At 40.1% G+C, this 144,179-nt stretch overlaps 2 protein-coding genes across 3 annotated transcripts; one reads left to right on the forward strand and one right to left on the reverse strand.

The window, feature by feature from the left end:
* Window positions 1-10,494: 10,494 nt before the first annotated feature.
* Window positions 10,495-100,507, forward strand: Rhoj (ras homolog family member J). Of its 2 annotated transcripts, XM_040274804.2 has the most exons (6): window positions 10,495-10,827; window positions 10,928-11,164; window positions 75,566-75,624; window positions 85,303-85,467; window positions 87,349-87,444; window positions 94,579-100,507. In XM_040274804.2, the coding sequence occupies exons 2-6, from the start codon at window positions 10,987-10,989 to the stop codon at window positions 94,723-94,725; spliced, it is 645 nt and encodes a 214-aa protein (XP_040130738.1). In that variant the 5' UTR covers window positions 10,495-10,827; window positions 10,928-10,986; the 3' UTR covers window positions 94,726-100,507. The 2 variants fall into 2 exon arrangements, with proteins under 2 accessions (XP_040130738.1, XP_005322834.1); XM_005322777.4 differs by having other exon boundaries at window positions 10,496-11,164.
* A 7,672-nt stretch (window positions 100,508-108,179) lies between these two features.
* On the reverse strand, window positions 108,180-113,936 carry Gphb5 (glycoprotein hormone subunit beta 5). The gene is made up of 2 exons (XM_005322778.4): window positions 113,597-113,936; window positions 108,180-109,455 (listed from the first exon to the last, which is right to left on the reverse strand). Exons 1-2 carry the CDS (start codon window positions 113,798-113,800, stop codon window positions 109,267-109,269), a joined length of 393 nt encoding a protein of 130 aa, XP_005322835.1. The 5' UTR covers window positions 113,801-113,936; the 3' UTR covers window positions 108,180-109,266.
* Between the last annotated feature and the right edge of the window lie 30,243 nt (window positions 113,937-144,179).

A 144,179-nucleotide genomic window follows, 5' to 3' on the forward strand; every position in this document is an offset into this window, starting at 1 on the left:
GTGTCATTATTTTTTTCCTTTTTATTACATCATTCGTATCAGCATAAAAACATGCTGTAAATTTTTCCTCAAAAAAAAAAAAGCCAATTACTCTGATCCCTCCTTACACCTCAATTTTACCAAAACCACTCTTGTCAAAAGTTCCAGTCACCTCCACATTACTAAATCCCAATAGTCAGCTCCCCTCATTCCTGAACATCAGCAGCATTGGGTGAAATTTTCTTTTTTAATTGACACATAAAAATTGTACATATTTATGGAGAATCACCTGATGCTTTGATGCATGTGTGCATGACTTAATTTTCAAATCAATAAAAGTATATCTATCTCCTTGAATATTTATCATTCTTTGTGGTGAAAATATTAAAAATCCTTTCTTCTAGTGTTTTGAAATATATAGTACCTACTTCAAGAAACACTTTCCTTCACTTAGAGTTTTAGTCCACTTTCTGTTGCTATAATGAAATGCCTGAGATCAGCTGATTTAGATATAAATAATAGAGTTTCATTTAGTTTGTGGTCTAGAGACTGGGGAGTCCAAGAACATGGACGTCAGTTCAGCATCTGGTAAGGGCTTTCTTGCTGCATCATAACATGGTAGCGGGTATTATATGGTAAGATAGAGTAAGCATGGTAGCTCAGGTTTCCCTTTTGTTGTTGTTGTTTTATTTTGCAGTGCTGGGGATCAACCAGGGCCTTTCACCCTCATTAAATGTTCAGACTTCAAAATCCCTCCTCTCTTCTGGCCAGTTATCATTACCTTGCTATTCAGGCTTTTTATTTTCCCTTAGCACTTATCACCGTTAAAATAATTTATATGTTTACTATGTTGATTATTTATCTCCTCCCACTAGAATGTTAGCTTTGAAAGGACAGTGATTTTTTTTATCTGATTTGCTCATTACAATATACTGGGAGTACTCAATGAATATCTGTTACAGAAAACAACAGACCTATAATAAACTATTCTAGACATTTTCCTGAACCTATACTATATATTTATAATATATATTTTAAATCAAATAAACAATATTTAATTCTATAAAGACTTGAAGAACAAGTGAGATATGGTCTTAAGATTCAGACTTGAATCTCTGCTCCATCATTTAACCTACCAGTTGTGTGTCATTGGGCCTGAACTTCCATTTCCACTTAAGAAAAATGAAAATCATGACCCTCACCTCTCTGATTACTGAAAGGATTAAATGTGATAATTGCATAAGTTTTCTCAACATCATGCCTAACACTTAATAGTTGTTCATGAAATGTTAGTGAGCTTCATTTCCCATTTCTCCTTCTTCTTTGGTTCCAGGCACAGTTATTCTGTCTAGTGAAGGTTGAACAAGGCTGGAAAAGAATTTTATGGGTTGAGAAGAGTTTGGCGGCCAGGTCCAGATTCAGCCATGATAACTACCTTAACATTGAAGGAGAGGATGAAAAAAAAGAAGGAGAGGATGGTAGCATCTGAGCAGAATCTACCATACTGTATTTAAAGGTTCAGCCTACTGCCTCCTAGAAGAACTTTCTCAGTCTCAAAATGCCCATTTGGTTTTTCTGTGCATGACCCTGAGGGAAGCTGTGTTATAGCAGCATCAATTGTAGAATCATTTCTGAGGTTCGGAAAGGCTTAAAGAAAGACAGTGGAAAATCTGTATTTCTACAAAAGCTTATCAAACCAATTGAGCTGTCACTTCTTCTTATGGAGTACCTTCTTTCAGTTTATTCAGCCCTGGATTTAAGACCACAGAAGGCTAGCTAATCAGGCTTCACAAATCCCATGCCCTCCACAAGATTTGAAAGGCCATCTATTCTAAGGAAGCTTTACTCAATGACCTAAAGAGAATTCCAAAACTTTTTAAAAAGATATTCAGTCCAGAATAATTTAAGATTAAGGTTTATATTGATTCTGGTGGTCTAAGAAATACTAAGAACAAGTACCTGAGACAGCTACTAACTGAAGAACAGAATATCAGACATGAACATAATCATTCTCCTAAGACACCACAATATTTGTCAAATTGTCTTGGCCCAGAAATAATACCCCTTATGTTTTCATGTTGCAAAGGATGTGATGGCTTAATTTTTAAAATATGCATTATGTCCAAAATATATTTTGGAAGAAATAAGAGTAGATAAAATGGTATTTAGTCCCCCGCACCCTTCAATAGTAACAAAGATAGTCAACTTATTTGGTCATGAGCTTTTATAGCCCAAATAAAAGGAAATAAACATTTCCTATCATGTGTCAAATTTACCTACCAGGAATAACAATACAAAACAAAAGGTTAGATAGCACCTTTTCTATATCAGCTCAAGATATATGTAGTTAAAGATGTAGTTATTATATCCAAGCAATGAAGTTTCACACTTACAAGCTCAACCCTGTTTTGATTATGTAAAAGATAGCCAGGAAAATTGGGGGAAATGTTATTTAAGTGTCATCCTTAATTAAGGAATGGTTGGCATCAGCTGCAGAGATTAACATAGCCAATGCAACAGTGCAAGTTCTATAGCCAGAGGGAACATTTGAGCCCTGGCCTGCTGCTTTCTGGCTGTATAAATCCAATTGCTCTGTTTTAATTACCTAATCTGTGAAATTATGACTTGAGGGTACCTATCTCATAGACTTTCTATGGGGATTAGAAGTGTTAACGAATGCCAACACATAGTTAAGTAGTGGACCGTCAGCCATTATTATGATTGTCATTGTTATGAATACTACTACTGCAATGACTAGTATTACTAGTACAATTCTGACTATTTTTCACTCTTCTAACCTCAATATCATCAAGAATGAGAGATGGAGATGAAGGTTTCCTCTCCCATCTCCATCCATCATTTGCAGCCCTGAAGTTTGACGGATACCAGAGGTGGGGCCTGGCTGACTGAAACCCATCAGCATATCTCAACCCAAAACAAAGAAATCTGGTCCTGTGCAAGAAATGCTAAGATGTGCATTCTCCTCTTTATTGGGCTGAAGATGTGAAGCTTACCTCCATTGTGGCTGTGGATGACCTAGAGAGGCCAGGGGTCCACTTGCAGAACCTGAGAATGGAGCCAGCCCAGAATAGGAGGTCAGGAATGGATCTTAATGGCAACATTGAGTCCTGGATCAGCCAAACCCAAAGCCAGCTTCCCTGGACTGTCCAGTCACAGGGCCATAAATCCCTGCTATTGTAGAAATGTTTCTGTTCACCCCCACACATATGCACAAAGTCATATGTTGAAACTCAGTCACCAAAGCACTAGTTTTAAGAGGTGGGGGTCTTTAGGAGGTGATTAGGTCACGAGGGAGGAGTCCTCATAAACAGGATTAGCATCCCAAGAAAGAAATCTAAGAGAGCTGGTTTCTCTTCCACCGTGAGAGAACTCATAGAAAGTACCTCCTATGCTGACCTCACCAGACACTGAATTTGCCTACACCTTGATCTAGAACTACCCAGCCTCCAGAACTATAAGCAATAGATTTCTGTTGTTAATAAATTACCAAATCTAAGGTATTTTGTTATAGCAGCCTGAATGGATTAAGCCAATCTCATTTAACCTAAGCTAATTTAGATCCTTCTTATCTTTTCTTTTTATATATTCATGACTATATTCTATAAGGATGTGATTAGTATGCTTTTATTTGAAAGATAAATATTATCTTATTTAATGAGAATCTATCAGGAGCCCACACAAACCAGGGTTCAAGAGATTTGGACCTAGGTCTTAACCATTAAATACAAAAGAGTAGATCTGAGGAGAAAAATCAACACAGATCATCCTCACATGTGCCAGGATGCTCCCGCAGCTTTCATAGCTGGCTTAAGCAAGCATAAACTTGTTAAGAGAGTCATCTCTACATGCATTGTCTCAAATATCACACGGAAAAACACAGTTTACCCAAGACTTCCCATTTTTCCTTCATGCATTATTCAGGGCTCTTTCAAGTGCAAATAATGGAAATCCATTCCAAATTAATTTAAACCAAAAGGGAATACATTGGCTCATTACAAAGGGAAACCCCAGACTATATAAGAAATAGCTGGGTCAAGGGCTCAAACGATGTGATCCGGGATCTGCTTTTCATTCTCTTTCAGCTGTGTTTTTCTGTAGCGTAGTGGTAAATAGTATGGACTCTGGAAGCAGGCTGCAAGGTTTAGAATCTTGGGCCCATTACCTGCTAGCTGTTTTATACAAACCTTATCACCTAACCTCACCTGTGCATTTTTAATCATAAAATGAGGATAGGGAGGGGTGGGGCTCTGGGGATGGGAAGAACAGTAGAATAAGACAGACATTATTACCCTATATACATGTATGATTAAAAAAAAAATCAAAGAGACCAAAGGGCAAGAATCCGCAGGGAGGCAGCAGGGAAATGCTGAAGAGAGTTATTGGCCAAATTATACCATTATATCATGTATATGTACAAATATGTAACAATAAACCCCATCAATATGTATAACTATTATGCACCAATAAAAATGTGGGGAAAACATGAGGATAATAATAATAATGTTTACCTTCTAGGTTTTGAGGGAAAGATTAAATGAGTTCCAAAATATAAACTACTGTGTCGTGATTCATGATTATCAGCTTCAGGCAATCACTTTCCATCTGGTGGCAAAGATGACCCCCCAACAATAAGTTTATGTAATCCTCAGTGTTAAGAAATTCCTTGAGACAAGAATATCTCTTTCCGGAGAATTTCAGGAAAAACCCCAGATATAATTCTAATTTGTCAAACCTAGCTTGTGTGCCCACCCCCAGATTGCAGGGCTGGGTGACAGCCCCAGCTGAACAGCTTGGACTGAAAAATCCCTTCCTCAAAGAGAAACTGAAATGCTATCACCAAAAAAAAAAAAAAAAAAAGGAGGAAGAAATCATGGGCAGAAACAACCAACATCCACTACAGAGCCAACTACATCTTGATTACTAAAATAGTAAATAATGGTTGTTGCTGTTTTGCATGGTGAACAATGGTATTCATGAAAAGGACACAGCCTATGAGCCCTATTTTTTAAAATTCCTTTATTGCTTGGGAACATGGATTTAATAATTATAAAAGTTCTTTTACGATTCAATGACATTGAGGTTTAGAAAGATTTTGAAACACAATAAATAAAAATAGAAATAAATCTTTGGGTATCTACATACAGAGTGGGTACATATTACTATGAAGGTTCCACTTTCAAGATAACAAATGATGCTACTTTGGGTTTTGCTACACTTGGCATTAGCTAATGAATGCTTTATAGATGTGGGCAGTTTTAAAGGATCATCTTCCTTTTGATACGGAAGGGCGAAATGAAGGTTGGATAAAAGAGTATATGTGAAATTTACAAAAATCAAAAATTTATAGCATATTGCCTGTCCTACATTACACAGTCACTAAAAATTAGGTTGTTTTATCAAACAAAATTAAAGCAAAAAGAAGTTACCTTCAGACTTTTAGGGTACACAAGAGATACATTTCACAAAACCAATTATAATTTTTTTTTAATTTTCCAAAAAGGGAGGTAAAAATACCAAATAATCTCCAAATATAATATGGTCTAAAACAATAGAAGCAAATTAAAAAAATGACTATTTAACACTGAAAAATCCAAAATGCTTTCAACAAAATAGCACAATAGTGAATAGAAAAACAACAAAAAAAGGAAGTATCATAAAGTTGACTGGAAAATAAACACATTGCCAGAATGCTCCATCTTGACAATAAAGGGTAGGGGAATCTTCTCTGGGACTTAGCCTGAACACTGTTCAGTCTTCCATACTAAAAGTTCATCCATCCTCTCTTTCTCTCTGAAGATTTTAATTCTCCCCCTTCTTTTGTCCTAGGAGTTTTAATAGATTTGTTTGATGGTATTTTCTTGATTTACTTTCTTCTTCCACTTATCCCACTGAGAGTCAATTCCAAAATTTTTTCTCACAGTCCCTACCATATTCAAACATGAAATCTGAGACTTTAGCTATAATCTCCTTTAAGTTCAGATTGTCTTTATGACTCACTTTCTTCTGAAGCAAGTGAATTGTAGATACAGATTAACCAGCAAATGAGCTGTTCAGATAGTCTAAACAGACATTCCCATCCACAGAGAATATGTTTTCTTCCTTATTTAGTGTTTTACCAAACAGAGGGTTAGTAGGTATCATGCAGGTTCTCAGGAGGACTCCTTTTGCATTTAATCCCGTCATAACTAAAATGCATACTTACATACCAGAGAGCCCCATTTTCCCAGTCATTGTTGAGATGCTTGAGGTTTTCAAATTTTCATTCTATATATTATTTTTATATGCCATTAATGCTATCAATGTGTCCAAAGCCAAAGGCAAGTTTGAGCTGTTTTTCTAGCAAAAGTAGAAATTTTTCATCAATCTTTCTCACTTTTGAAAAATATCCCATATACAAAAAAGAACAGTAGACTATGACATGGCCCTGTGCCCACAGAATTTCAATCTCTGGCAATTGTACCATTGCCCACCCAGACAATGACCAATCCAATGAGCTTAGCCTTCTTGGAGTCAAATCACTAAATAGAAAAGCAAACACCGAAGATCTCTGTGTATGTCCAAGAGAGCTATTTCTACAAGCTATTTCTATTCATGGCATTGAGGGAGAAACAACCCAGCACCATCTCAACCTCAAATCTTCTGCCTTTTAAAACAACTCATCTGGAAGATCAAGAATCAGTGGAAAGTTCTCTCTAAACTGTTATTCATCTCCATATTTTCTGGATAGGAGGAATTTGAATGGTTCCCTAATCTCTGGTTTTCTTTGAAGACCAAAAACACCCAATGGATAACCCACAAGACTCTCTTCCTCTTAGACAAGTTTTTGTATTCAGAGTTAAGCTATGAAATATTGTAATATACAAGAAACACACACAAAGCTCTTTATCATTACTGACCAAATGGGCCTCTTTCTTCCTAGGACAGAAAGAAGTCCCACCCACCTAAGATTGGTCAGCAACCTATTTCTCTTGGAATTAATATATTAGAGGAGAAAAGAGAAGACCTCCCAATAGGAAAAAGAAAGCCATTTCTAGAATTATGAAAAGATATTATCCAAAGCTGATGTGCTATATATATTATATATATGACATTAAACAAGTGCATGGGATGGGCAATAGCCAGAGACTGAGTACATGTGACCTAACAGATGACAAATAGACACAGAGCATTCCTGATGGCAATGGCTCACCCACCTTGGGGAGGGGCAGCTCCAGTCCAGGGCAGTCCTAGGATATCCTGTTCAGTTTAACAACCTCAACTGATCTTGAAGTTTAGTCTCAGAAGGAGAGGTGGATCAGCACCCTTAGAACTTGAAAACACTGCCCCTCTCAACTCACACCATACTCACCACCATCAGAGATCTGACTTCAGATTAGCCCCAGAAAATGTCTTCCCCCAAGTGGAGGTGACCCCTGATTCTACTGAGCATCCTGGTATCATGGAAACCATGGCACATCCCACATTCCTAAAACTAAAATCAAAACATTCTCCTCCATACAGACCAGTCCAAAAATCTGAGTTTCTAATCCAGTTGCATTACTTCCCCCATGTAACTTCTAGTTTTAAGCATAAAAGAAAAGAAAGACCAGGGAAGTTTAAGCTCTTCTACTGAGCTTTCTCTGAAAACTGGAAGCAATCAAAGGAATCAGAATTTTATACAAAAAAAAACTGCTGGCATTTGCAGAAACTCATGGGAAGCCAAAGCTCAGAGGACAAGAGGGATTCAGTACTTAAGATCTCTTGGGAAAAGCAGAAAATATCACCCAACAAGATTTCACCACATGCTGGTAAGCTTGTATAAACTTGGTGGTGAAGTAAACCAAATAATTAATGGCTATGTAACCACCACTCAATCATTTACATGGCCCAAGACCCAAAAGTACAGGCATCTGGTAGAGTATTTTACACAGTGGTCTTCATACCACTTCCAAACTTACTATTTGTTTAAATCTTTGGAATCAAAGTATATTCTTGATCATTCTACCTGGGCAAGCAAACATAATTCTATGGACTCCCAGACCTCTGAAAACAATGCTGAATTGTTTTTAAGAATTTGTTATCCTGGTTCATGTCAGTCTTTTGATATTGAAATATTTTAAAATATTTATTCTCATGGACAATGTGATCCCCTTTGCAGGCTGAGATATTAAGATTTTAACTTTTGTCATTTTTACTAGGATGTCTCAAAAGTTTTCTTTCTCCATAAATATTAAATTTAAGAGGCAGTAAACAATGATAAAAAAAAACAAATCTAATCTGAGAAATAGAGCTAACATTCTCTATAACCATAACCAATCTTTGTATATAATCCAATCTGGCAGATTGTCAATCCTTTGAGTTCAAGATAAAGGACCCATAATTAGCTGCTTCAAAGCTCTCAACTGGCTCAAATCACTGTCCACATAGTAACCAGAATGGACTTGAATATTCTTGTCTGATGGTGCAAGGTGTAGGTTATACACAGATAGAGCAAAAATTCACCTCCATCCAATTTCTCAGTTTTTTTTCTAGACCAAGTTCTCAGTGCACAGGAGCATATTTGTGGTGTAGGGACACAGGATTTTAGTTGGCCAGGCTGGGTAATGATGTTTCAGTGCTCCATGAATGAGGTATCATGCCACATTTACTGTCCAACCTCAGGAGTAAGGTCAAAGTTCCACCAAACACATATCATCACACTGTGCTCAGAATGATCTTGTTCATCTTTAGAAGGGATCCTCAACACTGCCAACCACTTCCTCACCTACACAGACTGATTTGGCTACCACATTCATACTCAAGCCTTTTTTCTAGAAATAAAACACATATTTTCAAACTGCAATTTTATTCTCACATATTCCGAGTATTCTAGGAAGACTAAATTAAAGAAAAATTTGTAAATCACATGTAATCATACATGTCTTCAAATGCTTCAGATTGGCACTAAACATAAACCATTCAACTATCATATTGCAAATATTCAACTTTCATATTGCAACTCTCTGGTTATCATTCAGACTATTCACCAATATATGGTTCCCAACACATGGTAGGATTAAACTTCTGATCCTCCTGTTGAACCCAGCACAGACATATCACTGGCTTTAGTCAATAAACATGAGCAAAAGAATAATGTCCAGGAAGATTTAAGAATCAATGCCTCTACCATACTCATTTCTTCTTCTGCCTCACTGATCATCAACATTCTCAGCATGACTACTTTACCAGCCTAGATCCCTGAATAAAGATGACAGTGATACAGAACAAAAATACAAGGTGAGCAAAGAAATACATGTTATTTTAAACCACTGAGGTGTGGGGATTGTCTGTTATTGCAATATAACCTAGCTAACATACCATAACCTAACTGAAACACCATTCCTTTTTAGGAAAGAAATGTTGGGACACTACACATTATGGAAAATGCTACTCTGATATAAAACAGAAGAAATTTAGTACTATATTAGATGATGGCATATGTATGATATGTGGGTATAAATATTATAGATAACCACTTATGAAAACAGACTTTTCCCACTTTGCCCCCACCCAGAAAAACTTTTTTATTTAATTTTCAAAGCAATTAAATAATGTGAATCCTTCAAAATCTCAGAGAAATCCATTTGTCAAATCATTTGCAGAGTGCCACTTCTTTTCCAAGACCAAGTACATTAATCAAATGCAGAACTTCAAAGGGGCTTCATTTTGAGAGACCCAACCGACAAATAAATTAGCTGCCAATGACTCCTTTGTAATTGAAGAGGGCCAGCCTGACCCAAGGGGAGAGGACTAAATCAAACACGGGACCCTCCAAGCAAAAACAGCACTGAGGACCCAAATCAAAAAGCCATCCTTCAAACTCTTGTTTCCAAAGGGTGTTAAATAGGAGCCAAGCGCATGTGTGTTTATTTACTAATAAGAAAATACAAACGTCCCACCTCTAATTGATTTCTTATGTGCTACAATCATAAAAAAAAATGTTAGTGTCTGGAATACATATCTGAGCATTGCACTCCAATGTGGCAGCTTGTAAACCTGATCACATGTACTATAGGAACCTATGACCTATAATAAAATTTTGCTTTTGAAACTATGTAACTCTGGAAAATTGTCTTTTTATTGCAAAAAGAAATCTCTTGAGGGTTCTCATTTTAAGAAAGTAAAAGAAAAAAACTGTCCGTTTTTAATTTTCAGAGCTTTTCACTGGTGACTCAGTGAGGGATGATGTCATATGTTATCCTTCAGTTGCTGGTGTGGTTCTCTCTGCTCACTCAAACCGTTCCCCCTGTTTCTGTGGCAGACAGTTCTCCGGGTTTCCATCCTTTCGTCGGCTTCTTCCCAGCCAGCCACAAGCAAACAGCCTGACTAGCAGCGGGCAGAACAGGAAGTCTGACCGCTGGAGTCTGCAGTGGGACCCCTAGTGTTTTCCCACTCCATGTCCTGGCATCCTTCCCCAGAAGTACAAACACACACACACAGAGCTCCCATTGTTGCAGCCCTCCCCAGCCCACTGATCCTAATATGGAATGCAGCAGGAAACCCATGATTTCCTGATACTCGGCAAGCTGGAGGAAGCAGGGGGAAATCTCCATTTAAAAGCGCAGCTTTCCTCCATGTTAGATGTGAGGTGGAAAATGGGAAAGATTTAGCAAAATTCCTCCGTGCCTTCAGCCAGGCTGGAGAGGACGAGAGCAGGGTGAAACCCTCAGGCTGCTGAAATTTCTGAGGTGTGGGGAAGCTTCTAGAATCCTACAGGAAGGAGCGTCTCCTAAGTGGAACTGATAGGGAAGAGGAATAGATCCTTTTAATAATTCCCCCAAGTGTGTGCTCCCTTACTTTACTAGAATGGTAAGCAACAGGGCATCCGCGCGCCTCGGACATGCCTGCATGATCCAAGGTAGCCAAAGTAAGGCAGGGTAAACTCCAGCCTGGCGCTCACTTCCCACAGCTTCATGTGCTTTGGAAGCAGCAGCAGCAGCAGCAGCAGCAGCAGCTGGAGCCGCAAGAATGAACTGCAAAGAGGGAAATGACAGCAGCTGCAGTTGCAGTGGCAACGAGGAGAAAAAGATGCTGAAGTGTGTGGTGGTTGGGGACGGTGCCGTGGGGAAAACCTGCCTGCTGATGAGCTATGCCAATGATGCCTTCCCCGAGGAGTACGTGCCCACTGTGTTTGACCACTATGCAGGTAAGAAAAAGTGGGACTCGTGCATCCAGATGCACAGCGTGGGAAGCCAGACCCCAAGTTCAGAGGGACCTGGCTGAGTTCGGTGTCAGTATTAGGCACAGGCCTGGCAGGCACTGTGGAGATCACCAAAAAATACAATCAAAGACTTTGCCAGAATTGTGGGGAGAAGGATTTGTGCATCAATTTGTATTGTAACACCACCCCCAATCAAGGCAAATGAATAACCCTTGGTAAAATACTCGGAACTGCCCTCTAGACTTTGGGCCAGAGATTTTAGTCATTTGCTTGAAGATTCATCAACTTTTTATTGTGAACATTTTAAGATATAGTGTAATTGCAACACATTTTTTCCTATCCAAAAAAAAAAAAACACCACTAAACACACAACTGATGAAAGAAATGTCTTGCTATGTTTCTTCTATTCATCTCATGCTGTTTAGAAATGAAAATGCTAAGATTAATAAATAAAACACTCAACTTTTCTATAGTACTTGGTACCAAAATACTGTACTTTCATTTTCTTGGGATTTTAGATGGAGAGAAAAAGTTTTCGAAGTTTTAAAATATTAATTAGGTAATCTGTATCTCAGACTAAAAGAAACATTTTTAATTGATACATTTTAAAAAATAAAAGTACACATAAAATTTGAATCTCTTAAAGCATGTCCCGAAAAGGACAAAATTGAGCATAAGATCTTTTAAAGCATGACAGTTAAGATACCGTAGTCAGTGGACTTTCAGCTTTTGTTATTCTAAAGTTAATAGGTGTTACTTGTCAGTGTGATAGCATGATCTGAATTTTCTGATTTTGATTCTGACTTATTTCCTTAATTTTCAAAACAAATATTATAAAGTTTCTCACATGCAAATTTGTGAAATACTTCAAATGTACAGTTGCGTTAGTTTTTTGAACAGTGTTGAGAATGGTGACTCGTCAGAGATTTGAGATTTCATAAGAGGAAAATTTTTCTTTTCTTCGCCTTGGCTTTGGATCAGTTTCAACAAAGAGGAAATGGCCCACAGGAAGCCAGTTTGAGTGTTTGCTTGGCTCTGTGGCCATTCAAAATCCTCCTTCTGTAGGAAGCAGCTTCTCTTCCAGAGCTAGATGGTCACCTAAGTCTTCCCTTCCTCAGGCACATATATATAAGTTGCAAGAATATTACCCCATAGCAGCAGTAAGTACAGGATCCATTTCCCAGCAACTTTTCTACACTTGTTGAAACTATGAGAAAATTTTAATGCTGGGTCCCTTAAGCTTTGCTGAAAATATAATAACTATGCCCAGAAAAGAGCACTTTAATAAGAGCAGAATAAAGAGAAGAGCAGATATTCTTTTATCTTGAGGGAGAAAAAAAACTAATTATAAAATTTATGGCTCTGTGCCTTCAGAAAGTTACTCAGAAACTGTTCTTGAAAACATCCTAGCAAAAGTTATTTATGCTATATCTTCTATCTACCATGAAGGGGAAAGTGGCTAGCACCTTATTTCAGAAACCTTTAGATCAAAGGTAGAACTCAAAATCTTCTAGAAGGAGAGACTTCAAATGCTTAGAAAAACTATGTATCCAAATCCTCATCTCTTGGGTGAACCAATTACAGTGGTGTCAGGAAGAAGATAAAACCATCGTTAGAAATAAAGTCGGCCTATTAAAAGACACATCAGAGATCAAACCAAGGCTGAACTATATCTAGATTCTGCTAGGATCCAATTATTTTCTATTTCAATTATGTACACACTTACTGGGGTTTGAGCATCAAAATATCTCAGACTTTGGCCACTATGTTATTTGAGCATCCAGAAAACTACAACCACTGAACCTTTGCATTGCAGGCATTCCTAACCACGATGGCTTTGCCTTACACTTTGTACTTCCTTAAATATGAAATCCTTTCCTGCACTTTTAGTAAGGTTAAAAAGGAAATAAAGGTGTGTTCCCCATGCATCTGGGATCATAATGAACTTATCACCTCTATTAGCAGAGGACACTCTCTGTCACAAACACTGTAGCTGCTTTTGCCACCACCCTCCTCACACATGCTCTGGTTGAACATAAATCCACACACAGTCACAGGACAATCTACAATCAATTGTTAAAGATATAAAGGCACTCTTCTCCATTTGGATCCAGTGTCCAGTTCCTGGGTTCTTCTGACCCACTCTGAAATGACAACCTGTAATCGGGCTTCTGAGTCCTTAAAAAAGATGGCAAATGAAATCAAAGATCAGCCTCTCCCTTAAAGACTTTTCCCTAATAACTAACGGCTCATCCCAGGAACACAGAAATATAACAGTAAGGATAAAAGTACAACATACTATTCTGGATAAAATATGATAATGAACTCCAAAGTCAGATGACCAGTTCTAATACTGGCTCTGGCACTTATTCTGTGGACTTTGAGCAAGATACTTAACCTCTCTGTATCTCAGCTGTGACAGAGTAAAAACAGGGACGATAAAGGTATTTAAATTATTTGTGAAAACAAAATGAACTATAGCATGTGAAGTAAAAAGCAATAGTTTTTTCAGCAGTTATTATTAAGAATAAGTTCTGGGGCTGGGGATGTGGCTCAAGCGGTAGCGCACTCGCCTGGCATGCGTGCAGCCCGGGTTTGATCCTCAGCACCACATACAAAGATGTTGTGTCCACCGAAAACTAAAAAAATACATATTAAAATTTTCCCTCTCTCTCTCTCTCTCTCTCTCTCTCTCTCTCTCTCTCTCTCAAAAAAAAAAGAATAAGTTCTGTACACTTATGTACCCCCTATGAAAGTGAATTAAAAGTAAAGGCTCTGACAAGGGAAGATGTAATATCAAGAATATCCTACAGAAGAGTAGAGTACGGTGGAGTGCATTATTGTCCTTACAAAATAATTACCATGTGTGCTGATGAGTGGTAATTGTGCATCGAGTTATAGCAGTGATAGCAGTGAAATATTAACTTGGGGGGGTGGAAATACCAGTTTTGCATAAGTGATGGAGAAAAATCAACAAACAACTAGAAAAAAAATTTCTAAGTTCTATGAATCCTTGGTTTGAATCTCTTCTTCCTAAATTCAAGAATCCAAAAATACATCTCCTCCATGTAGCATTCTTTGACTCTCTAGGGACATTCCCTGCTCTGTCTTCAGTCCGTCTCCGGAAGTGTGTTCACATCTCTAGGGCACGTCACCATTGTATCCCGATTTATGTGTTTCCTTATTTTCCCATCCCCCACTTGCCGTGAGCCCCTTGAAGGAAGGGTCCATGCCTCGCCAAATCCAGTCCTCTTGGAAGCCATTTGTGGGGCTTATAACTCTCCTTCTTAAAATATTTTCTGCCCTTTGTTTCTGAGATACCACATTCTACTGGTGTTTAGCACACTTACCAACAACCTCTCTCCATCTGCTCTGCCTCCACCTCCTCTCTTCCCAACCACTAAATATTAGCATACTTCAGTACTCAGTCCCTTGGTCCTCCTATCAACTGAGGCTCTTGCCTGGTTGATGATATCTAGTAGATGACTTCAAAATTCATTTACATACTAAAAACTCCCAAACTGACATCTGTACCCCCAGAACTGGGAACACTCAGATACCCAACTGACCATTTGAATATCTAATGGGCATCTGTCAAACAGAAGTTTTCAATGCCTCCAACTCACTCTTTCCTACTCTTTGCCTTACAAGAATATGACCATTACCTTCTATCAGTGACTGAGAACAAGTGTTATCCTCTATTTCTTTCCTCCTTTGAAACATCCTCATATCTCTCCATTCAAATCATTAATTACTATGCCCTGCTCCTACCACTGAATTCAACATTCAAAATACAGTACATCTCAAACCTGATCACCAGCCACCACCACATCCTCTCTCATCCATACTACAATAATCACCTCCCAGTTCCCTTCTTACAATCTTGCTCCCCCTATAGTCAATTCTCCACCCAGCTGGCAGAGGGACTATCCAGAGCCTCAACTCCCTCCAGGGCTTTCCTCAGTACTCAGACCCCACCTTTTGTCAGGTGTGCAAGGCACCCCATGACTCTGTCCCTGACGTCTCTCCCACCTAATCTCTGAACACTCTCTCCACACTAATCATCTCTCTATTCCTCAAACATGCCAAACACCTTCCTTCCTTGAAGACTTTATACTTGCTCTCATGCTGCCCTGACACTCCCCTAGATCTTCCTTAGCTTCAGTTATTTAATACATGTGCCCCACTTGACCTTCTATTTGACCTCACACTCACTTTGACCTTCTATTCTGCTGCATCTTTCTCCATGATATTTAACACTACAAAGACATTATATTTTTATTTGCTATCTCCAGCTTCTAAAAAAAATGCCATCTGACAAATAGTAGACTCTCAATAAATAGTCATTGAATAAATTAATTAGTATGTCTTAATTTTCTTGGTCCCTCCAGCATTTAGATAGTTCGTGGTCCATATGGACTTTGATGAAAAATGAACAAATTGCTGTTCCAACAGATATCTCTTTAGAAATAAACTTATAAAAACATTTATTAAGTGATTCTATTTTTGAGCTATTTTGATCATATTTTGGATGATCATTTTATCCCTACTGTAATTGTAAAATGGTATTAAATGCCTTGACAGATCTGACACTTGACAGATCTGACACTTGACAGATCTGTCAAGAGTGAAACTCCATAATGTGTAAATGTCACTTGGTATTCCTCCATTTGCATTACTTTGGATAGCCTAAACTTTGGATAGACCACTCAAACTCTTGTAGTTCTTATATAGAGAGCACATTTCAGAGTCACCCCAAATTTGACTGAGGGCTAGGACTACAAAATAGCTAGATGCAGTGGGTCACTCACCAGTGGGTCACCTACTTGCTCCCAGGAGATGCAAGATGTCTTCACAACTTTAAGCCTTCAGTTTACCATGGGCAATCACATTTCTCCTCCCATCCTATCCTGATCAATAGCTTTGAATTTCATAGTGGAGCTTTTCCTGACAAAGTCTCTTTATCTATTAGTGTTTCATGTAACATATGACATAAGACTTGCATTTTGAGTTTAGTGGGATTGTATATTGAATAAGTGAGGTTGAGCACAAGGCTTTTATGTTTAAGCATACAGGTGTGTAAATAAGCCAAATCCAGCTGAAAGCCATTTATTGATGTAGTTTGACTTAACCTTTCTACCATCCTTTGAATTAAGATGTATTTTGTCTAAGGATATTTCTCCAAAACCCATCCCTCTTAACAGCTCTTTTGTCAAAAACCGTCAAATTTGAAAATTCACTTTAAGCCAATATTTGCAAACCCAGACAGCCTAGGCAGAAAACTAACACAATTCATGGAAAAGAGGAAAATCCAACTACCCTATCAGCTGAGTGAGGTATCAAAGGAAGCTGCTTTCCTAGAGAACTGAAAACCAGGGCTAACTTTTCCACAAAATTGAACAGCAACCAGCCAAGGAGGATACAGTCACAACCACAGTGACCAGAGCAGGCGGGAAAACTGTGTCCAGTCCACAGGCTGGGGGGATGGGGGTGGGGGTGGAGGTGGAGGGGGATGGGTATGGGAAATGACATAAAAGAAGTATGAGTGAATAAAAAGAGAGTCCCAGGCCTACGAAAACTGTGACACAGTACTGCCCATGCGGGAAAATTGACTCAGGAGTTTCTCCTTTCCTCTTTCTGAAGATGCCAAAGAAAGAATGAGTCTTATTTTTTTGTAAGCTATAAGAAAACCTAAAGCAACTCTCACGGGACCAAGAAATAAATCACCAGTTTCTTAACCTTAATTAAAAGTATACAAGAAAATCATGAAAGAAGAAACAGGAGAGGGCCACCAGCATCACCTACTCTGTTCCTTCTAACACCCAAGTCTATAGGTATCCCATCCCACCTCCCCATGTCTCTTCCTGGGGCAGGGTGATGTGGGTGAAGGCTGTTTCTGGTCTCTGGGAAGCGACCCTAAAGATGCACAATGGCAGGAATCATAGCTGCTCTATAGTTCCTTCCACAGTCTACCTTGTGATGCTTAGGAGGGCAACTTTCTCCTGAGGCTTCCAGAGTGGGAAATGCACTGAGGAAGTGAAATGTCCTGCAAAGATGATACACTGTGAGCTTCTTTTCCTGGGAGTAAGAAAAAAGACTAACAAATGATGGGGGAAGAAAGAGAAGCACATATCTGTGACCAAAGTAGCATCAGGAAAGAGCGACCACTTCGGGGTTGGACACTGCATTTGCTCATCCCACCCTGCACCCCACATTTCAGCTTTAGCCAGCAGCACACCGAGGGCAGCTACCAGCTCACACCTGGTAGACAGGTGCCCTCTGAGCAAGACTTGGCTCTACCCAGCCTAGCTCCCATCGCTGTGCAGGTTAGGAACTGCTTCTTAAAGCTGACCTTAGGTAAACAACTCCTGGGACAGCTTTTATGAAACCACCCATGTCTCCCTCTTCTTCCTGTGGGGCAAATAGCACATATCACTCGGAGTCAGCTCAGTACATTGAACCCCAGTGTTTTGGGATCCGAATGTTCTGTTCCACAAAGGCAACATGAAGAAAGGCGACAAACATAAGGACAGGGAAGAAAATTCAAAGAAAGAGCCTCCCTCATTAATCCCAAGCACAAAATCCACAAGGATCTATGGAAGTCCGACCCCTCGGTGTTAAGATGCAGGTTCTCATCTGCTTGAAGTTTTAGTTTCCCACAAACGAATACTTTCTGGGTTAGTTAGCAGAAAACAGATATTTTCTGGGGATAAATCTCATCATGAATTCAATAGGGGCCAACTCTGAATCACAGAGTGGCCTGACATTGTCCCTGAGTCCACTGTGAAGTCCATCGACTTTTTAGATGTGCCCAATTTTCACAAAACAAAAGGATATTATGATTCATGTGCATTTGCTCAGCCTCTTGTTTTGGCCCATCGCACAGCTTTAATCTATGGCATTCTTTGCTCTCAAACAGTATCCCTTTCATTATTGCCACATATGCACACACAAGCAGTGTGATGGTTTGAATCATGAGATGCCACTAGAATATACGTCAACCAAATAACAACAGCTATCCACTTACACAGTCTTTGCTATGGATTCAGGCATATTTGAAGTATTTTTTTCATGCATTAACTCATTGCTGTCTCACAATGATCCTCTGAGATACCATTATTTTCTCAGTTCTACTGTTGATGAAACCAGCATATGTAAATATTAATCAATTTTCCAAAGGTTAAAACTTCTAATGGAGAAAATGGGAACCAGAGAATAATAAACAATATGAACAGTGTATAGGTTATGTTTTTATAACTAATAACATTAATTAAAAAGTCAGTGTTAAAGTATACTAACCTACTATAACAAACAGACACAAACATGTAATGGATTAACTGAGTGGGAGGGAATTCCTTGCTAATATTATGCTCCTGGTCCAGTATCCAAGTCAGCAGGGCTACTTTCCTCCATATGGTCACTTAGGGACTCAGAATACTTGCCTTTGGTGACCAGACTAGCCTTTAGGATGGTATAGCTAATCTGCATCCAATGATCCTAATGAGAATGAGCACAGAAAATCTGGAATGAAAAGTTTCGTGGACCAGGCCTGGAAGTAACAGACATCACTTCCAATCCCTCTCCACGTGAGATAATTAATCAGAAAGTCACACCTCATTTTAAGGGAGGCCGAGAAAAAGACAACCTACATGCCCCCAAAAAAGGAGAGAATGGATTTTAATGGTAATGAGCACTCTCTCCAGCCACCAAATTTCCTTATGCAAATTCACACTTCTCCCCAGAATCCCACTGCGCCACTGCTCCCATGCCAAAGTCCAGCGTGAATAGGGGTACATCGTCTTCTGGATTTGGTCAAGAGGAGGGTCCTTGTTGTCCAACAAGAGGCCATTTATGTAGGCCATCTGCCCAATCACGACTCATACAATGGTAGAACAGGAATGGAAGGACCAAAATATTCAGTGCCCACCCTCCTTTAGAAAGAAAAGACTGGAAGGCACATAGCAATAATGGAATCCTAATGGCAAACATTGGGAATCTTCATTGGGAAGGTTCTTGAATTGACCCTGATGCTGTGGTCTGGGAGAGATACCTTTCTTCCTAGTCCATTTCCCTCCATGATCCACATTTGAATTGGGCCTTGGGAGCTGCACAGCTTTCTCAGCCTGCTTCTTGCTTGTGTAATTTTGGGGGCTCAACTGTCATTTTATAGTCATAAGCATATTCGGTCCAATCTTGGAGTTTCTTAGGAAACCCAGCTCCCTCAAAATCTTACTAAGCTAAAATTCATAAGGTCAAAGATCATCTGTTTTCTCTCATATGTGGAGAAAAAAAAGGAAAAGAAAAGGGGGGCTAGTCTCATGAAAACTGAAGAGAGATCAGGTCAGGGGGAGGGATGAGGGGAGAGAAATGGGGAACTACTGGGTAATGATATTGGCCAAATTATATTATTATATGGTCTGCATCCCTCCATTATGTATAACTGTAATGCACCAATAAAAAAAATATAGAAAAAAAATTTAAAGAAAGAAAAAACTTACTAGGTTAGCTGGGCATGGTGGTCACACCTGTAATCCCGGCTACTCAGGAGCCTGAAGTAGGATGTCAGCCTGGGAAACTTAGCAAGACCCGGTCTCAAAATAAAAATTTAAAAAGGAAAAAAATAAGCAATTTGTACAGTACAAAAAAAATCCTACTGAGTAAATAGATGTTCCTGAAAACAATTTCTCATAGCATTTTTTAAATCCGATTCCTCTTACTAAAACTGCTAAAGAAATAAGAACCCTAAATAATCCCTTTACATTGCACCATAGACTTAAATTTCAATTTAAATGTGATACAATTAAACGTAACATAAAGAATTGATGTTCTGACTACATGGCTAAATCAATAAAAATACCACAGGGGGGAAATTTTTTTTAAATTTTTTAAAGGGCTAGGGATGTAGCTTAGTGATAGAGCACTTGCCTAGCCTGCACAAGGTCCTGCATTCAATCCCCAGAAAAGAAGGAGGAGGAGGAGGAGGAGGAGGAAGAGGAGGAGGAGGAGGAGGAGAAAAAGAAAATAATGCTCACCAAGCTTCTGATAAGTTACTGTGCTGACAACTGCATCCAAGACCAATGTGTGTCTTTTTTTTTTTTTTTTTTGGATGTAATTCTTAAATATGTTTAGCCTGCTTCCTTTTGCTCTCAAATTAACAATAGCTACATGGTGTCTGAAACAGTAGGCTTAGAGGGTGTGCAATACCCATCTTTGACAGACAGAAGGTTCTCCTGATTTAACAGACATCTTCATGGATATTTGCTGCTCAAATTCTTTCTTAATTGTATATTCTATTTGTGAGGAATTCAGAAACAATGGATTTTTTCTTTAAAATCTGTAAGGTCACTAATGTCTATCAATCTCTGCTTTAAAAAAGCAACCAATGCAGCTCTCACCTTTCTTTAATGTCTTACTAAACATATGGAGTACCAATCCACATACACTGACATTCTGGCTCATTCAATCTTTTCATAGAGTGCTCTGAACTCAGTAGGAACTAAGTTAATCATCCAGGTTTCACTGACAATAGTTTTACAAAATCATCTATCCAACCTGCTCTGTTTTCTAACCATCTGCCACATAACAGCTTAAGCCAACAGCATGCTTTTTAGGTTTTTGTAGGGATGGTATCACACTACCAGGAAAGTGAGAATGCTATAACAAATAGACCCTAATATATGATGGTGCAAACTGTTAGAATCCTATTTCTCGATCATATAAGAGACCTGGGCAAGTATTCAGGTTAGTGAGATGGTTCTAGTTCATGTGGTCATTCAGGGATCTACTTCTTTCCATTTTTGACTTTTGTCTCTGTCATCACCAAGTCCTTAAGGTTCTCTGTATCTAGATAGCAGAAACTGGAAGACTATGCAGTCCCACACATGACATGCCTCCCTTTTGTTCACATCTTGCTGAAGAGAATGTAGACTGTGGGCCACACATTTCAAGGGAGGCCAGCTATATATCCAAAGAAGGGACAAACAGAGTTTAATCGACACTTAGTAATCTTCACCCCAGTCACTACATTGAAATTGCTTCTATGAAACACAATAGTCACATATAAACAAGACAAACTGCCCCAAGCACCATATTTAATTAGCTGTTCATTCAATATAGATGACATACTTGTATTTCCTAGACTTACTTTGTCATAGGGGAAAAAATGGTTGTCAAAAATGCAGATTCTTAGGGGCTGGGGATGTGGCTCCAGCAGTAGCGCGCTCGCCTGGCATGCGTGCAGCCCAGGTTCGATCCTCAGCACCACATACAAACAAAGATGTTGTGTCCACCAAAAACTAAAAAATAAATGTTAAAAAAAATTCTCTCTCTCCTCTCTCTCTCTATCTTTAAAAAAAAAAGTGCAGATTCTTAGATCCATACCCAGGCTGCTAAGCTGGACCATCTAAAAGAAAGAGCTGTGACTATGAATTTCAATAAGCATCTTGAGCATTTCTTATTAGGTAGAATCTGTGAAACTGTAGTTCAAAACCACTTGAATATCATAAATCTATATAGTTCAAGCTAGTATAATTTAGGAAGTTTGGTAAACCTTTCTTTATGCTATGAAGATGCCTATAAATCAAGCCAAAAGGAGCAATTCTATAATCAACCATCAATCAGTAAAAACCAATTTAAAAGCATAGATGCATATAAAACTCCTTGACTTGGAAGTTTCTAACAGATTGTGTGAAACAGAAGAGGCCTTTAGAGTCTGACAGAAACATCTAGCAGATTCCTAAATGAGGAAACAGGGTGCTCTCAAAAAAGATCTGTACCTATAGCTGGGACATGGAAAGAGACCCTGGAAAGAAGTGAACTCAGAAAACAGAATCAGCAAGTATTGGGAGAGGGCTGGTGCAGGGAGGGAAGAGAAGCCTCCAAATTCTGAATAGGACACATGGGAATCATCAAGCCTAACAGAGGGAGAGTGATCAGGCCAACTTGGGTGCTTGGAGTAAGTGTTGACCTTGAGCATGGCCTGCAAAGCTACATGAGTGTGGATTCCTGTTCCCTGAGACTGCAGCACATAAAAAAAAATCAGGATGACTATAAAACCTCTGGAGGGGTCACCAAGGGAAGTTAGAAAACACCTACTCTCCTGGGAAGAAGCAAAGCAGTCTTAAACAACAGGAAAGAGTCTGGAATCCTTGGGGTGGTTTTAGTGCAGTTCTGTCTTGGAAACTATTATTGTTCTTCCATATCCATCCAGCCCTGTGATTATGAAATGAACAGTAAACATCTGTTTCCCCTCTGCAAACCCTTCTGTTCTGCTTCATGCTTTGACCTAACATTCGGAGGGAAAAGAGGAAAAAACAAAACTGGAAAACCTCCTACAACACAATTTCTCTGAGTCCAAAAAGGCCTACACATATGCTCCAATGTGGTTCCCGAAAGAGAGAGTGAACAAATCCTGGAAGAGGCAGAAATTGCATAATTGGAACTCAGCCACCCTTCTCTGGACAACTGATGACAAGCCCTGCTGCTGGTGGGGACCAATCCTTCCTTTGGAGTCTCTCAAGCCATCTTCATACAAATTGGTAAATCAGGCCTCCAAACATGACCCTACTTGCCAGCAAGAGAACGCAACGATGCTTTGAGGCTCAAGCCAAATGCTCCATAATAAACAAAACTGGTGCCTGATCTTTTTGCAGTAATGGTCACAGTTAACAAATAAAAATATTAATTAGCTAATATTAAAAAGTGGGGTAGGTCCTTCTGACCTCTGCTATCACGCTTGAGCTTTGTATTATCTCTGAGTAGTAGAGTTCACAGGGGAGGAACTGGAGCTCAGAGGAGCCACCTGTCCAACATCACATGGCTAAGAAGTGGTAGAATTGGGATTCAGATCTATCAGGTCAAGTGTTACCTCCTCAGTGAGGCCAAACCACCGTGATGAATTTGGGTTCCTTTTCAGAACTTGTTTATGTACTCTCTAGATTTTTATCTTGCTTATTTAAATTGCCCAATGCTATTCTCCCTCTAAAATATATACTTACTGAAGGCAAAGTTCTCTTTTATGTCCCCAATGCCTGGGAATGAGCCTGCAATACAATAGCCATGGAGAAATGTTTATTGAATGAGCGAATGAATGACAAGCCAACAGCCCCACTGTCTTGGCCATGAGTCTTCACTGAAGTTAGTACCCTGTATGAACAGTCAGGATCATTTTATATATATAAATTATTTTATTCTCCCACATCCTAAAAAGATACATCCTGACCATCAAGAACATGCCTTCAAAAAGATTGCATTGGCGGGGCTGGGGATGTGGCTCAAGCGGTAGCACGCTCGCCTGGCATGCGTGCGGCCCTGGTTCAATTCTCAGCACCACATACAAACAAAGATGTTGTGTCCACTGAGGGCTAAAAAATAAATATTTTTTTAAAGAAAAGATTGCATTGGCCTTGTTTAAAATTCATAAAAAATGATTTTGGTATCTTTAGGGGAAAAAATCCAAAACATTTTGCTTCCAGTCAAATTTCAAACTTGTGAGTTCTGAGTGCTTTAAATAGGCATAAAGTTGTTTTCCTAACTCTATTAAGGATTAGTTTTTATCTCTGTTTTTCTTATGCTATATCCTAGAGGCAAAAAAAGAAACTTAATTCCTTAAGTATGTGCTATATTAACTTTTCTTTCAAATAATGAGATTAATTAGGAAGAAAATAGCAAGCAAGTGATCTCCTTAATATTCAGCATGTACAAGCCTCCAAAGAATTATGAGTGATGTTTATAAAATGCAGCTACTCATTTCTTAGAAAGTATAGCAATTTTCAGCTAGTATGCTTGCAAGAGATGCAATGAATATGTTCATCTACACTAATAATGGGGCACTTTATACTTGTCAAAGCAAGAGTTATTAGGAGAAAGGAGGCTGTGCTCTCTCTCCCCAGAATACCTTCCCTCTACTCATATTGGATTAGTATTCACTAAGAGCCCTAAATGCTTCTCTCCTCAGCTAAAATGAATTTCAGATGACATTTGTAATAGTTCAAGCTGGTAAATAAGAGCCCTAAGAATTTTCCATCTTAAACATGCTTTTAACCAAACTTTTCAAAAAAGGCAGAGAATGGATGCTAAATCTCAAGTGTGAGTATTGGGCATTACTTGGTGGTAGAAGTTCTGCCCTATTCATTTCATTCATTTATCCCCTTAATAACACCCCCATGCTATGTTCCTTCTTTCTGATTAACAGAATCTATCAAGGTTGCAGACCAGAGCCATTTCCTGTCCCTCAAGCTCAGCAGTGATAGAGAAAACCCCATTGTTATTCCCACAATAATGGCTCTTCATATATTTGACGATCAAGGAAATTTTCATCTTTGACATCCTCAGACCATACATCCCAATTCTTCCAACTCCCTTTATATTCCATCTATTCTTTTCCCTTCTCTAATGGGAAGCTTCTCATGAATTTACTTCTAGTGACTTACAATTTGCACTTCAAACACACCATAGCTTCTGCAACTCTTTGGGAGGATTGGGCAGCCTGTCAACATGCTGAGGTGCAGTCCTAACAGGATGGTGAAGCCTAGACTAAACAATCTTTTAGATCACCTCTATCTTTTGCTTTTTTCTCTTGGCATTCAAATTAATTTAGGTCAACTTAACCAATGGTAGCAAACTGAAGTCACCAATATAAGAGTATTACATTTTCCTCCCAACATTTTAATAAATATCAAATTATCCCTAGTCTATCTACATCGTAATATCATGCTAAGATTTTCCAAAGACATGATTTGTGTGGATCTTAGAATTAATGTAGCTATGAGACCTTCATATAAGTGCAAGGGCCACACCTGAAAGGACACTCAATCTTGACTCCTTCAGTTGAGGCTTTTTTTTTTTTTTTTGATGTAATAGGAGACATTGTGGTCACAATGGTTACCATGGATCACTGTGTTTTACAGTACTGAATACTCCTGTCATTTGAACAGATACTCTAGTCTTACTGGATCTCGTGTATAGTAATTTGCAAACCACCCTGAGTAACTCTTCTGCTTCACTCACTTCCCACTGGTTAACACATTAAAAGCTTCTTAAGGATATTGTACTCCAGCCAAGCATCCTATTGAGCAACCTCATCATTACTACAGACTTCTAATAGTATAGTAAAGGCATTTTCTATACTGGGGTGATCTAGAACTCAGTGCATTTTTGTGGATCCAGGTAGAAATTTTGCACTCCAGACTATAAACAACCCAGAGGCACTTACAAGAGACAATGAATTATTTTGAACCCTACTATTTTATCAACTACCCTTAGGTATAGGAATACCTGCAATTAAAAAAAAATTATTTCAAATTGCATCTTTTTCTATAGTCAGGCCCTCGAGTAATTTCCAAAACTTCAAGTGATATCCAGGTGTTCATTCTATGGTAGTGGAAAAGAGTAGCAGGGGGTTTGGGATATAGATAAATAAATGCTTTCAATGCCTCATACATTTGGAAAAACATATTTCATTTGCCTTCCATGTCACAAGGAGTTGGTAAAGCCACCCCAGTTTCATTTTCTGGTATCACTACTACCTCAGTTTTTCCATCTTTCACCATCTCATGGGTAACTCATGAGCCTTTCTCCCGCGAAATGAGAATGGGACCTCTGGCGGATGAGACACTTAGCTCCACTATGACACATGTCCAGTTACTGCCACAAATCCTGCAATGGACTCAGACCCAAAGGAACATGAAGCATTTGGAGGGAAAGAAGGATCAATTCACAGTATAATCTATTTGTTCATTAAAATATGCTAGCATTTTTTTAAATGGGCACCAACAACCTTTAAACAAAGTATCTGATGATGGTAACTGTTTCCCCTCATGGTTCTTAAAATCAATAACCTGCTAATCAAGAAAGATTGTGCTTGTTCTTATTTGGTCTTTTTGTGCTCTTTTGCTCCTTTTCTAAAGATTCCTAAATTTTCTTTGATATGTGCATAAAGAGTTTTCCTCCTTTGGATTTCCTCTAGCTGAATTCCATGTCATCTGAGAGAGAGGTGGTGGTATAGCAACTGAGAGGTGGTGGTATAGCAACTTGAGGAGCAGCTCCTGATATGCCAAATTTCATGCTAATGCTATTTAAATTTTTTCCTTTATCAAGGGAAAAAAAAGACTCAGGAAACATTTTGATGGTATATGTGAGAATCATAGAAATTCAGTTATGGAAATTATGCTCTGATGCAAGGAGAACTAGGAAGGACTGCATATTTCTTTTTTGGTGAATTAATCAGGAATTCAGAAGATATAACATGAGCCTGCCCCAGAGCAATGTCTATCAAATCTATAGAAAGAAAAAATTAAGTAACAATTTTTCCTGTGATTGTTCAAGGTCAAGGTTCTTTTGGCCTCAGTGTATTTTTTTGTTCTTTCTTACGTTTTTTATTTGTTCTAACTAGTTACACATGAGAGTAGAATTCACTTTGACACCTCATACATAAATGGGGTATAATTTCTCATTCCTCTGGTTGTACATGATGTACAATCACACCAGTCATGTAGCCATATACACACATAGGATAATAATGTCTGATTAATTCTACTACCCTTCCTTCCTTCAGACATCCTCCCCTCCCTTCACTCCCCTCTACTTAATCTAAAGCAATTCTATTCTTTCCTAGCAGCCGCCCACCCCCACTGATGTACTTATTGTGAATTAGTATCCACATACTAAAGAAAAAAATTAGACCTTTAGTTTGGGGGGATTGGCTTATTTCACTTAGCATGATATTCTTCAGCTGCATCTATTTATTGGCAAATGCCATCATTTCATTCTTCTTTAAGGCTGAGTAATATGCCATTTGATTTGAATTTCCATAATTGCTAGATATTGAATATTTATTTCATATGACCATTTGTATTTCTTCTTTTGAGAAGTTGTCTAGTTCATTTGTCCATTGAGATGTCTAGTTTTATTTCGTTCATTTTGGTGGTAAGCTTTTTGTATTCTTTACATATTCTGAATATTAATCCTCTGTCAGAAGGGTAGCTAGCAAAGATTTTTCTCCTGTTTTATAAACTTCTCTCTACACCCTTGTTTCCTTTGCCATGCAGAAGCTTTTTAATTTGATGCCATCCCTTTATTAACTTTTGGTATTACCTCTGAGCTTTAGGAGTCCTCTTGAGGAATTCATTGCCTGCACCTATATATTGGAATGTGGACCCTACATGTTCTTCTGATTTGCAAAGTTTCTTCTCTAATTCCTGAGTCTTTAATCCATTTTGAATTAATTTTTATGCAGGATTAGAGATGTGGGTCTAATGTCATTCTTCTACATATGTATATCCAGTTTTTCCAGCACTGTTTGTTTAAAAGGCTGTCTCTCCTCCAATCTATGTTTTTGGCACCTTTGTCAAGGAGCGGATGACTGTATCTGTGTGAGTTTGTCTCTGTGTCTTCTATTCTGTTCCATTGGTCTGTCTGTTTTTATGCCAATACCATACAGTTTTTGTTAATATAACTCTGCAGTATAATTTGAAATAAGCTATTATAATGCCTCCCACATTGCTTTCTTTGGATTAGAATTGTTTTTGGCTATTCTGGGTCTTTTATTCTTCTATAGGAATTTTAGGACTTTTTTCCCCTAGTTCTGTGAAGCATGCCATTGGCATTTTGATGGGGATTGCATTGAATCTGTATATTACTTTTGGTAGTATGGACATTTTAATAATATTAATTCTGCCTATCCATGAACACAGGAGATCTTTATACCTTCTAGTGTCTTCCTCTATTTCCTTCTTCAGTGCTACATAATTTTCCTTGTAGAAGTCTTTCACCTTCTTGGTTAGATTCACCAAGGATATTGTCTTAAACTACAAAATGTGGAATTGAGCTGAGTATAGTGGCTCACATCTATAGTTCCAGTTACTTGAGAAGTAGGAGGATCATTTGAGCTCATGAGTTCAACACCTGCCGAGGTGACATAGCAAGACCCCATCCTCCCAAAGAAATCAATAAATAAAAATTTTAATATAAAATGAGGGATTTAAACTAGACAGGTTTGAAGATGACATTGCCATATAATTTTCAAAACGGTAGCACCATCTCCCTTCAGAGGATCTGAGATGATATTGGTGTGAGAGGATTCACTTTGCAATGAGAGTGGCCTGGTAGTATATTGTGTCTGAATCTCAAGAAAACAAAAGCAGAAGCACGCAATTCTTTCAAAAAGCATTTGTTATCTTTACCTTGTCAACTTTATCTGGGTAACACAGAGGAGTAAAAGGCAGGTGAAGAAACAGAATAGTCCTTCTTGCTCTCATCTCATCTATAATTGATGAATGACAAGTGATAAGATTGAGCCACAGCAGAATGTGGGGTTCATGGACAATTGTATAGACCTGAGATTTATTTTCCAAAGAACTCGAAGGTGCAAGTCACCTGTGGTATTCCATCTTGGAGGTACTTACTCCAGGTTTCATATACTCTGTCGGGTATGGTTCAGAAGTGAAAATTGAAGGTCCTTCACCTAGACTATTGGTCCTTGAAGGACCTATTAGTGTAGGAAAGAAGTCCGATCATCCCCTGTCATTAAGGCCCCACCAATCTTCCCTGTGCCAACTATGTCTCCATGGATAGCTCTTCCCTGGTGTCACAGATCATCTTTATCTCCTCTTCATTCAAGTTCTACATTTATGCATGACATGTTTAGCCATTGCCTTAAGCTGCCATCATCTTAAGTGATCCACGAAGTTGAACAGAAGGGGGAACACATTCAGTGAGTTGAGTATTTCCCAAAAAAAAAATCCCACTCATTCCATCACCCACTCTACCAGTGTTTCTCTTACAGGGAGATTACTACCTGCGGAGTTTTATGGGAAAAGAATCGTGAAATATTCATAGTGATTAACTTCTATAACTACCTCATTAGATTGGTAATGGGAAGGATGATTTCAATATAAATATTCCAACATTGAATTTTAAGGCTACTTTTAAAAGAATGAAATAAGTGCAATCCAATTCATTGTTGTTCCTGAGTGTATACAGGAGAGACAGAGACAAAGACATGGAAATACAGGAGTTGTGGATCTCTTGGCAGAACAAGGAGATATATTAATGTATTCCTCAAGTGTTACACTCCAGTGCCCCTACATAGCTCTGTTTTTTCAGATTAGGGTGCAACCTCATTCTTAAAAGATGACTTCAACATGTTTTGTTTTAGTATGAAGCCAGGCACAGTGGCAAAAGCCTATAATCCTAGCAGCTCAGGAGGCTGAGGCAGGAGGAGTGCAGGTTCAAGGTCAGCCTCAGCAACTTAGTGAGATCCTGTCTCAAAATAAAAAATAAAAAGGGCTTGGATATGGGTCAGTGGTTAATTGCCCCTAGGTTCAGTCATTGGTAACAAAAAGAAAGAAAGAAAAGAAAAGGTAGGATAATCCATGAAATCTCTTTTAAAAGTGTTTATAATCTCTTTTCATAGACCATATTCACTCAACCCTGAGAGCCTCTAAAAACATTTTGTTGAGTTTACTACCACAACTCTCTCTAATGTAATTTTGCACTGAAATCAAGTATCTAGGAAATTACCTGTCTCTGTGACAACTCAATACTGCAGGGGTCCCCAAGCAACTTACCTGCATTATCCAAAAACACCCAAACATCACAAATTATATAATGTACATGAAAGCATTTGTGTGCTTGAAAGCACTATAGAATATTATGTCTCTTTTTAGTAATAAATCACTTTACTTGTTAAATGCACCATGAATGTAGAATGACATAATGTATAATCAGCCACAAGCTACAGTAAAATCATAAAAGCAAAGACATCCTCTTTTCCCAACAATACATCCCTAAGAATGTAGTTAATCTTATTTGTTCCTTCACACATGCATAAGCAATAGGGGCTCAGATCTGAAGGTCTCTGCTTTGTGTGCTGTAACTTACACACACGGTCTTTTGGTTCCTTTTATGGGTAGAAATGCCTCAGAGCTGTTGGCATTTTCTCAGCAGCAGTGGGGTTGGGGGAGGGGATCTCCACAGCACAGATCACCCAGCTGCAGTGCTAAGAATCGTTCCTAATCAAGCATGTAAATCCATTTTTATGACCTTAAGAAGACTCACAATAAGAACATTAGGATATTAAAACACTCTATTCTAAAGACATAATTGTAATTGTACTGTTTACTGTTGATACTATACCTCAAGCAATGTGTTGCCTAGTGAAAAATCCAGGCTTGCTTTATAGGCCTGCTTTATACCAAATTCAGAGTACTTACTATAGTAGTTTCCCTTTATCTATGGAGGATATATTCCAAGACCCCCAGTGGATGCCCAAAATTACATATAATATCAAATCCTATAAATACTATTTTTCCTATACATACATGCCTCAGATAAAGTTTAATGTATAAATTAGACATATTGAGAGATTAATAATAACTAATAATAAAATAGAGCAATTATAATAATAATGTACTATAATGAAAGTTATGGAAATATGGTGTGCCTTTCTCTCTCTCTCTCTCTTCTCTGTCTCTCTCTCAGCATCTTGTACTATACTCACCCTTCTTGGATGATATGAGATGATACAATGCCTACATGTTGCAATCAAGTGAAGGGAATGATACAAATATTGTGACTTAGCATTAGACTACTAGGTAAGGGTTACTTGGAAAAAGTAACTGCAATATCACAACAGTCTGATAACTGAGATGGCTATTGAGAGACTGATGGGAGAGTGACATAGACATTATGGATACACTGGACAAATGTGTTCTTCACCTCCTGGGAAAGACAGAGTGGGATAGTGTAAGATTTCTCTTTCTCAGAATGATATCTGATTCAAATTTTATGAATTGTTTATCTACAATTTTCATTAACTGATTTCAGATTATGGTGACCATAGGTAACTGAAACCGCAAATAGAAAAACTATTAATTAAAGGAGACTACTATAAGTAAGCAGTTCCTACTAGAACAGACCAGAATTTGATTGGTTGAAAGATCTTTGTTGTGATTGTTTCTTTCATGATTTTCCTAGCATTCTGTGACTTCTGAAGTTAGTGCTTAGTTTTATCCTACAACCCCACTCGGAGAAACTCTCACTAACCTCCAACCTCCTTAACCTCTCAGCCCCTTTGAAATTTTGAAAGTGACCGAGATCAGTTTTTAAGGAAAGCCGTTTATCACTTAAACAATCCTTACCACTTATACAACTACAACTGATATGCTTTTAAAAAATAGTAGAAGTTGACAAGGGGGGAAAAATCCTTAGAGCAATATAAATTGCCTCTATCTTTCTAGATAATGGTTACATTTACTATCAAGAAAAGGAGAGAAAATCACTTGTAAATAATCTCATCTCGATTTTCAAACATATTGAAACTTCTCATCTTTCAAGAAATTTCAACTCTAAAAATGCCTTTTGATCATTTATGAAAATCAATTTCATGTTTTCATTTTTACCTCTATAAAAAAATAATAATATCTCACTGGGACTTTTGATATGATGATGATGATCTAAATCTAGTTTTCTCCTCTCTTGTATTAAAAACTATCTAAAAGAAAAAAAAATAGGAAAAAATACAAACTATATTTTCAGTAAAAGTAGAATAGATTCTAAGATATTTTGAAAAATGGGCCAAAAACAGCAGAATTCACAGAAGAGACCATGAGAAGAAGTAGAAAAAAAGCTGAGGAGACAGAGTTCCATGGGGGAAGGACTCGGAAACTATGAACAAAAGTAATCCTTTTTCTGGAAGGGAAAAGAACTATATCCCATGTACATAAGAGAGATGGAGAAAAAAGATTAATCTTAGAGGTATCAGCAGCCTCCATCTGCCTGATTCAGATCGAAGATGCTAAGGGTATCAGGAAGAATAATGCAAATAAAGCCATATTTACTGGAAGATGTAGGTCTCTATACAAACTGAAACAATAAGGCTTTTTATTGTAAACGTTGGACAGCTGTAATACCATGTTAGCCCATTACAGATATCCACTTAAAAATAGCTGGTACGGGGAACTTCTTTTTTATATAATGATCCATTTTTAAAATAAACAAGCACTGCACCAAATCATAAATGCCAAAAGAAATAAAGAGGAGAAAGAACAGCACATTTCTTAACTGATGAGGCTTACTTGTAAGGAAAGCAATGCCACCTGGCAGATGGTGATTGTGCACAAACACTTTGCTATAACATAGAAAAAGTTAATGGAAAAAAAATCACCTCTATTATAAAAGATCAGAAGGCAAAATTGCAGGAAATCAAGGCAGAAATGGAAAGACTGCTGAAAACACTGGAGTGTAGGCTATCAGAACCCAGAAAACAAAAATTAGAAGGCAAAGTAAAACCATCAGAGAAATGAAGATAAAAATTGGAAAAATCACAAAAACAAAAACCCTGTAGAAAACACATAAATATATGAAATGTAAGCAAAATTTGACATAAGTTGTTTAAAAGGATTAGAGAGAAAATTATATATAAAGTAATATACAAAGTAAATATAAATAAACATCATAAATAAAATGATCCATGGACAATTAGGCAAAAGAGATCCAACATATGTATAATTGGAGTCCCCAAATGATTTCTTTTTAATAATAAAAGCAAAGTAATGTCAAAGAACAGATAAGAATAATATTATTGAATAAAAATGTTCTAGAAGGGAAGACACAAATCTACATTTTGAAAGGATTGCTCTAGGACAATTGACATGAAACACAACACTAATAGAATTCCTAGGAAAGCCAAAGAAGAATTGCTTTAAAAAGAAGATAAAAGGATCAAATTACTTTTTTGAAAAATGGGCCAAAAACAGAAGAATTCACAGAAGAGACCATGAGAAGAAGTAGAAAAAAGCTGAGGAGACAGAGTTCATGGGGGAAGGACTTGGAAACTATGAACAAAAGTAATCCTTTTTCTGGAAGGGAAAAAAACTATATCCCATGTACATAAGAGAGATGGAGAAAAAAGATTAATCTTAGCGGTATCAGCAGCCTCCATCTGCCTGATTCAGATCACAGATGCTAAGGATAAATGGGAAGCAATATGTAGTCCTAAGTTTTCTCCCCAGTGCTAGGAGATAGTGAAGTAACATTTAAGGATAATCAAAGAAAGAAGGTATGAGCCAACCATGTTTATATTCAGTCCAACAGCAACATTTCAAGTAAAGGATAAGCTGATTTTTAATGTGCAAGAATTTCAAGAGGGCTGGGGATGTGGTTCAAGTGGTAGCATGCCCACCTGGCATGCGGTAGGCACTGGGTTCAATCCTCAACACCACATTAAAAAAAATAAAATAAAGATATTGTGTCCACCTAAAACTAAAAAATAAATATTAAAAAAAAAGAATTTCAGAAATATTGGTGTCATAAGATTTTCTTGAGGGAATAAATGATTATAGATCAAATTGCAGGCAACAAAGACTAGGGAATCTGCAAAACAGCACTAGAAGTTTATCATACATATTTTTTAGCAAAAAAAAAAAGATGTAACAGATGTGGAGATTAAACTGGCAGAACAGAATATAACTATAATAGCCTTTCCAATGTAGAAATGACACAATTAACAATTGGGAACAGAAAGAAGAAATAAGTGGGAGTGATATATACATATACATATATATTACATATAATATATATATACACACACATATAAATGTATCTCAATTACTTTCTCCATAAAAACCAGAAGTGAAAAAAACAGAAAGCTAATGAACATAGTAATAGAAATATGATAAATTCTAAGATAATACTATCCACCAAAATTGGGGAAGGCAAAAAGGAGGTGAAGAAAGGAAAACAAAGAAATATGTTAATTGCATTATGTTAAAATGACAAGGAATAATAAGTGCTCTCTAAAAGAAATTAGATGAAGAAAAGATTACTTTATAAAAAATTTGACAATAATAAAATAATCCCTTATACAAAACTATAAAAATCCTAAATGTCAAAACTCACCTATCAATCCTGTGAAATCCAAGGCATACAGACAGACAAAAATGAGAATTGAGTCAACGTAGTCAGCTATCTGGAATGTCCCACACAACTGCATGTTAATCTATCATGAGACAAAAAACAATAGCCCAATAGATTCTAGTCAAAGCACAGAAATATGAGAGAGAACAAATGTTAGTGAGGCTTGTTATGCAGCAATACGCAACTTAAATGTATGGATATTTTCTTGATATATCTCAGTTCAAAAACAAGGATCAGGCTTAATGGAGAAAGGCTAGAAATTAGTGAAAATACTGAATTCAGGAATACAGATGGGATTCCCTTATTATCTTTTGTTTGTTTGTTTTAATTAGTTACCCCTTATTATCTTTATAAACATTTTATGTGAGATATAAGATGTCATTGGACAAGAATGCAACATTAAAGGTAAAAAAGATTGAGAAAGAGCTAGAACTACCACTTTTTGCAAATAGTACACCTGGAAAAAATCAATTTAAAAGCTATTACAAAAAATGTTGGGCTGGGACTGTAGCTCAGCTGGTGGAGTGCTTGCCTGGCATGTTTGAGGCACTGGGTTTGATCCTCAGCACCACATAAAAATAAAATAAAGGTATTGTGTCCATCTACTATAAAAATATTTTTTAAATGTTTACAATTAGGGAGATATTAAATTTATAAGCGATAGCCATTACATTTTTCATATATGTGCATCACTTAGAAAAATGTAGAAGAAATTACTCCATTTAAACAAAAAGGATTAGCTAGTTAAAAATAATGTATACGATCTTTATAAAGAAAATTTTAAAATATCCCTAGACATCAAAACAATTAGAACAAATAGAAATGTCTACCAATACAACAAAGATGCACTCCTCACCAAGTAATTTATATATTTAACACTGTCACAATAAAAATTCTAACATTAAAGTTGATACAAGAAAACAAACTGGAATTTCCACAAAAAAAGGAACAATAGCTCTATCAAATTCTCAAGCACAATTTTAAAATCTCAGGATTAAACAGCATAGAACTGACACATCAACTGACATCTCATAGTGTAGGATAGAAAATCAAAACTGACAAATGGGAGTGGAAGAAAAATAGATTACTCAACAAATAGTTTGGGACCACCAGATCTAACAAAGATCTGAGTTTAATAACTCACTCAACTTGCAGAGTATTAAACACCAGAGATAAATTTATAGTGAAGCTAATGAAGATTAAGTTGCAGAAACCCTCATTTCAGGGCTACCTTCCAAGTTTTGATGGCTCTAGAAAGGTGCTCACATGGCCGTATGCCTTTGTAACAATTGCAGAAGATACTTTCTAAGCTACTTAAGTGTTATAAGATAGTTCTTTCTTGCCCCTCTTACTTTATCATCTTCTTATCCTTGAACTCATGGGATATTTTAGAATCCAGCTAAGGGAAAGACAGGTTGCAGCTTAATAAATTTGGGCTGAATCACCTCTGTATATGTGTTAGCTAGCCTTATGTACAGTTATTGCTAATCTTCCTAGTGTAGGAATGACTGCCAGGAATATGCCTAAGCTTATACACCACACTAATCAGTGATGTGAGACAAAAATGGGAGTCAAATATTCTACTGCCATGTGCAAACTCGATAAACTGCAGTTGGTTGAAAATTCAGAATATCATGTTTCTCATTCAACATTGAAAGGAAATAGTAACTATGTTTTCAGTAATTATAATAATTATTTAAATATCTACACTTTTCAAGTAACAAGGCTTACTAAGTTGGTTGTGTGGTAAAACAGGAATCATTCCGACCCATTTTCACGACGGAGTTTATCCCCAGCTCTGTCTGATGGACAAGGAAACAGTGAATTACTACTAGTCTTACCATCTCTTAAAAAGGACATAGTTTCATGAATTTTCTTAAATCTTCAAAAGGCAAAGCAAGTAGCCAAAGATAGATAAGATATTACAAATTGAGAAGAATGTGAGGAACATGAGACATGGCCAAAAGCATAGCCTTTGAACTCAGGAAATAAGTAATTTTCTGCCTAATCCACAAAGACAGAAAATATATTACAGATGCTTTTCAATTCACAATAGAGTTTCTTCCCCCCCCCCAAAAAAAAACCCTCATAAGTTGAAAGGCAGTTAATACAACTAACCTATAGAACATCAGGGCTTAGCCACACCTAGTTAAAATAAGCCTAGGACAGTATACCAGCCTACAGGTGAGCAAATATCAAGTGATACCAATCTATTATACAACAAGGTGTTGAATAGCTTGTGTAGTTTATTGAATACCTGGATCCTAAACACATTAGTGACATGCTACCCCAGTGTTGGTTCTTTACCTTCACAACCTCATGGCTGCGGGGAGCTGCAGTTCTTTGCCCCAGCCCAGCAACCAGAGAGAAGGCTGTACCTCATGTCACTAGCTGAAGAAAAGATCAAAATTCAAAGTATCATTTCTACTGAATGCATACAGCTTTCAAAGTACCATAAAGTCAAAAAAATCAAAGGTTGAACTATCCTAAGTCAGGGACCCTCTATAGGGATTTCCATGGATAGGGAAAGGTGAAATGTGGTGCGATTGTTAATATGTATAAGATTCTTTTTGGAATGCCTGAAATATTTTAAAATCCATTATAGTAATGGTTTCAAACTCTTTACTAAAAACTATTGAATTGGACACTTTAAAGCGATGAATTGTATGGTATGTGAATTATATCTCAATTTTTTTAAAAAACTGAAAAAATGTATTAGTCCTCTCCTATCTTCTCCCAAATTTCCCAGGAGAAGCTGAAACTACAGCCACTACTAACTTTACATATACCATTTTTTCCTACCTATATACATAACTATAAAGTAGTTTGTAAATTAGTAAAATGAATAGTTAGCAATAATAACTAATGATAAATAGGATAAGTCTAAAAATATAGTGTAATAATGGTTACTTAAACTTACAAATTATTTTTTCCTGGAATTTTCCACTTCATGTTTTCAGATCATGATGACCTCAGGTAATGAAATCACAGAAAGCAAAACTGTGGATAAAGAGGCACAACTGAAATTGGAAATGAAGGAAAGTGAAGATGATAAGATCCCTTTGAATGTAAAACTTAAATTCAAACCAAATCATAGCTAATACCTGAAATAATGCTAGAGAAATCTTTGCTTCGACCCCTTATGTAAATTCGTCTAAGTTCTCAGTTTCTAAATGCACAGGGAGGGTTTTATCTAACAGCTACAGTATCAGCTGGCTACCAGGCCAAATCACTCTTGGGTCTGTCCTCGTCTCCACCGCTGTTGTCCTGACATTCGCAGACACTTCCCGGACTCTTACAACAGACTTTTAACCAGTCCGTGTTTTCCCTTTCCATTCTCCAAAATCAACCTCAGGGAGGTTTTCTAAATAAACCAAGTACATCAATCTTCCAATCAACAGCACTCAGTGTCTCCCAACCCTTTCTAGAGTAGAGGTAGAAAGTTCTAGGAAGACTCAAAATGCCCATAGGTTCTGTGCTCCTCTTTTCACCACATTCCTGCCCACCACCCAGCGTGAACCCTAGGGTTGGCCAAATTGCACTACTTGTCTTCTGCTGCTCTTGACTCCATGATGCTGCCAGTTACTGGTGACCAATCCTTCTTCCTCACACACTGAAGTCTAAAGTTAGAGAAGCACACCAAGGCAAGCACATAAAGCAGGGTTTATTAAAAAGGGGGTAACAGACTTCTCCTGGGAGGGAGAAGGGGGCCATAGATGGTATCCTGGTATCCCAAAAAGTGAGTGCATTCTGCCTTTTTTTATATGTCTTAGGCTTCCTTTATTCTGCTCTTGTCCCCTTCTCTCTCTCCTTCCTGCATAGGTGACTAGGCCCAGGAGATGCTGGTGGGATGGCCAAAAGGTGAGAAGCAGATGGGCCAAGATGGAAAGGGGCATAATTGACAACTCCCTGGAGGGAGGAACAATCCCTGAGACAAGTTACCTTGGCAACAGATTGGAGCAGGGGCAGGTTCTTGATAAGGGTGGAGGAAGTGGAGGGAGGGCTCTGAAGAGATTAACATTTCAGTCCCTCAGGGGATGGTCTCCAACTTCCCAAGACTCACTCAAAATTGGCCTCCTTGATCTGACCTGACTATCTATCTATACTGACTGCCTGTCTAATTCTGGCTTCTTCCACGTGGACAAACTGCCTGCTGTGTCTAACTGTCCACTTGTAAAACTCCTGTACGTCCTTTAAGACATGACTTAAACTTCACTCCTCTGTACAATCTTCTCTACCTCCCTCAATGTTCTCCTAGGTGATTCCTGTTCATGATCTTTACTCATCTAATGATTCCACAGATATTTACTGGGTGGCTGATGTGGGGCAAGCACATAGCACCTCCTATGTACCTCTTTATTATGACAGCTCTATACAGCTAGAACTTTGTACATTGTTGCCTCTTCCAGCTAAACTGTGACCCCTCAAGAAAAGCAATCCTGTTGTATTGTTCCTCCTTACACTGAGTCACTAGTGTATCACCTGACCTATTGTAGGTACTGAAGAATTCTTTGGATAAATAAGAGAGAACTAAAGAGATTATTTGAATATTGACAGCATTACCTTCAAACTATTCTTTTGCTTTCATGCAAAAAAAACTGACATGAAAGATATTCATTTTGTGTTAGTAACAGAATGCAAGTTTATGCTTGTTCAGATCCAAAGTAGCTGGATATGTAGCCAAGTAAGGTGGCACATGCCTGTAATCCCAGCAGCTCAGAGGCTGAGGCAGGAGGATCACGAGTTCAAAGCCAGCCTCAGCAAGTTAGCAAGTTTCTAAGCAACTCAGTGAGACCCTGTCTCTAAATAAAATATAAAATAGGAATGTGGCTCAGTGGTTGAGTGCCCCTGAGTTCAATCCCCAATACCAAAAAAAAAAAAAAGCCAAAGTAGTTGGATATGTGATATTCACCTACACATGCACATATTTTTATATGTGAGTTATTATACTTTCATATTTGAACATTAAAACATAAAAAATAAACCATTAATATACGAGAATAATTTGTCTCACTTCTGAGTTTTCACATATATTTTTTCCAAAAAAAAAATGTGATTTTATACATATGAAAAGAATGCACAGATCTCCATCACACTATGATGGAGATAACTCTTTAATTCAACCACAATCTCTCATTTAAGTCCCAAACCAACATTCCAGATCATTGACTAAATATATCCACTGAAGGAAGATGACCTGTTAAAGAAGTTAGTCCCCTTCTGCTTGATTTTAGAATATCTAAAAACCAGTAAACTTGGAAAAATTATGATCCCAAAATAGTTGTTTTCTGCCAAATTCCTTCTGTCCAATCTAAATCTCTTGGGGTTTCTATGCTACCATGAAAGCGCTTTGGTGAGTATCTCTTTACTAATATACCAAACTAAGTTCTTAGGGCTCTCTCTTCTTTTATAACTCTAAATTACCAAAAGGCATATCAAGGGCTGGGAATTATGGCTCAGTGGTAGAGTGCTTGCCTAGCATGCCAGAGGCACTGGGTTCAATCCCCAGCACCACATTAAATTAAAAAGAAAAAAACAACTAAATAACCAAAATAAAGGTATTGTGTCCATCTACAACTAAAAATATTTTTTAAAGGTATATTGATATTATTACTTGTTCCAAAATATGATAAAATGCACAGGAAAACTTGCCTGGACTCCAAAAACAGGCAATGTCATGGGGGGGGGAGGTGAAGAGACTGTTATAGATTAAATGCTATATATTTTAACCTGATTGAATCCTGACTTTTTTTTATACTAAGGATTGAACCCAGGGGTATTCAACCACTGAGCCACATCCTGAGCCCTTTATATTTTTTACTTTGACAGAGGATCTCACTAAATTGCTTAAGGCCTCTTTAAGTTGCTGAGAAAGGCTGGTTTTGAATTTGTGATCCTCTTGCCTTAGCTTCCCAAGCTTCCAGGATTACAAGCATATGCCATCATACTGGACTGGATCCTGATTTTAAAAGAAAAAGACAATTAAAAATATTTTACAGGCAACTAAAGGCAGTTTAAGATGGACTAATTTAGATTATATTAAGAAATCAATGTTAATTTCCTTGGATATATGTTAATGATACTGTGCTGATATAAGAAAATGATCTTATTCTTAGGAAATTCCACTAAGAATTTATGGAAAATGTGTCACCATGTCTATAATTTATTTTCAAATTGTTCAGAGTGGTGAGGAGACAGAGCAGGTATTGGGTGTGTGCAAGTTGCAAGAGAGAAAGTATTTGTAGCAAAATAACTGCTGTATCTAAGTTGTAGGAAGGTATTGGATATTCCTATCATTCTTTTAATTTTTCAGTATGTTTCAAATTTTTTAAAGCAAAATATTAGAATAAAAATCCTCTAAGAAGGAAGATTTTTTAAAATAACGCCTATTGCCAGTCCTACAACTAGCACTTTCTCGAGACTCTCATTTGGTACTGTAGTCTGTTGTTGGTGACTAATGGTACAGAGATGCCAGGGTTTGTTTCTGATTATTAACTTTGGCACTATGTTTAAATCAGAAAAGTACCTTCTATAATCCTACTCTAGAACGTATCAAACAGACCTGAATTTAGAATTATTTTCTCCTGCAGAGGAAAGAGCAAAAGGCAAGTTTATGACTTTCTCTCATGAATGCTTTTTTGCTTGAACAAGTATTCCCCAGGAGAAAAATGTACATATGGAAACACGGAAGAAGTTCCCCTTCATAAATATATCTCATTATTTTAATGTTCTAAAGCCTAAACATGGCATTCACAGAGTTTTAAGTCATTTCTGGATTTTTCCACATATGTCAAATCTCTCCTTCTGTGTCCATCTCTTCTTACTCTGACCCCACAATTTTTCTCTAGGGCCAGTAAGTTCCTAGGATGCTACAGGTTCTAAAAGAGGATGAAAGTTTCAAGAACCACTTACTATAGTATCTTTTCTATGAATTAGACCTCCTCAACAAGCCCTGTTGTGTGAACCAGCTGTGGTGATAGATGACGCAGCTAATGCCTTTTGGAATATTCTTTCCCAAGTCTATATGTGGCATGGAACATTTTCTAGTAGCCAATAAGCATTGAAAGGTCCCGAATTCTCTTTTTTACTTTTTTGTTGTTGTTGTTGATCTTTTTAGGTATACATGATAGTATATATGACACATTATACATGCATGGAGTGTAAGTTATTTTAATTAGGATCCTGTTATTGTGGATGTACATGATGTGGAGATTCACTGTGGTGTATTCATATAGGAACATAGGAAAGTTATGTCTGATTCATTCCACTGTTTTTCCTATTTCCATTCCCCTCCCTTCCTTTCATTCTCCTTTGTCTAATCCACTGAATATCTATCCTACCCACCCTCTTTGTGTTAGACCTGCATATCAGAAAGAACAGTTCTGGAAATCCATATGTAGCAGAATGAAATTTAACCCCTCTCACCCTGCACAGAATTCTCTCTTAATAGAGGTTTGAAACACACACACACACACACACACACAATTTATCCCAAAAGACTTTTAGCAGATGTTTCATGAAATATAATTTGCCTATAAAAATAAGAGAAAATATGAGAAAGAGAAAAAATTTCAGTCCCTCCCCCCGCCCTTTTTTTTTTTTTTTAACACTGAGCTTGGCCCTACTAGGAAACAAGATGACATAATCTAAAAAGTATGATCTGACAAAACATTAACCAGTTCAAGTCTATTTCATGAGCAAAGACTTTAAAATGTAAAAAGGATAATTTTCTTTGGTTTCCAAAGTCTTCTACACAATACTTGAAACAGTATGAATGTCAGATCAATTGCAATCCCTAGAAATTTTTAAATTTTAAGAATTAAAAGTGTCTGCTCTTGAGAGTCATTATCATCTCTTAAATCCTCCTAGTTTTCCTCCAAGGCCAACAGCAGGAAAATGGTGTGTGACGTGCATTCTGTTAGCCATTAGTCAAAAACTCCAATTACACACTTGTGAAGTTTCCCTTTAACTTAAAACTTTATGGTTCCAAAGGGCAAATTTCTTCATCTGGTTTTCCAATTAGCATCCAAATATGGTACACACAAGAGATAAAACTGAGAAATGCTGATGAAATTTTAGCTCTACATTTTTATCAATCTAATTTTTGTTATGGATTTCTACTGGATTTGAAGGTTAGACTCAATTAATTGATGTGTAGCCTCGGACTCTCTCCATCACACCTGGTCCACATAGTGAGATAAAGGGATTTTTCACATGCTTCTCATTCTTTAGCAAGTACATCTTAGATGCGAAAGGAATTTTTCTCGCACTTCAGCCTGGCTGCTCTCCCACCCTGCTCTGTCCTGCTGGTCCTGCAGCTGCTGAGCACTGGCAGGCTTCAGACCAGATTCGCCACACTCCAGAGTCACGCTAATGAGTTCACCTCTTGGCTCAGGTTTCCACCAGCTTTGAATCATGGCTTAACCCAGTGAATCTTTCACATAGAGAAGAAATTTTTCTGAATAACTCATAAGTGAGAGATGAGAAAAAAAATTGTAGAGTTCAAGTTTATTTAGAAATCTGAAGTCAAATCGATTTTAGAAGTATTATAAGAGGTAATGCTGCATTTTTTTTTCTTGCTCACTTGCTTTATTTCCTTGTTTTCTTCAGGCATATGAGAAAAAATGTAGTTAAGACCAGAGGAATTTTAGGAAGCTGTGTAAATTGTTGAAGAAAAAGTCATCATCAGCCTGGTATGAATCTAACTCTAAGAGATTCAGGAGAAAGTAGCTGCATGTGAGAGAACAGAAAGGGACCATCCCTAATTCGAAAATCAAAAATCAGAAACGCTCCCAAACCTGAAACTTTCTGAGCATTATATGAAGCCACATGTGGGAAATTCTGAAGCATCTGGCCTCATGTGACAGATCATAGTCAAAATGCAGGCACACTACAAAACATAATATAAAGTTACCTTCTGGCTTGCATATAAGGTATATATGAAACACATATGAATTCTGTGTTTAGACTTGGGTCCCCACCTCAAGATATTTCATTATATATGTCGAAGTATTCTGAAATCTGAAACACCTCTGGTCCCAAGTGTTTCAGATCAGGGACTGTCAACCTCTATGGGCATGAAGTTTATAAAGTTCTGCTGTGCTTCTGGAACTATTAGGAGGATTTTCCTATATATCAGTGAATATTCCTCCAGATCCTGGTAGGTAAACTGATTTCTCCATTTCTCCATTTCTCCAATACAATAAACAATACAGCACAACTAGGAAACAGGACATGGTTACATTGCATATGAGCAAGCAACAGAGTGAATTACACCCCATGCTCACAACCATAAAACCAAACGGGCATATCATGCCCTAGACTGGGTGCTAGGGGCGTAGAAGCCCAAACTTAGCCCTTGGGTCTTTCTGGATTATTACACATGGCCAAGCACAACCTATTTTAAAATGAACTTTCATGCAATAAATTGGACCCATGTTATTAGAGAAAAATTAGGATGTCCCATGGACTTTTCATGGTTCCCACATTATTCTAAGAACCTTTAAAGTCAGGAATATAAATACTTATTATTGACTCCTTTGGGAAATTTCAATGGCTTTCAGCTTTTTTTGAAGGTTGCTTTGACTAGAACTCATTAACTGGGTTGTCAGACCCTGACTTGACTGATCTACTGCACCTTTTCAGTAGCTCAAGGGAAAGAAAGTCAGGCCAGGGTATTTTGACTGTAAGCAGCATTGCAGGAGCCACAGCTATCTATTGCAGGACAGAGAAACAGACTTCTCTAAAGACAATTTAGAGGAAGGGAAAGAGAAGGCTTTTTACCAATGTATTGTAAAGATTTCTGGAATTAAGGGCAGAGAAAAGAGGAGGTTATGAACCAAGTTAACCCTTGTGAATATCTGAATCTCACTTCCTTTTATTTTTAGTACTGGGAATAGAACCCAGGAGGTACTTTACCACTTAGCTATGTTCCAGTCCCTTTTATTTTTTATTTTGAGACAGGGACTCTCTAAGTTGCTGAGGTTGGTCTCAAAGTTATGATTCTCCTGCCTTAGCCTCTGTTGTCACCTGGATTACAGGTGTGCACCACCACACACCTGGCTTGAATCTCACTACTTTCAATCCTTGGAATCAAGGATCCCAACTTATATTTCTAGTGTAAAGTATCACAAAATTTTATATTTTATCCCATATTATAAGTACTCCAAAAATTTGGTGCAATGATAAAAATGAATAGTTTGTTTAACATTGAAAATAGAGTAAGAAGCTGGATTTGATCAATAGGAACCAGTGAAGGCTGGTGATCAGACAAAATCATAAAAAGTTTTCATAATAATAGGATATTGGGGCTGGGGCTGTGTGGTAGAGCACTTGCCTGGCATGCTTGGGGCACTGAGTTCTATTCTCAGCACACATAAATAAATAAAATAAAGGTAATTGTGTCCATTACAATTAAAAAAAATTTAATAGGATATGAATAGACTTTCTAGAATAGTTCAAGCATAGTTGTATTTTTTAAAAAAGAAGGTAACTATCCTGTCCGTTTTGAAGACACATATTTATTATGGTAATCAAAACTATTAAGTGCTTTTTGGCATGAGATACATCTATATTAACTTCTCTGCACAGCAATTTGGACTGAAATCTTCTCCATTCCTTTAGGAATTATAGTCTAATTCCTAAAAATCCTGCTACAGTACAACATAACAAATACTTGCCGGTTGATTGATTTCAGAGAAGGGAAAAAAAAATCTGGCTGAAGAAGTAGAAGACTCCAAGCCACAGAAAAGAAACAGTGAATAAATACATGTTAGAATATTCACACTGAATACAGGGTAGAAACAGTGAGGGAAAGGAATGGATGATTAGTACCCAGCATTGATAAACTTAAAATTTAAAATAAAATTTAAATTTAATGGAAAAATTTTTAAATTAAAAAATTTTAAATCAAAAATAAAATTTAAAAAAAAAATCAACCCCACAAACAACATCATCATTTCTTTTACATTCTTATTATTAGGTCACCCAAGAGCTACTTCATAAATGCCAACTGGTCTTTACAGAACAAGTAAAAACATATCGAAATCAAGTTATGTCAGGATTTTTCCCCAGGAAATTAGGTTTTTCAAGAAAAATTATTCAACTCATTTAATATATAAACTGAGACATCATAACAGGATTCCACTGCATTTGTTTTCCTATTTTTTATAATAGTTCCATGAAGTAGAAACTGTAATTTGCTAAGAATGTGTTCAACAGTGGACTAAATATAAAAATAAAGCTTTTGATAACAAATTCAATCCCTGGCAAGCCCTCTCCCAATATTTCTCTTGCTTTCTTGCCAGAGAGCTCATGAGACATAATAACTAATGTAAAGAAATGCCAGGTGATGAGAACACTGCCCAGCAATGTTCCTCTGAGGGTATTTTCCGTTCTGGAGTGGCTCACAAAATGCTACTTGGAAGGCAGGAGTCACGTGTGATGGGAAGTCCCACCATATGTGTATTCTTTCCATAGTCATTGGAAGACAACATACATAAAATATGGATTTTAAGCAGCAAGTTAAAATACAATGTCATCCTAATAGTATTGATCATCCATCCTCTAAGCTTTCTGGGAAAGCAAGTACCAAAAATCATTTGCATCCTCCTGAGCCTTTAATATAGCCATAAATACTCAGAGCTCCAAGACAGGGAGAAAGGAAGAGATTTCTAATTTCATCAAACTTGCCCATTTTCTTTTATATCTTAAACAGATACTTGTTCCCCTGTCTCTTGGCACACATTCAGAAAGATGACCTGCCAGTATTTTTTGGTGGCTTCAAGGGAGAGTTTAGGATTTACTGATATAAAGGAAAGCAAGTATAAGAAAAGGACACTCCTATTAACTACTGTCCTGTGCTTTTCTGCAGCTTTACAGACAACAAGGACATCAATATCCTTTTAGCTTTGCAAAGCAGTTAGTGGCGTTGTTAAGGGGCTAAGAGGACAAAAGTGCAGGCCAGCTCCCAAAGCCAACTAGGAAATCAGCCTGAGGCCTGCAGAGTATCTTCAGGAGAAAAGTCCCTGCAGGAACTGGTTGATCCAGTAGCTAAATGTCAAGCTAATTTATATTCAGGCCAGGAGACTCCATGGAATAAATAAAAATTAATAAATGGTATGAGGATACCATTTTTAAAGACCACATTACCCTCAAGTGAATTAAAGGGTCATGGGTGAAATCACCAGCACCTCTGTAATTTTCCCACCAAATGCCATTCTGTGGTGGAAAATGACTGCAAAGCAAATCCTATGGTAGTAAGTCCAAGGGAAGTGAGTGGCTTGGAATACTGGGGGCAGGGGGTGGGGGTGGAGGAGAAGGGCAATGGATGAGAATGTACCCAGCAATGGCACGGACAAAAGTTCAAAGAATACATGTAGCATTTGTTACTAAAACAGGTGATTCTATTAACCTCTCATCCTTTGTCTCATCATTTCTAAGATGGGAATGAGAGCTCTGATCTTGTAGGTTTAGTGGGAAGAATATGTAAGATACTATGTGCTCAGAAAAAATGCTTGGCAATTGGCATATTGCAAAAAAAAAAATTATTTTTAATAGTCTTGTGAGTGTGGGATTCTATCCCATAAGACTTCCATCTTTGTTTTAATGTCAAATGAAATTCTATTTGGAGGTATTGTTGAGTGGTGTTGATGTAGCAGAAAGAAGCACTCTCTCCACTTCTTACCATTCAGCAGAGTTTGAAAAGCCAGGTTCCAACAGGAGAGTGCACACCAGCCCTGTCCATTTCTTTTTTTTAATATTTTTTTGAGTTGTAGATAGACACAATACCTTTATTTTATTTATTTGTATGGTTCTGAGGCTCAAACCCAGTGCCTCACATGTGCTAGACAAGTGCTTTACCACTGAGCCATAGCCCCAGTCCCCTGTCCATTTCTGATGGGCCCATCATCAAGTTCCATGGCTAGTCCCTCCTATTCCCCATTCGTTTCTGTGCCATGATTTTCTTTCGGCCATTCCCCACTCCCATTTTAAGTGAAAAATTTATAAGCTCTTCCAATGTTAGAAGTTATGCTGAGTGATAACCCAAAGATGTAAAATGGAGTGGTCTCAACTGTTTGCTACATGCAATATTCTTTATATAAATAGAAAACTCTGAAAATGGCTAAAATAATAAAGCTCCCATTTTCTATTGAGTTTTACAGTTTAAGTCAACATGTTGGATTATCTATGTCACCAATACAAGGAAACTACTAGATTCAGAACCCAGGGGAATGCATACTGTGGGCCCAGAAATATTTAAGGTGGAAAGATGGACAAATAGAGAACTATACCTTCTCATAATTTTTTAATTGAATTTTTCTTCAATTCAATTTTCTTTCAAAGGAAGGAAAGTGACCAAATAAAAGTTCAGGTTTTTCACCATCCTAATCTGAACAAATCTTTCTAAAATCCAAGAAAAGCATTTCTTCTCTTAGGTCTTGAAGGAACCCAGTAGGTATCACCATCAACTGGTCCTCATTGTAGTGATGGACCCATTAGCAAGTACCATGGCTAGTCCCTCCTATTCCTCTGCTCTTTGGAGTGACATATGACATGGAAAAATATTTCTGAACCAGAAAGGACTTGACCCAATGACACACATAATCATGAGTCATCTCCATTAGGCTGTAAGAGTCCAATAACTCTTCCAAGGCAAATAGTGCCTTCTGCACAATGTACATGATGCCTATCTCTGACCCTATGTCAATGGTTAACATAGTAAAAAGCACACTTTATAAATGAATTTCTGTAACTAATGTCAGTTGATTAACAGAACACATACAGCATTTGTTTCTAAAACAGGTGATTCTATTAACTTCTCATTCTCAGTCTCTGTCAAGATGATAGAGCTCTGATCTTGTAGGTTTAGTGGGAGGAATATGTAAGACACAATGTGCTCAGAAAAAAAATGCTTGGCAATTGGCATATTGCAAGAAGACATAAATTTTAGCAACTACTATCACTATTATTATTATGTTTTCTCATGAAGCTATTAGGGGCATTATCAAGGTATCAAATCAAAGTAATGTTTAGTAGAAAATGATGAGCTTTATAAATTAACAATGGCTACCATTTTTGAACACCAATCAAGTTTCAGGCATTCTTAAACTATTTGTACCCAATACCTCCAATCCTTACAATAATATCACAGTAAGTATTAATATCCCAATTCAAAATCAAAAAAACTGAAATTCAAATATATTAAATAATTTAAAGGTCACAGAACTACTTAAAATTAATTTTCCACAAATAAATAAAGTAGTTGTCAGGTCTTAGTTTTGGTGTCATTGTACTAACCTCTGATTGTGTCCACTCACACACAGTTGTTTGTGTGTACATGTGTCACACACTCCAAGAGCAGAGCACATTGAAAGTAGCCTGAGCTCTGGAGTCACATAAACATGCCGCAGTCTGGCTGGGCACAATTCAGGAGCCATTTGTCAAAAGAAACGAACTTTATTTTTAGAACACACATACACATCGCACCACACAGCTCTTCAGGAATTCCTTCAGAGCCCAACTGTCACCACTGGCTTCCCACAAGCCTCTCAACCTCCCCCACTCCTCCTGCTCTTGAGGCCGATTGGCTGGGTCACATGGGCGGAGCCAAAAAAGTCCCCCAATGAGCAGCTCAGTGGTCTGAAAGGGCGGGGAAACAGCCCAATGAGCATCACCGCAGAGGAGTCAATCAGTTGGCAGCTAGAAGTTTGCTGGGGCTGCTGTGAGCCAATCATCAGCTGGCAGCTGGAAGTTTGCTGGCAGCTGGAAGTTTGCTGGGGCCCCTTCAGCTGTGGCTCTCAACATAAACATGAATTTAAATACAGTGTCCAGGATTTACTTCTGTGTGACCATCTTTGTATATCAACATCCTGAGCTATAAAAGTCACTGAATAACGAAAAGCCAAACATTTCCCATCACATCTTTGGAAATATAAAACCCAAAGCTTCCATTTTGTTCTAAAGAACTCTGTGTGCATAAACTTTCCAGCACTGTTGCTTCTGAGCTTTACTTTGCCTTCCCTTTAAGTTATCTCAGTATCCTCTCAATAAAAAGTTCAAGATTGGCTTACCTCATTAAAAAGAGTGTCAGAAAACAGATGACTCCATCAACAACAGAGGCATATTTTTAGAGGGGAAAAATGGTTTTTTAAAACTGTACAAATCTGACCTACGTATCAACCAGAACTGATTTCTTCATGGGTAAATGCTTACAAAGAGAAGGGTCTGGAACTCTTCTAAGCTCCATAGCCACCCTCAGGACGGACCTCATAGAAGATGTCCACAGTTGTAGTAACTCAGACCATCAGAGACGTCAAAAGAAGGGAGGGATTCGAATCGGGCTTTGAATATTCAAACAGATCAGGATTCTAATTCTAGTTCTATAACCTAATATCCATGTTACTATTAGATGATTTATGACCTCTTCACAAGCCCCAAAGAGACCCCTAGTGCAAGGATTCCTGATATTTCAAAGAGCCAGCTCAGGAGTGTCTCCTGCTTCCCCCCTTCCCGAGCTCTCTCCTGGCAACAGCCAACGGCCTGGGCCAGGCTCCAGGGAAGGGCAACACCCCACGTCTGCTTCCCACCCCCTGCTCAAGCACGGGTCCCCCTCCCTTCCCCCTTGTCTTCATAGCTAACCACACCTCTCTAAACCCCTGACCTTTCTACTCAGTCTTCAGAATACTTTTCTTTTAGTCTCAGGCAATCTACCTTCTCTTCCATTTCTTAAGTGAAAAGCACAACCTGAAATAATAAAAATATTAAAAATTAAAGTCTTAGGTATTTAGAGAAATTGAGCTTAATAAGAAGCCTGTGACATCAAGAGCCTTGTAATATCCAGAGTTTTTTTTTTTTTAATAATCTTTACAAAAACCACATAGTAGGGAAAACCTAAGCTCTGAACCCAGACAAAGCTGTGCTCCATTTCCAGTTCCAACTCTTACTACTAGTACATTCTCAGAAATGTCACAAAGCCCGAGTCCCCTTTTTCCTTCGCTGTTAAAGTGAGAAAATAAACAAAATAATTTACATGAAGTGCCGAAGTCTGGCTTGGCACAAATCAGGAGCCACTTGTCAAAAAGAAACTAACTTTATTTTTAGAACTACAAACGCCAAACAAAACAGCTCCAGGGAAAAACCCTCAGAGCCCAACTGCCACCACCGGCTTCCACAAGCCTCTCTCCCCCACACCAGCCTCCCAACCTCCCACAATCCTCCTCCTCTTGAGGCCGATTGGCTGGGTTGCGTGGGCAGAGCCAAAGAAGTCACCCAATGAGCAGCTCCGTGGAGGAGCCAATCAGCTAGATGTTGCTGGGGCAGCTGTGAGCCAATCATCAGCTGGCAGTCTGAAGGGCAGGGAAACAGCCCAATGAACATCACCGCAGAGGAGCCAATCAGCTAGATGTTGCTGGGGCAGTCTGAAGCTTGCTGGCAGCTGGAAGTTTGCTGGGGCCCCTTTGGCTGTGGCTCTCAACATCTCCCCCTCTCTGTTTAAACAACAAGCATGTGGCTTATGGACCGTGCCTGCCTTAGGTTGTCCAATACATATGGTCCTTACCCGTCTTCGGATGAGCTGACCTCAGGGCGTCAGCCTCCTGTCTTAGGTTGGTACCATTGTAATTGGATCTTACCCGTCATTGACTACCGGTCCAGTACAGCCACACCTGTGGAGAGGTCTCAGCGGGGGGGGGGGGTGAGGTTCTTTGCCTCACCTCTGTTGACCCCCAAATTTTAGCTGAATGATCATGACAAGCAGAAGGGAGGAAGATATACCAAGTCAATTGACGGCTCCTTTTGGGAAAATTGTACCACCGATGATATCATCAGCAAAAATACCCCAACACTACCACAAGTCGCTGCACCAACAGATAGTTCACAATGCATACAAATGACACATAGTTCTGTAAGCAGTTCAGTGCAAGTTCTGTAAGCAGTTCAGTGATGGCTATTGCAGAAACTGTAGATTAGTTTTATCTTTGTCTTCACCGGCACAGGGATGAAGATAGGAATTCTGGCAATAATGACTAAAGAAAAAATTAGGTAACATTCCAGAAGACACTAAAAGAAAACAATTTTCTTAACAATTTATATTATCTTCATCGGCACTGGGATGAAGATAGAAATTCTGGCAATAATGGCTAAAGAAAAAATTAGGTAACATTCCAGAAGGCACTAAAAGAAAACAATTTTCTTAAAAGAAAACAATTTTCTTAACAATTTATATTATAGTGAAGAGAATTATTAAATATAATGAAAACTAAAGGTGAGAGTAAACAAACAGATCTGTTAACCTCCTTTTTGTTTACATATTAAAACAATTCTTAACAGTTATTTACCCAATTTAAATTAAACCATTTAAATCACGTGAATAAAAAAAAAATATTTGGATCCATCTTTTCATGAGCGCTCATCATATATGATATATAGAAATATGTACATTGGACATACGTACATTCAAACATATAACACAAAACACAAGTGTGCACACATAATATAATACATACAACACATAACACAATAGTAAAGGCCTTATAACTTTTTACAGGTAAAATCTCTATTGCAATGTTTAAAAACTCTATAGTCAAAAAAAAATAGAACTGATCAGCAAAACATTAACCTAGGTCTGTATGAGCTCAAAAAAATAAAATAGAACTTCATGATATGGGAAAGGGCAATAATAAAATAGATATTGAAAAAAGCATCCTGGTTCTGTCGCAGATGTAAGGATAGCCAAATTGGAGTTTTGGATATCAGCTATTATGGATTTGAGCTAAATCATCTTCTTTTTGGTCTGTAGAAATCGCTTTAGTTAATCTCTCTGGAATCCAAATCGGCTGCTGTTCTCTCTGTGGAAACACAAAAACAGACCCCCGACTCCAGACAATCACTGGGTCAGGATTTTAGTTAATCTCTCCGGAATCCAAATCAGCTGCTGTTCTCCCTGTGGAAACACACAAACAGGCCCCCGACTCCAGACAATCACTGGGTCAGAACCTTGGTTAATCTCTCTGGAATCCAAATCGGCTGCTGTTCTGGGTCAGAACCTTGGTTAATCTCTCTGGAATCCAAATCGGCTGCTGTTCTTCCTGTGGAAACACACAAACAGACCCCCGATTCCAGACAATTACTGGGTCAGGACCTTTCCATTGTCCTGTTAGAATATCTTTCCAAAGTACCTTGGGCTTATGTACATTTTTTGGACACATATGCCTTTCTGCAGCACTAAGTCCTGATGAATCCAAATTTAAAAAGTTTAGAGTAAAAAGAGTTATTTTAAGTTTATCTTTGGGGAATATATACCCCTTCCCAATTCCGTCTTTTTGCTTTAATAAGTACATTTTAATAGTTTGATGAGCTCTTTCAACTATGCCTTGACCCTGTGGATTGTATGGGATTCCTGTTATATGAGTAATGCCAAATGATGAGCAAAATTGTTTAAAAGAAGTAGACGTATAACCAGGGGCATTATCTGTTTTTAACTGTTTTGGAATGCCCACAGTGGCAAAATTTTGTAAGCAATGAGCTATAACATCTTTAGTTTTTTCGCCGGCATGAAGGGAGCCCATCAAAAATCCAGAAGAAGTATCAATTGTAACATGCAAATATTTTAATTTTCCAAATTCTGGCAAGTGTGTGACGTCCATCTGCCAAATATGGTTAGGCATCAATCCTCTAGGATTGACTCCAAGATTAACTTGTGGTAAAAAGGTCACACAATTTTGACATTGTTTTATTATTTGTCTAGCTTGTTCCTTAGTTATTTTAAAACGCTTTTGTAAAGTATTAGCATTGACATGGAATCTTTCATGAAAATTTATAGCTTCTTCTAGTATAGAGAAAATATGTATGTCACGTGTAGTTTTATCTGCTAAATCATTGCCCAAACTAAGGGCTCCAGGCAATCCTGTATGTGCCCTGATATGTCCTATAAAGAATGGATCTTTTCTGTCCCAGATTAAACTTTGTATAGTGGAAAACAAAGAGAAAACAGTAGAAGAAGGGGAAATTCTACCAGCATCTTCAAGGGATACTATAGCATTAACTATATACTGGCTATCAGAAAATAAATTAAATACAGAATCTTTAAACATCACAAAAGTTTGTAATACTGCATTAAGCTCTACCTTTTGAGCTGATTGTTTGGGTACTAAAAATGTAAAAGCTTGATCAGGTGTAACTATTGCTGCTGTACCATTATTTGACCCATCAGTGAATATATTTGGAGCATTCATGATAGGTGTTTTTCTTGTCATTTTTGGAAAAATTACAGGATGCAATGACCAAAAAGACAATAAAGGATTAGATGGTAAGTGGTTATCAAATGAAACATTAGATTTGCACATTATTATTGCCCAAGTATTTAACTCATTAGCTAATTCATCAATTTGATTCATAGTATATGGAGTAATAATTTTATGGGGAGAAATTCCAAACACTGCCTTTGCTGTTTTTATTCCTTTGAGTATTAATTGTCCTACAGCCTCAGGATACCTAGTAAGAATAGTGTTAGGAGAATAAGATAAATGTATCCATAATAATGGACCTTCTTGCCAAAATACTCCTGTAGGAATATATTTTGTTGGTAGTACAATAAATAATAAAGGCAAACTTATATCAATTCTATCCAAATGCATATTTTCCATATATGTTTCAATGATTTTTAATGCCTTTCTTGCTTCAGGCGTTAACATTCGGGGTGAATTTGGATCTGATGGACCTTTTAGGATATCAAATAAAGGTCCCAATTCTCCTGTTGGAATACCTAGATAAGGCCTTATCCAATTTATGTCTCCTAATAACTTTTGAAAGTCATTAAGTGATTTGAGTTGATCTACTCGTATTTGAATTTTTGGTGGACGGACCATGGTTGAGGATAATAGAACTCCTAAATAATTAATTGGAAAATTTAATTGCACTTTATCTATTGCTATCTCTAGATTATAATTTTTTAATAAGTTTGTAAGTGTGGCATAACATTCTAGCAATGTGTTTTTAGCTTTGTGTGCCAATAACACATCATCCATATAGTGAAATATTTGTAGTTCAGGATTTTGATTTCTAAGTGGCTGGATTACTTTGTTAACATAAATTTGACACATAGTTGGGCTGTTAGCCATCCCTTGAGGGAGTACTTTCCATTCATATCTCTGATCAGGACCTTCATGATTTAGTGCAGGGATAGTAAATGCAAAACGTGGACTATCCTCAGGATGAATTGGAATTGAAAAAAAACAATCTTTAATATCTATAACTAAAACATACCAAGTTTTTGGCAAAGCAGACAATTGAGGAATCCCCGATTGAGCAGGTCCCATAATGACCATTTCATTGTTAATGGCTCTTAAATCTTGCAGTAATCTCCATTTACCAGATTTCTTTTTGATGACAAAAATGGGAGTATTATGGGGAGATACAGAAGGTTGTATATGTCCTTCCGCTAATTGTTGTTTGACCAGATCATGGGCTACTTGTGTCTTTTCTTTAGTCAAGGGCCACTGAGGAACCCATACTGGTCTTTCTGATTTCCATGTAATTTTTATTGTCTCAGTGGCCCTTTGTGAAAATCCAACCCATGTCTGTCTGTTCCTTGATCTATTTGTATTGGTGCTGCTATACATTGTTCTTGTCTTTCTAATCTTTTTCCTTTCCTAAAACCTTGTCTAGCCATAATAGTGGGTGCATTTTGATTGATATTATTTGTTAATGTCAAACCTAATTGATCTAAGACATCTCGTCCCCATAAATTTACGGGAAGATAATCCAATACATATGGCTGTATAGTTCCTTCACATCCTTCAGGATCCTTCCAATCTAATAGCATTGCACTTCTATCGGGATTAGTCGCCACTCCTAGGCCTCGAAGCGATTGAGTGGCTTGTTGTAATGGCCAATGTTTTGGCCATTCTTGACGAGAGATGATGCTAAGATCTGCACCTGTATCCAGTAGCCCATTAAATTCATGTCCTTGAATATTTAGTTTTAGCATGGGTCGAGAATCTAAATTTAAAGAAAGCATAGCCCAATCTACACCTGTGGAGCCTAATCTCTTGGAACCTCTTTCTACAACATGACTGGAAAATTTATCATGTAGGCTTGGTATTATTAGTAACTGTGCTATTCTATCTCCTGGTGAAATTACTGATATACCCTTTGGAGAACTGGCTATAATTTTTATTTCACCTTCATAATTGGAATCAATTACCCCAGGACTTATCAAAAGTCCTTTTAGAGTAGAAGAGCTGCGTCCCAATAATAAGCCTACTGTTCCTTTGGGAAGAGGTCCTTTTACCCCTGTGGGAATGATTTGAACTCCCATCTCTGGAGTTAGTACTGATTTGGTGGAGGCGCAGATGTCCAACCCTGCGCTCCCTCTGGTTTGTCTGATGAGGGATCTGATGTGCTGGGCACTACCCTGATGGGGTTGCTGGGGTTGCTGGGTTCCTCCAGTGCTCCGTATATTTGTGGTTTGGGGCCCCGGAGCATTGGGGCCCCCTGTCCATTTTTTGGCAACGGAGCCTGATGCCTTTGTCCACGATATTGTGGATAAACACCTTGTCCTTGTTCGTTTTTTGATAATGGAGTACCCTCTATGGCGGTTTGAGGACGGTATTCATTAGCCCAATATAATGGAGTACCCTCTATGGTGGTTTGAGAACGGCATTCATTAGCCCAATGTCTCCCTCTACGGCATCGTGGGCAAATACCCGGTATTCTACTTGTTTGATACCTAGTTTTGTTAAACCCTCCTCCTATGGGGCAATTCCTTTTAAAATGTCCTGTTTGTTGACAATTGTAGCATGTTCTTGGCCTGGCATCTAAAGCCTGTTTTACTGCAGCTGCCACAATTTGCCCTTGTTCATTAATGTCTCTGGCATCCAAAACCATTATATTAACAGCCAAACTCCCAGGATTTTTCTGTCTCTGAAATCTACTCAAAATAGCAAAATATGGAATTCCCTTCTGATTACCTTACAATGACAAAAGGAGCTAAAATGGAAAAGTGCAGTAATGAATAATGTCTGGCTGTGGATGGATGGGAGGGAGCAAATTCTTTTTCCATAACAATCATCAGCTGGCAGTCTGAAGGGCAGGGAAACAGCCCAATGAACATCACCGCAGAGGAGCCAATCAGCTAGATGTTGCTGGGGCAGTCTGAAGCTTGCTGGCAGCTGGAAGTTTGCTGGGGCCCCTTTGGCTGTGGCTCTCAACATGAAGCACTTAGCAATGACTACATGGTACAAAGAATGCGTGAATGTTAGCCCTTATAAATATTATTTCCCTCCTCTGATTTATTGCACCTTGCTTTTCTTTGACCATTAGGTTTCAAGATGAAATTTTAACAATTTTTCCACTTTAACAATATGTGGAAAAAAATCTCCTACTGTTTTTTATATTTATTTATAAGAAGTCATGTTTATCATGGGCTATTGTGGGCTAGCCTCGAAATTTCATCACTGAGCCGTGGTGGGGTAGGAGGATGAACATATTCCAGGTTCCAAGTTCAGTTTGACAAACTAGATCACAGCCTGTTTAGGGATTTATAAAACAATTTTTTGAGGCAGACCTTAGTGGAAATAAACACATTCATTTATTTTAATTGTTCCCTGGGTTCCTACCCAGATCCATGTGACAGGTTTCAAGACAGAATTGGAAAAACCTGCAAAATATGTCTAGGATCAGGAAGAATCATAATTAATCAGGGTGACCTACAGGAGGCATACGAATCTTGGCCTTTATGTGGATTGAAGTGACGAGTGTGGTGGAGAAGAGAGTAGCCAAATAAAGACTAAGCAAAAGTTGGTGGCATTATGTTGAAATAATGCGGGGTTTTCCTGTTGTACACACTCAGTTGTATGTAGACTCCTCAGCCCTGGTAAGTCTCCTAAGTGGTGGACATGACAGGAACAGGTTGTGACAGCATCTCCAAGCGTGGCTGCCTACTCACCAAAAGTTCCTGAGTTTTCAGACAAATAAATCTGAAATTGAAACCTTTTCTTTTTCTTCTGTTTCTATTTCCTTCTTTTCTGTGAGCAGACTCTAATATGTTCTAGCCATACATAGTCTAGCCGTAGACTCTAGTATGTTCTAGTGAGCAAGGGGGGTCAGGGGGATTGAAAACTCAAGAAACTAATCTTAAGGAAAGAAATAAAAATGTTTCATTGCCTGGGAAGAAACTAAGAACTTTTTATTAGAAAATGCAAACTATTCTTATTCTTTAAAAAGTGAATTTTATCTGTGATCTGAATGTGATCTTAGGTGAAATCATGACACAGGCTTCATCGTGATCATCAGACTTCTGGTAGGACTTATGAGTAATTAATAAATTGCAATGTGAACCTCGGATGAGGTAGGTCAGTCTTGAGTCTTGTGTCTCAGTGCGGACATATTTTCCTTCATGATCCAGTGATTCTACAAATTCAAATATGGGCAAATTTAAATATTTATGTCAAGGTAAATAAAGAGGAACATTTGTAAAGCTGAGGAAATAATAAAATACTTAGGTTTGGGAACTCATTGACTTACATGCCTTAAACCTGAGTCAGACTTCCCTGGGTACTAGTGTTATGGAAAAAGAATTTGCTCCCTCCCATCCATCCACAGCCAGACATTATTCATTACTGCACTTTTCCATTTTAGCTCCTTTTGTCATTGTAAGGTAATCAGAAGGGAATTCCATATTTTGCTATTTTGAGTAGATTTCAGAGACAGAAAAATCCTGGGAGTTTGGCTGTTAATATAATGGTTTTTTTTTTTTTCCCCCTTCGGTGGTTATATAAACTCAACCCTGACTTCTATTTCCTAACATTGTGTCCTTTTCTCTCTTCACCATTTTTTCATTTGACACATGTTTATTGGCATACTGGTGCCACAGAGTGAACGAGGCAGACACAGTATCTGTTACTGTGAGTTATGGGAGTAGTCCAAGGTTCGGATGAAGCCTGGTGCCTTGCTCACAGGACACCCTTCTACCCTGGCCTTCTTGGGTTTCTTTGCACAGTTCCAAGATGGCTGCCAGCAGTTCCTGGAGCTACTCACTCCCTTCTAGTCAGAAAAAGACCTCTTCCCCCCATGGCTCAAATAAAGGACCTGGAACAAAATCTTGCTGATTTTGATATTGGTCTGACTTGGGCTATGTCCCAACTCCTAACCAATCAGGGACATAGGATATGTGAAAGGTGTAAATTAATCAGAATTTACCCTTTCAACCAGTCAGAGCCTACTGCATATGGCTGAGAAGCTTGGGCACTTTTAGGAAGGAGAGGAGGGCACAGAGTTAAATGCTGAAAGGAACAAGACATGTAGGGTCCCTGTCTTTACAGAGCTAATAGCCTCTAAAGAGTTGGTGGGATGATGGGAACTGGCCAACTCAGTGCATACGTGAGTCACTTCTGATGCCCTGGGAATCTTCCCAGAGCAACAGGATACAGACTAGAGTTCTGTTAAAAACTACCACTGAGCAGCCACCATATGCTCAAAGCTGCTGGCCTCTGGCAATGATTTAGAGGTGAAACCTTTCGTATCCATTTAGCCTACACTTTGATTCATGCCGCGCCTAAGAATTCATCTTTATTTATAAAGTTCAGTGTTTCAGATAAATTTGACAAGAGCTGCTGAAAGTTAAAGTGTTTGCAAGGATGTTAGTTTCCTCAATTAATCATAATTTAATTTTTCTCATGTAAAGCTGGTTAGAGAAAAATTGCAAATAGCTGGATTCAAACTTCCTGTTAGTAGAAATATTCTTCCCCTACCTTGTTTTCCACCTTGAATGCTGTTTTTAATTCTAACCTCACACTTAATGCCTCATCACCATCTGATGCTCTCAGTCAGTGCGTCTCAACCTTGGTCTCACAATGCAATCACTTAGGGAGCTTTAGAAAATATCAATGCCTGGGTCTCAACAGATTCTGTTGTAATGGGCCCAGGGTGCTGCCAAGGTTAACAACCACTGCTACAAGCAGAACCTTGTTACAGATGGAGATGTCTCCTCGGCAACATGTCAAATTTGCACATGCAAGTACTTTAAATGCTACAGCCAATCAGTGAGGAAACAAAGTTGACCCAAGATCCAATCAAATGCAGAAATCAAGAGAAATACTCTCCACAACAGCAAGCCAACCTCTCTGTGCACACTTCTGTCCCAGCAGACACACCTCCCTGCTCTCCACTGGAAATGGTGGTCTGAGCTACCATCAACTTTTACTGCACCCAAGCTATAAAGCATGCAAGCTCACTGCCTAGTTCATTACACTCTAACCACACCAGCCTTTCTTTTTATCAACATCTTTCCCATCTCAGGGCCTCTGTATATGTTGTTTCCTCTGCCCAGAAAGTTCTCTGAACACTCACCTGACCTCTTCCCACTGAACATAAAATGCTCTTCACCTTGCTCACTCTACTTACTGCTCAAGGGTTTAAATGTCACATCCTCAAAGAGGTTGGCCCTGGTATCTCATCAAGAGTTAGCCTCCTATGCTGACTCATAATGGGGATGGGGTAGGAGAGCATGGGAGGAATGAAGGAACTCTAGATAGGGCAAAGGGGAGGGAATGGAAGGGAGAGGGTAAGGGGGTAGGAAAGATGGTGGAATGAGATGGTCATCATTACCCTAAGTACATGTAAGAAGATACGAATGGTGTAAATCTACTTTGTTTATAACCAGAGACTTGAAAAATTATGCTCTATATGCGTAATATGAATTGAATTGTAGTCTGCCTCATATATAACAAATTAGAATAAGTCAATAATTTCATTTTAAAAAAAAAGAGTAAGCCTCCTAACACTTCCATGGCCCTTTTCATACTTTCCTAGTGAGAGGTTATTTGTACAGTATCTGGCTTCCCCTTCAAACTGTGAGCTCCCTTGTCTTTAAGGTAAATCCTTAATTTACCCTAAAGACAAGAGTAATTCTGTTCTGCTCACCCGTGCATGCCCGAGGACCCAACCTTACCCCTGGCCCACAGCAGAGGCTCAAAAAATAATTATTTAGTTTACATGAAAGAAATGTTCTAGTCATTTACTTCTGCTAAGAAACATTATAAGAAATAGTTTATGAAATATTTAGCCGTATTCACTCAAGATATTTAGAACACTGTCCACTACATTATATAAGAATTCTCTTTAAAAAAAAATCTTTGAAAGGAGCTTTTCACAATTTTTATTTTTCTTGTGTATGCAGTTGGTGTTTTGCTACCGTATTCATAAATCATGAGATTCTGATTCCGTAATGATTCTATAAATCATTCACCAATCAGTTTTCTCTCTTTCCTTTGACTGATTAGGAAGCTCAGAGCCAAATTCATGGACCTCACCTACCCCAAGCCCTGACAGCACCAGAACAGGCTCTCCTGTGATGTATTTTGCATTCTAACCTCTCTCTGGTTCCATCTAATCCACCCTGCCTTTATTTGCCTTCTATTCCTTATGGTTAATTGAAATATATTTATAAGCCACCTTATGTATTCTCTGGAACTAAGTGAGACATAGTAAATAAGTAACAAAAATAACTTATTCAGGGAAAAAAGAAAACATATCTGTGTGATAGATTGTGTTTCAGGGGATTTAAGAAATAATATCTCTTTCCCTGCTTGAGAGAAAGAAAACAGCCTCAAACAGAAACAGTGTGAGCCTGGGCACATGCGCAGCAGTGGGCTTCCTGGTCCATCACTAAGAATTGTACACACCAGTTACTGCTCCCAGAACCACCAGATAATTCTCTCTACTCCCCTGGGGCAAGTCAAACCAAAAATGTCTTTACACAGAAGCATTAAACCAAGAGAAAAGTTGTCCTCTCTTCCCAAATATCATTGACTTCATAATTCTTTTACCTCAGCTAGGAAGTATTTTATAACAAAGTCACTGTGTTTACTTCCTAATGTTGCTGTAACAAATTGCCACAAATGTATTATCTTATTATTCTGAAGGTCAGAAGTCCAAAATGTGTCTTACTAGGCTAAAAGAAGGTGCCCTCAGACTGGATTCCTACAGACTCTGGGGAGGATCTATCCCTGGTCTTTGCCAGCTTCTTGTGACTGTCTGCATTCCTTGGTTCATAGCCCCTTTACATCACTCCAACCTCTGCTTCTGTTCTGATATCACCTGCTCTAACTCTTGATACTTCTGTTTCCTTCCTCCGCTTACATGGAGCTCACCAGATAATCCAGGATAATCTCTGCTACTCAAAATCCTTAATTTAACCACCTTAATAGTCCCCTTTTCCTATATTAGGTTCTGAAAATTAGGATGTGACCATCCTTGGGGATCATTCACCTATCAACACAGTTTCACTTAATAATTAGGTGTCTGAGGATAAGCCAAGGCAATAACTTAGGATGTAGTTAAAATCCTAGCAAAGAAGTATCACCACTGTGCAATACTAGCCATTTAAGCGAGTTCATGAATTCAAACAATTCAGTGCAAAGACATGATATAAAATACTTTTCACCCTGGCAAAGTAGCCAAAGGTTATTTCCAAATGCTGATTTTTTTAACTCTTTTATTTATTTTTTTTTCTTTTTTTTATTGGTTGTTCACAACATTACAAAGCTCTTGACATATCATATTTCATACATTAGATTCAAGTGGGTTATTAACTCCCAATTTTACCCCAAATGCAGATTGCAGAATCACATTGGATACACATCCACCATTTTACATAATGCCCAATTAGTAATTGTTGTAAAAAAAAAAAAAAATCCTCATTGCTTCCTAATCAGTAGCCCTCTAGCATGCACTGTCATTCCTCCTGCCTGGAATCCATCACCCTTTCTGATGTCCCTTAAACCTTCCCCAAACCTTCCCCACCCACCCAAAACTGCAGAACAGAGTCATGATGATGAGATAAGCAGCATCTCTTAAGAACGTGAAGCTGAGATAATATGTAACAGAAAGATTAGGAAATTTGGGTAACCTTTCAAATGGGACTTGATGATTTTTAGACAATTTTTCCAGCCCTTCTTTAGCTTCAGGTATTTACATGTATTCATTGCATATTCCTCTTGCCTTTCCTTACTCTTTTAATAAACTCTAAAAAGTCCAGACCTCGATCATTCTCGAGAGGAATGCCCTTCAGGATTCAGGGTCATGTCACACAAAGGGTCACTCAGCTGAGTTTTTGCCCTTATTCCTGAGCATCAGGCTGGCATTCGCCTGCATGTGCTGATTCATAATTCACCCATCTGCTAACAGTGCCCTTCCCTGAATACCAGAGCACACAGGTTTAGATAATATTTTAAATCGTCTCTTTAGTAGACTCTTTTATTCTTTGCTTTCCTTCTTCCCTGCCATCCTCTGCATCCCTCTAGCCATTTCTATTTTTAGGCAGGTCAGCACTTATTGATCTGTAAGGCTACTCCCCTCTTACTGTTTCTGAGATCACATGTGGAAAACAAGTAGCGACAAATGCCACACCTCATGGTGAGCTGGAAGACCTGAGCCATGCATCAAAGTCTAAAAGAGAAAATGTTTTGCTGACACTTGAAGTATCATCAGAATATGATAGTTTAAAAAAAAAGTTTTAATTTGTCTCAAGATGTTCATTTATACTTTTTTTTTTTTAAGTCTGGAACATAATTAGCAGATGTGCTCCGCTATTTCTCTCTTTGCTTCCTGCCTGGGGAGCAGAGTGGCCGTAGCTCTAGCGCTGTTCCCTGTGGTGCAGTGGGCAGCACAGTGCGGAGCCATGGCAGAGCCAACCCCTTGCAGAGGTTGGGGTCAAGGGCTTGAGTTGCTCCCCTCAGACCCTGAAACGGACAATTTCAATGGCTACCTTATATCCCACAAGGCTGTGTCAGAGGCGCCTAGGCTTCCCATGCTGGGATCTAGCCAAACACTCCATCACTGTCTATCTTGGAGTGTGCCCAAGCCATGGCTCAATGGCCTTCTTGTTTTCTAGAATTGATCAGTTTCAATTCAACAACCGTCTCTCCTGGCATCCACACCAGAAAGTATCACCAGCACCTTCTGCTGCGATTTCCTGAGTGCTGGGAAAGCTGTAAGACTCCACGCACTCCCCTCCCACCCACCAGATGCTCCTGAGATCACTATTTGCTCTTGATCAGTTTGCAGTGATCCTGTTTGAGGCAGATGCCCTCCTGGAGACTGCAGAGGGACATTTATATACCCATTGACTGATCATCCATCACTCATAAGGCATTAAGCTGGGCCTGGGGCGGGGGGGTTGTCTTTGTAAGGAGTACACAGTCCAGTGAGTCACTAGCCGTATACATGGTACCTCAGTGGGTGGGAAATAAGAAAACAGGAGAGATTTGGGTAAAGAAGAAGAAGCCAAGATGCCAATTTCCAGACTGCAAAGGAGAAAATAGGGTGAGGAAACTCACCCAGAGAAGAGGAACTAGTTGACATCACCAGCTGCCCCTACAGCCATGTCCACACAGCCGTTACAGTGGACACATGGACACACAGCCAAAGCAGGTATTCCCATGGATGCAAGAGCACATTTTTAAAAAATTAGGTCCCAGAACTTCAAAAAGACACTCAGAAGTCTCCATATAAAAGAAACTGTTGGGTTTTTGTGACCATCCAGCCTGCTGGGTACCATCTACTGAAATGTTGAAATAAACAACTAAGAAAAGCGGCCCTTCCCACGGTGTCCCTTGCCCTTGTCATTTGTCTTCCTCTCACGATTCGTGCTCTAAGATTTTGAGATCCACATCCCCTCCGTGATGACCCAGGGGAGGGAGACAGTCCAAGCCCCAAGATGGCTTGTTTATAATTTCATCTCTTTTATCTCTTTTTGGCCAAAGTCCTTCCCAGGCCTCAAGTCCCCACTGGGGAATCCAGCAGCCCTCCCAGGAGGCGTTCCCTCGCGGACCCTAAAACCCCTTGCAGGACTCCTCCTGGACTTACGCCCACACCTCCTTAGTTTCTGAAGACCAGTGAAGGGGCAAATAAGAATGAGTACTTCAGTCCTGTCCAGATCCAATATCCTGTCTGCATTTCCTCTGTGGACTGTACTCCCCACTTCCATACAAATCTGCCAACCATCGGGGGGGCTCAAAGAGGTTGTAGTTAAGGGGGCATACTCTCTCAGACTCCACTGAAGGATTCTTCCTGGACCCCTGTTCCAAGGGTTCTTGGAAGCATTGTCTTGGAGCCACATCTCTTGGCATCTTCAGAAGTGGCTCTTGCCTTGAACTTCAACGAGAATGTTTTCTCCACCATTAATAGAAGGATGCTTTGTGTCATGGGTGGTTATGTCTTTGCAAATCAGTGGAGCATCTTGATTTTTTTATTCAACCTCATGCTTCCAGTCCATGCCCTGTATCACTTACCCCCTATGCGATCCACCAATTGGCAGCTAGCATTTGTCATTACCTAATGAACTCTGTGACTAAAAGTATTCTACTTATCCATTTGTTGAATCCCTAAAGCAGGCCCCATACTCCACATTTGTCCTCTGGGAGAGAGCTTGTGGCTCAGACTGCACAGTCGCACCATGGACCCCATTAGAGACCAGTGATTGAGGGGAGAGAGAAGCATGAGGTTCACAAGGTAGGGTTGCCTGGCCACAGTAAAGGTAACAGATGTGCCACTGTGGCCTTCCTCATTGTACCAGCACTTTGCTCCTCTGTGACACCCTTGGTCTAACCTTGACCCTTTCCTAGTTCCTTCTTAGAGGACAGGGTTCAGTGGTGTGAGAGTCCAGCCAGGAAAGAACAGAGTACCTTCTGCTCTCTCCTCACCCAGTCCCAGGCACCCCTGAGAGCTCTCTACACCAGAACCAACCCCAGGGCCATATGCTCTTCTGCCACAACCAGCTCGAAAAGTTTAATAGTCCTACAAAAGTGATTTGGGTTTTCCTAGCTGACGGGTCATAAATCAAGGCTCAGGGATGTCCAGAGAGGCCACACATCCCATCCGAGAGTTCTCTACATAACCAGGTCAGTTTAGTATGACAATGAAGAGGTCACAAAAGCTGTGAGCCAGGCCCAGAAAGTCCTGGTGTCCAGATTAAACCAGCTGGCTGAAACTGCCTAGCACAGGGTCTGTCCTGCAATGGGCCACCCAGCTTCCACAGATTGACTCAAATAAACCCATTCCCTCCGCCCTGTTCTCCCTTCCTTCCTCTTCTTCTCTCCCTAACCCCCTCTTTTTCTCTATCAAGTATTTTTCTCCCTGATTTTTTCACAAGCTTGTCATTTCTCCATAGTCCTGGCAGCCACTGAATACCACCCTTCACCACCTTACTGCCGTATAAGGGCCTGAGTGACAGACTTCACAAGGAAGGGCAGAGCAGATGATTCCACACCCTCCACACAGGGCAGTCCCCCCCCACACACATCCACATGGCTCCTCTGGCATAACTTGGTTTTGCCTCTGACCAACTAGTGACCAGCTCCAAGAGGGCACCATCCGATCTCCAATTCCTTTTTCTACCTTCAGCCTTTCTCAGGTCAAGCAGAGCCTGCAGGAGAGCTGGCCTTGACAGCATCCTTTAAACTACTTGGGCTCTAAGAGAGAGTTGTACTATTAGTATAAAAGAATTTGGCAAATGACCCCTTGACCCTTTTTTCGGGGGGGGGGGGCTGTATTATAAATATGTTAGAAACACATGAAAGGGTGCTAAATGGTAAAGGCGATCATCCTTCCCAGCCCCCCACCCCATGTTGCTGATAAGCATCTCTAAAAGTATATGTTTGTTTTTAGGTGGTTTGAAGAAAAACAATTAGGGAAAAATATGTGAACAAGGAGGTAAAAGCAGTAGGAGTTACAAACTATAAGCATATACTTGATAATTAAGTTACAAGAAAAAGATAGTCTCACATATATTTATTGCAGAAAAGATCCAAGGACTGTTTTACCTCAAATTGTATATAATAAATACATATAATACATATATTCATATATATGCATACCCACACGTCCTCTTTGGATCACGATTAGTTATCAAATAGTAATCAAATATTTCTTGATGGGCTATTTCTTCACAGACATTAAGAAATGAAAAAATAAGGCTATCTTATTTTTACCTGCAAAGAACTCCTATTTATTACCTGAAAAGAATTTCTCTTCTGGTTGGGGATATTAGATGAAGATAAATGAAATAAAGAGGGGAAAAAAACACAATTACATAAAATTCCTAGGACTCTGAATGACAAAAAGCCAGGAGAGTACATACAATCTTAGGTTAACAGCCATGCACAAAAGTGAGAAACAGAAAGATCACTTAATGTTCTCCAAATTATCTTGCAACACTTTGGAAAAGAAGTTATTGTGAGCAGAAACACACACACTAAATAGCACTTGGCTAGTTTATCTCCCTATGCCCAGACATTGTCAATAAAGGATTGTATCTGGGACCAATTTACTACTGTTGTCTTTACAGGCCATATCCTTCTTTCTCTTTGCAATGAATACATTGTGGTAGGCTCCAGCGTTCTCAAATGCACACTATTTTCTTGGTACCTTTGAAAAGCCAGTATAGGTAGAACATTAGTGGTTCATCATAATTCTCTGAAAAAGATGAGTTTCTCTGCAACACAGTTTATGAACCCTCACTGCTGCACACCTATTCATCATACTCTCTCCTCGTAAAACCACTAATGTGGTCCTACAACCTGAGATAAATCTGGATAAGCCTAACACAAAAGCTTCAGAGAGCGAACCCCAAAGAAACAACAGAATTCATTCAGATGACATTTAATCCAGTCTATAGCTAACAATAATAATAGCAACATAATAACACAATTTTTGAGCAATATTTTTTATTGTTTTAAATATTTGTGGTATCAAACTATGGGAACACAGTTTTCCATACATATTTTACATACACAATGCAGAATATTTTCCTAATATCTACACATGATATCCTCAGTATTTTACCATGCTCCTCATTCTTTAAAAGGTCCCATGGTAAGCGTGCTCTGTAACTGGCAGGACCTTTCCTGCTTATTGAATGGTAGGTTGCCTCCAACTATCAGCTATTATAAACATGTTGATGGTGAATATTCTTATATGTATATATCCTTGCACACTTGTATGATTATTACTTGGAATACAATAAAGATTGCTGAGTCAATGGGGGAGGGGAAATGTCACGTCCAGGCTCTTAATTTCTATTACTAAATGGTTTTCCAGAAAACTTGAGCAAATTTATATTTCCTCCGGCCATGTATGAGTGCCCACATCTTCATCCACTCACTAGTACTAGGTACCATTCCTTTATCATTGCCAATGTGATAGACCAAAGATGGTGTCTTTGTTTAATTTAAAAATTTTTTTTGTACTGTAGATTTAACTCAGGGGTGCTTTACCACTGAGCCACATCTCCAGCCCTTATGTTTTTTATTTTGAGACAGGGTCTCACTAAGTTGTTTAGGGCCTCACTAAGTTGCTGAGGCTGGCCTTGAACTTGCAATCCTCCTGTCTCAGCCTCCAAAGCTGCTAGGATTGGTGTGTGCACCACCATGCCCAGCTTAATTTTAAAATATTTTTTACTCCAATATTTATTGGCATGTCATGTTTGTGTGTGTGGTGTGTGTGTGTGTGTGTGTGTGTGTGTGTGTGTGTGAAATGACTGTATTGTTTCCTTATTTTCTTTTTTAATTTTTTATTTAGTTTTAAATGTACACAATAATTTTGTTTTATTTTTATTTTTCTGTGGTGCTAAGGATTGAGACCAGTGCCTTACACATGCCAGGAAAGCATTCTACTGCTGAGCCACAATCCAGGCTTCCTTATTTTCTTTTGAAGTAATCATTATTGTTTACAAAATGTGCTTAAGTATAAAAGATAATAACTTTCTCTGACCGTCCATATATTGTGACTATTTTTTCAGAACATATACCATCCTTTTTTTAAGTCAAATATATCAATCTTTTTCTTTATGGTTTTTTCCAATATAGAGCTCTCACCCTAGAACAGGAGCTATTTTAACATTTCTTTTATGTATCTCAGCAAAGTGTTGTGCTCCTTTTCCATAAGGGTCTTGAACATTCCAGGACACTTTATAGTTTTTGCTGTTATTGTCAAAAGGATACTTTCCACCATATTTTCTCAGTAGTTATAGCAAGTACCTGGTAGAATTTTTATGAGCCTAATAATTCTTTGAAAATCTTAACAGGAATTTACTGGCCTACTGGATCATCACCTAGGTGTTTGAATTCCTTAGTGACCATTTCTGGACAAGGACAGCAAGCACTGTTCCCTGCAGGCTGCCTTGCTCTTGCTTCGTGTGTTGATTATGATCAAGAGAAGAAGTGTCTGAGTGGCACCTTATACATTTTCAGTTTCTCCCCAGAAGTTATCTCATCAGAGTTATTATGATTCTCATCTTAAAGACGTGGGAACTAAGACTTAGGTCTGAATCACTTGTCTCGAGATCTTAATAAAAATGCACACTTCTGGGCCCTAACCAGACCTTTTCCACAGAATCTTAGGGGAGGTTTAAAACCAAGAAGCTGTTTTTTAACTAGCTTCCTCTGGTAACTGCTATGAAACATTTACATCACCGAATCAAAGTCAAAGTTACCATGCAAAGTTTTAGCTTCTAAATCGTGTACTGACTCTGCTCTACCTCAATGACAACTTATTTTGAGTTTACAGCAATGTATAAATATGATTACAGGAGCTGGTATGAGTCTTTAAAATATTTATGCAGAGGATCTTACAAAAAGCACACTGGTTTGTGGGCCATGGCCCCTGTGAGCATATTTCAATTAAAACCCAATCACTTTTTCCCCAGAGTCTTACTTAAAAAACAATTTCTCTGTACTCCGACGCTAATGTCAGACTGGCCTGGTTGCTATGGGAACCTCAGGACAAGAGGTAGAGATTTGCCTCGCTGGCCCAGAGACTGGCAGGCTTGTAGCTAGTGAAGGTGGCTAGAAAAATAGAGAACAGCCATGAGCATGGATGCCACCCAGCAGAGCCATGTTTGCCTGGTGCCCCTCACAACAGGTATACCAGCTCTAGAGTAGGGGGTCTGATTGGGGACCCCATCCTGCCATTTAGTGTCTGTAAAAGCTAGTGGTGACCTTTTGGGAAATACCAAAGACTTGCCCGAGATAAAGATGCTTCAAAGAAAATATTCACTTTGGTTGGAGTTTAATGTACATGTCAGTCACTCAACCAATGTTTAAGGAGCTGTATGCCCAGTCACTACTAGAACCTGGGACACAAGAAAAAATAATATGCACCCTCTTTGTGGGAAAGTAAGCATGAGACAGTTGGGTGGGCATCAAGGAGGGATTATGGAAGTAAGTTTCCCAAGTGTGGAGAAAGTTTTCCAGAACTCCTTTACCAGAATTCCAGAGGGAACAGTTTAAGCAAAGACATCATGAATATAATAGGTTGCAGAAAGTTTGGATTCTAGGAAGGTTAAAAATATAAAAGAGAGCGAGAAAGGCAAACCAGGGGCCAGATTCCAAGGACTTTGTAGGCTCTTAGAAGATATTTGGATTTTTATCTTGCATTGCCTCTGGTGACACTGAGAAGGAAGCAGACTAGGAGCCTTTTTCAACTGATGAGGTTGGGAGCTATCCAGGGACAGCTCTAGGAGGGCAAAGGGGAGGGAGATTCTGAAGATACTTAGCAGGTAGAATTGTCAGGATATCGACAAAAATGACATCGAGGAAGGAAAAGTGGAGCCAAGCAACACTGAAATTCCAGAATGTGGTTGTCTTGGAATTGTAGCTCTTTCTTTGTCTTGGCCTCATCCCCAGCCAGTTTCAAGATTCCAGAAATGAGAAAATTCTCCCCACTCCCCTTCCATCATCAAACAAGTACTAACAAGGGAAGACCTTTCCTGAACTTCGTCCCACACCCAAACCAGGGTAACATCTTTCCAGGAAACTCTATTCCCATAAATACCGTTAATTCAGAGGCTGGGGTTGTGGCTCCGTGGTAGAGCACTTGCCTAACATGTGTGAAGCACTGGGTTCGATTCTTGGCACCACAAAATAAATAAAATAAAGGTCCATCAAAAAATACTGTTAATTCAGAAGCCATCTGCTCAGGGACACCACTTTGGTGTACAAGATTTTCACATTCACCGTCTTCTTTGTTCTTCAAATAAACCTCAATTTGCCAATAAGAAAACAGTGGCTTAGGGAAAGCTGTCGCTTGCCCAAGGTCCCAGAGTTTGTTCACAATGAATCCAGGGTGCCACTCTACTCATCCACCTTAAAACTCAGGGAGGTTAGAAAATGGTACGACATCAAGTCAAATCCTACTGGTCACAACAGAGGTGCCTGACAGGTAAAAGAAACAGGTCCAAGGCTAGAAGGTGCATGGCAGTTATGTTGCCTGTTCAAAGGACTTGTGCCACCGTGGGATGAATAAACAGTTCTAAGGAGAGGAAGCCTTCAGCTCAGAACCCTAGTGGATTCTCAAGAAGCCTGTTTGGTTTTCCCCTCATCATTCGGAATCCAGACCTCAGGCCAGCACATTAAATAAGAATGTGCTGAAAAAATAATATGCAGCCTTTATGAGGGAAAGGAAGCATGAGACAGTTAGGTGGGCATCAAGGAAGGATTATGGAAGTAAATCACCTTTTTTTCCCACCACACACAGAAGAGAAATCCTTTGCAAGAAAGGAGCTGGCTGGGGCAGGCTGGTTTAGATGAGCGAGAAGTTGCTTGAACAGGTTTAAGAGGAACACAGGTGTTCCCCCCTCAAGGGGGAATTTCCCCCCATTCATATTTAGGAAGATGCAGTGTTTCTGGTTTCCTATGAACTGCTTTCTAATTTCCTGTGATTTGTGGGGACTTTCCTCCCTGGTGCTTCTGCGTGGATCCTTAATAAAATGCACACACATATTTGTGAGGCTTCAAACAGGTAGCCAGCATGCCCAAGCAGCCTATGGGAGGGGACACCAGAGCAGGGTGGGTTGCTGTCCCAGGCAGGATCTTCCAGAACACAAGGAAGGACAGAAAGCTGGAATGAGGGCGAGTTCAGATGGGAAAGGGGCAGTGGATGCTGCTGAAGGCATCCAGACAGCAAGAGGCGGGGAGAAAAATGAGTTCTCATTTAAATTCCCCAGTTCTTAAAGCCTCTTAGACAGAGATAACCTGTTGTGATGATCATCCCTGACTTTTGAACAACTTTTATGCCCCTTTAGAATAAAGATGATTGGTTCATTTTCAAGTGAGACACAGGCCCACTGACTGCTTGCCCAACATCTCACCACACAGGTAGCAAAGCACAGACTTGAATCAGACACTAGGAAAAATTATCTGCAAGTTGGATACAAGGCCATGAGCATTTAGGATGGCCTTTAGATGCCCTGTTTAACACATCTGCCTCTGGAATTAATTAATTATCTAGGGGAAGGTAACTAACTTTGTTTCATTCTGCTAAATGACTAAAATTTCATCTGTGAGGTTACATGCTAACTTGTAAATATTTGGGGGAAGAGAAGCAAATAATTCCTATTCAGTCAAAAGGTTATCTTTTTTATAGGACAATAATCAGTTTTCTATTGAACCCAGCTATTTTATTCTACAATTACTTTTTATGTCCCTATAAACACCTATTTCCTCAAAACGCTCTTTGGACAAGATTTGCCATCTTACTGGTTCACTCATTAATGAGTTCATAAATCTTTGGCATTTGTTCATAAATCATTTGTTTGGCATTTGTTCATAAATCATTTGCATGACAGTCATGTTTTTAACTTTTTAAAAATTCTGTTTCTTGCTACATTAGAAAGTTAGCATTTCTTCCTCCAAAATAGCTTCTTTATGGTACCACACACCCCTCCTAGGGGACACTGGACACAGTGATACAGACAATGGACTGTGGGCCAGAAACTGAAGAGTATTTGAGGGCTTCCTCCTCACTGACCCACATGTCCACCATTAGGGCTTTCCTGGGATTCAGCACGTCTTCCTTCATTGACTTCAAAATCCTGCTCTTGGCAGCTGAGACAGGCCACCACCAAATGAGGAAGGGGCTTTGAACTGGTCCTCTGTGCAGCCGACAGACTGGACCAATGGTCTGAGCTGCCTAGAGGGCATAAACAACACCGCCTCAACCAATCTGCGAATGACACCCGGTTTTGTGAGATGACTGAAACGCTCACTGAAACGCTCAAGGAAGGAGGCTTAGTTCCTGCCTGGGATATTTTTCCTCTGGGCAAAACTAATTGATCCACCAGAGAGCAAACCCATGACTTAGGCTTCATTAGTCCCTCATAGCGCCTCAAAATTAACCACTCCAATTCACTCAAATTCAAGAAAAAACACAAGGAAGCAAAGAGTTTAATGGGATTTGAGAAAGAAGGCCTTCGTTTTACATACTTAACAGGTCACTGACAACTCTTCACACTTTACTGAGAGAACCATCTGCGCTATTAGCAGGTCATTTGACCTCCTCTCTTTAAAACCTCTCTGAGCTCAGAAAACAACTCTGATAGCTCCCAGAATAGAAGGTGGTCTGGGATTTTAGCCTGACCACTGTCTGCCAGGCAGTTTTGCTGGCTATAGGCGTCTCCCAGCAGTTAGATTCTTGCCAGGGAGTATCAAGCTGCAGTTCTGCACCTTCTAAAAGGCTCTGTCTGCCCCAGTTGCCCCTGGTGCTCCGTCTCTGTACTTTGTATTCAGCATCGACCCTGTTCAGAAGGAACCGTGCTGTGTAGTATGGAGCACACTGGATACGGAAATTCTGCCCTCAAGGGTCTTTCTATCTAACAAGGATATAAGATAGATCACATAGGGTAGAAAGTGACTAGTCATTCACAAATATTCAGATCCCATTATGTGTCAGTTAATATGAACCAGGCATTCAGTGGAAAGCAAGGGACAGTGCCCTTGTCCTTTAAAATGAGTTCAATAAACATTTGTTGAAAAATTGTTCAGCACATACAATAAACAGGCATTTTCTTTCATTTAATTCCTTCTTCTCGAGTTCTTTTAGCAGATAAGGAAATGAGGGCTCATAGATGTTGGGTGACTTTCCCAAGGTCACTTACATGGTGACTAGTAAACAGGATTCAAATGCAGAAATGTCTGATTTGAGAGATGCTCTTCTTTCAACCTTATTCCATTTCCCATTAGCATTTTATGGACACAGCTTCCCTCTATGCAGTTGTGGCCAGTGCCTTTCCAAACCAGGGAGCCTCAGGGGACACAGGTTGGTAAACAGTATGACACCCACTGCTAGTCCCAGATAAGGACTCACAAAGACACGACTGATACGCACAACCCACAGGGACACTTAAATCCACCTCTGGTGGTCCCTTGATGTCCTCTGGCATAAACTACGATTCACTTATTTTCCTTTCAACAGAATGGGAGAAAGCAGAGGCAGAGAAGAAAGTGTAACATGCCTTCTAGAGACAGGGCACAAGTTCCACACCCTTCCTTTGGATTCTTTCAGCAGGGCTGACTCCACACAGAACGCACAGTCACTACACATCATAGCTGAAACTCTAACGTGGCTTCCTAAACAAAAATGGTATTCTCCCCACTACCATCATTTTGCATTAACCCAAAAGAATTGTTTTAAATCCTTCTCCTTTACAATTTTGAGGGGAAAAAAAGCAATTTGGGTCTTTCACATCTGAACAAACCTGGGTTAGTGATCTAGGACAACCTGACCCTGTATACCCAGCTCTTCAGCTCCCCCCAAAGCACCCTTGCAATTCCAGGTGATCCTTTAGGACTCAGATCAGTCATCTCCTCCAGAAAGCCTTCTCAGATTCTGCATGTGTACACACACACACACAGACTAGCTCTCCTGCTGCAGGCTCTCACACCCCTCCACACTGCCCTTGGCATAGTGTATGCTTCAATGCATTGTGCCCAAGCCTTCCCAGTAAAGCACCTGTCTTCATATTCTGAAAAAGAAAGAACTGTATCTGGTCTTCTATTTCCAACAACCTAAGGGTCTCAGGAACAGCCGCCCTGACCTGCTTGTACCCAGTTCCCTAGAGGCAGGAAATCCATGTTGTAATAGCTGGATTTCTTCCCTTCATTCCTAATCCATGACTATGCAGCCAACTGGTCATTAAAGAAAATCATTTGGGCAGATTTCAGGAACATCTGACCCAGCTCTCTTCTCAAGTATATACAAACAGGAAAATAAAACAGGACAAAGAACTTTAGGCCACATGGTTTCACCTTCATTTCCATTACCAGTTTAACCTTCCATCCGAAGTAAAAATATTTAAATGCCCTTCCTCTGTCAGCATGGTAACCAAGATTCAGTGGAGCTGGGTTCACCATTTAAAAACTCACCTGGGTGGCAAGAGCCATTTTATCAAGCTGAACACAGGTTAATGTGAGTAAATTAGATAGTTTCCTGTGTCTGGGCAGACAGTACCTTTAAACAAGTGCTTCTCAAAGAATGGCATTAAGAAATGTTTTACAGACTGGGGATGTGGCTCAGTGGTGAACACCTGCCTAGTATGAACTTTAGGTTCAACCTATTGAACTTTCGGTTCAATCCCAGCACTGCAGAATAAAGAAGGAAAGAAAGAAAAGAAATAGAAGTATTTTGCATACATTAAGCCCATGGACCTAAAAATAAAAGTAAGACTCAGTACCAAATCAGCAACCCTGAACAGCAGACTAGAGAACCTGGCTGGCACAGATTAGAGATATGGTTATAAAAGACTGCTATTCAGTTTATCTTTCATTTCCTGCACAGCTAGTGATGGAGGAATCACAAATCATATTATCATTGCACTTACACACTTTTTTAATCAACTTTAGAAAAAAACACGCTTTCCTTGATATTTTATTTCCTATCTCAAAAAAATTGATTTTTCTAGAAATTTAAATTTGCTCTTTCTATTCACCAAGAGAATTGTCTAACTTCTGCATTAAATCTGCTCAATCTCGGTTTAGTTTCAAGTTGAGTCTTTATTTCATCTCCAGACATGCACAGAGTGCTTGGTATCCTGTATTATTTCTCACTCTTGGACACAATTGCTTAGCAAGGCAGGAAGCCTGCTGGGTAAATCAAACCGGCTACTTTTCACTCTCTAGATTTCCTTTAGGTATGTGAAATCGAACCCATACAACATCTCCTCCTGCCACAGAGGTGGGTTAATATTCTTTGTGTTCGGGGTTTTATTGACATTTCAAAGGCAGATAAAAGCTGAGAGATTTCTAACAGAGGAGTTGTGTACACAATACTGTCTCCTGAAAGGTGACTCGAACCAAAGACGACAATGACCTAACTCGAAAGGCGTCCAGCTTCTTTTTTCTTCCCTCAGGAGCATGATATTCTAGCACCCAATAAGGACCAAGGAGCAGCCTACAGAGGGCCCTCATAGCACCGATAATATTCATCTCAGTGGAGAAATTTGGACTTGGCTCAGACCATCTGCTGTCACTGCAGCCCAAGGTTGCCTTTCATTTGGAAATCATGCTGTCAACTTGGTTTAGAATAAACATGGGTGAAGCATATGCTTATCCTTGCTGCCCAGAGAGATGTTGGCATGAAGAAATGGGAAGGCTCCTGATTGAAGCTTGTGTTTATAGATTCTCCTCTTCTCTTCTCCCCTAGTTACAGTGACCGTGGGAGGAAAGCAGCACCTGCTCGGACTCTATGACACTGCAGGACAGGTATATTTTTATTATCTGAATCCATTAAGGGCTAGGGAAGGGGGTGTATGAGAAAGAATGGTCCATTTGGCTAGGCATATGGGGACTAACTGCACTGCTATCACCCATTCTGATCATTTGAGGCCAATTTATTTTCTACCTAAATGACAACCAAAATCACATTTCTAATATTTTTTTAAATTTATACCTACAAAAAGCTAACTCATTATTATAGCCAAGGTCTTGATAAATAATGATTTAGTCATTTACTGACGACCATCAATAACCAAAATAACATATTTGTTCAAGAGTTTTGAAGTTTCCTCCTACCAAACTTAGTCCTGATACAGGCTTAAGGGGATGATCTCATAAATTTTAGTTTTACTGTCTTTTCGTGTTATTTTTCTTTGCCCATCCTTCATTCAAATTGACTAATGGACTATGAAAGGGTCTAAAAAGAGCCTGTGGAGGAAGCATCAGGAGGCAGGAAGACAACAGATTAAGTGTTGGAAGAAAAGCCAGGCTTCTGGATATTTTTCAAAGTGAAGAACTGAGAGTTGACTCTAAATTCTCTAAGATTCTTGAAATACTTCCACTCTGACAGCAATGTTTCCTCAAGTTGGAGAACCTGGGCAAACAATAATGTAAAACCATGGACTAGCATCCTCAGTTCTTAAATGGCACCATCGACTTGGGTAAAAAGATTGGATGCCCTTGACTGTCTGTCCTTGTGCCCCGCACACACATCCTTATGAAGAATGCCCTGAGTTCATAGGCTGGAGGAGGGGAAGGTAATAAGCAGTTGGTGGCTGTGGCCCAAATTCTTGGATAGAGCTTGTTATCATATGTTGCGGGTCATCGATTTAGGTCAAAATCAGCGGGTTGTTCAGTCTGTCCAAATTCATACATTTTAAGTCCTTTGGAGTAAACATTTGACCATGTTATTTCCCACTGTGGGTTTCCTGGTAATGATTACTTATGCATTTGCCTCGCCCTTTTTGCACAATTATCTGAAGTTATGTCATTTTGCTCCACTTGAAAACTCCCTGCTAGAAAATAAATAAGTGAAATCTTTGTGAGGAATTCTGTATGCATCTGCAAGCACCATGGTATAAGATGTATGTGGGACATCAAAGGCTGGTGTTGTACAGGATAGGACGGGGACCTGGGAAATCTAGCACCAGACTCAAGGCTCCTAGGAGCATCTGATTTTCCCTCATGGGCAGATGTGAGTGGAGGTGACCTCTCACATCAATAGTAGGACCTGAAGCTAGAAAATGATGCCCACCCCCACTACCCCGTTTTCATTAAACTGGAAAAATCAGTTTGGCTCCTCTTCACGAAAGTCCAAGGACCTCAGTACAGGTAGTTTCCTCTATCATAAAGCATTCCAGCTGCAGTGATGCACTGTTTGCGGGGTGAAATTGCCAATTGTAATCCAATCACACAATCATTGAGGTGTCCCCATTCATCAGGGACACTTAACCACTGAGCCACATCCTCAGCCCTTTATTGTATTTTATTTAGAGACAGGGTCTCACTGAGTTGCTTAGGACCTCAATAAGTTGCTGAGGCTGGCTTTGAACTTGTGATCCTCCTGCCTCAGTCTCCCAAGCCACTGGGATTACAAGCATGTGCCACTATGCCAGGCTCGTAGTCAAATTTTATGTATATAATCCAGTTTGAAAAGTTCAATACGAGGATTATTTCATGACTCTGAAACCTGATTCCCTTGCTTTCTCCAAAGCCCTCTATGCCCCTGGTGCCCATCCCATTTTCCCCTTTTTCTGTTTCAATTTTTTGCTCCCGTACATTAATTGCCCCCAAGAACCACCTCTCTAGGCCTCTATGCAATTTCAAATCCAATAATACTGTTTAAAAGCTCTTGTGGAGTTTAATTATTTTTTCCCACTGCTCTTGTCCTTTATAAATTTTTTAAAAATACTATTAGTATAAGAGTCAAAGCTATCAGACATTGTAAAAATATCATTAAACTCCAAAGCAAAGCAAGTAGATTGGCCCAAACCTTTGACACAGAAATGATAAATACTGATAATAGAATAACAGATGGGTTCTAGATATTTCTTCAACTTGACTGTGACTTTAATGCTTTCCACCAGTTATTTTGAAATCTCAGAAGGGGACAAGGTTTATAGTGGGTATAAAGCACAGGAAAAAAGGAATCAGAATAGCTCTTAAGCTTCCTTCTAGACCTAAAAATCCTATGATTAGGACCTTTAAAAAGATAACCTTAAGAAAGCCTGAAAGAACTTGAGTTTTAAGCAAAAGGAAGAGGCCAGACTCAAGGTAGAACTTTTGGTAGATTTGAAATCCTGGGATATTATACTGAAGGATAACCAATCAGTCATTTTCTAGAACAGTGTTTCTCAAACTTAAACACAAATAAGTCACCTATAGGGCTTGTTAAAAAGCCAGACACTGGACCCACCCCCAGAGTTTCTAATTGTATAGGTAAAGTCCCAAGAATTCTCATTTCTATCAGGATTCCTGGTACTGGTGCTGCTGGTCTATACAGCATACTTTGAGAATCACTGTTCTAGAAAATTGCCAAAGTTTGATCCACTGACCAGCAGATCAGCATCACCAGCAGCATATTAGAAATGCAGACTCTGGGACTTCTCCCCAGTCCACTGAATTTGAAAATTCACTTTATATGCACATCAAACTCTGCAAAACACTTACTCTTGAAGTCTTTGGTGGTTGAAGCCCTGTTCCCAAAGTTGATTCCTGTGATCCCACAATACAGCCAAGAAGGCTTTTAACAAATTTAATTTAGAAACATTGTTCCAAAAGTTCCATTCCCAGTCCTGGGTAGGATAGTCCAACCCTCCTTGGTTAGACTCTAGTGAATGTTGCTGAGGTCTCATGACTAGGGAATATCTAACTAATTCAAGATTATGCACTTGGCCAGTTACTAATGAGGAACAAGAGATGATCTCAAAACCAATTGGTAATCCCTGAACCACAAAAAATGAAGTAAGTCTCTGAATCTGGCTATGGAGTTCCATCTTGCTTGAATAATTAGATTCTCTTACATGAATGACCAAACAGCAGTGCCCCTTGTCTTTGTCTTGAGCTAACCATGGGTCAGAGTTGACAAAAACCACCTTAAGAAGCAAATGCGTTCTGAGAAGTAAAGTGACAGGAACTCATTACTTCTACCCACAAAGTCAGCCTTGCACAAAATTGTTTGACCTGGTTCCCCCTCTGCCGAGGTACTTGCCTGCCTCAGGCATGGCTGCCGCAAAGCCCTGGCTCCAGTCGCTTCTGCCCCTTCACAGTTCAGCCGAGCACTTGATAAAGACATTTTATAATGAAGTCAACACGCAGACGCTGTCAGCACGTGGCCGCTGCCTCCTCAACCCCCTGAAACAAGCTAACATTTGGACTTTGAGCAGAGCCCTTTGAAGATAAAGAGTCTTCAGAACTCTGGTTCATTTGTTGGGTAGGATTCCAAACGTTAGGTTAGACAATGAAGTGGGGGGATTTACCCCTCAGATCATGCTAGGGAGGAATAAGGCCAATCCTCCAGCCAAATCTATTTAGGTCGAGCCAACTCGTCCTGCACGGCACATGCCTCTTGCAGTGTGTTGCTGAAAATCTCTCTGAAAAGGATTTCTAGAGCTCAGATCTTGCACTCTGCTTCAGAAAGAGTGACAGAGCTGACTTCCATGATGTGCTCTAGGCAGGCCAGTTTGTTTAGAGCATGTCGTGAGAGATCAAGGGGAGAGAGGAAGCAAACCCTGGGCTTTCACAGCCTGAGGAATGCCAAACTGGGAGAGGGGTCTTTCCTAGGTCATGCTTCAGACCCACCCACGGTGGGTCACCTAGAGCTGGAGCCAGCAAAGGTACCAAGATGCCTTGCATCCCTCTCATCCCCCAATGTGAGCACACCCTGCTCAGACTGTGGCCTCTCGGGCCAAACGCCAGGATGGAAATATCTCCAAGACAGCATTTGCAAAAGTGGCAGGTAGCAGCACTGCCAGAAGCAAATGAACATCTCCTGGTATCAGGAGCCAGGGGCAGCCTGCCGTCAGCCTAGGCAGGCACCAAGCTTCCCAGCAGGGTAAATCCGGGAGTTTTCTGCCCACCAGCCTCACACAGTAGGGGCTGCATGTGGTGCTACCACCAGTAATTGTGGGAACAGGAAGCCATCAGCCCAGAGCCTCACTCACCCAGGACTGGAGGCCGCACTTCTCAACCAGAATCTGATTTCTGAAGCTCCTTTTTCCCCCGAGGGCTGAAGAAGCCCACAGGCCAGCAGGAGGGAAATACAGCTGGGGTTCATTAATGGCAACCCAAGGTCCACTTGGACACACACAGGCCTTTCTCTTAGCTATTGGCTGACCCCATGGAGCCATCTGGAGCACGGGATCTGGCCTCAACCCTCGATGGAAAGTTTGCCTGAAACCTCAGAACAAATGTTTTTCCCTCAATAAGCAACTCAAACTTGCTAGTCACAGGCATTTACTGCAGTTTCTAGAAGGATGCATTCGGAGGATTCGGGAGCAGTTAACCCACATGACAGGTTATTGGTAAAAGTAACCTGAGGACCAGATCTTACTTCTCCACAAACTATGAAAAATGAAACTGGAGGGAAGTTGACGGAGAGACGCAGAGTTTACAAACATTTGGATCTCATTACTACTCAGTTCAGAAAAAGTCAATTTCAGAGTCAGCCCTGGTATCCAGTGAGGGTAGGAAAAGAGCGCCAAGAACTGCAGCTGTTGTTGACATGGATGGAGGATGGACTGTTTTACTCAGTCATTAAAGTGCTTACCATGCTCAAGACACCATTCCAAGTAGCGTACAGATATTAACACACTTTGTTCTCACAACAACCCTATGAGGCCAACACTATGATCATTCACATTGACTGATAAGGAAACAGAGGCAGAACTTACCACATCATAGTCACAGGCAGTGTAGGCATGTGAACCTGGAGAATTTGTTTCCACAGCTTATGCTCTTCAGCACCATCCTATGCACCCAGCCAATACACAGCATGCCCAGGTTTTCTAAACCAAGCCTCCCTTATGGGAGAATATGAAAATGAGATGGTGCTGAAAAAAATCCAGAATAAATGTCACTAAAACCCACAAAGAATTGGAAGCGGAATTCTCTTCCCAGTTGTTTAATGTGAGTCTGGGCCAGGAGCCGGGCTCAGCGCAACTCTTCTTGCTACTCAAAAAAGTGTGGTCCCTGGACCAGCAGCATGGGCATCACCCAAAGACTTGTTAGAAATGCAAATCGGTACCAAATAAGAACCTGAACCTTAACGAGGACCACAGGTGATTCAAATGTGTGTAAAATCTGAGAAGTGCCTCACTAATCCACCACCTGTACCACCTTGATGCAGTTATTTTCAAACATTTTTAGGACCCAAGTGTTTAGCCTATCTGCTGCTGAGGCTTCTTCTGAACTTTTAAAATAATCACCCACAGCCCCCCCCCCCGCCCCACCTCAGAGCATCAGGTACACCTTCACACTGGACACTCTCTTGCTCATGGGGTAAAGTTGGGTAAAAAAAAAAAAAAAAAAAAAAAAAACTCAAAAGCTCCAAATCCCCCATCCCTTTGCTCACTTTAGCCTTCCAAAGCCCCATCAAGTGACTCTTGCAGGTTAAAACATTGTCTCTTCAAGAAGCTCACAAGAACCTATCTTTCATTCTCAATTTCAATATGAGAAGGGGCCTTAATAACATCTGTACCATTCAACCCCTTCTCGAGCCCCTTGACATCATCTTTCCACGTCATCATCCAACCTAGGGTCAAAGTGTACTCCATCACAAAAATCATTCCAGCTCTCATCTGGCATCAGTTCAAAACCCCAACCTCCCACCACCAAACCCCCCAGTCCCAAGGGAACACTTCCTTTTATCAATCCTGAACACCTGCCATGTTTCATAGCCATTGCCAAGGACCAGCCCCTACCAGACCAGGTAAAGCCTTCTCAGGAACTATTTTGGTTCTGTAGTCCTGTTAAATCATTCAATGCGTGAGTCCTTAGTTTCTGAAACTATAAAATTGGCAGGGGTGGTGGGTGGGGATAGCAGTAGCCTGTGCTTCTGAAACTTATGAACCAGGTGCAGCAGCTTCTCCCCCAGCTTCATCTTCAGGAGGACTGGAAGAGGTCTGAGAAAGCATGCTAATCATCTCCCAATGATGCCCAGGCTGCTGGTCAGGGGGACCACAATTTGGAAAACACTGCACTAACTCATGTCTAAGGTGTCATTCTGCAGCCTTGTCATTGGATTTTTCCAATTCAGTCAGTTAGAACATTATCAGACTAGCTAAGAAAAGGCAAGCAAAAGTGCACCCAATTTCACATAAATGGGATGTTTCATGCATTTCTTTTCCCAATTCAATTGCCAGTTCTCACTTACCATGTGTAGTTCACATAGCATCCCTGACAGTGCTACACGTTCAGTGACAACAAACCATGTTACATGGAATCATGCAACAGGACTAAGGTTTCCTCGGATCAGAAACACACTTCTCTCACCTTCCCACCTACACTTAGCCCAGAGAACCCTGGTCTTTAACTTTTGCATAATGTAAGCATAATGTATCTGGTAGCTGCTGAGAAAAGAATCAAATAAACATGATTTTTTTCAGACCTGTTAATTGCTCCTACCTAACCTACTTTAGACATTTCTCCCAACAGTGTTTTGTTTGGATTTTAGGCTTTGAGGTTTTAAAATACAGTGTCTGCTGCCATCATGTGGTAGTTTTGAGCAGATGCAGCTATCAAATACACAACACACCCCATGGTCTACCACTTAGATCCCCGGGTAACTCAAGAACTGTTTCCTAGATAACAGAGTTTAAGAAAATGCCTATTCTGTCACTTAAAATTCTGAGCTGTAGCAATAGTGTGGTCACAATTAAGAGCCAGATCTGAATGCAGCTGGATGCCCCCTTCTGGTATTTAATGATTCTGTTGCATTCGTCCATTATGGAAATTCTCTAAAAATGAACTTAATTCTCTAAACCTCAACTTTTTCTTCTATTGATGGTGCCATATTTCCAGTGCCATTAAGAAAGTTCAATGAGACGGTTCATATAACTGCTTGAAACAATACCTGGCCCTTAGCTATGAGCCCTCAACGCAGCCTCAGTTGATGGTAAAGATGATGCAAATCGGTTGCCATCAAGTCCAGGCACACCCCAGGCCAAATGATGCAGGATTTGCAGCTACCCAGTGCCACTCTCCAAAGATTATGATTTAATTGATTCCAGTGTTGGGAGTGGCTGATAGTGATTATCCAATAGCAAGAGGTTTCAAAAGCTCCCCAGGTGATTCTAATCAAAGCCACGCTAGCAAATGGTCCATGGGAAAACTGCATGTTCATTTGGAGGTCACTGTAGATCCCTTTTCTACTAGTGAGTCCACTACATTCATGGAATATTTGCCATAGGAAGAGTATAGGTGGGAAATGGTGGGGGAAGTCAACATGAGCCCTGATCCACTTTTTAAAAAAAAAAACATTTTAAAAATATGTAGATGGACATAATTTTCATTATTTATTTATTTTTATGTGGTGCTGAGGATCGAACCCAGTGCCTCACATGTGCTAGGCAAGCATTCTACCACTGAGCCGCAACCCCAGCCCACCTGATCCACTTTGGACAATTCAAATGGAAAGACAAAGTGGCAGAGGGCAGGTAGTATCGTGTCCAGTTGTAGTTTATAGCCTCAGATTTCTTAGCATGCTTCTCTCAGAGGGAATAGTCCAGAGAAAAAGCAGCTAGGCAGGGAGACCATGGGAAAGAAAATCTGGTATTTGGGGCTAGATATATAAAGAGGAGAAGGTAGTCCCACGAGATGAACTTTCCCAGCTGCCTTCCCTATACCTCATGCAACACAGGGGGAGATGTGGGCACAAGTCACTGAGAGGCAGCCTGGCCCAACTTCCCAGGATGACTAATGTTTATTCATCAGTGCACTGGACTTTCAATCATTTGCTTTAGTAGAAATGTGGTAAAGGAGCCCACAGTAACAGAGTTGCTATTGGTTGGTTGGTTGAGTTTTTAGGATTCTATTTTTCTCCATCCTTGCCATCTTGCATTGCATCCTATTTAGGTATCTAAAATCTTTGCTTAAGTTTTAATAGTATTAGCAGTAGTAACTGTGGTGGCCATGCATACTGAACCCCTGGGTACTCTGAGTAGCCCAGTGATAGATCAATGCATTTCCACCAAACAGATGACCACAATTTGCCTTCTAAGATTACAGCCTGTCATGTATGTGTATATGTGTGCACATGTGTGTACTCCATTTTATAAACACTTTAGAGTCAATAGAAAGATAATGAGGTTAATATTAAAAATATGGAGAGTACATATTAAGTTTTTTAAAATAAGCACCACAAAAGTATGAACTGTATAATCAAATTGTTTTTACACTAACCATGTATATATTATATATATATATAATGTTTGGAAGGATAACGTTAGGCATTTATCATCTCCCACTAAAACAACAGATACACAGATGTGGAACCAGGAATCTTTCAATCAGAAACATATTCTGATCTGGAAAATCCATGGGAAAAAAAATCTGGTATTTTATTTATTTGGCCACACTGTTGTATTCAGGAAATCTTAGAAATATATTTGAAATTCTTAGCTCTGAACATATTTCTTCAAAAACAATGGTGTCTGATTTGGCAACAACTCTTTGTATTTTAGTTATCTTATTCTAAATTAAATTTGAAAACATTTCATTTTAATTATATAAGGAGGGAATTTCTTTGCTTTTTTAACCACCTATTAATTTAAATCCATATCACATATAACAATTTCCAGTGTAACAGGAGAACTGCACTGATCCTTATTGGATTATACCCCTTAAATGGGCAAACTTTTGAATACATAGAAGCAGGGTAAAAGGATTGTTATCAGGGTGGGGGAATGGGAAATGCTGGTCAAGGGTACAAAGTCAAGGTTAGAGGATGAATAAGCCTAGAGAGAGAAATAAACACAGCATGAACACTACAGTTAATAAGATCTGTGTTGTATTCTGGAATTTTGCTAAGAAAGTAGATTTCACATGCTGTCACCAATTAAAAAGATAACTATGTGAGGAGATGGATATGCTCAATTATTTCACTGTAGTATGTGCACGTATAACAAAACTTCATGTCGTACACCTTAAATACATACCATTAAAAAGTGAAAAATAAGCCATGCACAGTGGCGCACACCTGTAATCCCAGTGGCTTGGTAGGCTGAGGCATGAAGATTGCAAGTTCAAAGCCAGCCTCAGCAAAAGCAAGTTGCTAAGCTAAGCAACTCAGTGAAACTCTGTCTCTAAATAAAATACAAAATAGGGCTGGGGATGTGGCTCAGTGGTCAAATACTCCCTGAGTTCAATCTCCGATACCAAAAAAAAAAATGGTGAGAAATAAGTGGATGAACTTTGTGATTGGTAAATCATATCTCAGTAAAGCTGCTAAAACATTTCTTAAATTCATCTTAAATGAGGTCAATACAAATCTCTATCTGCAACAAAAAGGTGTTCTCCTGTCCAGTGGCGCCTGTATTCCTAGTAATATAGAGACCACCAGACCAGAGCCGGGAGGAGGGGGATCACAGTGCCTATAAGTAGAATCTACATGGTATCACTCCCAGGAGCCTTTACAGTTGGACACACTCTCATCTGCTCTTCCCACAGGAGGACTATAATCAGCTGAGGCCGCTCTCCTACCCCAACACCGATGTGTTTTTGATCTGCTTCTCGGTTGTAAATCCTGCCTCTTACCACAATGTCCAGGAGGAATGGGTGCCGGAGCTGAAGGACTGCATGCCTCATGTGCCTTACGTCCTCATAGGGACCCAGGTTAAGATGCGGGTGATGGCAGAGTGGGTGGGCTGCAAGAAGAAAAGACCCTCTAGGTACATCACCAACATTGTGTTCTACCAAACACTGAGGGAGAGGGTCTCAGGACATGTCCCTCCTGTGAATGGAAGTTCTTAAAGTGTGCATGAGTAAAGACTTGGAGTTGAAAAGAGAACAACTATTTAATATGAAGCACTGTTTTAATATGTTCTTTAAAAAATAATCTGTTTTCTAATAACAAAGTATTTTTTTAAATAGACATTTCTCCAGCCCTGTGTCAGAGTAATAAAACATGGGCAGTAACTGCACATATCTAATACTTTTGCAGCTAAAATCCACAATTGTTTTAAAATTCAAAATAGGTGTGGGTGTCAAAATGACCCTGGCAATCCAAATGAGCACATTTTGACAGAATCCCTTGAAAAGAAAGAATTCCTGGAAATGGAAGAAAGAAATTCATGACTTTATTGTCTTTAAATCCCTTGATCTTCCAGATCTGAGAAATGAAGCTAAAACACACATGCCAGACCTTTCTGGACTCTAAAGACCTTTAAAGTATTTTGAAAGCTAATGAAGTTGCATAGTTTGAATTTCTGAGTCAGTTGCACAAATGGATCAAAGATGGTCCTGATTTTTTTTAATATTTATTTTTTAGTTATAGGTGGACACAATATCTTAATTTTATTTTTATGTGGTGCTGAGGATCGAGCCCAGTGCCTCATTCATGCTAGGTGAGCGCTCTACCTCTGAGCCACAACCTCAACCCCTGTCCTGACTTTTTGTACTTTTAAAAGGATTTTGTTTTTTGCTTTCTCAAAATCTAAATTACTATTCCAAAGTCATAGGAATGTAATGACTCTGGGGACTTTATGGTTTTCCATTTCATATGCTGTTTCTTTCTATTTCTCACTTTACATTCTGCTTAACAAAGAAAAATGTTTAAAAACCATAAAGAAAAACATCGCCTAAGGAAGACATGGACCGATACAGAGTATATGTGTTTATTTGAACAGAGACAAAAGTAAAAGATTCATTTATCCACAGATTCTGGCACACAATTGATGTTTCTGCTCTGAAAGACAATCATTTGTTTTTGTTGTTGTTGTTGTTGTTGTTTTTAGTGTTTTTTTAGATGTTGATGGACCTTTATTTTATTTATTTATTTATTTTTATGTGGTGCTGAGAATCGAACCCAGTGCCTCACATGTGCCAGGCAAGCACTCTAGGTAGCATTGAGCCACAACCCCAGCCACAGCAAAATTTAAAGGAACCAAAATATTTTATTAAACTATCAAACCTAACAAATGCTCCCTTCAAAGCAGTTCTGCTTTTGAAAAGATGCTTCATTAAGCCGAACCCTTTGGAAACTCCTCCTGGGGACCTGCCTTCTTGAGCGTGCAGTCTATTTGTTAGAAGAGTCAGAGAGGCAGCAAATCTTCATCCATTTGAGGGTGAATATTTTATATGGAAAAGCAAAAAAAAACAGTGTCAGGAAATAGGCTATTAAATAATGAGTAATAGAAATTGGGTTCTGATAAATCATCCCTGAAAGGTAACAAAAGTGTCTGGTTCTTGTATGTCCTATCAGTGGAAACTGCAAATAAACACACAATTTCAAAATCACTAGACACGAGTATCACTGGAATAGGCCGCTGCACTCAGAGCAACTGCTCTGAAGGAGCAAGTGTAAGGACATCCAGGTGTGGCTGAGGGCAGATCACTCTACCTTTTCAACCTAACCTGGGCACACACACGTGCTTTCTTAAAGAAAATTCAGCAACTTCAAAGATGTTCAGGAGAAAGAGACTATGTTGGCATAGTTTAAAGTATTTGGCAGGCCCTGAAAAAATGAATGACTTTGTCTTACGTATGTTTTGCCAGATTGATCTCCGCGATGACCCCAAAACCTTGGCCCGCCTGCTATATATGAAGGAGAAGCCTCTCACTTACGAGCATGGAGTGAAGCTTGCAAAAGCGGTACTGTTCATTTTTAATTCAGCTTTAAGTGGTTACTAGAAAAGAGCAGGGTGTGTGCTTTGGGATGGGCAGGCTCCATGTGGGTGTGCTTTAAACTGCAGCATGTTTAGAATCCTCTCTCTGCTCTGGATCCTCCCCTCTGTTCTAGAAAGACTGGAGGGGCCATTTGGTTAGTGTTCCTGTCAGCCAGTATTGTCTGTTTTTCATTAAGACAGAAACTTTGTGAATTTAAGCAGCCAAAGCACTTACCATTTTTATTTAGCAACCTCTAAAAAGAGGTTACCCTACAAAATAGTTGTCATATTTAGAATGAATTAAAGGGAGTCATTAGATGTCTGTTTGTAAATCTCACTGCTTATTATCAACATAACTCATCTAAATGACCCTTTGCGTGGTATTTTGTGATTTTTCTTGGAAGAGACTTAGATTCAGGTTATATTTATACAATATTTCTCATTATATAATAAGTAGCCACTTAGAAAGTTTGGGTTGTGTTACAACAGCGTCTGGAAAAAATAATATACACCAAAAAGTAACTAGTTGGGGAATCTAAGCAGTTTCTCAACAAAAAGGCAACTTACCAGAGCTGAATTATTTTCATAGGCCTTTTTTCAGTCTTGAAATGTAGAGTGATTTTTTGGGGGGAGAAATGCTTCAGCAAGTATTTGCCAGACACCAAATCTCTACCTCTCCATTATCACCAAGATGTGTGCAAAGCAGCCAGTAAAATAGACACAAGAGAACGGAAGTACTTTGTGCAAGAGAAAGCTTATAAATCATATTTCCATCATTTTGAATCCCTTCCTCAATGATTTAGGCTCAAACTCATCAACCCAAGTAGGAGGCTTTAAATTTTTCTGTTTTAATTTGTAAGTAACTAACCCTGCTAGGTACATGCCCCCCAGCAGTTCATCACCCTCTCTAAGCTAGTGGAGAATCCTAATGAGTTCTTCATCGATAAAAATGTACACATTTCTCATATTAAACCTTGTTTATAGGCACCAAAAAGGAATGTGATACACTTAACTAGAAGCAAATTAAAGAAAAATTGTGTTTTTATGGCTCAATGCATGAGAACGTCTCACGAACATGTAAAGTCCCCACTCCTGCACAGTCATATCAGTGTCACCAGGACCACTCAGAGCTCTTAGGATGCTGAACATTTCACAAATTCCACCTCACTGCACACTCTCTTTAGTGGACAGTGTTCCTCTCATAGTACAGGTTAGGAAATAGTGTCTTGGAGAGACAAATGTGTTTGATTCACACCATTCATCCTAACAAAGTCAGAAATCCTAGTGGCACATGCATGTAATCCCAGTGGCTCAGGAGGCTGAAATAGGAGGATCATGAGTTCAGAGCCAACCTCAGCAACTTACCAAGGCCTTAAGCAATTCAGTGAGACCCTGTCTCTAAATAAAATACAAAAAAAAAAAGGGGGGGGGGCTGAGGATGTGACTTAAATGTGACTTAAAGGATGTGGTTAAATGTCCTGGATTCAATCCCTGGTTCCAAAAAAGAAAAAGATTCTAATCCAACTCTGGGGACATTGTCGCCTGTGCACCTGGCCTTGTGTAAACTGTCCATTCTTCAACCATTTACTTTTCTTCTGGGAAAATAAGTATGGATAGGTTCTGCTACCTTTTCCCTAAACATTCTCCTTCAAATGTTCTCATTAACATGTGCAAATACATAGCCCCATAAAAAACGGGGTGGGTTCCTAATAGGAGGTCCCCAGCGGCTGAGCACCACCTCCCTGCAGGAGGTTGGTCTCCTTGCTCCCTGCCTCTGAGCCTGTCTTCCACCTTCGTCCTGTCAGCTGCCTAGCTCCACTTGTCACTTGTTTCTTCCCTCTGAAAAAAAGTCGCTCCAAAACCTCCCATCTCATCTCAGACTTATTTCAGAAACAATGGCTGAGTGCACCACTCCATCGCCTTCTCCCAGCTTCTCCTAGCAACTGCTCTCAGGTACAGAGAGAATCGTGTGTCGCTTACAAAACCCAATTTAGAAGAAAACCAAGCGAGATCTTAACTTGTTTCATCACAATCCGTGTAATTATAGAGATGCTTTAAGTTTCTCTACTCTTTAACTTTTCTGTCAAGTAGTTTATGGTAACAGCCAGTGTTTATGGAATGTTTATCATGCACTGGGCTGCGTGCCAAGCACGTCACAGGCTTCATCTTAATTAATCCTCACATCCACCCCCCGAGGTGTGTGTGTTGTTATCTCTACTTGCCTGGAGGAAACTGAGGCTCAGAGAGGGGAAGCGCACAGCTAGGAGGCCCCAGCGCTGGGACGTGGGGCAGTGCTTTAACCGCGGTCTCTTCCGCCTCCTTCCTAGAGCCTGATACAAAACCCTGAGTTTGGGACGTCTGTCTTCATGTGCAGAAGACTCCGATTTCACTGTGCAGTACTCTCCTCAAAACTTAAAATGCTTTGTGAATTCAGAGTTCTCATACCTGATTCTTTTTGTTTGGTGTGTTTCATCCATCATCTCTTTTTGGTCCCAAAGGGCATTTTATTTTTAAAGGATGTTTTCATAACATCCGTATTTGCCATCCTTCACACTCCAAAGCCAACCGCGTTCACATAAATATTTTGCATCAATTTCTAATAAACATTCCTTGTTACCCTTTAACTTGTTCTTTCCTTCCTTATCTTTCAATTATTGTGTCTCTTAAGTTTCAGCCTACACATGCGCAAAGGTCCATTTTACTACCAGATTTTTTCAATAATAATTGATTAAACACCTACTATGTGCCTCGTGTTATGTTACACATTAGCTCTAAAATTATGGTACTCTGTGTGTTCTCTTTCTCAGTTCCATTCCATACAACCTAAGCAGGGTTTTCTAAGTTCAGACTCCCTGAGGTATTTCTTGACATGTTCAAGAAGGAATTTTTCTTTATTCTCTTTGGCCTCTTTTTGCCCTCTCCTGCCATGGTCTTCCCCTGGTATCTTTTGTTCTTATTGTCACTCTAACGTCATACCTGTTACCTGTTGGGTTTCTGATACACACAGGTAGAATTTAAAGCAGAAAAAAAATGCTATAACAATGTTCAGTCAATGTTATAGACTCAATCAACTGGAGTCTTTATACCCTCCGCCTGAATGGAGGAGTCATAGCTCCTGCCATCCTGTTTGCCCTGCGGTCTTCGAAGGCCACCACCTCATCACTGGTATCTGAATGCCTGAGGCCCACAGGCTGGAAGAGGAGGAGACACGTGAAGCAAATTCTAAAGCAACAGGGAGCAGGAAGTGACTGACATTCAGGGAAGGAAGATTCAGAGATTTCTTGAAGCAGTTGATATCTCTGTCAGGCTTCATGAAGGATAAGGATGAGTTCATGCATAGACAAAATTAGGGGACAGGAGACAAAAATTCCAGACCAGTACCTTCCAAGGCATCCTTTAAAACACAAAAGAGCAAAGTGGCAACTGACGGGCCAAATTTCACCCACAATCTTGATCAGCCCCATGGGTACTTTTGATGCAATTCAGGGGCCAACATTTAAACACTTTGGAAACTTAAATATTTATGTTGTTCTGGCTTCTTTAAAAAAAAAAAAAAACTTTCAGAATGCCTAGCAACTCTGGGACAGTATTTCCTCATCAACTGAAACTTCTAAATAGTCAGACAAGGTATGTACCCTTCAATCTACCACAATCCCCAAAGCTGAGTGGTTAAGATCTGGTTCAGAAAATGGACAAAAGCTAATTTCTGCCCTTTCTTAGTTGTATGGACATAAACAGGTTCTTAACCTCCTTGGACATCAGTTCTCCGGGCTATACCTCCATCTCCACCCTTTTCTTGAAAACATGTCAGTTTGGTAAAGCATGCTCCAGATGGCTAACATGTGGATCTAAACAAGACCCTGTATCATGAAGGTGGTGATAGACTTGCCTTGTAAAGTTCTCGTGGTGGTGAAATGCAGACATGTTCCCCAAGCTCTGGGTCAGCAGGCTATGGCTGTTAAATCTGTGCAGCCCTTCAGACAGCTGGGAAGGCCTCTCTGCTTTTATCTCTTCCAGTTACTTTCAGTCCCACACTACTACATACCCCACAGACACCAGGGCGATCCAGAAGAATGAATGGTTTTCACTTGATTAGTCATCAAGGTCATCATTGGGCCTGTTGTTGTTGTTTAATTCCTTCTTGTCAGACTCTTGGATCTTCTGTACCTCTATGGCATGTTTCCCAGCTTTTGAAACAATAAGCTTTAACCACGGTAAAAGTTATCAGAAAAGGGTTCTCTCTGTTGATATCCTCAATCTCCACCTTTTTCTTGAAAACATGTCAGTTTGGAAAAGCATGCTCCAGACTGTTAACATGTATATCTAAACAAGACCCTGAGCGCTTACAGATGGATTCTATATATTTGACTGAGTAGGTCATTTTGTACCAAGAAACAGATGAAGTCACTGCTGTAAGAAAAGCCATATTTCCATGAGCCAGCTTTCCATTTCACACCTTTGAGAACATACATTATTTTTCCTCCCCGCAGTCCCTCTAACAGGGGCTCTGCCTTTTCCCTGAACCAGGATGAATTCTTCTCTCTGACCCTCAGAGTCCTTGAAACGTGGTAACAGTACTTACCTCATAACTGGGTTCTGTTTCTCACACGTACTTCCCAAATCACACCCCAAATCTCTTGGCTACTTTTCCTGGAACTATCGGTACAGCCTGATGTTATGTTAACCTTGTTACACAATAATGTCTTTATCTACTGTTTCATTATCTTTAGTAAAGTTGGAATTGGGAGAGACAAGTTTGGGCTCCTCCTGCATCATCAAAGGCAAACTCTGACAAGCTTATCCATAGCACTATGGGGACAGAGGACAGAGTTCCCTGCCTATCTTGCAGGACCCCCAGTGTAAACCTGGCTCAACCAGGCTCTCCTGAAATTTCCAGAATCAGACTAAGGCTTGTGATCATTAGTGGGGAGGTTTCCCAGATAGAACGTCACCACAGCACTTTCTAGGTATTTTTTCAGCATGACTGACTCAACCTGTCCCATTACAAGCAATAACTCAGTAGGCACATTGGTTGAATTTCCATCTTAACCAATTAGCATATCAAGTACGGACACAATTCACCCTGCCCCCCAAAAAGTTGACATTATTAAAATTAAATTTTTTTAATTAAAATTAAAATTTTCTTCACTCTTTATTCCCCTTTTGTACCCTACTATTTTTATTTATTTTCTTAAAACGTTTTTTCCTAATCTAAAGACCGATTGAGAGCCATAAAATAGGCTTTCCATTGATGATTTCAATACCATGCTTTTGGTATTTTCATTTGGTTCACACAGTGACTAATATCTATTAGAGACATTAAGAAATAGTTTTTGGACCCAATCAAAACAAAATTATTTCATTCTCAGCTGTGGCCTTTCAAATAAGAGAGCAACCTCATTCACTAAGTTGTCAACCTGACCAGCTTCTTGCAGAGCTGAGCCATAAGGGTTACAGTTACGATCATGGAACAAGGAAAAGAACACATATCAAGAGACCCAGAGTTTAGGTATAATTTTTCACTTTCTAATTGAATCCCTTAAAGGATTCATTTTACCTTCCTGGGGCTGTTCCCATTCTTGTCGAAGCTAAACCTCCATTTTTCTTTAGTTCACACACTGCTGGTAACAGTCAAATACATCCCATATCAGAAGGCATACAGAAGGTTTTAAAAGTTGGTAAATATTAAATAAAAATGTAGGTGCTAGAGTTTTGGATTTATGGCAGAGTGCTGGCCTTGCATGTATGAGACCCTGGGATTAAGACCCTAGCACCAAAATAAAATAATAAAATTCCCAATTTCCAACTCCTCTTGAAAAATACAAAAAATGGGCAACCATCACCCAGCATTCTCACATGGCAGCAGAATAAGACTGGCTGCCCTAGAGGGGATGTGTACTTTACAGTCAATCCACCATAGTCCTCACTTCCCCCTATTGCCTCACACCAGCCCTGATTTCCTCACTTATATAAATTATGGGTCCTAATAGACCTATGATTTTGCTGCCCCATTTAGCCATTTATCAGCTATAGTTTCCAGGAACTTGCCATCCAGTCAATCTTTTCTTGAATCTGCTTTAATTTTTTTCAAAGGTGGTCTCCTAATGTGAAGCAAAAACTAACACATGTATTTCTCCAGATGTCCTTAATAATAAAAGGCCCACACCATGTTGTTGGCTCACACTGAGCTCGTGAGCCATTTTTATCTCAGGTCTCCTACATTGAGGCTGACTGCCAAACCTGGTCTTCATGGCCTATGATTTTCTTAATGAGAATCTATAGCTTTGGCCTGAATATCTGTTTCTCGTAGGAATTTTGTGATTATGAAATACACTATGGAATGACATTATTACAAAGTCTTCAAGTAAAGCCCCAAACAAGTACCAAATCCTTACCATTTACATATACAGACCGTGCACTAATGAGGAAGATGTCTCCCTCAGCAAAAGTATCTTATGATTTTTTAAAATATTTTTATATTTTTTTTAATTTCTTAACATTTAAATTTTTAAAATTGTTTTTAAAATTCTTAAAATGTTTTTAAAGTATGTTGAAACCAAATGATAATGCCAATCAGATATTACCTTCTTAAGAGATAGCTTATCCAAATTATTTTAATCAAGGATGACCTAGAAATCCTAAGCACTCTTGTCAGCCAGGTTGATTCTGCTTTACTTCATCCAGGAGATGCATTTCACTTGAACTTGACTTCCACACTGCAAGCAAAAGAGAGGGTGCTAAAAACAATATCTTGTGGTCCTGTTGTTCACAACGTACATTCAAATCATACCACAGTTTCAAATCCTCTCCTATTATATTTTCCTGTTAGGAAAAAAAGGTTTGTAGATCATTTTCAGAATTATTGTTTACCAAAAATGATCCACAACCATTTATTGTTAATACAAGACTATAAAACAATAGAAAAATAGAAAAAGATTAGGATTGCAGATGCAAATTGAAATGCAGAGGGAAAAAAAAAAAAAAACATAATCCAGAACAATCCCCAGGCTGTTTCGTAGGGCAGGCAGAGATAAGGTCTGGCTGGGCAGAGGGTTGACCCACACAGAGCTTTGCCCTTCTTTTCTTCCTGCTCAGGCCTGTCTCTCTTTTTGTGTTTAAGATCGGAGCACAGTGCTACTTGGAATGCTCAGCCCTGACTCAGAAGGGTCTCAAAGCGGTTTTTGATGAAGCCATCCTCACCATTTTCCACCCCAAGAAAAAGAAGAACCGCTGCTCAGAATGTCACGGCTGCTGTTCCATCATCTGAAGCTGCTGGAGACTCGCCTCCACCCCACCCAAGGGTGCCACAGCAGCCAATCTCGGCCACCCAGCTCCAGCCAAAAAGGAGGGCGGGACCAGAAATGAATTCCCTCGCACTAAGGCCGCCCCACCTGTGAGCTCCCCAGCACGGCCTCCCCGTCAACCAACTGCCACGTCCCCAGTCCCCCCATCCCGGCCAGAAGCACCCACGCCGCACCCCGACGTTAAAGCGGAGCTGGATTTCAGACAGTGTAGCTGCCGAACTCGTGGGGAACAGTCAAAGGGCCATCTCGCCCTCCACCTGCCGCTCCCACAAGCACAAAGCTGATGGGAGAGGAGGAGCTCAGTTCCCGAATTGGTGGCCTTACATCTTTTACAAAACTCGGGAATATATATATATATATAAAAAAAAAACAACGTTTTCTTCTGAATCTGCTGTTTTACCCATCGTGTTACGTTCCTTTTGCATTATTTCAAGAAATTTCCTAATTTTTTTTTCAATTCACTCAGGCCTTACAAATCCATACCAAAGCAGCCTAAAGACAAGACGGTTGATGTTCGCTTCTATTCTCAGCATGTTTCTACCAAAGTCATTGGAACCAACATGTACCTCTGAATGCCTGATTATAAGAGAACTTTAAATTTTTCAAAATTTTACAGAGCAATACCTTTTGAGGAAAAAAAAAAAAACACCATCTGAATTATTCTGCAGATCCACATTTTTAGCCAAAAATTCACTGTAAAAGGGCTTACGTTGATAAGTGAACTGCTTTTTTCCACCTACTATTGCCAGCCAGGGCAAACTAAAAATGAACTGAGTTAAGAAAGAAGTAATTCTGCTTTCCCTCCAAATGGCATGAAGGAAGGGTATGGCAGAACCCATCTTTTCAAATATTAAGTAAAATGGACTTCTCTGCTTCCTGCTCCCCTCCACCATTGCGTGTTCTTTTCCTCCTTGATTTGACACTTTCTCCTATGCCCAATTCCTTTGTTCTTCGTAGTCATAACCTGACCTAAAAGAAAGAGCTGGACATTGGACATGAAAAAGCAAGTGTTTCAAAAATCTCCCGGTTCAAGCAAAGTGCCTCGATTTTTCCACTTGCTTAGACAGACCGAAGGTGCTTCTAGCTTGCACTATGGACGCTCCTGTTCCATTTAAATGACATTTTCCAGTTACAGCAGGCAGTAAATTACTGCCTCTCTCTCTCTCTCCATATTCATTATTCTAAAAGTTTGTCTAGGAACCAGGTTTGTGAATACCAAGCTCTGAATCCTTTTTCCAAATGATGCATTCCAAGGACTTTGGCTTACGAGAAGAAAAAGCTCGCAGTAGGGGGGTCTTGTGACCTTCCTATATGACAATTCCAAACATCCAGAAATTCTTGCGTCACAGGGAGCTACTTCCTCCCTTTTAAATAGAGAATAAGATGGCTTCTAATTAGTCTTATTTGCTTTCACGTGCCCTGGAATAACCCAGGTAGTCACTTGATCATTTTATATTATTGCATAAGCAAAGCCTGTTTTTGCAGTATAAAATATGTCAAATTTTTTTTCATATTCAAGCTGTTGAAAAAATCCAGTGTTTCTGTCCCTTCTGCTCCTAGAAGAACCACATAGAAAAGAATTGTATTATGAGTCTTTTCTCTTAAGACCTTTCATGATACCCCTTCAGTCTTTTGTTTTTATTGGTTAATTGGTTAGTTAGTTTAGAATTTCTGAAATGTGTTTTCCTTTCTTCCACATTGCAAATGCTATTTTTTCTTTTCTCCCATCTAATTGCTAGCATTTTCTTAAACACACACACACACACACACACACACACACACACACACCACCTAAAAGGAAACAGAAGCTTTGTAAGTCAAAGCTTGACATTTAGAGAACATGAGGACTTTCTGCCTTTGTAAATGGAAATCAACCATGTATGAACTATAGCTGCAGAGGTTATGAGTTCATCCTTTACAAACAATAATGAGCATTTAGCCCTGTAATAAAGGAAGTGTTGTTAGTCAGTTTTGTTACATTATTGCGTCACTACATCTTGCTAAAAGGCCACTCCTTACTTCTCATTGATGTGGATGAAAAATTGAAAGCAGTACATTAGCTCCACCAGAGAGAATTTTCCAGATGTGTGCACAGGCACATAGCTCCCCAGGTCATCACCTCCTTAGTGGGCCACTGGGATGAAAGTGTTCACAGTGGGAAGATCACTGTCACACAGAGCCGGAGCCTGGACAGAGAGACTATTGGTGTTGGAATGGAATACAGTCTCCTCCAAGAGGCCTTAGGAGTCAATTACCAAGTAGAACAAAGCAACCCAAGTGAGTTAGCATCCCACCAAATCAGTCATTCATTCCCTCTTTTATGGCAAGACCTAATTCATTTCACTAGAAAGTGGTTTCTGCTGTAAGATCAAATGGAATGCTCTGAAACCACAAATATAAAAAGACATAGAAATCGGAAAAAGGATCTTTAATGGTCCATGCTGTCTCCCAGAGTTAACAAATGGCCGCTGATCTCCATGTGAGGACAGAATCTTAACTTTTCAGAGCTAGAAAAGGCCTCAGAAACTGTAGTCCAGGCCTTCCTGCATAGATGAGAAACTCTACTGCAATGGCCTAAGAGAGGTGTGTTGTGCCAGAGCCAGCACAGATCTTGGCTCTTCTGCTTCCCATCCAGTGCCCTTGAGCCTCAATTGATTCATTAACACACCCATTAAGTTGGAGTTTTGTAGGCACATCATTGGAGTTATATCATTTATCCTACAGATCTCAGACACATTTTGACCATATATTCAATTATTAATAATAATTACAAAATTTACAAAGACATCTAGAAGGTAGCATCCAATGTGATAGATTTTACACCGTATGGAATGCATTTGACAGTACTTTATTCAAGCAAGCTAAGAAAATAATAGTAGAAGATGAAATCTTTAAGGTTACTCTCCAGATACATTTTGAACACACAACTTCTTATAGTTAAGCCACTATAAGATAAGCCATCAAACTACTAAAAAACTACAGACAAGAATTCAGTCTATTCTCTAATATGCCTGGAATCCAGGGTAATCAGCAATGTAATCCCAATCTAATGGTTCAATCAATAGTTTGACAGACTTTTTTTTTTGGGGGGGGGGACTGGGATTGAACTCAGGGGCACTTAACCACTGAGCCTCACTAAGTTGCTTAGGGTCTTGCTAAGTTGCTGAGGCTGGCTTTGAACTTGTGATCCTCCTGCCTCAGCCTCCCAAGCTGCTGAGTTTACAGGCATATGTCACTGCTTTGGGTTGGACAGATTTTTTTTTTCACTCAGATGTTTGATTAGTTGGTTGATGAAATTAATGGACTCCTTAGGCTATTTCAAAAATACAGAAGGACTAAGACACAAGTCAAAATCATGGTCCACATAAGAAATCTGGTCTGATTTCTGCCAAGAAAAGTTAGACAATTACTAAAGGTGAGAACTACAGCAACATTAAACTAGGAAGCACCAAGCTGGGAGGTCAAAAGTAAGTCATACACATGTGGCAAGAAGGCTTTGGTACTGAGACTTTGATGGCAATATGTCTGTTTATGATATGCAAAATATCTTTTGGAAGATGAGCAATCCATCAGAGAAGTGGGTGCAACCACACACAATGTTCATTAGACCCCCAATAGGAAAATAGTATTAGAGTGGTAGCAAAAGAACACTCACAATTACACTCACAATTTTAGGAGAAAATAAAGAAAGCTAAATCCAAAATTTGAATCCAACAAAAAATTGGTCAATGTTTAAAGTTGAGCGGCTTCAAGAATAAGTACATTTACTGTCATGTAACTAAAAAGAACAAATAAAAAAATTTTTAAAAGAAGAAAAAATATATTTCACTTGAGGCAAGCATCCCCAGATGCCCTATGACATTCATAAATGCAAACTCATTCATGACACCAAAGAGATTTCAAATGGAGGGTTTGTTTTAAAAGCATACTTGACATCATGCTGGAGATTTTTATCTAACCAGTTATAGGTTCATTTTTAAAACCCACCCTTGTTTAGCTGCCAGGATTTGAAATCTGCATTCACTCTCAACAGAGAGAACCAGAGGGCACCAGCTGTTTAGAGAGTCACTGAGTATCAGTAAGTCCAAGTATCAGTAAGAAAACTGCACAAGATAGTGTTGTTTCCAGGACCCTTAGAAACAGAAAGGAAAAGAGAAGATCATGGAAAACTGAGTTTCTTAGGAAAGAAGTTAGGAATTTTAGAAAAAAGGTAACAGGATGGAGAGGAAGCCCCAACCAAACACAAGGCAGAACACACACCTGAGAATCCTCCTGGAGAGTGGTTAACTTCTTTCTGCCTGGTCTCTAGAGGCAGAGGGAGGAATGGACTGTGATTATGAAGAGCACTCCATGATCATCAGGACTCCTCGGGTCACGATCCTAGGACTCATGATTCACTACAGATGAGTGCAATTCTAGACCATGTTCTTTGGGTCTTTCATAGCAGGATGGGAGCTCAGCCTCTCACCATCTCTGTTTACACGGAACATGCAGTCAAGGAAAATCAAGAAACATGATTGAACAAATGAAAGTTTTCCTGAGCTCAAACATGACTTGAAAATCTGAAGAGGGTGACCTTTGGAATATCTGGACAAACAGTTCCTTGTGTGAATGGTATTGATGCATCTTCAATGGAGTACTTCCAAAAGAAAGATGGTATTTAATAGGCACCAGTGCAATCGCATATGATAAAGCAATAATTCATGGTGCTTCCATGGCCAACAAAGACCAGAGCACCAAGCTCTATCTTCAGCATCACCTCAGCCATCAGGGGCTCCGCTGTGCTCTTTGGGTGTCCCTTGGGGGTCAGGGAAACAAAGAGTCAAAGAGAGTTTGGCTCATCTGTGAAATGGTGGGGTGCAAGTCACCAACCGTTTTTGCCTTTGAAATCCCACTACAGGAAATTAGAGTGAAAACTGCATGATGAATGTTGGTCACAATATATTTCTTCTCCCTTATGGGGGATATGATGTCAAGGATCAGGGTTGCTTTGGTGCATGTGTGTTTTAAACGCATCCTACCCTGGAAGTTTTATTTTGTTCTATGAGTTCTGCTGTGGCTCAGAAGCTTTGTGAAGGCACAGCTGGAGTCATTCTGTTGTGTCTTTAGCTATGTCCTCCAAGTCTCTCAGTCACACAGTTTGCTGAATAGGATCTGATCAGGGTTATAGGGGATGTCATGTCCGGGGCATCAGGAGGAGAAGGTTCCCATAGTCACGCTTCGCTTCCCTGGGACCCTGTACAAGGCAGTCTTCAGTTTGTGAGTTCTTTGAGGGGTGGGGGGGTGGAGAGACGGCTTCTGAGTAGAGCTGCGTGTTTGGGACAGCTTTGTAAATACACATCTAAAATCACCTCTACCTAGCATGGTTTAATTTTTTTTTTTTAAGCAGACTCTTTTGTCCTCCAGGAGTCAAGAGGCAAGAAAGTTAATGGATTCTACATCCTCATCACCTGGTCACACTGTCTTTCTCTCTGAGTCAACAGAAATTACTGTTTAAGTACATCTCGGCAGAGGTTTTTTCCTCAACTGTAACAGTTCATGTTCTACTCGATGTAATCTCTACAGTCAAGGGCAGGACAGCTGGTCCGCTCGCTGGCTGGTGTTCCTACCATCTGCGTCTTATGTAATGGCTATTCTATGTACCTTGGTCATTATTAATGGAATGTTATTTCATGTACTCTTTAACCTTGCAGTTTATTTTGTGTCATGTTCTGATTTTCAAATCATTAAATAGTCTTCTTCTCATTTGTGAGTCATTGGAAGGTGTCTCCGGTGATCACTTGAGGAAACTGCTTTCCACAGGCTTCTTATAGAATGGGAAGTTTTTTTTGGTCTGGCCTCTTGCTTCTCGGAGTGTGGTCTGGGGCCCAGGAGCATCAGCATCATCTGAAGGCACTTGGGGCCATACAATCTCAGGCCGAGGCTAGACCTACCTAATCAGATTCTGCGTTTTAATAAGACCCCCCCTCCCCCAGTAATTTGTATGCACATTAAAATTGGGGGAGAACTGGTCTATGAGAAGGTCAAGTTCATTATTAGTCTCTACATCCAAACACAGAGCTGCCTGATGAAGACCCGTCAACTTAGCCTCTCAGGCTAAGGTCATGTCTGGGGCACCACGAGAAGGTTCCCATAGTCAGCAACCTTGCTCATCACGCTTAGCTTCCCTGGGACCCTAAACAAGGCATTCTTCAGTTTGTTAGTTCTTTGGAGGGAAAAGAGACAATTTCTGAGTAGAGCTATGTGGGTATCCCCTAAATTAATATTGAGTCATTTTCATTTCTTGGATGAATGAAAGGGCTGTCAGAAATCCTTTCTTTTTCTTGTCATGTGCCACCCAGCTGCAGTAAAGGAATATGCATATTTTGGAATTGAGCAGAAAACCAGCATCTGGTTTGAAAGATCTGCTAAATCTAAAGTATTTCTGTTCTGAAAGTCTTTGGGGGTGTTTACAAGGGAGAGAGGAAAAAAAAGTCCTCTAAAATTACTTTTCCTGAAGAAATAAGATTCATACCACATGAGATTATAAATTTACAAAATAAACATAAAACAAATTTCTGAGGCATAAAACATTTAGCAAAGTTTCTGTCTTCATTTGGTTAGGACATGCAGCTCTAAATTTCAGAGGGGGACAAAGGACCTATCCTCTGGAGAGAGCAGAGACCCATTCTGTAGACTCCCCTCTCCATCGCCTTAAGCACAGATCAGAATCTATTCCCTTACTCAACATGTCTTCACCAAGCATCACTGTGGACCATGCTGTACAGAGCTCTTTAAAAATCTCTCTCTCTCTCTCTCTCTCTCTCTCTCTCTCTCTCTCTCTCTCTCTCTCTCTCTCACACACACACACACACACACACACACACACTGAAGCCTATGGTTTTTTTCAATCTCCTTATTGCCAAAGAAATTCTGAATGCAAATCACACCTACCTTCAGACAAATCAGCAAGATTACAAGAGTGACCACTTCCTATGCAAATGGCCTACCTAGGGAAGTCTCTGGCTAGGATGTCAGTGATTCAATCTCAGAATGAGGACCTGACAGCACTGAGAAGGCACCATCACTAAGGGACAGCCTCCTCTGTGAAGGGCTGTCTGCCTCCCCCTTCTGCAGCAGGCTTCCCTGCAGACTGGGACAGAGACCCCACTCTGGTGCTTGCAATCAGGTGTCTTCCTTCAAGCCCTAAGCAACAGGAATCCCACCTATGTCCTGGGAGGATCCCTCACCTGAGGAGCTTTTGAACGGGACATCTTTTACCTCTAGGAACAGCTTGGCTACTCAAAGCAGCCGACATTCTCAGAAAGCTTAGATCAAATCCAAAAATTGGGGGATCTTAACCAAAGATTATTTCCACTACTGCAAATGGATCCCTGATTTCCTGCCAGTAAACTGATGCAAACTGCCAAAAAGTACTTCTTACACCAGGGACTGCATGTCCTTCCACAGCCTGGCACACCACATGGCACCTCCTTCCACTCTTCCTTCCCCAGGCCACAGAGGAAAGTCGTTTTAGCCTCTACGTGAGAAACTAGGAAAGGGAGAAAACTCTCATCACCCTTGATTTCTCTTCAAGAATCCCTTTACCTGTAATTTTTAAGAGTTTGATTCCTAGTCCCTTCGCTGTGACAGTGAAGTCCCAGTCTGAGCTATCTGAAAGCCTCTCTTCTTTTGAATAGAAAGGTTTCTACTGAATAAAACACATTGGAATAATCAAGCTTGAAAAGAGAAGCACAACCCCCCCCCCTTCTTCTCCCTCATCTGCATCTTAAAAGCATGGAGACTGGTGTGAGTGAATTTATGGTCCCTTCCCCCTTTCAGCTTTGTCCTGAAGTTGGCTGAGCTGTTGTCAATGCTGAATTGCACCGCTTATTTCAACTGGACTTTGTTTCTAAAAAGCTGGACCCCAACACGGAACAAAATCTTCCTCTTAAAAACATTTTCCAATGTATTTTACAATGCTGGGTGCTTTAATCCCACTCAGCAAAATCTGTGCCCCAACGTATTTTAATTGTGATGTGCAGAATCCCAGAAGAAATGGAAGATGGAGGGTCACAACAGCCTGGAAGCTCAGCTCACCTGACTTTGATGGCTCTCCTCTCCACACCGGGACATCTTCGGGACCGTTCCATATATAACACAGTAAAGCCAAGAAAGCATGACACCTGTTCACACATTTCATTCAGAAAGACATTGAAAGCTAACAGGGTTAAATTCCCATTTCAAGTGCAAAATCCTGGTGTACACTTCCTCAAGATAACAGCGATTCCTCAGTCTCTTTTATTGTATACATATAGGGTTTGTTTTCAGTTAATAAATGTCCCTTTCAAATCATTCCATTGTATTTGTGGCTTGGGGATATTCACATTTATTCTTTGGTTGTAATCCTCTCTTCAACATCACCAAAAAAAAAAAATTACCATGATGGCTTTTGGTATTATTAATATTCTGGTTAGAGCAAGATGGTTTTTTTGATCCCCTGGAAAATGTCTGTCTGGGTTTGGGGAGGGGGCAGGTTGTTTGTCTTTGGCTTGACATGATTTTCCAAAAGTCACAACGGCTCACAATCAAGGCCAAAGCATATAACTTATCTTGTGTGTCAGGAAGCCACCTTTTTTTTTTTTAATTTAATTATTCAGTGCATGAAAGAAATTGTACAGCTGGAGGAATTTAGGGACAAAAATAAAGCTGACAAGCCTGGGAAAGTTTCACTTTCCTTCTGATAATGAGGACCTGGAAGAGAATAGAATGATCCCTCTAAATTCCTTCTCGAGGGAGACAAGTCTGCCTGGCGTTGTCAATTACAGCGCCCTGCACCTGCCCCCCCTGGTTCCTTTGTCTGTTCTCTATTTCTTGCTCCTGTCTCTAGATACCACCTGCTCAGAGGGCCTTGGCCCCTCCTTCAGACCCTCCAGGACCCCACCGAGCCTTCCCCGTTCACAATTCCAAACAATTCCACTCCTTAAACCAAAGGGAGATTGTCCTGGAAAAGAAATGCCAGGAGATTCATCTTGCAACCGAGGAACTTGATTCTTGTAATCCAGGAGACTGTTTCGCCAGTAGAAACTTGCAACAGAAAATAAAATTCGAAGAGTTTGCTCAAGAATGGTTTAAAAGTTACCTCTTAATAGTTTGCTTCATGCTCCAAAGAACAGAGCCCAAAAGAATAAAAAAAATCACACATTATTTTGAAGAAAGAGTCTCTCAGATGAAGAAAACAGTCCTTGGGGAAAATTTTCTGAATACAACTTTTCTCATCAAGACTCGATTATTTTCAGTTAGATATACAGTTCAATTGTTATGTCCGAAATGATTTTATTACATTAAGAATCTAAGTAATCTGGCTGGGCGTGGTGGCACATGCCTGTCATCCCAGCGGTTTGGGAGGCTGAGACAGGAGGATTGTGAGTTCAAAGCCAGCCTCAGCAAAAGCAAGGCGCTAAGCAACTCAGTGAGACCCTGTCTCTAAATAAAATACAAAATAGGGCTGGGGGTGTGGCTCAGTGGTTGAGTGCCCCTAGATTTTATTTATATATATATATATTTAGCTGAAGAGTTAATTGGGCCACTGCAGAAGACTTTGGTACTTTCCTAGTGGCTCATTTCCTAGCCCACGGAAGAAGGGAAGTGTGAATCACCACTGCAGGTAATGGATCTAATCAAGTCAGAAATAGAATCCGCTATGAAAATTTATATTCTCCATTCAAAAACAGTCTCACAGAAAAAAAAAATCCAGGAAGACCCCCTACACACACACACACTCCTTATCTTTCATCAACTACAAATAAACATATTTTCAGAATAAGGAGTTACTGACCGTTTACCTGGAGCCGCCCTAACAGGCCTGCACCACACTGACCCCTCCCCAGTTTTCACACTGCCTGGGCAACAAGCACAGAGCCCACCACCCTCGTCTCTGAGTCCCCCTGGAGCCTCTGCTCCTGTGCTCATTGCCTTCTGTTGTAACATTTGATTTGCGCTCAGCAAAACAGCATCTTCCTAGAGGTTATAGAAGAAACCAGAGAAAAATTCCAATCCTCATGGAACAACCCAACCTTGCCTTCTGCCACCTCCAGGAAGGACTGAAAAGATGCTAATCAATGGTGTGAGGTCCTCGAACATCAATACATTCCAAGACTTCTCCAAGCAGGAATGACTTGGAAGAAGCATTCCAAAAAAAACCATCATGCTGCAGTGGAAAAGGTTCGGTTCTTGGTCAGAGAAACCTGACATGTCCTAGTGTTTAGCTGTGTTACTTTGAGCAAGTTACTTGACCTCTCTGGGCTTTGGTTTCATCCTCCATAAAATGGTAAATAAAATAACAGTGTTTACTAGTATGGTTGACAGAGAATAAAGAAGAATTAGTATAAAGGGTCCTGCTTTCAGTAGGGGTTCCATAAATGATAATGATATTTATATCTTTATTTTCCAGTGCTTTGCACAAAATTAGACTTAATAAATATTTGCAGAAATGAGAGAAAGTTGTAGAAGGGAAAGCAGAAAGAAGAAACGAAGAGGGAAGAGGGCCTTTGAAAAACATTCAAGTCTAGCACTCGTATAAATTCTGACAGATATTTTCCTCTTTTTTCATTAATAACTTTTCTGGTTATGAAGCATATTTACTATCAAAGTTTTTTGAACAGCACAGACTAGGAGCACCACGGACCACACAGCCTGCAGGTCACAGAGCTCTGGTTCGCATTGTAGCCCTGCTGCCTGCTACAGCAATTAGGTCCACTTTGCCTCCTACGGCCACTTGTCACTTGTGGTCTCTGCTGTCCCAGGTCCCCATCACCTCTGCCGACACCGGGAAGCCCAGTTTCCTGGCAGCTTCCCCAGCACCAGCCCCAGGCTACAGAGAAGAGCCACCAGGGGACCGCCCTCCAATGCAGCACCCCCGGCTGGGACCTTCCTTCTGTTCTACTGAAGGGAGAGTTCTCTGAACCTTCCTGGTGAACATGGCCAGCTGCTGAGTTTTTTGGTCAACTGCAGTAAATCCATTCCAGCACCCCCCCTTCTGTTCCCCAATATTCTTCGAGGACAGTTCAGACATCCTCATTAATGCCAGCCACCATTTCCCCAGGCCTGAAGGACCCATCCCAATGGCACACTGGGACAAGATCCTGCCACCTTCCAATGATGGGAAATGCTGAGGGCACCCCCATCGGGTAAACTCCTCCCATCCAGCCACATACTGTGCCACCTCCTCCTCAATCCCCATGTGCACTCTCAAGATCCAAGGCCAAGTACCTCCGCCAGTTCCTCCTGGTTACACTGTGACACCCTGAAGCTCCTTCTGTGGAGAAGCTCCTTCTTTCCTCACAAGGCGAGCCTTTCCCCAGCCCGATCGTCCTGAAACTAGAAGCTAATTATTCATCGGGAACAGCGGGGACCATGGACAGTCTTTGAGAAGGGCAAGCTTCACCTCCTAAAACATCTTCCTCAGCTGGGGGACCCTTATGATCTCCAAGGAAGAGCAGGTGAGCCCCTTCCACAAGGAAACCTCAACACATCCACCTAGCTGTCTCCATTCCAGGTCTCTGGGCACCTTTCCTTCCCTACTAGGACCATGTGATAAGTGCAGGAGATGGTCCAGGGTGGCAGATTCAGTCTTTTTAATAAATGAGCCATAATATTGAAGGATACAAATAATAAATGCTGGAGAAGACAAACTTACACACTGTTAGTGGGACTGTAAGTTAACACAACCACTAAGGAAATCAGTATGGAGGGTTCTCGAAAGACGAGGCATGAAACCACCGTAGGATCCAGCTATACTGCCCCTTGGTATTAATCCAAAAGAATTAAAATCAGTATATTATAGCAATGCATACATATGTCCATTTATAGCTGTGCAGTTCACACTAGCCAAACTAGGAAACCAACCTAGACATTCATCAACAGATGAATGCAAAAGAAGATGTGAGATACATACACAAACCTCACATAGACCTAATAAAGAACAAAATCATGTCATTTGCAGGAAAGTGGATGGAATGGAAGAGGATTATGATAAGCAAATAAGCCAGACTCAGGAATTCAAAGGTCATATGCTTTCTCTCATAGGGGATGGCACCACTCAAGTTCAACCCATCAAGGGGAATAAAAGGGACCTCAGGAAAATAGAAAAGACACAAGTAGAGTCCAGGAAGGAATGGGGGTGGGGAAAAGTAGGGAAAAGGGGGCAGCATTTGAGAAAGGGCAAATGTCATCATGAAAAACACCCTCCTCAGACAGGGGCCCTTTATGGTCCCCAAGCAAGGTGGGTCTGCAATGACCTGCAATTGTGTTGTGTACATGGACACACAGGCCACATCGAGTCTCACTATTTTGTATAATTAGAGTGCACCAATAAAAAATAGAAAACAAAAAAAAAAGTCTCATATTATATCAGGGGTCCCTCTCTGTCATTCTCCCTGGAGTGTGATCACCGCTCCTTCTCTCATTCCTTCAGCCTAGGGTTGCCCAGTGCTTCCAAGCCACAAGTGCCTCGCCCTGCTATGGGTTCCCTTACTCTGCCCACACACTGATAAACAGCCTCTTCATTACATTCTCCTGCACATCCCACACAGTCTGTCCTCCAGGACACTCACCGATGCTGCAATCATCTTTTCTCAATTTCTGACAAGATTCAGAAAATCCTAAAGGAGGTTCCGAGAGATGGATTGAAAACACCTGAGTGGTGCCATCCCATGTTGCTCCAATCATCACCCATGGTCCCAGCAAAGACCACAGCACTCAACTCCCTTTTATGGCAGGGGACAGTGGAGAACGGATACCAAGGATTGAACTCTGGGCACTCAACCACTGAGCCACATCTCCAGCCCTTTTTTGTATTTTACTTAGAGACAGGGTCTCACTTTTCTTTTTGTATGTTACTTAGTTGTTTAGGGCCTCACTAAGTTGCTGAGGCTGGCTTTAAACTTGTGATCCTCCTGCCCTAACCTCCTGAGCTACTGGGATTACAAGTGTGCTCCACTTCACTTGGCTGGACTCCTCTTTATGTAGTGACTTCCTTTCCTACCAAAAAGGGTTGGGGTGAATTGTGCATGAGCCCTTTGTTCTCAGACGTTCACTCCCACTCCCTGGTGCTTGACCATCAATCTCAACATTTGCTCCACTGTTTTTCATGGGGATTCATTGGTTCTTCTTTCGAGAAGACTCATGGCTTAGAGGGCTACAATGGAAACCAGAGCACTGTGTTTCAGGGCTGCATGTACTACCTTTGGGATACCCAGAGTCATCTCTCTGTGTCCTTAACTGACCATGAAATCCGAAATTAACACTTCAGTGAAAATCCTCATAGTTCCTTCGAAGCATTCTTTGTCATGTTAGAGCAAGCAGAGTCAAGGCTAAAAAGACTTTTACTAAAAATTTGTATGAATTCAAAAGACAGAGAATGCACTTTATTGGCATTAATATCAATTTTCTCAGCATATTATGAAAAGTGAACAAGGTTAAATTCAACCCCCAAAATGACAGAATGAAAGATATTTGAATAAAATTGGAGTTTAAGAAAAGTCACAGAACCAGCTGCTTTAAGATTTTGGTGAAGGCAAGAGCTAGACAATCACAGACCTTTTTCCTCTGAGCCTACAGTGCAGTTTTACCCCTACAAATGTAAGATTTCTGAATTTAATGTTACAATTTAAATTTAAAATGTGCTAAGGAAGGAAGAATTTTTGTAAATGACCATTTCACCACCGCTTTGGGAGAATATCACATCCAAAAACATGAGTTTCAGAAGTTTTTATACCTAAATGATAGCTTCTAGCTACATATTTTTCTATATATTTTTTTAAATCACAAAGTAGGCTCTTTATAGTAAGGATCTTATAGGGGAACTTAAGGAATGTTGCTGGGGAAAAGAATAAGCCAAATCCAACCTTCTTTGAGCTCTTCTCTTGATCAATTCCCTGCTATTTATCAATCTGAGCAGTCTGTTTCCTGGGTGGATAATCGCTCATTTAAAAAGGAATTGGAACAGTTTTCTCTAAGGAAACTTGAAGTTGGGTTTCTTTTTGGATAATGAAGATTAGTGAGTGCATTGGTTTTGATAAACTTCTAGCCCTTTCTTCCTAAATCTAGTCAAAGGTCAGTGGTTAAACAGAACATAAGACTTTTAAAAGACTTTACAGCCCCATTTCCCAATTCTGTCCAATGCATTTAAGTCAATGGCATGTTATCGGTCCAAATCAGAAGATGATTGTGATATACAAACTATGTTGCAAGACTCAAGGCAAAGAAAAACTTCCCATCTCAGTTATTTGTAGGTATATGAACTAGAGAAATTAATTCTGGTAAAGGAACAAATATTGTTTTGCATTTTCAATGTAAGTATACTGCATCCAGGCCTTGTGCCTAAGCTAAGGGAGACAGGTAACCACAGGTATGGTCAGATTAAACAGTCCTTGGGAAGCCAGGGGGAGAGCTGCCTATGTCACCCATGCAGGTAGGTCTGTGAGGCTTGAGGCCACCAGCTGCATCCTGCAGACCTCGTAGCTTCAGATGGTCTCACACTCCGTGGTGGCAGTGGAGCAGGCCCCGCAGTCACAGCGGACGGCCACAGGGTAGGTGTAGAAGGGGTCAACTCCAGGGGCACAGTTAGGCAGCTTGACGGTCACCTGCTTGGTCTCGTTGTAGGTACAGACGCGATGATAGGCTTCAATGTAGGGGGGTTCCAGAATGGGTTTCTGTCCCCATAGGGAGAAAAGAGAGAGCCCATAAACATACCATCCTATTTCATTTCCTTTGGTACCATTTGTCATTACCAGACATCAGCATGGTTTTTATCTGTTTACTTATTGCTCTGCCTCCTCCCCGTACAAAGGAAACTCCTGAAAGCAGGAAGCTGATTCTGTTCACTGCCATATCCTGAGCTCCTGGAAGAATCTACAGCACACAGAAAGTGCTAGGTGAATATTTAGTAAATGAATACTCTTGGTCAATGTATAGCTGCTATAGTGTCCCTTCTTCCACCGTAACCCTGTAACAGCACCCAAGTGATCCTCCTGATACATCAGACATGGCCTCACACCCCACTCCCGCCCACTCAAAGCCCCACTCACTTCCCATCTCAGTTAGTAAAAGCCAGCACCTCCATCAGTCTTCCCTGCACCTTCTGTGACAGTCCCACCTTGCTGGCTTCCTTACTAGGCTCCAGCCACAGTGGGCTCTATCATTCCCCAGCCCAACCAGGAACAGTCCCAGAGAGGGTCTTTGCATTTGCTCTTCCCTCTGTCTGGAACATTCTGCCACAGGATTTGTTCCTTGGGGTTTTGTTCAAATGCCACCCTCTCAGGGAAGCCTTTCCTGGCCATGCTATTTAAAACTGTAACATCCCCCTCCACACCCTAGAGCTTCCTCTTCCCCTTCCTGCTTTCTCTCCTTACATGACATCGCAGGTATTTTATTTGTATGACATTTCTCCTGCTCTAGAGAGTAGGCTCTCCTACGGTAGGGATTCCTGCCTATTTGCTCCCTATGGTACGTAGGCAGGTACCTGGGAGGTTCTCCTAACTGTTATAGAGTCAGCAAAAGAAGAATGCCAGGCAGTTTCCTGAATGTTCTCTGGGCCACTCTGATAAGCAAAGGACTCACTTCCTTCCTTCACCTTGTATTAACCTTGAATTCAAAGACAGTTTTGATCAACAGAGCATATGGGCCAGAGAAAACTCAGCACAAGGTAGTAGTTAAAAATCTCCAACCCTTACATCGTGTGCACGTACAAATATGTAACAAGTAGTAGCATTATGTATAATTATAACTATAATACACCAAAACCAAATGTGGAAAAAAAAAAACCATCTCTGGTCCTCATCTATTCAAGAAGCTAAAGCAGGAAGATCAAAAGTTCAAGGCTAACAAGGCAATTTAGCAATACCTCCTATCCCAAAATAAAACAAAAAGGGCTGGGGGTATGGCTCAGTGGTAGAGTGCATGCCTAGCATGCACAAGGCCCAGGGTTCAATCCCCAGTGTCACAGGGTGAAAATGTGTGTGTGTGTGTGTGTGTGTGTGTGTGTGTGTGTGTGTGTGTGTATGCAAGGGGAAAAAAAGTTAAGGGGAAAAAATCTTGAGTCATGTGGGCCGACCTATCAAGCCTGATTGCCAGATCTACAACTTGTTGGAGACCTTGAGAAATCAACTAAACTCCTTGAAGTCTCAGTGTTCCTATCTGTGAAACAAGACATCCGCCTCATGGGACTGTTGTAGAGATAAGGTGAGATAATATGTACCTAGCACAGGTAAGTGTTCCATAAATGCACTCTGTTGCTGTCATTAGAAGTCATGGCAAAAATGATAACAATCTGTCAAAGGACAGTGTCTTCACTTGTTCTAGGCAAAAAAGGTAAGTGAATGGATGAATGGATGGATAGATGGATGAGCAGATAGATTGATGACAGATACACAGATGATAGATGGACAGGCCCAAGATGAAGTCCTTGCATGATGATGAAAATAACAACCTTGCCTTCAACAATGATCATGTAAAAGAGCTAAATTTGTCCTGGGACATTTTCTCCTACCTTCTTCCATTTACTCTGTGTCCTTTTACCTCAGTATTCTAGGAACATGTGCAGACCAGACACTCAGCTACCTTGTATATCGGATAATTAATCCTTTAGTATAAATCTTCCCAAGCAATATTTGGGACAAACTTTTACTAAAAATAGTATTTGTTGTTTTATCTGAAATTCAAATTTATCTGGGTTTCCTGGTTTTTTGTTTGTTTGTCTGGGGTTTGGGGAGTTGTTTTTTGGGGGGCAGAAATTGGTGAGTATTTTGGGTTAGTTGATTCATTTTTTGGTTTTGGTTTTGTTTTGCTTTCCTTTTGCTAAATTGGGCAATTCTAAACCCAGGTCATAAGAAATCACTATTTGCACCAATAGCTTCACTTCAAAAGCAAGTTCAGTCACTTTGTTATCATGAACATCCTTAAATTCAGACATGCTACCAAAAATCAAACAACAAACAAACAGTGCTTTTTATCTCAGAAACCTCCAGTTGCTAGGAAAATGAATCGCATATCTGTATTTATTTCCCCAGGTAACCTCCATTTTCCTAACACAGTAAAGGCACAAACAAAAGTTAGCTAAAATTAGGGACACTCTCCTTTCTTTGTCTTGGTGTTTCCATTTCTCCAGTGAGAGCACAGTCCCCGACCTCCTGGGGGTGACCATGATCCAGCTAAAGACAGTTGCCAACATGTGAGAGAAAAGAGGATGGGTTGAAAGCAGAGGAACAGGAGTCTGGGGATATGGTACCCAAAGAGCTGCCACTAGCCCAGGGACAAGCAGTGATCCAAAGGTGGCACTGCCAGGCCAAGCCCTGCACATGAGAAGGTGCCCAAGTTCCCTGAGTTCATTTGATGGCAACAGTTACTTAGAAAAACTGAATTTTCACTTGGCTATTAAATCTTAAGCTCCTGAATGATGCAAAGATGAAGCCAATTTGATGGGGTAGTTTCATTTAATTTGTAGATTTCTGCATCATAACCCGATTCCATTCAAAGAGTCATAATTTTATTTAAGCAATATCGGTTTGCTCTCTGAGTCCCTGAAAAATGCCTGTTTTTTCCCTAAAGGAAGAGTCCTTGGGTGGTGCTCACATGCTTCAAAGCTGACTTCCATTAGACCAGAGGACAGACACCTCTAGGAAGAGGTCAGTCCCTTCTGATCAAGAAATATTTATTGAATGCCTCACCCATGCATGGTGCTTTGGCAAAAGCTATGAAAGTTGTAATCAGGAACTTCTGTCTTCAAAAACACTTAAAATCATGGTGTGTGGTGGGGGAGGAAGTCAAACAAAAGGTAGAATGTAGTGAAGGAATTGCCACAGAGCCAGACAAGGCTCAGAGAAGAAGTTGGCACTAGAGTTCAGCAATGAGGAATAACTATGATAATAGGACAGTTGGAAATGAGACGGGATATGAGAAAAAGATCAAGATGAGATTTTATGAAGGTTGTTTAATAAAACATTTAAAAATCAGCCTGACAAAGCCAAACCTAAGAATACATGTAGTCTCTGGGAAAGCAGACAGATGCCATATTGCTGGACCTTGAAAGTTGGTGACTGAATCGACAGTAGGGGGTGGTCATTAAAGCTTCAGAGCTGGGGGTGACAAGATCAGAGCTGGTACTCCTTCAGTTGCCAACGTGGGCCTTGGTAAGAAGAGTCAGCTAATCACGGTATGGTGTAATTTGATGGGTGCTCGATAACTCTGTTCTCTTCACCCCTTTAACCAGCTCCTCGTTTGAGTCCAGTAGGATTTTAACTTTGTTTGAGACTTTTATCCCCATTTGAATTGAAAGGCCAGTTCTAATTGAATAGAAAGGGGCTTCATAGATGTGTCTACAATGTCCCCGAGGGCCCCACGGAACGGAGGGGAGCAGGGCTACGGAGGCAGCACTGAAGGAGAGGCCTGGGACCAGCCCTCACCTGCCCCACAGCTTAGGGCCTCTTTCTTGGCAAATGGCTGACTTTATCACAAATGAAGGAATACAGGGAGGAGACTGGGTCACAGGCTGGAGACAAGAATTTATTCCCAACCTGCAGTGACTCTCCTCATGACTTGGGAGCCTCTCATCCCTTCAATCCCTCCTTGTGATTTGTAAAATGGGTGAAATAGGAGCATGTTTTTTCTTCCCTGAGACCACGACTAAAGCTATGAATCTCATCAATGCTCTGTTACGGGGGCGACATCATGCTTTCCCGATCAGCTGTACAAGATGCTGTAAGGAGAGGGCAGATGACCCGGTTCTACCTCCCATCACTGAAACAGGGAACGCTGTTTTAGAATCAGGCCTGAGCAGTCACGAGCGGAACCACCTACCTCCCAGGTCTCACAGCGACCCCAGCAGGCATCCGTGGTGATCCGAAGGCCCCTGCAGCCCGGCTTCTTGGCCAGGAAAGTAAACTCCCTCACAGCACAGCCCACAAAGGTACGCAGGTCCCCACTGGAGGTGCTGAGGACAGAGCCACAGCCACACAGGAGCAGGAGGGCTGTGGCACCAAGGAACAGGTATGCCAGCTTCATGCTGTTCCTCCCGAGAGGAAAAGAAATCAAGTTTAACAAATCCAGCTGCCCTCCTTGAGGCAGCCATGAACATGTTGGCTGCTATCAAAGGGACCTTGCTCTTAGCATTTCAGGGAAAATGGGCCAAGAAATAGTAAGTACCTACAGACTCCAAGACAGGTGCCCAGAGTTCTCTGCAACAGAGTCAGTATAGATTCCCTGGACCTTTCTGGATATCCAATCCTAGACATGCATTCTAAGACTTTTCCTTACTGCAACCCAAGTGCTGGAGTGAACTTGTATGTTAAAGAAATTTGTCTCTTCAAGATGAACAGCAAACATGAATAACAACAAAGGAGTTGCATATCTTGACATAATACATGAATACACATAAGTTATTTTTATGATGGTCCAGGGTATTTGGGTCCCATGCTATATGCTTTGATCAAAATTTTATTTTTGGTGTCACGCATGGGGAATGATTGGGAAATAGATAAGTAATAAAAGTAGGCCCTGCACATGTTGTTATTAACTCAACCCATCACACAACGTGGATATGCAGAAGATTTTATGAAACCAGGCACCTGTCTTGATGGCCATTCATAAAAATGTGTCCTACTTGGCAACAAATTGCCTCTGCTCTATGCTTCTGCTCTAATAAGCACCTCGTTGTGATTCAAATTAATTCAAATGCAGAAAGCATTGGAGTATTTAAAAATGATCCCAATCTGCTGTCAAGTCTATCCTCTCTGGATAGGATATCTGGATGATCCTCTAGGATAGACTAGGATGGTTTCCTGTGGTCTAGTAACCAGAAGGGACCCTTCATGCTTGGCCCATAAGACAGAACCTATGTGGATGTTAAAGTGAGGGTGGAAAAGCCATTTACAGAATTCCCCCACGTCCTATTGCTTAAAATGGACTGCACTTCCAAATCTGTTCTTCCAGATCCCACCTGTCACCATGTAGTTTCTCTAGGCTTCCCGTTGGGAGGAATGAAGTCTCAAAGTGGAGAGGCCCTTACCTGATCTTGCTGGAGCCAACTCTTCTGACACTTAGAGGTGACACTTGTACCCAAGGTTTTAGGAAGTCGTAATGAGTGGTGAAGTTAGCTCTGGGTAAATGTCTCTCCCCTCTGTTACTGGGCTGCTCAGTGGCTCATATATATAGGAAAGGTCTTGTCAATCACAACAAAAGAGAGGCAGATCCTTACAGGAACTACTAAGCACATCAAAGCCATGGAATATAAAGCCAGTCTCTATTTTCCAAAACTGATTAACTTAAAGGGTGTTGTTTTGTTTCTTCACATCACCTACTGAAACAGAAAGTTGCCCTGGTGGGTGACATAATCCTAGGGAAATAGTCAGAGGTAGTTCACCTTGTTTTGAGAGAACAAATGCGGCGGGACATGATGGATTAACTTTTCCTTCATGGTAACTTTTCAAAGTTTCCTTTAAAGCCAGGAGAAATTACCAGCAGCTCATGGCAAACTTTTTCCTTGAATTTACCATGTGCTTCAATACTTTGAAAAATAACAAAACATTAATGCTTTCTGGAAAGAACATGGGAACCTAACTGGAAGATGAAAATCACAGTGAGAACAATTTTTGAAAGCCTTAAAATTAGTTAAGTAGCAGATATTACTAATAACATTTTTAAATGACTCATATAGGAAAAAAATATGAATTTTCTTTTTTTTCCATATGCTTTTTTAGTAGTTTTCACATTTTCTACATTGGCAAGATTTTTACTATAGAAAGTCAATTAGTATTAATATTTTTAAACTTTATTTTAACTTGAAATAAAGTAATGTTTATGTGTTTGTACTGCGTGTACTCCTCTAGTGGAAATGTGCCATTAGATTTCTGGTCTTAAAAGGTTAAAATAAGAATGGAATAATTTTTGTGAGTATAGAACATAGTTTATATTCCAATCTGCAACAAAAACATGCAAATGGATTTAAAATCTACTTGTTTGTGGCATTTTTCTGGTTGCTCTAAAAAGTCAATGAAGCAGACATCATCTATGCCCTTAGGAGTTTTCATATCATAGTAAATCATGACATAGCCAGAGACATTTAATTTGCATATTAAATAACTAATGAAACTAAATATAGAAGTTAAGCATCTCTATTTTTTGCAAAGAAAGTTATTCCTTAAGTAAATGTATTCATATAAGTTTTGGAATTTCAAAACATATAGCAACACTCAGTGAGTTCATCAATGTACCGCCCCTTTCTCCAGAATCTGATTACCATATGTATTTTAAAAACAGTGGAATTAGGCTTGAAATAAAGGACTTTTTGTGGCCCTTCAGCCCATGAGTAGCATACACAGAACTGGGGCACCATGGGGACAGACTGCTGCATGGTGTGATCTCCCTGTCTTGCTAGGCAAAGAGTTAGCTGCACATTGAGAACCATTTCTGAAGAGAGCTACTCAAGCCTCTTAGACCCGAAACATATGTACTTAGGTCTGCATATCACAAAATAAAGACAGGCAACAAAGGGAGGTCAAGAGCAGCTTTCTTTCACCATTTCCAGCCGCCTTACAAAGCAGAGCTCTGGCATCCTTGCCTTCTGCCCCATCAGCATTAACCGTACAATAACGAGCATCTGTTCCCTACCAGGCACCATGCAATCTGCTGTGCTCTTATATACGGTATCTCTACACCTTCCAAAAACTTGTGTAAGTCAAATATCATTTCTCCTTTTTACATTGGGAGAAGTAGAGACTCGGTCATCTTGTAACCTGCCTACTTCCAAAGCCTTCAACAACACTGGGGAAAGCAACTGGGTTTATTTCATCTCTGTAACCAACTACTGTCAATCCAAGTAGCTGTCTGGAGCTCTGCATCAAGAAGGTGACTGAAATCATTCTGCAGGAAGAGAACAGTGGCTTCTCAGACGCAGAAAAGGGCAGTGGTGTATGGACGCCACCTTTTGCAATCCTTGCCCTCTGCCGTGCCATGCACCCCTCCACAGGCAAAGTGAGAGGTGGCAGCATAATTGCAAAGGCTGCTTAGGGCCCTGATTCCTACAAGATATCTCGGTACCATGGTCTGTGCACCTGCCACCTTCTTTTCCAGTTATACCAAGCTTCTTGCTTTCTTGAGGCAGCAAAGATATAAATAACATCTCCAAGCACAGGTTGGGGAGAAGCCTCCCTCACTGTGCTCCATGATCATCTTCACGTGGATTCATTATCACCTTGGAGGACAAATCAGAAGACACAGGTTCACTAGGGGTAAAGAAAGGGGAGAAGTGGTGCTATAGCCTGGATGTGGTTTGAATATGCCCCCCACGAGTTCGGGCATTAAAATGTAATCCCCATTGTGAGATATTAAGAGAGTAAAAACTTAATCTGACTCAGGTGTTTAGAGATGAGGCCTTCAGGAGGTGATCGGATGAGATAAGGTCATATGAGTGGAACCCCATGATTGAATCCTAGTGGCTTTATTAGAGAGAGAGAAACCAGAGGACATACATCTGCATGTACATTCCCCATCTCTTGCCGAGTGATGTCCTATGTCACCATGGGATTCTGATAAAAAGACCAATACCAGATGCAGCCTCTTGACTTTGCATCTCCAGAACTGGAAGCCAAAGTGTTATTATTATTATTATTATTATTTTAATAATTCGCTTACCCTATGATATTGTGTTATTGGCAACAAGAAATGGACTAATAGAGAGGGGTTGTTGTAAGCGATCATCTTGAGGTCTGGGGGAACTGGACAACAGAGGAAGAATGAGCAGAGTGTCAGAAGGAGTGGCTGAGCACCCGAGCCTGGTCCCCAGGGGCCTCACTGTGTCCTGGGGATGGAGGCATTGAAAGAGCTTGAAAATCTCCTGTTCCTGGCCCAGCCGTGCTGATTCTCAGTGGCATGACTTCCTTTACCGTTGGTGAGTTGCTTCTCTCAGCCTCACTTCCCTCAACTCTAAATGGCTGGTTAAGCCCTATGACTTATAAGGTGCTTCCCAGCCCCCAAATTTAAGGATTTGTAAACTCTTATGAACAAAACAAGCTAAGGGCAAATCCGATGGAAAATCTGAGGGGTCATTTGACTACAATAAAGTCATCCAATTTGGGTTCCAATCTTGACTCTGCCAATTACCAACTTGCTATCTTGGACAAGTCTTGTAACCTTTCTGAGCCTCAGCTTCCCACACATTAAAACACCTCCTTGGCAGGGGTCCCGCGCACATCCCAGTGCTCAATGAGTAGTACACAGGCGCGTCTCTTTCCTTCCCAGGAACTGCAGCACCATTTTAAGAAATCAAAAGCTGCCAAGAGAAAGTTTGGTCACACCAACAGTTATTACCCTGATTTCAATGGTATTAGATGTGGGGGGAAATGTAAGTCTGAGAATAGAGGACACAAAGTGTTTGGGGACTGTAAGACCTCAGCAGCACTCCAAAACAAGGCCAAGGGTGTCCCAACTTGCTTCCCCCACTCAATCTGTGGTGCTTTGATCTGACACTAAAATTAACATGATTTTTGGTAGGAGAAAAAGCTTGAAGGATTAGATTTAATTTTTAAGGTCCAAATTTTTTATACTTTGGGGGTGGGGTGCAAATTCACCATAGTTGCAAAATTCAATATATTGATAAATCTTCACAAATACTAACAAAGAATTTCAGTTTTGACTAAATATGGGGTCCAACTGACTAAGCCACCAACACTTACTGAGCACCCCACCCCCATGTTCTGCAGGCACCAAGGGAAGGCCCAGAGGAAATAAGTTGTTTGCTGCTTCCCTTAAAATGGTCCCTTAAGAGCACTGAAAGTTGCTCCTGCTCCAAGGTAGCTTTCCCCATTTTCCTCTCAGAAAGCACAATGCTCTGCCCAAGGGTCAAATTCATTACCATTATGCCTCCTGTGGGTGAATTAAAAGCCACAAGCAAAGCTACAAGTTTCAAGGAACTAATAGAATTAATGATTTTCTTCAAACAGGTACAAGAAAGGTCAGCCTTGGATCTTGCAGAGTTGTACATTGCTTTTAATATCTCTTATTTACAGGGGAAGAAAACTTCTGGGTTTGCAAATGAAGATGAATGGTGAAGACGCAAAAGAAATTAATCTTATTGGAAAGCCATTTCTTCCTCTGAAAGCACTAGGTATTTGTGGCTCAGTTCCTCGTGTTATTGACTTAAAGAGATAACATTTGCCCTAGATGATGGTGTTGTTTCCATGGTAACGTTTTTTCAACGAGACTAAAAATAATGAAGCCTGTGTCTGATTTACTAGGACAAGTCAAGCCTTTCTCCACGAGTGTCTGAAAGAAGTATCTGTCGGTTGTCACAGATTTATTGCAAATTAAAGGGCACATGGTTTAGGCGCTGAAGTGAAATGTTTTTATTTCCGCCTGACTCTTCCACTTTGGAGTGTCATAGATTTGCAGGGCATGGCAGACACATGCCTAATAGAGAAGAACAGAGAGGAGTTTAATGAGTCACAAAGAAGCATTCTTCATTTCAAGTGCCTCCTGTATTCTCATTGGAATGCGTCTGCAAAGCTGCTGGGTCCCCAAACCCCTCATTTGTAATTCCCCAAGTAGTCACACAGACAAGGCCAAAGTTGTTGTTAGCAAGCTTTGAAGCAACAGCACTCCATTTGTTAGCTATTGAGTTTGTTCCCGAAAAGTCCTGGGATCGAGGCCCCAGAGTATGCATACTGTCTGTTTGTGCCCATTGCTGAGCACAGGTGATGGAGTAGGGTGGTGGGAAGAGGGAGAAGAGGAAAGAAGAGCTGGTCCACTCTCCAGAGTATTCGTTATATCATTTAATAAATACATATTAAGCAACTACTGTGTACAAGGCACTGTATTGTTCTAGGGTCAATGGGTTCATAAGAAAAAATTGAAAGATAATGATGTTGGATAGCTTGAGAGTGGGAAGAGCTAATGAACAGTAATCATAGATATTTTTTCTTTCTCCTTTCTTCCTTTTTTCCATCCTTCCATATATTATTGATCATTTCATTGAGTCTTACCATATGCCACATACATAACAATTAGATATGATGTAAATACGCATAGAGCTAAGAACCCAACCTCAAAGAGCCAATACCTAGTGAAGATGACAAATAAATCAGCATGCATATGACTAAGAAATTGCATTCTTGGTCATTTATCCCAGAGAAATGGAAACTTATGTCCACATGAAGGAAAAAAAAAAAAAACACTTCTCATTCAAAGCAGCTTTATTCATAAAAGTCCAAACCTAGATACTGCTCAGGTATCCTTCAGCAGGTGAATGGTTAAGCAAACTGTGGTGTACCCATGCCATGGGACACTACTCACCAATAAAAGGGAAAGAACACACAACAATTTAGATGAATGTGGACTGTGGGTTTAGCCCAATGGTAGAGCCCTTGCCTAGCATGCACAGGTACTGAGTTCAATCCCCAGCATCACCAAAGGGAAAAAAAAATAGATGAATGTCTTAGGAGTTATGCTGAGTTTAAAAAACTAATCCTGAAAGGTTACATACTACATTACTCCATTATTGTAAATTCTTGAAATGACAAACAAATGAAGAACAAACTAGTGTTTGCTCAGGATTAAGGAGGGCTGGAGTCCGGAGGGATGGGGCATGGTTATGAAAGGGCAACATGAGGATTTTTGTGATGATGGAAGTATTCTCTGGACTATGGTGGTGGATACATGAAGGAAACATAAAACAAAAATGTGTAGAGATAAATGCACACACACAAATATAAGTAAAACAGGACATCTGAAAAAGACCAGAAATTGTATCAATGTCAAGAGCTTGGTTGTGATGTTGTACTATAGTTTACAAGATGTTATCATTAAGGAAAACTGGATGCTGGGTACATGGACTCTCTGTATTATCTCTTAAAACTGCATTACCTCAAATGATTTGATTTTAAAATATCATCACAATGTAAAATGTGATAAATGCTATGATGAAAATGAAAATAAGATCTATGGACGCTCAAGCATGGGCGTGAGAAGATATGTTGTCGGGAGAAATTTCCTAGAGAGATGACTCTGAAGGAAAGTGAGAAGATACTCATTCCAAGCAGAGGAACCCACTATAGATCAGGGCCTTTGTCTTGTCCACTGCTATTTCCCCAATGGCTAGAAAACTGCCTGGATGACAGTTAAGTATCAAAAACCATTTGTTGAATGAATCACTGAAGACACAGTGAGTTCTCAGTTCATAATGGTGCAGCATGGTGTGAGCTCTGGAAGAGTCAGGGAAGAGGAGGGCAGCCACTGGTGGAGTGCAGATTGGGAACTGTGGGAGAACCCGTGGCCTCAGAGGGACGAGAGACTGGAGCAGAGACCAGCTAGGGAGAGTGCTTGACCCAAGCTGTAAATGTTAGACACCCTTCAGGATAATCCCACATTGACCGCAGAGGCAGCACTCAAGCCATAAGGGAATATTAAATTTTCCAGTAGCCACATTAAAAAGGAAACATGAAACAGGTGAGATGCATTTCAATACTTAATCCCAGTGTGATCAAAATAAAATTGATCTTATTTAACCCAATACTCTCCAAAATGTTTACATTTTAACATATAATTAATATAAACAGCTACTGGTGAACTATTTCATACCCTTGACAGCCTTTGTTTTATGTACTAAGCCTCTGGAGTCTGAGGTGCATTAACAGCACATATAATCAGCAGCACACCTCATTCATAGTAGTTGCATTCAAGTGCTCAAGAGCTATGCATCGTGGCTGTCATGGTGGACAGTGTTATGCTCAGCAAAATTCCTTCCAGACCCTTTTCATATAGCATATTTATTAATTTTTCCACAACAAAATCCTATAAAGTATTAATACCTACCCTTCATGATGAGGAAACTGAGGCACAGAGAGGTTAAGCAAATTCTCCACACCTCCCAGCGAGTAGGTGATGGAACTAGGATTCAAACTCAGCTTGGACTGCCTGATTTTGGCTGTATCTGGCAGCTTCAGACACTTTGTTCCAACAAGAAACCCATAAGGGGATTATTAGGTCAGCCTTACAGAAATATCTGAACCCACGCCAGCTGAGCCCAGGCCGCTGTGCACGTAAAGTTTCAAAGCTTAAAGCAGCAAGGAGTCCATGAAACAGAATGTTTTTCAGAATGTATCAAAATGCTTATTTATCCAGAACGATGATTTCTGATCTACTGAGCCTGATGACTTCCTTGAGACTCTCCATCTTTGGAAACATGCCCGTTTGCCTGACTGAATCACTGCTTCTTACCTTAACGTCGCTGAAGAGGCTGCATCCAATTGAATCAGAGAGATTCCTCCCAAGTAGAGAGGGCCCTGACATTTAGTGAGCAATGAGGCCTGAATAATAATCAGGTCCAGAGAAGGGAAACTAATATAATCAAAAAGATGGAGTGATTTCATCATAAAGGATAGAATTTGGGGGAAAAAAATATCACCCAAGCTGGACGGGCAAAGGCTGAGGAGAAGGAAAATACCAAAAGAGGCCCTAAAACCATGAGAGGGGTGAGTATATTAAACAGCAGCATTTTTAAGACTGATCTGAGGTCCAGTTCTGCCTACCGCTGTGGCTCTGGGGTCCTGGAATCATTGTCTGTTGAAATCAGTCACCCTCCTTTGTAATGATGGCCAAGATTAGAGAGAGGTAGGTGGAGATTTAAGAGCCGAGCAATGTAAAAGCCTCAATCCCATGACTGAGTTAACAAGCCCGGATGGAAAAACCAACAAAGGCCCAAACACACAGCCTAAGCTCCCAGTGAGAAGCATTTCAACATCCAGTATCATTCATTGATGTCCTCACCATCCACTTCTGCTCCTTACTCGGAGGTCACAGAAACACCCCGATGTCCTTATGTTCCAAACAAAGCCCACTGTCTTTCTCTTCAGACCCCTTCATCTTGCATTTTCCATCTCTGTAAATGATACCACTGGATTCATTCTAGACACGGTCCTGTGACATATCCTGCACTCAGACACACACACACACACACACACACACACACACACACACACACACACAGCTCGTCAGTTCTTTCTCCTGAACACCTTGAGACTCAGTCTCCCTAATTCAGAAACATTGAAGACCCTTCTTACTGATACCTCTGACTCCTTGTCTCGTTCCCCTAGAGCTAGAATCTTCTTTTGTAAACGTGACGCTGACCCTAGTCAGTAAATTCTGGCTGAAACTCTTCACTGTCCCTGGGCACTCAGGATAAAAGAGGCTCCACAGCCTCTCTCCTCCTCCCCCAGCTCATCACCCTCTTGCCTCTGGCCTTGACACCTGCCCTTTCCTTGTCACAACTTCTTCCTCTATAACACCCCCACCTATCATCTGGGACCTGGCTTAGCACTGCCTCCCTTGGAAAGTCCCTCTGATCCTCCAAGTCTGAGCTGGGCGCCTATGCCACCTGTGATCCCAAGCGCCTCTCCTATCATGTCTCCTTCACATCACCTCATCACTTGTCTCTGAATCTACTAGACCACTGGCTCCATGTAGTTGTGTGTGACTCTCCTACTCACCCTTGTGTCCCCAATGCCTGCCCACAGTGAGCAATCAACATCTAAATAAATGAACAAATAACTCAAATGATTGTGGACAACACCAAACATTTTTCTCCTGATTTAAAACTTTGTCAGTCTCCATGAAAGTTTGACATCAATTTCCAGAAAAGTGAACCTTAGTCTGACAAGATTTGTCCCCCCAGATCTAAATGAGAACCTAGTGGGCCAGTATAGGTGTCACCATGGAATGGCTGGCGCTATGAGGTAGTGCAGCATGTGTACAGCATGTACTCACCCAGACAGCAGGGACCTGGAAGCCCCGGCCCATGCAGCTAGGTCAGCACCCACTCTCCCCCACCTCCTTTCCCACACAGGACATTAAACCTGGTCACTTCCATCCACACCAATGTGAACAGATTCGCCTGTGTGGACACTCATCTGCCTCTTGGCACTTGTTGGTACCTTGCTCAATTTGGTTGGGTTTTATTACTAATGTCCATTACTTAGGGAGATAAAAACTAAGCATTTTTCCCTCTTTGCAACTTGAACTATCTCATCAAGGAAATGCAGAGAGTATGGAAATTAGATTTGATTGACAGACAGCTATTTGCTTCCATCATGTTGCTATTCTGTAGCTCTGTTGGGATTTAAAAAAAAAAAAAGTTTGGGCTTTTCTGACAGCCTGATGGGCAATAACATAATTGTCATAATCCTCTACCCTCAGGGGCAAAAGTAAAGAAGGAAACTTCATAATGAAATTACTGTGCCTCAAAGATGTCGCCACTAGATTCATCCTTTTTGCATTGTTCTTATCCAGGGCTCTGGAAACAAAATGCCTATTTCAGGCATGCCTGGCGCTCTTGTTAATGCTCTGTTTTCTGAATTGCCTTGAAGATGGATGAGGCCTGTGGCAGCCTGAGCCCAAAGTGTGAAGCTTTAGGAATACTGGCAGAATACACACACACGCAGGCTCGGTTCAACTCTATTTACCAGACAAAAATACAGATCTAAGACTTGATTTTTTAAAAAATTGTAGTGCTCTTTTAGATGTTCATCTTTTCCTTCCAGTATTATGATCAGGCTTAGTGGGGGAACAGGAGACTTATCTCCATACTCATTTTTCCCTAAAAGGCAAAAGAAACAAAGAGGGACTATTTGGCCTCTGTCTCTCTGCTCCACACTCCTACCTTAGTTTCTTACCTGATTGATGAGGTTGTCAGAATGAAAATGGTCCCAGCGGTTCAGCATCCCGTAGTCTGGTCTACATTGGGATGGATTGGGCTGCAAGGTACAAGTACCAGCCACTGAAGGTGGCGTGCTATTTTTAAGTTTAAATAACAAGAAGCCCAGAGTCGGGAAGATCGACTGTGGTGTTGCTGCTCGACAACATCATCCAAGACCCAGGTGCTTCCCTGTTTTCTGCTCTGCCACCCACAAGTGTTGATAAGCCTCCCAGCTCAGACTTGGTGTCCTGAAGCCACAGTGTCCAAAAACAGAAATGAAAGAGAATAAAGGGAAGATAGCATCTTGTCAAAAGCATCTCTCTTTTAAGAAAGAAAAGGTCTAACAGAAGTTTCTTGCAGATTTTTTTTTCTTTAATAACTTTTACTGTTTAATGCAGATTTTCTCATTAATCACATTGGGCAGAGTCAGGTCACCTAGTGGTGACCTGCTGTCAGGGAGGCTGAGAATGAGAGAGACCACAAGCATTTCAGCCTGGAGAGTTGGAGACCAGCTCTGCTGGCCAGGGAGCAAGGCAGGGAACTTCTGTAGGGTGGACAACTACCAGCATCTATAAATTATGCAGGTTCAACTCAGGGCAAAGGCCAATCTGACTGCCTATCAAGCTGTACTCTCTAATTTGACTTCACTCAATAAGAAAGTCAATATTTTTTTCTTCTCCTGTCAGATCCTCACATCTCACTTTCTTGTTTCCAAGCTCTGAGCAAGCAGAAGAACAGGACTACTTATCATCCCCAAATACCAACAATTACTGCCAGGAGCACTGTTGATGGCAGAAAATCAACCACCCATTTTGAGTCTCATCTTCTTTATCTAGAAAGCACCTTTGCTTTTTGGCTTTTTTGTTGGAGGAGAGCATTTCCAAGCCTCTTCCAGCCCAGATAGCCTGTAATCCCTTGACTACATTCAAATGTCTCCAAACAGGAAATCAAATCACAAGTAGCCTAAGATGTATTGAGAAAGGAACAAATTTGACTCACATTGGCCTTGGGGATTCAACTTTGCACTCTGAACTTTGAAGGCAGTATCAATAAAATTAAAAACCAGCAAATGCACTCCAGCATGTTATTAAGTCTAACCATATAATGGACTTACAAGAGTTTAGGAAATGCTGTCCTCTTTGGAAATTATTATTTCTCTGTAGAATAATCTCTAATGTCTACAGAGTATAGCCCTAACACCACCTTGACATAACTTATAAAAAGTCTTTCCCAGCTAAGCATCAGTCTATGTCCATACACACTCAACGATAATAATAACAGCTATTATTTTTAAAGTTGCGCTCTGTGTTCAATACAGATAAAGTACTTTATATTGCATCATCTCTTTTAATCCTCATAACAATAATGTTACAATGTCATCTCAATTTTAAATACAAAGAAACTGAAGTCAACTAACTTGCCAAGATCTTACTGCTGAAAGTGTTGGAGCCAGAATTTGAACTTAAAGACTATGTGTTCAGAGCTTGTGCCCTTAACCACTATGTCATATTGCTCTTGTAGTATTTAAATATTATTTTTAAATGTTTATATTTCTATTTCTGCCATTAATCCAGATGGGGAAATTTTCTCTCTATTCCCTAGTAATTATACCTAATGTCTAATAGACACTTGATATGTGAATGAATGAATGACTTGTTGCATCGATTTCTCTGTTCTTTGAGCTCACTCTGCTCTGTTACACCACTGTGCCCTGGCTTATACTGCTCTGTCCAATAGATTCCTACTTATCCTTCATGAATATGTCCAAATGTCATACCCATGCTGTGTTCCTCATATGGAAAAGGAACTTGAGTGAGAACGGCAGAGGACTTATTCATGAATTAGGATCAGCTAAAAACAGCCCTAAAATATCAACAATTTAACACAGTAAGATGGCTCACGGTTAGCAGAAGCCATGAACAAGACTCTGCAATCATTTAGGGAGGGAGGAGCCAGCTTATGGTGTCACCATCTTGGAGATGTGGCCTGCATCACCATGGAAGGGGATGAGTACTATTATAGAATTGTGTAAGCCTCGAACTAGCACAGAGCTTCTACCCACGTTCCATTGGCCAAAACTCAGTCTCATGGCTTTGATCTAACTGCAAACAAGGCCAAGGAGTAAGGTTGGCCTATATACCTGAGAAGATGGAATACAATTAATGAACATAGTATGTTCCCACCATTGTTCCCTTCACTGTAATCCTGATCAATACCTTCCAAGGTTCTAATGGAAACTGTTTTTACCTTAGAATTCTATATCCAGCCAAACTTTCAACTGAGTGTGAGAGTACAATAAAGAATTATTTGCCAGGTGCAGTGGCACATGAATGTAATCCCAGTGGCTCAGGAGGATGCAAGATCAAGGCCAGCCTTAGCAAGTTAGAGAGGCCCTAAGCAATTCAGTGAGACCCTGTCTCTAAATAAAATACAAAAAAGGACTGAGGATGTGGCTCCATGGTTGAGTGCCCCTGGGTTCAATCCCCTTTACCAAAATAAATATTTGACAAGAAAAATATCAAAAATTGTATTCTCAACATACCTTTTCTCTTACATTATGCCAAATAGTGTAAACAAGGAAGGAAGTAAATAAAGGGAAGAAGAAAACATTTAATCTAGGAATCTGGACTCTAAGACTGGAGAAAGTTGAAGAGAAGTCCAGAAAAAATAGGTGTACAGCAGGCCTAGAGAGCAACAAATCCAAACTGGGGAAGAAGTATACCTGCATTTGAAGAATGGAAAAGGGGAAATGGACTGCTGATCTATTAAACCACCAAACCCTGGCTTATCCTGCTCCCTCAACGTCCATCAAATGGAATAGATAATGTCTAAAATTTATACATCTATAAATAAGAGTACATGAATATTTGGATATGGAGAAGTAAATTACAAGAGAAACAGCCAAAAAAGAGTTGAAGATATTTTTGCCCCTGGATAGCTGATCCTGGAGGTAGGGTAGAACAGAGACAGAGAATGTTATGCTTTGTTTTAATTCTTGGTAGAGTACTTGAATTTTTAACCATGTAACATATTTCTTTGCTAAATTTTTTTCATATTTTAAAACAAAAGTGAGAGGGAAAACCGAGTTCTTATAATCTTTTCTTTTTTCCTATCCAAAGGTCTCACCAAGGCCCTACGGATGGCCTCATAAAAAAAAGGGAACACAGCAAATACGCAACATATTCTCTGAATCCCTAACAAAGTAGTTTCCATTCATTCAACTCTTTTTAAAAATACTTGTTAATGACTCTAACTTCCTGAAGAGATTACAAGGAAGAAGGGAAGGTGTGGAAAGAACAGATTGCGGGCTGGGGTTGTAGCTTAGCGGTAGAGCACTCGCCTTGCACGTGCAAGACCCTAGTTTCAATCCTCAGTACCACATAAAAATAAATAAGTGAAATAAAGGTATTGTGTCTAACTACAACTAAAGAAAAAAATCAATATTTTTTTTAAAAAAAAGAACAGATTGGGCCACAAACAGAGCTCCTGGAATATGAAGTACCTACCACATATGTTGGCACTCTTACATTATGCCAAAAAAGGTATTGTTGGACATTTTACACATTTTTCTGAACTCAAGATGCACTAAATCCTTCTCATTTAATGGCTGCATACACTTCTCAGAAATATTTTTGAGGGCACAGTGGCATGAACCTGTAATCCCAGCTACTTGAGAGGCTGAAGTGGGAGGATTGAAAGTTCGAGGCCAACCTGAACAACAGTAAGACCCCATCTTTTCTTTTCTTTTTTTAATTATATTTTTAATTGTAGATGAACACAATACCTTTATTTTATTTATTTATATATGGTATTGAGGATCGGATCAAGTGCCTCAGATGTTCTAGGCAAGCACTTTACCACTGAGCTATCACCCCAGCTCGAGACCCCATCTCTTAAAACAATAAAATATAAGGCTGGGGCTGGGGCTCAGTAGTAGAGCACTTGCCTGGCATGCATGAGGGGGTTTGATCCTCAGCACTACATAAAAACAAAATAAAGGTATTGTGTCCACCTACAACTAAATATATACATACACACACATACACACACATATTTTAAAATAAATAAATAAAATATTAAAATGTTTTAAAACTTTTTGAGTTCAACATGACTTTTTGGTGAGCTCATGTTGACTGTCAAGGAGTATTGCCTCCCTAACTACTCATACTCACATCAAGATTACCTTTCTAATTTCAATAACTCGTCTTCTAATGTTTTTTTAAAATTTGGGCAGCATTTGTTGAGTTCCCTTGCTGCCCTGTCTCAAAAATTCACTAGCAATAGTTCTGCAGAAAGTTCTTAAGCCCTATTAGAAGGTCATTTGCTTGGTCTAGATCCATGAACACATTCACTGCATGTGGGGGTTTCACTGTCTCTTTCAACAATATCACCCTGAGGTTATCTACTGAGCACCATTGTAGTGATTGGTACAGTCCTTACCATTGAGGAGCTCTTAGTCTACAGGAGTAGATAAGCCCAAAATTACAACAGTGATAAACACCGTGATAGAAATGTGCAAAGGGGACTGTGGATTTGGAGAGGCACCTAACCTAGTCAGGGGAGGGAGAGAAGGCACATCTTCTGAGCAAGCGAAGAACTAGAATTGAATGTGTACAGAGAATAAAAAAGGCATTCTGGGCAAAGCATATTTAAGGACTCAAAAGTGAAGAAAACTCAGGGAATTGAAAGTCATTCAGGTAGGGCAACATGTCAGGAGATGGAGGGTATACCCAGAGGCAAGCAAGGGCAAGGATCCACTAAGAACACACTAGAGGATTTCATTCAAAGAAGTAATGTGATCAGATGAGAGTTATAAGTAGATCCTTCCAACCAGAGGGCTGAAGCATGTGTGGTAGATGATGGAGGGTGAGATTGGTGGGTAAAAGGGGAGGGAGCAACCAAAATCTAACAGGGAGGTGGACTCAATAGGATACGGTTATAAAGGAAGAAGAAGGAGCAGTATCTCAGGCAGCCCATCAGGTATTGGACAGCTAGGTAGGCAGCTGCACCACTGTCCAGCAGGGAACCTGGGGGGAACTGGTTTGGGGATAGCGGAGCTTACTTGTGCTAACTTTGAGATATCTGTCAGACACTGGAATAGACATGCCTCTTCATGGGAACATGCAGGTCTGTGATCCAGAGAGAGGTCGGGGTGAGAAGACAACCATGCCATTTGCATGTGGAGGTTGTGGAGTCCTTGGGGATGAACAAGATCTCCCAGGAAAGATGTGCAGTAAAGAAAAGGGACAAGAAGTTGAATGAGGAGCCCAACAGCTTAGCACCTAGCTAACCCTGGCCCAAGAGTTTACCCCCTTAGGATCCCACCATTCCACCACCCAAAAAACCTAATTTTTCAGTCCATGTATTATTGCCCCACATTAGACATAATTGATTTGAAGGTGGAGACCAAATTTTATTTGATTTATTATCCACAGGTTCAAATGCACAGTTAAGAATATTTATATGCTTAATACATGCTGACTAAATAAGGATTGTATATTCTATAATTTCTTGAAGAGGCAGAAAAATAGCAAGTCTAACATGCTTCAAATTAACAAAGTATGAGTCTTATCACGATTCAAGAATTTTTATCTAAGAAAGAACACACCTCTTGTCTCTGCCCCTCTTTCTCTTATTTCAGAGCAGAAATCTGGTTTTCTACAGAATAGGGCTTAGCAGAGCCTATGAAGGGAATTGGGGGAGAAGAGATGGAATAAGGATGGTTACTGGGTGCAGGAGATACAGCTGAATAGGAGGAATAACTTAAGCGTTCTTTGGCACAGTAAGAAAACTATGGTTAACAACTATTGATTGTATTTTTCAAAAGGGCGAGTAAGAAGACTTTGAGCCAGGCAGAGTGGTGTACGCCTATAATCCCAGCAGTTTAGGAGGTTAAAGCAGGAGGATTGCAAGTTCAAAGGTAGCCTCAGCAACGTCAAGGCTCAGTGAGACCCTGTCTCTAAATAAAATACAAAATAGGGCTGGGGATGTGGCTCTGTGGTTGAGGGCCCCCAAGTTCAATCCCTAGTACTTCCCCACAAAAAGAATATTATCAACACAAAGAAATAAGAAATGTTTGAGGTGATAAGGGATGCCGGTTGCCATAATCTGATCATTGTACATTGCATACCTGTATTGAATGCCACAATGGACCCCATAAATATGTATAGTTACTATGTATCAATCAAAATAATTAAAATCTGGTTTCTAGACTTTATCATGTGCTTCACTTCCTCATTATGAAAACAGGAATATTTTCAGCTTCTGGATTTCCCTGGTTCACCTGAACTAAACATTAGAACCACAGGCATGGTCTTGACCAGTTTCTGCTCTCCCATGGATCCTCCTCCACCCTCCCTGGAGCAATTGCCTTTCGATCACCCCTGCTAGAAGAGAGTTTATAAAGCTGTGGCTATTTCAGATGAACCTCTTCCTGGGGAAGGTTTACTGACTGGTTACAAAGTACTTTGATTTCACGGGCTGGGGATGTGGCTCAAGCGGTAGCGCTCGCCTGGGTTCGATCCTCAGCACCACATACAAAGATGTTGTGTCCGCCAAAAACTAAAAATTAATATTAAAAATTCTCTCTCTTTAAAAAAAAAAGTACTTCGATTTCACAAAAAAATAAGTGGTCTTCTCTGCAAAGGCAGCAAGTGGTATTTTGTTTTTTGACAGATTCACCAGGCAAGAACCACAAGCTCAGTGACAGAGAGCCAAGGTTTTTTTCCCTTCCCTTAAGCCAGCTACTCAGAAGATAGTGATCTGTATTTACAGTCATGAAACTAGAGAGTTGGAAAGGAAGTAAAGAATAAGGCATTTTGTCTTTGAAAGGAGGGTGCCAGGCAGGGCAGGCTCTTGTTCCTTTGGCCTACAAATCTCCCATTCCCTGGCCAGCCCACCTTGCTGGGTAACTAACTCAAAGCCAATGCAGTCGGGGGTCTGTGCTTTGCCTGTTACAAGAACTCAATCAACACTAACTAAAGAGTAAAACAAAACAAACAGGGATGAGTTAGGGCTTTGGCTTCAGTTAGTAGGACAAAGCAGACTTGGGTCAGGGGCTTCATTTAAAACTCAGGATTCTGAGAACACCTGAGAAATGACACAACTAAATCAACCCTGGACTCTCCATGGGATGGTCAGGGTCTTAAGGAAACCCCTCTCCTCATCACCCTCCCTTTCCCAAGTTGGGCAATAGATGTTCATGGTGCCATTGTACACTTAATAACAGAATATATATATAATTTGCCCATAGGTCTCAAAAGTCATACTCTCCCATTCCTGACCATTACTCTAAAGGAAAAGAACCTAAAATGAGAATAGTCTTTAGTACCACAAAATAAAAAAATAAATAGCATACATCTTATGCAGAATATATTTATCACAGTATGATTTTACAAAAATAGCAAAAGGAAATATCCTACCTACTTGGGCAAAGATAGGAAACTATGGTATGGTCCCTCCACACGATCGATAGAACAGCATTCCTCAATTAAAATTATAAGAACTGTAGAATATGGAAGAGCATTTGAAAAATCAGAATGCAAAACCATACATAACAAAAGGTGTAACTACCTCTGTTTAACAATTATGCAAGCCTGTACACAAAACCTGGAAAATTGTATGAAAAATTATCATTGAATTTTTTTAAGGTAAGTAGATTGTGTTAACCACAAAAACTGAATTATCTCAAACCTCCAGGAAAAGAAAATTATGACACTAAACAATCCCAGAGAGGAAAACATCCCAATTCTGTTTACAAAGACACTATACTAAACCAGATTTCAAAACCCCAGATAAGAAAGCTATAAAGCTTATTTTTCTTATGAAGACTGACGTAAAAATGCTAAATAAAATATTAACAAATCGAATTCAGCAATATATTAAACAAATGATATATTATGGCCAATTTGGGTTTATTCCAGAAGTGCAAGGATGATTCAGTGACAGGAAATATGTTCATATAATGATCCATATTAATGCATCAAAGGAAGAAAAACACATGATGTCATCTCAGCACAGGCTGCAGAAGCATATGATTAAATGAATACAAGTTATTCCTGAAAAATTCTTTCTCAATGTCATGTATATATACACACATATGTATCTACATATATAGTTATACTGAGTTTTGATTATTCAAAACTATAAAAACTCAGCAACAGGTAGTTGGTGTGATGAGTCCTTTGGAGACTAAATGGATATAATGACCAATGAAGGCTTGAAACAATCTATGCTACCAAGAGATTATGTGTTTTTCACAGATTTTGTCTTTAGATTTAACCTGCTTTATTTCTGTACTGTTTTTGGATGCCCTGGGCCACAAATAACTCCTATTCTCATAATTCCCCCATAGTTTCCCAGCACATAGACAATTCCTAGTCCCTACTCTGTCCTCCAAGGACCTATGTATGCTCACAGTTGCTTTCTTCTTACCACCAACCTCCTGGATGTTTCTAAAACATGCCAAGGACATTCCTGCCTTGGAACCCCTAAGCTGGGAACTTGAAAACTTTGAACCTGCCTGGAAAGTTCTTCCCTCAAGTGCTACAATGGCTCCTTCTCTCGCTTTATTTGCTTATGTGACCATACTGTCTCAAAGAGCATGCTTATCACACATTGGACCCCCCAGCGCTCTACCTTCTCACCTTTCTTTATGACTTGACATATTATATATTTATACACGTATTGTTTTCTCTGCTACCAGAAAGTAAGTTTCATGAGGTTAAATGCTTTTTACAATACAGTTCGCTGCTGCACACTCCAGAACCTGAGATGGCACCTGGCAGGAAGTAGGAATAGGTTAAATGTGTGGTTGAAGCAAAAGAAAGCTTGACACTAGATTTAAACAATTAGGAAATTCATCATCTTGCATAGCAAAATTTCAGAGGTAGAGTAGGCTTCAGCAAAAAAGCAAGGCTTTGGCTTTTCTTCTCAGTTCTTCCCTCTTGCACATATCAGTTTGCCTTCACACAGAGGATGCCCTTAAGGTCACAAAATAGCTGCAGCAACAACTGGAGCCACAGAGTTTCAGAGAGAAAGAATCTCTTTAGAATGAGATGTCATTCCCTACAATCTGATTGGTTACCCTTAGTTCATAGGCCTGCTCCTGAACCAATCACTGGCAAGCAAGATAGTATCCCATGATTGGATCACATCAAACAGGACTCACCACCAGAGAAGGGCATCAGGGTTGTGTAAGAAGTAGGAAGTAGAGGAAATGGAGTCTGGACAGAGAGGAAAAACATGATCACTACAGTTTTCAGACTCCAAAGAAACTCCTCAAGTCCCAGGAAACTTCTTTGTTTCCTTCCCTTCCTTTTTCTTTAACTTTCCTTTCCCTATTCTTTCTTTCCTTCGGGATTGAACCCAGGACTCTATGCCACTGAATTACATCCCCAGACCTGTTATTTTTTATTTTGAGATAGTCTGGTTAAATTGCTGGGGCTGGCCTCAAACTTAAAATCCTCCTGTCTCAACCTCCAGAGTCGCTGGGATTACAGGCATGCACAACCATGCCAGGCCCAGGGAAATCTTTCTGATAGAGTAATCTTTCCAGTGGCCTCTCAGGATCTCGAAACACAATCATTTTGCGGGGACAGTTCTTGAGTCAAACACCACACTTCAATGAGGGAGTTTCCTCAAAATGTTTCCTTCCAGGAAAGCCTGAGCCCTGGGAGAAAGAAAGCTAAACACACCTTTTCCTTGGGAGAAGGAAATGAAAACAGCAAAACACACTTCAGATACAGTAGGATTCTCGAGCTGGTATCAAAACACAAAAACATCTAGAAAGCAAAATATTCCTACAAAGAACTAAAGGTCGTTAAATTCATGTTCCAGCAATATGAATAAATAGCAATTCAATACAGGAGAAAATATTTTATCTGCAAAATGAGCAAGGTTGTAAATTTCTGAAAACTCTCTACCAGACAGACACCCCGAACTGTTAAACTAATGGTTTGATTAAAAGCTTGCTCCATTACAACTCTTGCATCAAGGTAATTTCTGAGGAAATGGAGCCATATGGAAAAATTGAAAAGTCTCCAAAATATTGTCTTTCATCTGAATAATATTATAATATCTAATTTCACTTTCTGCAAAAACAGAAGCTGACTTCTAACAAATGGTCCCTGAGAGAAATTTGATCATTTTGTTCCATTGTGACTCCTTCACTGCGATGCTTTAAATCCCTCATAATTTATTTTCTTTGTAATTAGCAGTTGAGGCAACCCCACTAGTCTTCCCATGCTGGAGGATGGAACACCACCCAGAGCAAATACAAGCCTTTTGTTTCTAACAGAAAAGATAAAACTTTAAGTCTGTTTTTTTTTTGTTGTTGTTGTTGTCTTCTAATTGCCCTGCAAGAGTGTCTTCTTCAAATGACTTTTGATATTCCCATGACATGAACCCCAATGTTACCCAGCATTTATAAGATATTTCATGAAAAACGAGTTACTGATTTTGCCATGAATGAGAAGGAAGGGTAGACTCAAAGATGCACAATACTAGATTACTAGCCATGGAACTAGATTAACACACCAGCTGCAAGGGGCAGAGCTAGGAGCAGACTCTAGGTACCAGACTTCCAGCCCCTGGCTCCCTTTGCTTCAAAAATGCTCCTTTGGTTCTTTGCTGAACCAAATTGCCAGATCCCTTTCTGGAATGTGTTCCTGTGTATATAGTTGACATGTGCATATATTGATACCTGCTTGCAAGCTACAATAAAGTGCAAATTTAACTCTGAGATTCCTTTTATCCAAAACAAAGTTCTGGTGAAGACTTAAATATCCATAAAGAGGTGATAGATGGATAAACAGACAGACAATAGATAATAAATGATAGATGAAATAGATACATTTTTCATGTAATATATATGACATTAAGTTGCTCAAAATAATCATAGCTGTTCTTAACACTAAGAGACTTCCCTCATTTTCCCTCATTAAGTGTGTGATGTAGTGAACTGTGATTCTCACATCATCTCCTTAGAAAAAAATCTAAGTACTGAGCCAGGTGTGGTAGCACACTCCTGTAATTCCAACTACTCCGGAGGCTGAAACAGGAGGATCTCAAGTTCAAGTCCAGCCTCAGCCTATTAAGTGAGACCCCATCTCAAAATAAAAAGAACTTAGGATGTAGCTTAGTGGTAGAGGACCCCTGGGGTCAATCCCTAGTAGCAAAAGAAGAAGAAGAAGAAAAGCTTAAGCACTTAGGTTGTACCTCATGTTGTTCCTTATTAAAGGTCAATGATGTGGTACCAAAATAGAGTCCAATAAAAGAGCAAGTGGATTTTCCAATGAGGGACCAACAAGAAGTTCGGGAATTACGCATTTCATGGTGTAAATTTTTTTTCTCTAAATTGGAAAGCAATCTAGAGAAAGGATGGACATATCCTGGGAGTTCACAGAAAATGAGTAAGTTTTAATACACTCACCTAAGACACTGAGGGCTTGAATTGGGTGTAGATAGTCAAACTGCAAAAAGACTCAGACAAGCCTGAAGCTATACTTCTGCAGAGACACTGGTTCCCAGGTCTACAAGAGTGTTCAGAAGCTGTCAGTGGCCCAGGTCAGCAAGAGGGCAGAAAGAATAGTGTCAAACTGAGCCCAGATTAGGAGGCCTTCAGGCCAGCTGGAACTCTGGAGGCTTGAGAACACCCTTGCCCTCAACGTGGGAAGAAAATGAGACAGGCCTGTGAATCAGACAGATGAGGCAGCAAGGGACAGGAGAGGGCTGACAGCCCACAGGGTTCTTGCATCAAGAGATATGTCACATTCATCTTTGAATCCCCAGCACCCAGCAAAGTAGATGCTCAATATTATTGACTTCATGTATAAATGAATGAAATGGATGAATTCATACACCACCATGGGTACACATGCAAGCATGCACATGCAAGCATATGTACCAGGGCCATAATTAGGTAAAATTTACATCATTCATCTTTGTTACCTAATGTTTCCTTTGCTCCATCCTTTAAAATCTAAAACTTTGACTCATGCTCTTCATACAGAGAATTCAAGCAAAGACAGGGCTGTCTCCTGGGAGACTTCTAGAAAAGTGTTTCCTTTCTGATGAAAAGAGACCTATACGTTCTCTTCCTTCACGATTCAGTAGGATGAGAGCATGATGCCAGGATCTATGGGAGCCATCTTGCATGCAGGAGGGGACAAGCCTGTGAATGAAAGTCAGTGTGATAAGGACAGGGGAGTGGTGAGAATAAAGTCCCTGGGTCTCACTGATGCACTAAATTAACCAGTCCTCAGATGCCTAAATTTATAAATGTTCTCATTTGTAAGTTATTGTTCCCTGTTAGTTGCAGCCCCATCCCTTTTGATATGATAAGACCAACAGGAAGAAATTCCTTACCTGCAGCCTCTCATCACAGTCCACTGCTGTGACAAGGAGCGAGTATGTCATTGATTAAAACGGAAATATTCATGTCTTTATGTTAGAAAGTTCAGAAGCACAATCACTGGGAGTTGGTTCATGAGGAAATCCCTGATAAATAAATTCAAGAGAGATAGATGGAAACATAAAATCTAAGCCTCATTTCAGTCAATTATTCAAACCCAGACAACAAAACAAATTCACATAAAATGGTTTACGATTCATATTTGTTAGTCTTACTTTGTACCAGGAACCATGCTGGTCACTTTGCACATATTATCTGTTTTAAACCTCAGGACGATCCTGTGGAGTAGGGAATATTAAATTCCCATCTTATAACCAAGAAAAGTCGAGCTAACAATAACCATCAGACTCAGCTTGCTGTGAGTTTCTTCTGTGTTGTCTTGATCCTTTTGGTGTTAATGAAATAGGCAAATATCAGGAAGTAAGAGAAAGAAGACAAAAAAGGAAGACTCCCCCAATAATCCTGCTACAATAAATCCAACCAGTGCCTGGATAAAGCCAATTTAAGAGACTAAGATAATATGGAAAAGTTGACCTTTAGGTAAGTTTCTCCCAAGTCCATTATTCAGTTTTTCTCTAGCAGAATAGAGGGTGGGGTGGGGTGGGGTGGGGGCAGTTCTCAACCACTTCCATGGCTGGATCCTGGGAAAGTCTCCTTAAGGATATTTACATATTAATGGAACATTCTCCAGCTATTACCAAAGTATCTCTTAGATAATTAGCCTTCTACCAATTCATGTTCGTAAGCTGTCAATTAAATGTCATCATTAAAACATTAAACTTTGAAAAAATGCCTCAGTTTCAAAAAATCACAGACAACAGAGAGACATGTTTACTTGCTTCAGAGTTAACAAGGTAACTCTATGCTGTTTGGTCAACTCTTCAGCTAAACCAGGATTTCTATTATTCATAAACATGACATTTGATCAAAGGAGCAGACATGTGGCTCATCTTTCTGCACTCTTTTCCCTGGTAGTTAAGCCAAACACAAATTTCATGTTCTGGTTTCTAGTCACAATAATGAGCCAGAGACTATTCCAAAATCTCAGACATCAAAGCTAAGAATCTTTGAGCGAGGTTGTAGATGAATCTGAAAAGAACAGAAAATAGTAGTAATAGTAATGGTTTTTAGGAATCACGTGTCAAGTAAAGGAAAAAAGAAAGGTTGTGAATAGGGATTTCTCAATGCACTAAAAGACTTCTATAATCTCTCCCATTAGGAACGTGTCACTCAAATTCACTGAGGTTCCAAGATAGTTTTAGGATAATGTGGTATCATGAAGGGTTTTCCAGCCCTCCCTAAGAAACATTCTGTAAGAGGCTTTATTACTTTTTTCTTCTTTCCAAAAGCAACAACAGTGATTACTCAGGGATTGCAAGTTCGACTCATTCTTCTCATGGAGCATGAGGAAAAATGTCTAAAAATACTTCGTACATGAAATTTTTATTTGATGATGAGGAGGAAAGCTGAAGGACTCTGCAACCACATAGGCAAGTGTTAGCAAAGCCATCAGAGAGGAATAGAACCCCTAGCTAAGCCAACATGTTCACTTGAAAAATAATAATCAAAGCCACTGAGGGACAAATGAAGCCATGTGTTTTACATATGCCATCTACTCCCTGTAACCTCAGGAGTTTGTAATATTAACCCCACTTTATAGGAAAAGGGAATATTATACTATTAAGAGAAATATTTAAAACTTTAAATGTCTAGATCATTCTTTGTCCTATATACATATTGGCTTAGGCTTCACTTCAACTGAGAATTTTTAAAGACTTTATTACATGAAATTACTCAGTATAATAGAAATCCTGCATTACACATGAATGAACACAAGCTTTTTGGTGAAGTCACTGTCTGGTGAAGTTTCTCAAACTCCTTGGTCATAGGATCCCATTATTCTCTTTAAAATTATTGAGACTTCCAAAAGTTTTTGAGGATCCCAAGAGTTTTTTCTCAATATTTACCATAGTAGAAATTAATCCTTGAGAATTTTATAAAGCATGGAACTACTAGTTCATTTTAAAGGAACAATAATAAACTCATTACATGTCAACTTCAGTATATTCCAACTTGTCCTCTATTGCTTCCTTGTCTTTAATCTTCTGTTACCACAAAGAACACTGCAATGAATAACAAACTACACTGCTTTTAAACCTCATCTTTCACCTCCTGATCAGGAGGAAATGTGAGCATGCTTGTATTCTAACCCCACAGTCAGCCCCTTGAGTCCTTCAGCTTCCAATCTTTTATTCTAGAACTCCAAGAAGCTTAATCTTATAGTATTATTTACACAAAATTACACAGTTGTATAAACAACAGAAACCAACATTGACAGACTTAAGAGAAATGAGGGGGAAAGCTGGAGAATAGGCTGTCATTAGCAGAGCTAGGCTGACCTGCTCCAGATGACACTAGTTGGCCCTGGACAGACCAGGTCACCATCATCCTGGACAGGTCTAGCACCATCACCACCTGATACCAATCTGCTCTGCTTGTACCTTCTCCAGTGGACATCCAAGCTCCTGGCAGAATCTCCATCACAATATGATGAAGGGATTTGAAAGCCTAAGAAAGGGGTAGGAGAGTAGATCTGGATTTTCCCAAGGGTAGGAATGGGGTTCTGGTATTTTGGACCATTGAAATAACCTAATAATGGTGCCAAACAAATTAGTGGTACAGCTGAAATTGGGACCCAGTCTCGTGGCCATGAGTCTGGGCTTGTTATCCTTTGCTTCTAGTAAACTATTCTAGCTCAGAGAAGATAACACATCTATGAGCTTGTCTGGGGCTAGAACTCAGATCTTCTGACCCCTCCAGAAGCTCTGCCAATATCATTAGGAAAGTCCATAGTCCATCATGGCTGACCAGGAATTAAGATCAGCCATTTTTTTCTCCTCTATTAACTATTTCCAAATATTTTTCCCTGAAGGGATCAGGATGTGCCTGTATTTTTAGAGGACTCTAGATGGTGAAATATCAAATAATTCAGAAGCAGGAATGTAGCTCAAAGGCAGAGCACTTGCTTAGCATGCACCAAATCCTGGTTCAATCCCCCAATACAATAATAGTAATAGTAATAGTAATTAATAATCATCTAGCTCCTAACTTCTATCTCACAAAGTTATAGCAACTTGGGGGCTAAGAGGAACCCTGCTAAAACATTAGATCAATGATTATTTTTTTTTTAAAGAGAGAGAGACAATTTTTTTTAATATTTATTTTTTAGTTTTCGGCGGACACAACATCTTTGTATGTGGTGCTGAGGATCAAACCCGGACGAGTGCCAGGCGAGCACGCTACCACTTGAGCCACATCCCCAGCCCAAGATAAATGATTCATAATGCAAATATTTCCAGAATGGGCCTGGGTAACTCTGTTCTGACCAGCATTACTTGTACAATTTTTTTTATGGCCCCCAAGGGGGAAAAGTATATATTCCAATTCTCCAAATGAGTGGAAAATGGTAGTTTCCAATTCTCTCCACCAGCAATGGTTGTACTTGTGTTCCCTCCAAATTATCTAAGGACAAATAAATCTTGTCCCAGCAGCATGGACTCATCTCTCCTCAGAGAAGCATATTCCTCTGGTCATATTTCAAGCAAATACCTGATATTATTGGATCAAAGCAGCCTTTGGTCCCTGTCTTGGCTTCCTTTGGTTTCAAAGGCCTTATAATAGCCACTCTGGGCCCCTGAAACCAGTTCTAGATAAGTCTTGTCTGATCTCCAGTCCTTTTCCTTAAAGGGAACAAAGATCATACCAAATGATACTGCAAATACCAACACTTCACATCTCTGCCTCATGCCTTGTTCATTTGTTTTCTAGAACTGTCATTACAAATTATCACAACCATAATTTATTCTCTCAGAGTCCTGGAGGTTAGAAGTCCAAAAGCAAGGTGTCCGCCAGGTTGGTTTCTTCTGGAGCCCATGAGAAAGAATCCATTTTGTCCTTTCTCTTAGCTTCTGAAAGTGGCTGGCAACCCTTGGCATTCCTTCACAACTCCATTCTTTGTCTCTGTCTTCAGAGCACCTTCTCTTCTCTCTCTGTGTTTCTCCCTCTTTCTCTTACAAGGGTACCTTTCATGGAATTTAAGCCCACCCTAAAACCAGAATGATCTCAAAACCATTAATTTAAGTACATCTGCAATGACCCATTCCAAACAAGGTCATGTTCACAGGTTCTTTGTGGCCACATCTGTTGGAGGACCAACATTCAACCCACTGCTCCAGAAGAATAGAGGAGAGTACAGCTGCTCATGGAGGAGACAAGCAGAGACAAACAGTAAGCTTGCCTCTGCTAAGCTCGTCCAGGCTGGATGATCAGAAATAATAAGATGTCATTTTACCTGAATATGAACCCACTCTTAAAAAGTGAATAAAATAATTAAGTGGCTTTCTGAATCTTCCTTTAATGAAGTTGAATTTTCTACTTAGCCTGATACTTCACGACTGCCTATTTGTGACATCACCTAAAAAATATTGTTACCCATATAACTTTGTCCCTGGGATTTCTCTTTCCTATTTACCCCCAAAAGGAAAACAGTTAACAGGTTTTAATTTAGTTGATTAGGATGTTGGACAAAGGCTTCCAAGAGGTAAATACAAGGAAGGGATACCATGATTGAAAGAACCTCTCTAAGAGATGAGAGAAGTATGAATCCTTCAAAAGAGGAAGAAAATACATTTACATTAACAGTAGAGGTCAGGATCTTGGCTAGAACTAAGAAATATATTTACCTGAATGAAACAGAAACTTCTATAAAAATGGATGTTGCTCATGCAATAGCAATTTCCCATGCAGAATGATTCAGTCAGTCAACCGAGATGCAAGGACACCAAGATATAAGGACATGCCCATGGCATTCATGACATCATGCTGAATTAAGCTCGTGAGATACATACCAAGTTTGACAAGCATGATCCTCAGGGAACTGGAATGCCTATGGATTTGTCATTTTAGTATGTGCTACAGAGAAATATCGCAGATTAGTAGGGGCCAAGTATGAATGTCAAGCAGCACTCCTGAGCTGTGGGAGGCCCCCGGCTGGGATCTCAAGGCTTCTCTTCAGGATGCAACCCCAGGAGTGGACATAAGCCATGGTACCCACTGACAACACTGCTTTTTAGAAGCTATAGTGTTGCCAGGAGGGTTTGCCAGCCTGAAGCTTCTTTATCATGTGTCAGGATGTTTGTGCCCTGGCTACCACTCCAGGGGACAGGCATCACAGGAACTGCTCATCCTGCTTTAAGGTCAGACTGCTGGAGGTCCCAGGGCCTGCTGGGTAGTCCACATCTCCAGATGGGTTGGAATCATGAAGCACAAGCCCATCTCTAAATGTTCCATCCCTAATCCCCCCTAAGCCACTCTCACCCAGTTGTGTCTTCCTTGATGCTAATATTTCCCAATAGCCCCAGAATCTATATCCTATCCAGTGGCTTGGCTTCAAGGGAATTCAATTCATCCTACTTACTCACCAGGGATACTGAAAAAATGCATATAAATGTGCAGGGAAAATAAACCTGTCTGTGGTGATGGAATAACAAGTTCGGGACATCAGCATCATCCTTGCCCCCAAAAGATAACTATCACCAAATAGCTTTTCTTACACCTGACACCCTGTTGGGAGAACAGTAAGTTTTCACTCAATGCTTTGAGAATCAAGGTAAACCAAATGTTAACTTCCCTTACCCCAGCTTCATGAGCAGCCTGCAGAGGCCTATCAATAGAGAGTGCACCCAAAAGTGAGAATGTCTATGAGATTGGGAAGAGGCTACAAAAGTTTTGAGTTGTATAGTAGAAAATAAACCTAGATTGGCTCAGAAAGAGTGCTAACAGAAAGAGTGCTATGAGGAGGCTGCTTGTGAAGGCTTAGAGGGAAGTGAGAAGGAAATAAAGAACAAGTTCTTGCAAGAGAGAGGGAAATGCTTGCTGTGCAGTGGCAGAAACTTAGCAAAGTTGTATCCTGTGGTTTTACAGAAAGCAAAACATTAAGGAATGACCTTCATCACTTAGTGAAAGCAATTTCCAAGTAAAGTGAATAAAGTACTACCTAGTATCTCCTTGTTGCTTGTAGTATATGAGAAGACATAAATTAAGGGAAACCAGGTGAACAACCAAAAAAATAAGACTGAATTACTTTGAAAGTTATTAAACTTTCCAGATGGCAAAAGATGCTAATATTATTAATTTTAGTTTCTTATTACCATTCTCAGGAAAATACAGCATGGAGAAAAATCCAAGAGTGAGACTACATAGCCTATCATTAAAATCTCAAGACAGGGGGCTGGGGTTGTGGCTCAGCGGCAAAGCGCTCACCTAACACATGCGAGGCCTTGAGTTCGATCCTCAGCACTACATAAAAATAAATAAAATAAAGGTATTGTGCCCAACTACAACTAAAAAATTAAAATATTAAAAAAAATTCAAGACAGATTAGAGGATCAGAGTCGTTTTCAGGCACACAAAGAAGCCTTTCAAGACATTAAATGTGTGCCTCACAGATCCTCTTAATTGTGTCAGAGGGACAGTAGGAAACTTAGAACCCTTGTCCCTCAGCCACCTCAGCAAGAGCACAAGGTAGAAAGGGTTATCTCAAAAAGACCTGGAGGCATGGCTTTTTTTGAGTGATGGGAGCCCCCATGAAATACACAGAAACCTACAATGTTTTGAAGAAAGTCATGTCAGCAAAAACAATGCCAACTTGGACTGAAAGGGAACAGAGATATTACAAACTAAAAGAGGCATGTGGAGCCCCCAGCTCCTCCTTCAGGAAGCAAGTTGATAAGTCTACCAAGTTGTATGTGTGTGCTGCCTGGTATATAAAAAAGGGTGAATGGTCCAGAGGGTAGAACCACCACCTCAAGAGGACAAAGCCAAGAGCCAAAGTGAATTATTCCCAGAACTCCTTTGTACCTCCCATCTCCTACGGTTCTTATCCTATGACTAGTACAAAATTGCATGCTGGGGAACAGGGTGATAACTTATTTCTCTAGTTTCGAAAACTCAGAGAGTCAGGGATACTTCATCCAGAGTGAGGTTCCTGATTTATACAAATGAGATTCTAGATTTTGAATAGAGGCTGTAATGGAATGAGACACTTGGCCCTGGGAGGAATATGGGAAAAACATGCAGAAGAAATTGAATCGTTAAGAGTCAGAGAGCAGAGTATGGGGGACAGATTCCAAGATGGCCCACTTCTTGTATTCAGACTCTTGTGTAATTCCCTCCCTTTGATTTCAGTCTGGACTTATGGCTGAAAGCGATGATCTGTCACTTCTGGGATT

Source organism: Ictidomys tridecemlineatus, chromosome 5, assembly GCF_052094955.1.
Source record: "Ictidomys tridecemlineatus isolate mIctTri1 chromosome 5, mIctTri1.hap1, whole genome shotgun sequence".
Taxonomy (NCBI): domain Eukaryota; kingdom Metazoa; phylum Chordata; class Mammalia; order Rodentia; family Sciuridae; genus Ictidomys; species Ictidomys tridecemlineatus.

Excerpts from the sequence above, each read along its gene's own strand:
- Gphb5 (XM_005322778.4), bottom strand. The coding sequence starts at position 113,800 with ATGAAGCTGGCATACCTGTTCCTTGGTGCCACAGCCCTCCTGCTCCTG. Across the intron at positions 109,456-113,596 it reads GTCGCTGTGAGACCTGGGAG|AAACCCATTCTGGAACCCCC; the intron begins GTAGGTGGTTCC and ends CTATGGGGACAG.
- Rhoj (XM_040274804.2), top strand. The coding sequence starts at position 10,987 with ATGAACTGCAAAGAGGGAAATGACAGCAGCTGCAGTTGCAGTGGCAAC. Across the intron at positions 85,468-87,348 it reads ACGTCCTCATAGGGACCCAG|ATTGATCTCCGCGATGACCC; the intron begins GTTAAGATGCGG and ends ATGTTTTGCCAG. Across the intron at positions 87,445-94,578 it reads GAGTGAAGCTTGCAAAAGCG|ATCGGAGCACAGTGCTACTT; the intron begins GTACTGTTCATT and ends TTTGTGTTTAAG.